The following is a 116251-nucleotide window of genomic DNA, read 5'->3' as shown; positions in this document are numbered from 1 at the left end:
GCGAAGGACAGAGAATCCAGCCGGAAACAAGTGTCAGTGTTAACAGTGAGTTGTGGCTCAGTCTTATTCAGCAACTCAACAAATTGAGCGCCTACTCCGCACCGGTCACACAAAATCACCCTAGCTACATTTCAAGTGTGTGTGTGTGAAGTCGTGGTGGTGACCAGGTTGGTACAATCAGAATGAATCCCAGGAGTTGGATGGGAGTCGCAAAACCTAGAAAAAGCTCTCTTTTCCGGCAGACTTGAACACAGGAGGCTGTACCTTTGGAGCTACCGAGAGCCATCCTGCTATCTCATATCGCCTGAGAAAGATGCTTATTGGAACAGCCCATGGAGTCTGGAGGGCTGTGTGCTCAGTTAGGGGTGACCTGGCTTTGCAGTGTGGGAGCTTATGGGAACATCACCAGAACCTGTGACGCTAATCAATCAGAAGAAGCTGAATTCAGAAAGATGAAATAAACCATTATCCAGCACTTGGAGCTTTCATCCTGAGCTGAGTGTACATTATTTCTCCCTACCCATCACCACCTAATAGAACGTCAATGAAACCATTATATTCGTTCTTCACTGGCCCAGTATTCCAAGTTTTTGGCCCATAATGTCATAGCTGTAGCCTATTGAAAAGTCTATCTTTCCTCCTTTGAACTACTTTCACACCTTTCTCAAAAATTAGTTCAGCATATTTGTGTGGGACTATTTCTGGGTTCTGTGTTCACTGATTCATGTATCTATGTCTCTGCAAATACTACACAGTCCTGGTTACTGTAGATATACATTAATAATAAGTGTTAAAACAGTGGCCTGACTGCTCCCATTTTATTTTATTATTTTTTCAAAGTTGTTTTGGCTATTCTAGTTCCCTTATCTTTCCATAAAATTTTAGATTAATCTTGTCTGTATCTAGGAAAAAAGGCATACTGGGTTTTGATAGGAATTACATTAAATCTATCAATTTGGGGAGAATTGATATTTTACTATATGTTTTGTCTTCAAATTCATGACCATGGCATATCTCTGCATTTATTTAGACCTTTGATTTATTTCATCAGTGTTGTAGAGTTTTCAGCATTCATATCCTGGACACACTTTGTTAGATTTACACTTGATTATTTTAATTAGCAATTGTAAATGTATTGTAATTTTTGGTATCCACATGTTCATTGCTAGTATCTAGAAATACGATTGATGGTTGTGTTTATTTTGTATCCTGTGACATTATTAACTCAATTACTTTTTAATAACTTCTTGTCGCATGAGTCCTGCAATTAGAGTTCTATTGTTTTTTCTTGTTTTTGTTGTACCTCACAGCATACAGGGCTTCCCTTGTGGCTCAGCTGGTAAAGAATCCGCCTGCAATATGGGAGACCTGGGTTCAATCCCTGAGTTGGGAAGATCCCCTGGAGAAGGGAAAGGCTACCCTCCCCAGTATTCTGGCCTGGAGAATCCCATGGACTGTACAGTTCATGAAGTCGCAAAGAGTCAGACACAACTGAGTGACTTTCACTCACTCACTCACTCTCACAGTATACAGGATCTTAGTTCCCCAACCAGGGATTGAACCCATGCCCCCTGCTGTAGAAGCTCAGAGACATAACCACTGGACTGCCAGGGAAGTCCCAAGATTCAATAGTGAGAGCTGTTTTAACATCTAGTAAAGTTGCTGCTGCTGCTGCTGCTAAGTCGCTTCAGTCGTGTCCGACTCTGTGCGACCCCATAGAGGGCAGCCCACCAGGCTCCCCCGTCCCTGGGATTCTCCAGGCAAGAACACTGGAGTGGGTTGCCATTTCCTTCTCCAATGCATGAAAGTGAAAAGTGAAAGTGAAGTCGCTCAGTTGTGTCCGACTCCTAGCGACCCCATGGACTGCAGCCTACCAGGCTCCTCCGTCCATGGGATTTTCCAGGAAAGAGTATTGCAGTGGGTTGCCATTGCCTTCTCCCTAGTAAAGTTGAGAGGGCCTCAAATGGCTTAACTGCAATTCCCCACACCTTCTTATCCCACAGGTAAAGTTCCCCTAGCCATATTATCCTTCTTATCATAGGAACCAGACACAGTGCCTGCTCATTCCCAAGTAGCAGACTTCAGTTCTGTTCAGCCCACTGAATTATTCAAATAGGCAGGAACCAGGGCTCATCCCCATTCTTCGGTACTACGAAGTCTGCCTCCCAAGCCCCTGCGTGTTCATTCTGTTTCCAAGTGCAACCCCCTGTGTGGCCCTGCATGATATGTGGTAACTTCCCCTGCGCTGTAGGTAAATGTGGCTCGTAAATTGCTGTCCATCCCATCTTTTGGGGTCGAATGTTGAGTGTTGGCCAACCCCACTAACCTAGGGTTGGAGTCTCTCTTTCCCCGATGAAGAAGTAAAACAATTTGCATCACAAATAGGATGGTCTAACTCAATTGAGAACACCTCGTTAGCTTTAACTATGGGCTCCTTTGCTAGTTAACTGGTTTGCAAGGCAACAGTTACTATCTTGGATGGAAGTGCCAGTTGCTGGCCAGCTTGGGCTTTAGCTCATGTTCTGTTATCTCCAATGGATTTTGCCATCTCTTTCCACTCTGTGGTTTTATGCTGGTCAACTAGGCAGAAACTATTGTTATTAATTGACTACATCCCAGAGTGAGGTGCCATCGAGTGTGGCTTATGTCTGGCAGGTGGTCACTGAGGCTCCTGCTTGAGATTAGAAACAACATAAAGTCCTAACTGATGGATGCTAGAGTTCCACAGCAGTTTGCTTACTGTGTCTAGCCTGATGACCATCACTGGCTGCTTAGGGCAGTCATAGGGACTCTGTTTGGGAAAGTAGCGCGCCCCACCTCTCCACCACCCCAGGGCGCTTGTGTTTGTAGTCCTGGGGATGCATCTTTGTGTTGTTTGTAGAAAGGAAGGAGGCCACGATCTCAGGAAGATTTAAGAATGACCACTCGATTGACTCCTGAGTCACTGCTGTTCGGGCAAAGGTAGTGACTTTGCCCATCTCCTGTGCTGCAACTTCTCTTGGGATTGTTGCGTGCTCTCCTGACCCCTAAGGGTTTGGAGGTGCACATCCATGGCAGTTCATGCTCCGAGAACCGATTAAAAAAAGACAAAAGTAGGGGGAAAGGAGCATTGATATTCAACTGCTCTCTCAGTGCAAAACCCCCAATCAACACCTGTGAGTTTTGCTTCCCATTGTTACTTACCAGCAGGCCAAAGGACTGATCTTGTCGTCTAGGGCTTGAGGTCCCCACCCAGCCCGTAGACAAAATGATCTTACTGGATGTGGATTCTAACACTGTGGAGATGGACTGGCATTCTCTGGAGGGAGGGAATAGTCTTCTATGGGGCCTGCCATCCAGCAGATGGCACAACCACAACCAGCCAGAAGCTCTGCACCACTTGTGGTTGGACAGACAGAAACAAAAACCTGTGACGTTCGAGGGTTAGAAATCAAAAATGTCCTGAGACACTGTGTTCCTGGGGCTTGAGGGAACAGCGCACTTGGAGGAAGAGGCAGGGCTTCAGCAGAAGATGGTTTTGACCCACCAGCTTCGGGGCTGTGATCTTTCACTGACTCCCTGCTGCCTACACCGGTGTGGCACAAAATCCGTCATCGGGGTTATGAGCAAAAAACATTAGTGGTGGCCCTGTGTCACAATGAAGGGATTAATTCAAACCTGACTTAAGTCCAGGTTGCTAAACTTTATAACCATTGTCATGAGAGAGGCCCTAATCCTGAGAATACTGATCTGAGAGACTCTCTGTAGGAAAAATGAATAAATAAATAACTGTAAGCAGGGTAAAAAAGACACCCCTGCCCCAACCTCGGAACTTCCCTGGTGATCCAGTGGTCAGGACTCTGCCCTCCAGCACGGCTTCAATCCCTGGTTGGGAAACAGGTTCTGCATGCTGTGGAGTGTGGCCAAAATTTTTTCAAAAAAGACCCTCTCCCCTCAAGTATATCGAGTGACCAAAAAAAAAAAATGAATGAAAGAAACCTAGATACAGGGGGAGGTACCAAAAGATTCAATTAAACAAAAATTCACCATTTGACCCAAATGGAAAACCAAAATTTACTAAAAACACCTTTTATGGCAAAAACAAAAAGGGAGTTGATTGGCTTTTGTGCATCTGCAACATAGGTTTGGAACTAACTTTAACATCTGCTAAAATGCAACAGTTGGAAAACTTTCATGGACTTTATACTAACACATCAAATTACAGTTACACCTAATATAATAACCATGCTTTCTAGTTCCTGTATTTAATGCTTTGACATCTGAGGCCTTGCTCCTCTTGCAGGAACTGCCCTGCCAGGGTTAGCTAATCCCTAGAGATAGCAAACAACTCCCCTGTGAGTGTACCTTTCACATGTAAACTGGCCATCCAGAGCCCACACTCACAACCACCTCCTCTGTGGTGCTCTTACAATCAGGACCACTATCCCTCTGCTCTAATTACCCCAGAGACAGATACCAGACAACTAGGGACAGCACTGTGTCCCAGAGCCCACAGAGATGATTCAAACTAGCCAATCCTAAACCTGCTTGCCCTGCCTCACCTGCTCCTTCCCATGGAAACCATGAGAAAGACTCTTGCCCCAGTCTGCTCCTTGCTCCCTCCGCCTCCTGATGGACCCTGGTGCTTCCCCAAGTGGCCCTCCATGGTGACCTGGGCCTCCTATTTCTCATAATCTGTAGGCATTAAAAGCTTCTTTCATTTCTATATCTCTGTGTCTTACCACACCTGATTAAAACAAATCCCAGCTACCCTGAAAACACCTGCTGCTGCTAAGTCACTTCAGTCGTGTCCGACTCTTGGCAACACTATGGACTGTAGCCCTCCAGGCCCCTCTGTCCATGGGATTCTCCAAGCAAGAATACTACAGTGGGTTGCCATGCTCTCCTCCAGGGGATCTTCCCAACCCAGGATCTAACCAGCATCACTTATGTCTCCTGCATTGGCGGGTAGGTTCTTTACCACTAGCACCACCTGGGAAGCCCTAAAACACCTAAATTTAAATATGCTAAATATTTTGCTAAGTATAGGTTTGGCTGCCAGGTTTCATTCAATGCCGATTCCAACATCCTCTCAGCCAGTTTGCCGTCATCTCCAAAGGAGCACAGTATATTTGCACCTTGTTACCCACAGGGTCCCGAAACAGCTCTCTCTTCCCTTTTGGATTTCCCCCCATTCAGTTCCCCACAGTAACTTAAGTATGTCCCCATCAGTTGTCCATATTATACATAGCATCAATAGTGTGGGCTTCTCAGGTGCCACTTGTGGTTAAAAAAAAAACCCACCTGCCAGTGCAGAAGCCATAAGAGAACCAGGTTCAGTCCCTGAATCGGGAAGATCCCCTGGAGAAGGAAATGGCAACTCACTCAGGTATTCTTGCCTGGAGAATTCCATGGACAGAGCAGCCTGGTGGGCTACAGTCCATAGGGTCACAACACGCATGCATGTCAATGGTATATATGTGAGGGATGACATTACTTTTATGACATCCTCCTTTGCAAACATTTGTTTGACACACTTGTTAAGGACACTCGAGCCCAACATCTTTTAGTCCTTTTTGGATTCTGGAGGAAACATATCCCTTGTTCACAAATTTTACTTAAGCCCATTTATGCTGTTACTTTAAAATGAGCCCACCTTAAGTGGAGACCCCTCCAACAACAGGCTCTAGAACCTAAAATCAACAGGCCCTCAGAGACTCCTTCAGTGAAGAGGCTTTAGCAACTTCCCCTCCTGATTCCTAGAGTCTCTGGACTGCCCATGTTGTCTATAAGTCATCTTTGGGCTTCTGATGCAAGAAATTGCCCTCTTTGGCCCTGTATCAGATACCATCAGAGCAGGAAATGCTGGCCACACATTGGAAACTGTGTCTCTCCCAGACCCTGAGTTTCCATACCCAGCTGCCCATTATTCCTTGACAAAGGACCAAAGGTATGGGTCCCCAAGCTCAGCATGGGTAGCAAGGCCTCCTTGCTACAGGATAGAGCCAAACCTGGGCCATCTACCACATCTTACTTGTAGGTGGGCATGGCCTGCAGTCATCAGTCTATTGCCAGATGCCATGGAGCTGGAAGATGTCACCTCTCCCTCAGGCCCTTTGGTATCAACTGAGTGAGTATCAGTGAGTTCAGACACTTTATGTCGTAGAGGACCATCTCTTTCTCTTGGGTCAAGCACCAACTTCACTGCCTAGGAAAGGGCTTCACCTATTACCTAACAGTTTCATTGTCAGCAAGGTTTAAACTGATGTCAAGGGGCTTCCCCAGTGGTCCAGCGGTTAAGACTTCACTTTCTAATGCAGGGAGTATGGGATCAATCCCTGGCTGGGAAACCAAGATCCCACATGATTCACGGCCAAAAACCCAAAACATGAAACAGAAGCGATATTCCAACAAATTCAATAAAAACTTTTAAAAATAGTCCACATCAAAAAAAAATCTTTAAAAAGTAAATAAATTGATGCCAAGGTATCAAACAGTCAATTGTGGTATAAAGCTGTAAAAGCAAGTGTTAAGTGTTTTGCCTTGACATCTGATCAAATCAGAGGGCTTCAAATGACCTGACTTCAAACTCCCCTCCTCCCTTTCTGCTCCCACAGGTAAGGTCCCCTTAGCCAAGCCACTCTACTTATCACAGGGACACAGTTTATCCTCCAGAGCAGCCTCCAGTTCCCTGCCAGCCTGTGAACTCATTCAAACAACTCTCTGGAGCTTAAAGATACCTCCAATCTCTTGTTCCTCCAAAGTCCTCCCTCCCAAACCCCTGCTTGTTCACTCTTTTCCCAAGTGCAGCCTCTGTGGGCCTACCTGGTGTCGCCACGTCCTTCCCTGGGCTATGAGTATATGTGACGTATAAACTGCTGGAGGGCTTATCTGTTCAGTGTTGGGCCTTTGCCATAACTCTGGAGTGGGAATGCCCTTCCCCACAATGTGTGGAAAGGAAGCAAATGAGACACTGCTTTGATCTGCACTCCTTGGGAAGCATTATCCTGCTATGATCAAGCCCGTGGGCTTGAAGTTATTTGGGTAATAGTCTGTCTGGGTTTGCAAGAAGTCACATATAGCTGGAGGGTGGCCTGTAAGTGGTTGAGGAGTAGGAAGTAAGGTTGCTTTGGTTACTTTGTTAAAGTTTGGCTCCAGGAAGTAGGGACCCCTAAGGTAATTTAAAGCTGGGAAGTATCATCAGATCTTTATGTTAGAAAGTTCAGCTTGACCGATGTCTGCAAAATGGACTCAAGGAAACCCAGGAGTGGCACCAGCAAGACCAGTGAGGAGCCTGGACTTGTACTAGGTCATGGAAGAGACAGGAAAGGAAGGAATTGAGGGCTCTTTGGTAGTTGATTGGATATGGAGCAGGGGAGACAGAAAGATCAATCATAACTCTGATGCCTCTTTCTTTTTTTTTTTTTTTTCTTTTTTTGTTCTTTAAAAAAAAATATGGAACGCTTCACGAATTTGCGTGTCATCCTTGCGCAGGGGCCATGCTAATCTTCTCTGTATCGTTCCAATTTTAGTATATGTGCTGCCGAAGCGAGCACTGATGCCTCTTTCTTAGGTGACAACATGGACACGGGTTTTAGGAGATGTATAAGGAACGGAGGAGGATTCTGAAGGAAGATCCTGAGTTCCCTTTTGGACACATTGATTTTGAGAAGCCCACAGACAATCTGACAAAGGTGTCCAGTAGACAATCAGATAATTCAGTGTGGAGTCAAGAGAAGGGGAGGTCAAATACAGGCATTCAGAAGTCATCATCAGCGTCCAGGTGAAAGTCGAGGGGATGAGCTTGCCCTGAGACCACAGGGAGAGCGAGAAGGTGCAGTTAGCTGATGGTGGTACCTTAGAGAACATAGCCATCAAGAAGTGGTCCAAAGAACCTGCTGTAGAGCCCAGGGAACTCTGCCCAGTGTTAGGTGGCAGTCTGAATGGGAGGAGAATTTGCAGGAGATTGAATACATGTATATGTGTGGCTGAGTCCCTTTGCTCTTCACCTGAAACTAAAACATTGTTAGTCGGCTATACCCCAATACAATATAAAAAGTTAAAAAAAAAAAAAGTGATCCAAAGAAGTCGTCACAGAGGAAGCAGAGAAAGAAGAGTCTGATGTTAGGAAAGGAACTTATGGAGAGTAGCATCTCCAAAAGAAAGAAGGTGGAGAGAACTTTTAAGAATGAAGATGGAGCTAACATTTACCAGATATCACTGAGAGTTTAGGGAAATAAGAAGACTGCTTTCTAAAACATTAGAAGGAAATGGCAAACCACTCCAGTATTCTTGCCTGGAAAATCCCATGAAGAGAGGAATCTGGCAGGCTATATAGTCCACAGGATCATGAGAGTCGGACAACTTAGCAACTAAACCACCACCACCCACTGAGAGTTTAGGGAAATAAGAAGACTACTTTCTAATGCATTAGAAAATACCTGGGACATTGAGATAAGATTTTGTGGTGCTTTCAAAAAGAAGTCCATGAGGACTTCCCTGGTAGACTTACCTGATACCTTCCCAGGTAGGACTTCCCTACCTGCTAATGCCAGGGTCACAGTTTCGATCCCTGGTCTGGGAAGATGCTACATGTTGCAGAGCAACTCAACCCGTGCGTCTCAACTACTGAAACCCGCATGTCCTAGAGCCTGTGCTCGGCAACAAGAGAAGCCACCGCAAGGAGAACCTGGAGCATCGTAACTAGAGAGTAGCCCCGCTCTCCACAACTAGAGAAAGCCCGCACAGCACGAAGACCAACCACAGCCACAAATAAAATAAGTTTTTAAAAAGTCAGTGAGAAATGAGATGGTGGGGAGGAGTAAAGAATTTTTTTCAGAAGCTTTGTTGTGAGAGGTAGAGAGAGATGGTGGTAGCTGAAAGAGCAGAAAGGTAAGGATTGCTTGCTGGAATGACTTGGACAGGCTCTGAAGCTTAGGGGAAAGAGACAGGCACAAGATAAGGCCGGAAGGAAAATCAGTGGCATGAAGTATTTGAAAAAGTCTGAGCGGATAGTTTCTGGGGCACAATGGAGCAATTAGATTTTAACTGCAAAGCTGGATCCCTTTTCTTCTACAACAAAAAGGGAAAAGTAGAAGTGGATGGAGGGAAGTGAGTAGATGGTTAAATATAGGAAGGGGGTGTGGGAAATTGGGAGTTCCTGACTGCTGGCCTCTAGTGTCTGCAAGAGGGCATAAGGCATACTTCAGGAAAGCGATGACAGTTTAGAGCCGTTCTTAAGGAAATGGGCGAGAGAGTTGGTCATGGCCATGATTGTTTTTCGGATACAAACTGCTTAAATGCTGATTAATAGGAGCTAGTTAAAAGAATTAGGGTACATCTACACAGCAAACTAACTGCTGCTTTTAAAAAAGGGTAAGAGGAGAAAAAAGAAAAGGGGTAAGAAGGAATTCATTCACACCTGGAAAGATCTCTAAGATGTAGTGTTTGTTTTATTCAAAAAAAAAAACAAGTCAGAGAATGTACATAAATATGCAAGTGTTTCTAAAAAGCCTGAGAGAACACAGTTTATTGACAGAGTGGTTTCCCAGGCAATGAAGGGTTTTACAGGTGGTGCTAATGGTAAAGAACCCACCTGCTAATGCAGGAGGCATAAGGGATGCAGGTTTGATCCCTAGGCCAGGAAGATCCTCTGGAGGGAGGCAAGGCAACCCACTCCAGTACTCTTGCACAGAGAATGCCATGGACAGAGGAGCCTGGTGGGCTGCAGTCCATGGAGTCTGCAGACATGACTGAAGCGACTTAGCACATTAGCACCAGGCAGTGAAAAGAGGAGTGGGACTTAGCCAGGAAAAGTAACCTTTCATTCTTAAAAATTTTATGCATCTTGTACTTTGGGGCTGTCCACCTTTTTTCTTATACAAAGACTGTGCACTTGTATATTCTATCATTCTGAACATTGTGTGTGTGTGTGCTCAGTCGTGTCTGACTCTTTGCAACCCCATGGACTGTAGCCCGCCAGGTTCCTCTGTCCGTGGGATTTCCCAGGCAAGAATACTGGAGTGGGTTGCCATGCCCTCTTCCAGGGTATCTTCCCAAATCAGGGATTGAAACTGTGCCTCTTGAGTTTCCTGCATTGGCAGGCAGGTTCTTTACCACTAGCACATGGGAAGTCCCGTTTTGAATGTTAACACAAGGTAATATTTTAATTTCCCAAAATCTACAGAAGTACCTGCTCCTTATAAAAAAGTAAAAGGAAAGCTTCACAACACTATTTGAAGCATCCCTTGACCACAGCCTCCAATCCCACCCATGCCCTTTCTCATTAAAAAGTAACTACTCTTTCAAGTCTCATAAAAAGTAACTATCTTTGAAGTCCTTAAAATATACACTTTTTAGAAAAAGTATTGATATTTTTATTAAGCAAAGTGACTCTGAAAAGTCATACTCTGGTAAGGTACACAAACACAGTGACTTTGGTTTTTTAAAGTGGCTCAGTTTCTCGTCTCTGAAGAATCATCTATGGCTTTGAAAAGTCTTTTGACACATCTCCAACTCTCTTGCCGGGTGATAGCACCAAAGGTGGGTATGTAGGCAAAATATCAGTAACAGCATTTAAAAGAAGATGGCCAGACTCAGCGCTTTCAGGTCAGGGTGGGTTAGTCAGAGAGATAGCTGTGAACGTTGATTCACATCTGGCTTGGGGGGTGTGGATTCTGAGATAGTTTTAAGACTTGGTGGTACATTTTTAGGTAGTTTTTTCTTTCCTGGTGAACCCAAAGACTTTGGTTTGGGTGACAGAAGAGTGAGATGAGATTCTGTTTCTAGAAATTTAACAGAGTTCCAAGAAAGAATTCTTCGTCCTTGATTGCTGATTTGGTCTCAGAGGTGTGTTGGGGACACTTTGTGATCCAAGCCAGCCAGTCGTCCATAGGGTACCGCTGCCTTCCTCTTCATTCTCAATCACATGGATTTCTTCCTTTGTGATACCCAGAGTATTACCCATTATCTGCAACACTTCGTGACGTTGCTGTTTTTGGTGTTTGAAAATACACTATGAAGAGGTTCCTCAGGAGGCTCTTGTCAACTTCTGCGTTACTTAGTAAGTTCATCAACTTCTTCTGTACCTCATCCAGCACTTCCTGTTGGACCTCATTTTGTTTTTTTCAGATCTTTAATTTGTTCTTCCTTTAGATTCAAGGCAGCATTCACTTTCTCCTGATGTGCTTGTGCCGATGTTAATTTTCCTTCGAGGTTATCTGCTTTTTCCATCCATTCTGCGGCTACCACCTTCAGGTTAGCTAGTGGATGGCATCCTCCTTTACTTGTTCTCACGACAGAGAAAGCTGTCTCAAAGCGTCATCTCTCTGCGTTGGGATGATATTCACTTGTTCCTTCAACGACTCTATCTGCAAACTGGCTTGTTGATTTGCACTTTCCATTGCATTAGAAGACAGAAGGAACTTTTCCTCCAATGCGGTGACTTTCATTCTTAGTTTAGCTGCTCTGTCCTCTGCAGCCAAAGCCTTGCAGCTATGAAACGCTTCTGCTTCTACAGCCCATTACGCACTCTCTCCTGCTCCTGCTTTAAGCGTAGATCTTTGTTGTGTAAATGTTGAAACTCTGTCTGGAGGGTATGGTTTTCCATTTGTTTCTGTTTTAGTACCAGTATGGCTTCATTTCTCTCCTGTTGAAATATGTCTTCTCTTACATCGATGTCACTACATTTAAAAAATGACTTATTTCCCGTTTTGCCTCATTTTGTTTCTTTTAACAGATGCTCAAAAGCAAGTGCCTTCTCCTCCATTGTAAAATATTTCAATTCTTTCTCTCTCCACATCACAGACAGCTGCATATTTGTCTCTTGCAAAGCTTGATTTTTTGTTTCCTTTCCCCTAGATGTTTCTACTATGTTTTCCTTTTCCTCTTCCAGTTGACACATCTCTGATTCAATGCTGACTGCTATCTCCTTCAGGTTGATTAATGCCTGCTTCAAAAGTTCGTTTTCACTCACTTTATTAGTGAAATTTTCACTTAAACAAAGTAATTTATCACTTTTTGCCTGGATTAAAAGTTCTCCTTTTCCTTTAAGTTTTGTAAGTCATCTTGTTTGTCCTGTAGCTGCTTCATTTCTGAATTCACTTGTTCACGTCACTTTCTTTCTAGTTCTGAACTGTCTGCGATGGAATTGGACAATCTCTGATTATCTTCCTGGAGGGTTCTAATGGTTGCATCTTTTTCCTCCATTCATTTTCTTAACTCTCCTATCTCTTCTTTGAGCATTTTGGAAGAGTCACTCAATTCATCAGGTTTAACTGCCTTAAAAGAGGCTGCTGACTTGGAGCTAAGTGATTCTTCAGAAGGCTGTGGTAAAATTAGGTCAGACACTCCAAAGAGAAAGCCTTTGGCACTGCCAAGCTGCTCTAGGCTGAGATTAATTTGTGCTACGTGCTGCTCCAAGTTTTTGAGTTGGATTTTATTCCTTTCATCATTTTGATCAGGTCAGTACAGTTCATCTCTAGTTTAGAATTATTAACCTTGTCAACTGAAACTGGTGCCTGAAATTGTTGAAGTTCTTTCTGAAGACTGGTTGACCCACGCTGCATATTCTGTACCATGGCCATCATGTGCTCTTTCCATTCTTCTAGCATCTTCACCTGCTGTCTTAATTTATCATGTTCCCATAGAAGCTCCTCATATGGATCCACATGAACGTCTCTCACCTACCACCATTGCTGGACGTTTGCACTGTTGTCAGTAAAGTCTGACATTCCTGAGTCAAAGCATCAATTTCAATGTCTTTTTCTCGAACCATGTGGGATGAATTCTGGATCATCACTCTAAACATATCCTGAAACCACTCTTTTCAAATCTGGTGAGAGTTCTGTGGTGGCATCTTCGAGTTTCACAAGGTCAGCTTCTTTGGCAACAATTGTATCTATCGTTCTGAAATTTTCTCTTGTAAGATGACTATTTTCCCTAGTCTTCTCATCTAAAACAGCTAACATTTGTTCTCTTTCCAAAGCATACGCTTGCAATTGATGAATCTCTTCATTATGTTGGCCACTGGAAGAAGCTGAAGATACTTTCATACGAAGAAACCGTATCTCCAAATCTTTTTGCCAGATGAGCTGAGTTAGTTTACCATTCTCACCATGGGACAGCTGATCAATCTGTTCAGTTAAAAGAGTACTCTTTTCAGTTAGAAGTTTAATCTCCAATTTTTGTTATTTCTTGTAATAATCTTTCAGTTTTGGCTTTAGATCAGTCATGCTTTTCACTTCCGTTTTCTATGTGAAGACTCTGAACTTCTGTAACTTGAAAAATGTCACAGGGTTCTACTGGCATGTACTGGGATTCTTTAGGCAACTGGGTTTTGATTTGTTCTGTTGCATTTTGCAAATTCCTGATTTCCTCCCCTTGGGCCGAAAAGAGCTACTTGTGCTTAATATTCATTTGCTCGCATTGGTATCTGAGATCTTTCTATTTCTTTTGATGAGATTTAATTTCAAGATTATCTTCAACTGTGCTCCATGCAGAGTCCTCAGATTCTATTTCTGGAACAATTTTAGGGTTAATCATTGTTGTGGTTTGACTGTGTTCTTCCCTCAGTCATTCCAATTTTTCTTTCAGATGATTATTTTCTTCCCTCACGGATGCAAGACTTTTGGCTTTTTCCACTATGGTTTACTGTAAATTTTCCATTTTTCTTAAGGCTTGAGTACACTGATTTAACTCCTCCTGAAGCTGTGAACCTCCTTGAAGTTTTTCAATAAAAATGGCTTTCTCCCTTATATTGTTTCAACTGCTTCTGCTCTTCTAAACTAGATGACAAAATTTCTTCGGTTTCTTTGTGGTCAGCAATCATCTGCTCAACAGTCTCTCTTGACCGAGTTTAACCAAACCCTCACACTCCAGCTATTAGGCAGAGCTGTCTGCGTTCTCTGTACTTGACGGTTCTTTAATAGCTTGCTCAGACTTCCTCCTTTCTTCCAATAGCCTCTGTTCTGCCTGACACAATTCTGCTTCTAACTGTCCTTTTTGCATTTTTAAATGAATTAACTTTTCTTTTTGCCCATCCAACTCTTTAGTAATGTTCATTTTATCACCTTCAAGTTGACAAACTCTCTTTTTTTTACGTTTTAGATCTTGTTTTAGTTTATTGATGATGCTGTCTCCTTCATTTTTTTGGATCTTTCATCAAAACCACACACATTGTCATTTTTTGTTTCTGCCTGTCCAGCTCTCCTAACTCAGGGATCAGTAATTTCTTTTCAGTAGTGTTCTCATTGAGTTTTCCTTCTTTGATTTCCAAGTCATATCTTAAATGATGTACTTCTGAATCCAAGTTCATGTGTCCTATAGTTGAGCTTTTAATGGGTTCATATTCATTGCTCAATCTGACAAGTGATAGTTGAAGTTCTTCCTTTTCTCTATTTAATAATGAATTTTCTTTTTCCAAAACTTGGGCTCGTTTTTGAAGTTTCAGGTTCTCTTCAATGAGATTTTTATTCTGCTTCAAACTACTTAATCTCATCATTTCATTTTCAGCGTCAGACAGTGGCTGTTGTTGTCTGGATGCTTCTTCCAGGGATGTTCTCTGTGGAAGAACTTTTTCATTTTCTGTCACAGCATCACTATGCTTCTTAATAGAAGGCTTCAACTCACCTCTTTTAAATCTTTTATTCATTTCATTTACCTGGTCTTGATCTCTAACTAAAGCATCCATTTCCTTTTCTACAGAAGATAATTTTTTTTTAAGGTATTTTACTCTAATCTCAAGTCCTTTGATTTTCTTGGTAGATGCTACTTTTTCAGCAGCGAGAACTTGAGTAGCTTTTTGCATATCATGAATCATCTCCTCACAGTCCTTTAATTGCTTTCGATGCCTGCCACTTATTTCTGCCAGTTTCTGCTGATGAATTTCCTGCAGTGCTGCCATTTCAAGTTGATGGTCATCAATTTCCTTATTTCGATTCTCTTCAAGTTCCTTGATAGTATTTTGCAGTTTATAGATTTCCTTTAGATTAAAACTATCCGCTCCCTGTGCTGTGGAAGTTTGAGCAAAATGTCTCCAATGGCTGACATCAGCCTCAAGTCTTAAAACTTCATTTGACAATCTATTTATTTCTTGTTGTGACCAAATTAGATCAGCGAAGTCCATATCATCATTCTGGAAAGGTAAAGCATGCTGATAGACATCATAACCCAGTGAAAAGGGTGCAGGAGTTGAGGGCTGAAAGCTATCCTGAAGATTTACTGAGTGGGTGACTGACTGCAGCTTTAGCAACTCATCCTTCATTGCTGCCTGTCTTGCTGTCAGAAGTTTGATTTCTATGTCTTTCTGGTGTAACTGATGTCTGTAGCTAGCGGTTTGCAGCTTCAGCTGAAGCTCTGACGCTTCATACTTCTCTTCTAGATCACTACAAAGAATTCGAAGCCTCTCAATCTCTGATTTTAAGATTGATTCAAAGTCCACAACCTCCTCTCTTGCAGAGTCAGGGAGTTCTTCTACCTTTTCAGCTCCCTTCCTCAGCACATCTTTTGTGAAACTAGAAACATAGTCTGTTAAAGAGGCCACAGTACCACCCACTTGCCCCAGGGAATGGCCTAAGCTTAAGCCAAGGCCACCAAACCAGGACATTGTCCCAGGTCGTAGAACTGACCTGATCTGTCCTGCGAAAAGGATCCAGCGGAGTCGGACAGCCTCACTGCTGACCAGCTCGAGGTTAAGAAAAAAAATCAGTTTCTAGGCAACGTGGGCTGTGAAGGCCCCTTTATAGAACCCTCGGAGACCCAGGCGTGGCCTGCGACCTAACAAAGAAGTTGTCTCCTGTGACGTGTCCCTGCTCTGCTCATCCCCTCGACTTCCCAGCGCTAGGGTTGGGCACTTTTCTGCTTGCGTGATTTTCCCAGGGCCGGTAACACCTTGGTCCCCTGGACCGACTACCGTCACCGCAGCTCTGCGCCATCGGTGAGCGCATGTTCATAGAAAGCACACCTTGTCTCTGACTTTCTCTTTTTCTCTTCTTTATGATATGGAGTGACATTCAAGGTAGATTTAAATCAATAAAAGAGAAGCAGTACCACAGTATATGATAGTTGCTCAGTCATGCCTGACTCTCTGCAACCCCATGGACTGTAGTCTGCCAGGCTCCTCTGTTCATGGAATTCTCCAGGCAAGATTACTGGAGTGGGTTGCCATTTCCTTCTCCGTAATAGTATTCAAATGGGAATAAAATATACTTAATTGCCTCTGACTTTTTTACCAAGTGGCATCTCACAACACACACTGGCCTGCAGCTTGTTTCACGCAACTATTTTTTTTTTTCCTTAAAAAAAAAAAATCAAGGTAAATGTACATAGGGACACGGGTCCGTCTTAAGAGTCCAGGTTGGTGTATTTTGACAAACGTCTACACCTGCGCATAAGCTCGGCCCTGGTAAAGACTTGAACCATTTCCATCGGCCCAAAGCTCCTTTCGCGTTCCACTTTGCCTCCCGCGCCCCCCAGAGAGCCCTGCCCGGGGGTCTAGTCCCGAGGGTGACTTTTTGGCGGCTCTTGGGGTCTCCACTCTTTGTGTCTGCTTTGCCCACCGCGTGTTTGCGATCTAGTCTGGGAAGCGAGTTAAAGATGAATATCACCCGAGCAGGCGATCGCTGAGCGGAAGCACAAACACGCCGAGGTGCGGGTGGACCGCGGCGCCCCGGGCGGCCGCGCGTCGCCGGGCCCAGGGAACCCCCTGGAGGCGGGGGGACCACGCGGCCCCCGGCGGGCGGCGGAGGCCTGATCGCGCGCCGCCCGGGGCCTGGCGCTGCTCGCCCGCCCCGACCCGGCCGGGCCGGCGGGCGGCGCCGCTGGAAGTGACGCTGCGAGGGCGGGGCTGCGGGCCTGGGGAGCAGTGCCGCCGCCGCCGCGCCTCGGCCGGGAAGCGATGTAGGAGCCGCCAGGCCGTCCCCCGTCCTGCCCGGCCCGAGCCCCGCGGGCCGCCGCCGCCGCCGCCATGAAGAAGCAGTTCAACCGCATGAAGCAGCTGGCCAACCAGACCGTGGGCAGGCGAGTGCGCCGCGCCAGGCCGCCGGGGGTCGCGCGGGCCGGGGGTCGCGGTCGAGACGGTGGGGGGGCGGGCCGGCTTCTTCCGCGCGCCCGGCCGCTACGGGCCAGGCTGAGGCTCCGCCCGAGGCCGGCGGGGCCCCGGGTCGGGGTCTGCGCCACGCCGCGGCCTGGAGGCCGGCTCTGGGCCGCCGCCGGGCCCCCGGAGACCGGACGGACGGACCGCGCCTCCCGCTCCCACCCCTCGGGGTCCCCACTGCCCCGCGGAGCATCGCCCTCCTGGGACTGGAACTGCCCTTCGTCTTTCCCTCCCCCGGGATCGGGCAGCCCCGGGCCGCCGCCTGGGGCTGCAACTCCGATCAGTGGTGTGTCCGAGGCTGCCGGGCTTGGGGGGCGGCATTCTCAGCCTTTCCGTGTGGCCCCCCTGCTGCAAAACCTCACTGGCAAGTGCCTGGGGCGGGGGGTAGCGGGGAGGCGAGCAGCAAGAAGCAAGGGTCATAAGCCCGGCGGATCTGCCTGGTGAGTTTCAGAACGCCCTTTGAGGGAGTTACGAGGTGGTGCTGTCTCTAGACCAGAGGCGAATATGAAACCGGACAGCTTGACATTTAAAAAAGCTTGGGGAAAAAAAAAAATTAGGAGAAAAGGATTCTGGAAACGCCTAGCGCCAGTTTAAAAATAAATAGCATTTTAAAAGTCTTTCTCACTTTGGGTTTGGAAGCAAATCCTGCTCCCTGCTTCTTTAGGATTCCTTGACTGCTTGACAAGCCTTGATTCTGAAATGACAGGAGAGAGGGAGTTAGTAGAGGAACCGCCGTCGGGACAGGACTGGTCTGTGGTCTTGAGAGCTTCTGAAGAGGACTGTCATGTGATGTGTTACCTGGGGCAGATTTTTCACGGTCTATCCAGGGCAAGTTAGCTGTATGGTACCGGTTTTGCTGTTTATTCTGGGAAGAGAGATGAATGCGGGAATTTTTTTTCACTGCGTTGGCTGCTTTTTTGCAGCAGTTGAGTCAAAGGGGGAGTTTGGTTTGGCCAAAGCACGTGGGACACTTCTTTTTTCGTGTGTGTGTATGAAAATACTTTTACTTCCTCTTGAGTTTTCTAAATGTGCTCTTTACTGTTTCGTTTCCCTCAACTTTTTGCTTAGTTTTGTTGTTTAGATCTTTTTGGTACCCCTCCCTGTTAGTTTGGTGTGCGTCTATCCTTTTTCTAGAGTTAATTCCTGTCTAGGCTAAAGCCTAGATGTGCCTTGTTTTCTGTTATTTGTGGGGAAATGATAGAAATAACGTGGAGAGGAAGGTAGACAAAGTATTGTGGTGTTGGTGGTTGAGTCGCTAAGTCATGTCGGATTTGCCATCATGGACGGTAGCCTGCCAGGTTCCTCTGTCCATGGGATTTCCCAGGCGAGAATACTGGAGTGGGTTGCTATTTCCTTCTCTGGGGGAATCTTCCTGACCCAGGATTCAAACCCGTGTCTCCTGCATTGCAGGCAGTCTTCTGCATCACAGGTGAATTCTTCATGGCTAAGTCACCAGGACAGAGTATTGGCGATGGCTCATGTTTCAGTCAAGAATCTGGGAATGAATTACAAGATAATTCTGTGAATTTTCTACCCCTCTTAGTGTTCTCGGGAACATGCATCAGGGAATCAATATTTAGTGAGTGTCAAGATGCATTTGTCAGAGTCATTTTGGTCTGTTTATACATTGTATCAGGCAAGTGATTTTTTTTTTTTTTTTTTAAACAAAGTTCTCAGGCTTTAAAAGCTGCAAAGCTGATTCAGGGAAACTGTTCAGGGTGTCTTTGGTCCCTGTGTCCTCTGTTGCAGGTTCTCTTTTTATACTTTTAAATTCTAGCCATACTTGCCTACTTTCAGTTTTCAGTGGAGGCTATACTTTTCTTACATATTAGCCTCTACTTGGAACTATCAGAAAGAAGTCTCTTTTACCACACCTGCCCTAGGTCACTTCCCACTTATTCCTCAGGTCTCCTTGGAAAGGTCTCTGCCTCTAAAAGGCCTTCCCTGGGACAGAGTTTGGATGTCCCTCCTTGGCTCTTTCCTAATCCCACACAGCACCTGTTTTTCCATAATGTAATTGCTTCTTTACTTGCCAGCATTCTTCATTTAAGAATGATTACTCTTTCTTCTTTGATTCCCAGGATCTTCTGTGGTTCCTATCACTTGGCAGATCCTCAGTAAACATGGTCAAATGAATGTAAATCCAGCTCTCACTAGATTGTTCAAGTGGTATGGGAAAACGAGAACTGGATAGACTGAGTGCAGTGATGTGACTCACTGTAATTCTGGCTCTGACCTTTGACTCTGTTTGAAAATCTTTATTGCCTGATGCAGTGTAAGCTGCAGCTATTACAGTGGTATTAAGGGTGTGGCAATTATGCACCTAAAGTCAAAAGTGTTTTTACTGGGGAACCTGTTACTTTACTGCTGTTGATTTCCTGTATATGTTTGTCTCTCCCCCCCCAATCCCGCCCGCCCCTCCACTTAAGTAATTGTCAAGGACTAGGGAGGCAGCAGCAGCAGGGAGGAAAGATGGAGGAGGCAGGAGAGAGCCTGAAATTGTTATTGGGCAGAAGCAGATGGTTGGTGGATATCAAAACCAGGCTTCTGGATGTACTGGGTTCAAAACAAAGGCTAAAACACACACTCTCGCTAATGAGTGAAGTTGTACATGTGAATGACTTGCCCACAGTGTGTACTGTCTGTAGTTCTGGGTGGTGTCTTTCGATGAAGTATTCTCTTTGCAGAATGAGGACCTTGTGAGTAACCCCACAGTGAGGTTCCATGGGACCAACATGTGGGAGAGTTAGTAATGGCTGGAAGGAGTGAGTTCTCATGATGCAATTTGTTTGTAATGGGTGGATGAGTCTGTTTCAGAAGGTGGTTCGAATGAGGTGGTCTCCTGAGGTGGGTGTCCCAAAGGAGACAAGGAGGATGGTTCTTTTGTGCCCCCTTGCCTTTTGTTGATTCACCGATTCAACAGTTGTTCAGCCCAAACTGTGTGTGAGTATGTGAGGTGTTTGAGTCTATTTCTGCCTCCCTGTTTCTGCCCTGAAGGAGCTCAATAGATTTGTGGAAGAGATAGGCAAGCAAAGAAATAATTGTTACCCTGAGATACGTGCTTTCAGATGGCTGGCTAATGCTGGTTCTTATTGGACAGAGGGAGGTAACAAAAACCAGAAGAAAGCTTGGGCAAAGCCTTTTGGCTTTGTCTCCATCTTCAAGCACTTTCAGATTTCTTTTGTATTAATGAGGTCTCCCTTGGTAGTATGAAAACCCATTTCAAACTGCCATAAGTGAAGATGGGAATTAATTGGCTTATATGTGACCAAAAAATATCCAAAAGGAGTCTGGCTTCAGGCTGGGCTGGATCCAGGGGTTCCACTCTCCCGATAAGCTGTGTGTCCACAGGAGAACCCCCCTCGCTTCCATCGTCCTCATTTCCAGTCCTAGAAGGACAGAAAACCTTTTCTCCCAGTCACTGTCTCCAAAGGCCCAAAACTGGCTCAGTGCTTCTGACTGGGTCCCCTGCTTCTCCCTGGAAGTGGGTGTGGAGTCAACTCCCATCTAAACCTCAGGGACTGAGAGTGGGGGAGTGCTGGCTCCCCAAGGGAAACTGGGGTGCCGGTTAGGAAACAAGAAACATCATGTCAGGTCTTTTGTAGTCTAATTCCCTGGACAGAGGAGCCTGGCTGCAGTCCACGGGATCGCAGAGTCGGACTTGAATGAGCACAGCCCAGCCCAGCAGCCGCAAGAAGCAGGCATTTTGTTCTTTGAAAATCCTTGGTGCAGATAATCCAGTGGACGCAGGTGGCGATTTGGAGGAGGTGATGCCCTGCCAGGAGGAAAGTGTACATGGGATGAGGACCTCGAAGAAAGTTTAGTTATGAGGTCGGAGTGTCCAGGAGAAAAGGAATCTGAAGGACTAACCAGGAGCGTTATGACCTAGGTGAGGCTCTGGGAGGGAGTGTCTCATTGGGTGTGGGTTCCTGCCTTGACTGAAGTACTCCCTGGAGGTTCAAAGCTTTTGAGATAAGCCAAGGTTACAAACTCAAATACCTGGAGGAGCCAGACGGGTAAAATAAATGAGTGACTGAGGACAGGTAAGGGTTGGGGGCGTGCCCTTCCCCGCCCCCCTCCTGCCAAAAAGGGCACATGAGAATATGGGCCCAGAGTGACTCAACCTTTGCAGCTTTCCAGAAAAGCCTGAAATCTGGACTTCAATGAAAGTTTTCAGTTCAGTCGTTCAGTCGTGTCCAACTCTTTGCGACCCCATGAATCGCAGCACGCCAGGCCTCCCTGTGCATCACCAACTCCCGGAGCTTACTGAAACTCATGTCCATCGAGTTGGTGATGCCATCCAGCCATCTCATCCTCTGTCGTCCCCTTTTCCTCCTGTTCCCAATCCCTCCCAGCATCGGGGTCTTTCCAGTGAGTCAGCTCTTCGCATGAGGTGGCCAAAGTACTGGAATTTCAACTTCAGCATCAGCCCTTCCAATGAGCACCCAGGACTGATCTCCTTTAGGTGGCATTTAATGCAAATGAGACAATCACTGTGATACTGGGGCAAACAAATCCATCAGTGGCCAGATTTGGCCTGTGGGTCACCAGCTGGCAATTGCTTGTCTAGAAGGACCTCGGAGTTCAGGATCCCTATTATTATTTTTCTTATTTTTCCTGTACCTTACCCTGATATTATTGGAGAAGGCAATGGCAACCCACTTCAGTATTCTTGCCTGGAGAATCCATGGACAGAGGAGCCTGGTGGGCTACAGTCCATGGGGTCGCAAAGAGTTGGACATGACTGAACAACTAACACACACCCTGATATTATTACATTCTCAGTTCTTTGGATTTGTTGAGGAGTTCATTCTTTCCTTTATGGTGGTGGTTTAGTCATTAAGTCATGCCTGACTCCTGCGACCTCATGGACTGTAGCCTGCCAGGCTCCTCTGTCCATGAGATTTTCCAAGCAAGAAACTGTAGTGGGTTGCTGTTTCCTTCTCCAGGGGTTCTTCCTGGCCCAGCAATAGAACACACATCTCCTGCATTGCAGGTGGTCTCCCGCAGGCGAATTCTTTACGCTGAGCCACCAGGATGGAAATCTTTAAAAGATTTGATAGTGTTATTCGTCAGCTTCTCTCTAGTTGGTTTACCGAGTGCTTACCAAACCAGGGCTTCCCTGGTGGCTCAAATGATAAAGAATCCACCTGCAATGCATGAGACCTGGGTTTGATCCCTGGGTTAGGAAGATCCCCTGGAGGAGGGCGTGGCAACCCACTCCAGTATTCTTGCCTGGAGAATCCCCATGGACAGAGGAGCCTGACAGACGACAGTCAGTTGGGTTGCAGAGAGTCAGACACGACCGAGCTTAGAACTAAGTACACAGCACAGTAGCAGACCACCTGGCTTCGTTCTCGCTACTGGCAATGATCATTTCTATTTTAGAAAGAGGGAAATGGCTTGCCGGGTTCATACAGCTGCTAAGACGCTGAGGCATGGCTTGGGTCCTGGGCTTCTGACTCTGGATGCCACGTTCTTCCCACTGCACAATCTGGGCTGCCTCTTCACCAGGGAAGGATTAATGTTTATTAAATGTCCTTGGTGCTTATTAAGCTGCTGGGCCCAGTGCTTTGCATAAATTATCCCATCGCCCTCTTTCAGTAACTCTTAAGAGGTGGTGTTATTTGTTCCTGATATAATGATAAGGAAACCAGAACTCAGAGAGGTCATCAAGCTAGTAAATGACAGATTTAAACTCTGGATTCTAGTTCCAAAGCAGCTGTAAATCCTTACTTCGTGTGGGAACTCTTACGTTAAGGAACCTGTAAGAGTCGTGAGTGATACTTTTGCTAAAATCCTTGAGGCTGAGAGCTGGATGTTGCTCTAGTTTAGTTGCTCTTACCAGGTATGGTTTCCCCCCCGGGGGACGTCTGGCGATGTGTGGAGACTTTTTTTTTTAATTGTCCTGACTTGGTCGGGGGAGGTGTAGGTAGCGTCCTGGGAGGCTGCTACACATGCTACAATGCCCCTGACCTGAGAGCCTCACAGCCCAGACTTATCTGATCCCAAATTCAAGACTGCTGAGACTGACAAAGCCTGTTCTAGTCCTTCCAGGATCCAGACATGTGAATTATCCAAACCAAGGCGCCAGTGTGTTCTCTTTGGCCTATTCAGTACTTTTTTTTTTTTTTTTAAACAATCATTGGCTCATATTTTTATCTGTTTTTTAAACTATATTTTATGTATGTATTTGGCTGCACCAGGTCTTAGTTGTGGCACTCTGGATCTTAGCTGCAGCATGCCGGATCTGGTTCCCCAACCAGGGATGGAACCCAGGCCCACTGTGTTGGGAGCTCGGAGTCTTTGTCGTGCTATGCTTAGTCGCTCAGTCGTGTCCGACTTTCTTCAAGGCCATGGACTATAGGCCGCCAGTCTCCTCTGTCCATGGGGATTTTCCAGGCAAAGAATACTGGAGTCTTCATTGGCTCCTATTTAAAAATGAGAAGTTTTCACATGAAAACCTGGATTTCCGGTGGCATGTAAAATCTCAGAAGACCTGGCAGCACCTGCCACCCCTCCCGAGTACAGGAGGCAGGAGCTGAGCTCTCCTGTCCGGGTGGGGCACAAGCTGTCCAGTTCAGCCCAGTCCCTACCTGGCTTGTTTTAGTCTGTTATTTGGTTAGCCAAAAAGTTCGTTCTGGGTTTCCCTGAAGATGGCACAGAAAAATCCAAATGAACTTTTTGGCCACCCCAGTACATACAGTCTTTGCCAACCCTCCCTGAAGGTCACAGATATCTAATGACCTTCTCCCCCGCCCAGGTGGGCAGCGCTAAACTCTCAAGGTGAGTCAGCAATACCCCTCTACCGGCACACCCAGAATAGCCCTCTGGAGCCACGCAGACTCCATCTTGTCTCTCTTCCATGAGACGGCCCTTCCTTGCTCTTGTCGGCCTCACATACTACATCCCTCACCTTCTCTGGGCTTCCCAGGTGACCCTGCTGGTAAAGAATCTGCCTGCAAATACCAGAGACATGGGAGACTTGGATTTGAACCCTGGGTTGGCAAGATCCCCTGGAAGAGGGCATGGCAATGCCCTTGGGATTGCCTGGAGAATCCCGTGGACAGAAGAGCCTGCTAGGCTACAGTCCATGAGGTCTCAAAGAGTCAAACACAACTGAAGCGACTGAGGATGCACCCCCTACTCTGCTGCCTCATTTTACTCATGTTGACTTTCTCTGAACAGTAATTCTGAGACAGAGGAGGCAGCTGTGCTCTGCTCCAATCCGAGTGGATTCCATCCAGCCTCCGCTTAGAGCAGGCGTGGCAAGGAATCTGGTACCTTTGCAGCTTCTTCTGAATCTGACCTTCTGTGGCCTTGTGATGTACTTTACATATTGTGAAATCCTAGGAGAGCAAACAGGGTATTTATAGGTGAGTGAAAACTCATTATTCACTGAGTTGGGGGGGTAAAAAACCCCAAAGGATATGGTCACATAGCATCATTTTCACATACCATATAGTGTTTGTAATGCAGGAGACCCCAGTTTGATTCCTGGGTCGGGAAGATCTGCTGGAGAATGGATATGCTACCTGCTCCAGTTTTCTTGGGCTTCCCTTGTGGCTCAGCTGGTAAAGAATCCGCCTGCAATGCAGGAGACCTGTGTTCGATCCCTGGGTTGGGAAGATCCCCTGGAGAAAGGAAAGTCTACCCTCTCCAGTATTCTGGCCTGGAGAATTCCATGGACTGTATAGTCCATGGGGTCGGGTTCACAAAGAGTCAGACACGAGTGAGCGACTTTCACTTCACTTTGTGCCTGTGATTCGCAGTGTGTACACGGCTAACCCCACCAGAGTCTGGTGTAGGGTCCCACACTCTGGCCCAGGGTCCTAGAGGCAGTCTGTGCTCTATGCATTCTTCTCAGACTGTGGATGGTTTTGCATATGTTTTTCTATTTCTGTTTCTCACATATAGATAAATGCCATTATAATTAATCAAGTATAAATCCATGTAAAAATATTATTATTGCACTCCCATCTGCTTTGTGTGTGTGTGTATTCTTAAATGTAGATAGCAAAAGTATAATAGGCCCACAGTCCTTTATCCAAAACCTCTGGGGTCAGATGGGCTTCAGAATTCAGAATTTTTCAGATTTTAAAGAAAAGCGCACATATGCTATTATTATTAAATACAATATCTCCAGTACGGTCTGGGGCAGTAGCCCATAATCATACATGTTAATATTTCTATAGCAAAATTTATGAATGTATTTCACACTAAATGGAATCCTTAAGATTATAAATAGCTTTGTGTTAGCTTAGGTCAAGTTATGTTGTCAAATGAGTTGCAAAAAAAAAAAAAGGTGTTTTTGTTTTTTTTTTTTTAAATTTTAGAGTGATGGATAAGGGATTGTGGACCTGTAATGTTCCTGGTGAGAGAGTCTGAAATTTTGCTTTACATAATGTCTCCTATTTTCCAAAAAGTTGGGAACCACAATTAATACTCTGTAAGGAGGGAGTCACAAACTCAAATGCCGGGCAAGCAAAGTTAGTAAGTGAAGTGGTTGTCAGGTGTAAGGCATAGGGCATGGTGAGGACTATGAACGTAGTGAGGCATGTTTATGTAAAGGGGACAGTCGGGACCTCCCTGGCAGTCCGGTGGTTAAGACCTGGCCTTCCAGTGCAGGGGGCTGCAGGTTTGATCCCTGGTCGGAGAACTAAGAACCCACACGCCTGGCATTCAAAAAACTAAAGCATGAAACCGAAGCAGTATTGTGACAGATTCAATAAAGACTTTAAAAATGGTCCATATCAAAAAAAGAATCTTAAAAAAAAAGGGATATTTGCTCTCAACTCCAGCACTTGTTGCCTTGGTGAGATGTGCGTACATTGTAGTCACATCTCCCCATTTTTAATAATATTTGTATTCCAGAATGCAATTTCTTGGTGTTTAAATGTTCACAGCCAAAAAGAAAAAATTAGTGTAGGCCCAAGAAAATATATCTTCAGGCTTTATCTGGTCTTGGGCTGCCTGCTTTGACCTCTGGTTTTAGAGACTAACTCAAGGTATGAACGTTGGACAGTAGTGTTTTGATAATGAACTTAATTCACTTCTTCTTAAGATGGGGGACCAAATTTGTTCTATCATCATTCATTATACTTAACACACATGTGATAGATGTTTTGAGTATGAAATTCGTAATAAAAATGAAACATTAAAAAGCCGATAGGCATTTTACTTTAGAATTGCCTTATTTTCCAGCCAATGGGAAGTTTTCTTTTTCATCTATGACACTGAAACTCAGTCTTGGAAGTCATCTACCTTGGAAAAGGGAACAAAAGCCCTGTGTTAAAATAGGAGCCTCTTTTTAAGATAAAGGAGCTAAGGGAGGTTAGGTTATAATGCCTCTTATCTTTCCAGGGCCGTAGTGAGCTGAGGTGACATTGCCCACCTGCCCTGGATCGGGACAGGGACGTGACCTTCATCCCTTCTCTTCTGAGGCCATTTCCCCCGGGTGATCTCAGCCCCATCCCTGCCACCACACGACTGACGACTCTCAATTTTATGCGTCTGGCCCTAGTATCTCTTTGTCCCTAGACTGAACGTCTCCATTTTAAGTGTCCTGCTAACCTTGAACTCGTGAACTTCATCCCCAGATTGATCTCCTTTCCTTGGATTCCCTAGTCTCCAGGTCGACAAACTTTGGCCTGCAGGCCAAATCCTGCCCACCATCTGCTTTGTAAAATAAAATAAAATAGCCATGCGCTGATGCAGCAGAGCTAAGTGGTTTTAACAGCGATCGTCCGGCCCACAGAGCCTATGCCGTTTACCATCTGTTCCCTTTGGAGAGTTTGCTGACTCTTGCCCTAGTGCGTGGAATGCCTCCACACCTACCCAGTCGCCTGTCAGGCCCGCCCTCCCCCTCCAGCCCCCCCTTTTTCACATCCAGGCTGTCACCGCCATCTGGCAGTTCTGCCTCCTGAGTATCTTTTGACTTGGTCTCTGCCCCTCGATGACCATTCTTCCAATGACCTTAGTTCAAGCTTTCATTTTTTTTTTTCACCTGGACCCACAGGCCTTCCAGCTGCCTCTGCTGACTTGAGCTGGTCCTTATCCCTTCTGAGGAACATCTAGCTCTCCCCTTACTTTTGACACGTCCTGTTGCTGTTTTAATGATCTTAGCCATTCCCCTCTAAATTATTATTATTTTTTTCCTGATGAATTCTCTGGAGTTTCGAATCCATGCATTTGTAGGAAATCAGCATTTTTGTGGTCAGTGTACTGCAAATTGGGGGTTCCCTGGTGGCTCAGTGGTAAAGAATCCACCTGTCAAGCAGGAAACGCAGGTTCGATCCCTGGGTCTGGAAGACCCCCTAGAGAAGGGCATGGGAACCCACTCCAGTATTTTTGCCTGGGAAATCCCATGGACAGAGGAGCCTGGCGGGCTGCACTCCATGGGGTCGCAAGAGTTGGACACAGCTGAACGACTGAGCAGGCAGGCATGTACTGCACATTGCCTGCTAACGTGACAGTGCGTCATTTCGTTTGCACGACATTTACAGCAAGTATGTCCCCCAGCAATGCCCATCACCATGCAAGACATGATGAGTGCCCTGTCTCACCATCACCCTCGTAGCCCTAGACATCTTTTTTTTTTTGAGTAGTTGCTTTTGGATGTGCTGGGTCTTTGTTGCAGCACGCAGGCTTTCTCTAGCTGTGGTGCGTAGGAGCTACTCTTCATTGAGGTGTGTGGGCTTCTTATTGTCATGTCTCCTTTAATTGCAGAGCACAGGCTTTAGGTGCATGGGCTTAGTTGCTCCTTGGCATGTGGGATTTTCCCAGACCAGGGATCAAAGTCGTGTCCCCGGCCTTGGCAGGTGGAGTCCTAACCACTGGACCACTGGGGAAGTCCAGATGTTGTCTTTCTTTAAATTCACTACTTATTTTACTTTTTTCCACTGAAGTTGAAATGACCACTGTCACTATATTTGTGTTTCCTTATACGTTCAAGTTTTCTGTATGTCATTTGTGTATTTAATTGCCATGGAGTTAATGTTCAATTGTCAGTTTCACTGTTCAGTTACCAATTCGGCTCAACCAACGTGTATTTTGCGTGTGTGCTGAGTTGTTTCAGTCGTGTCCGACTCTTTGTGACTCTGTGGACTGAAGCCTGCCAGGCTCCTCTGTCTGTAGGATTCTCCAGGCAAGAATACTAGAGTGGGTTGCCATGTCCTCCTCCAGATGATCTTCCCGACCCAGGGATTGAACTTGTGTCTCCTGCAGTGGAAGACGGATTCTTTACCACTGTGCCACTTGAGAATATCCAATGTATATTGAGAACCTGTCAAATGCTAGGGGCTAGGGTTAAAAATATAACTGATGCCTAGGGACTTGAGTAGGAAGACAGACACACAAATAGAGCCAAATGCATCTATTCTAGTGGATTTTAGGTGTTAGTAAGTAAATATTAATGCCATATCTTGATTTTGAATAGGTAGAGCCTATTTGTAGCAAATGATATGAAAACATATTCAGTTCTCCTCAGCGCTCTGGGTTGTAAGATTTGCTTCCTGTGTCTTGATATTTCACAGCTTGTTGTTTGCATAGGCCTCTTCCTTCTAATTAGTCTTAAGATGTTTCTCTTCCCCTCCTTTCCCTCAATTCTTTTTTAGGTATCTTCCTTATCAATAGTCTAATCTAGTAGTCAATTTGATCTCTCTTTTAATGTTTCATCAGCGTTTCTTCTATGGTTTCTCAGTGTTCTTCCACATGGGTTAGCCAAGTTTTTGTCTCCTAGAGTTTAAATCATAAATTGTAGACTAAGTAAACAAATGGTGAAATAAATGCAAATATTTAAATATATAAATGTTCAGAACTACACGGAAATTCTTGTAGGCAACTACCTGTTACCTGTCAGCGTGAACATTTACACATCTACCAGCTTGGATTTCACATGTTCATTGAATACGTTCAGATGCATTGCCTGGAGTGGCCACTTGAACCCATGCCCAGCTGTACCTTGGGGAAATACACCAGAGTATTTCTGCTTCACTAGCTGTGGTGAGTGCTAGGCTAGATGGAGCAGGGGCTCAGGCTTGGGGTCTCTGAAATGCACTGAGGTGAAGCTTTTCTGACATGTGATACTTTAGCAGTCTTGGTAACAGGCAGGAAGAGATGACAGGTGATTAAGAATTCCCGGAGAGAAGAAAAGTTCATAGCGGAAAACCTAAAACCCTGAAAAAATATATTCTTTACTTAGTATTTTTTTTTTTTTTTGGTCTATAAATTGGAAAAAGACAACGATATCTGACTCTTAACAGTGGTAAAACTCTACCCAGCTCTTATTTTCAAATTAGCTAATGAGAGGTTGTGTGTAGATCCACATGATTTCAAGTCCAGAATGACTGTGGCATTTCAATTCACAAGTCTCTGGATGCATTTCCATCTAGTAGGAGAAGTAAATTGGTCCTTCAAAGCTTTAAGAAGCCTTAAAACCAATATACTCAATTTTCTTCACCTCGTGTAAATGGATGACCATCTAGTAGCCCTGAATAGACAGTTGTGCTGTACACGGAAAGTCTATTGAGGCATAATTTCCACAGTGTAGCTTTTAGTTTCTTTACTTTCCATTATACTTGTTCATCCTCTCTTATAACCTTTTCACTGCTCTCACTGCTTTTGCATTTCTGGACACGCTAGGATTAATCATCATCCCCAAACAGCCCCAATATGGCAGAACTCAAACAGATGGTCACCCATGACCACTGACACCCAACTTTTTGGAGTCAGGTAGTATTGACTGGCTTTTGTTCTCCTCTGTGGAAGACCGTCATTAGAAAGACTTCTGTTCCAGCTTTGGGGACCATTGCAGTGGATCTGGGGAGCCCTTACATGCAGAAGGTTGAGAAAATTAAATCAGTTTTCTTTAGGAAGACAATTCTGGCAGCAGGTGGAGGAAGGGAAAGAGGAGAAGGTGGAAGGAGACTAGCTAGGAAGCTCTGGAATAGACTGAGAGACATGGCGGTGACCAGAGCTAAGACAAGGGCCCTGGCGATTGACTTGAAAACACATTTAACAGCATGACGTTTGAGGTGAAGGCAAGAGGTGTGCGGTTAGCGGTTAGATGTTACTTACGGAAGTAGATAACACCATGATACTTGGCTTTTCCAGTGTTTTATAATGCTTCTCTCTTTTTTTAAACATATCATTCATGTATCTACTTTTTTGATTGCACTTTCTCTTCCACTGACTTATGGTTTTAGTGTGCCTGTATGTGTGTGCACACCAGTACCACACTGTTTTACTAGCTGTTGATCTGTAGCATGTTTTGAATCTGGTACACGTGGTTTCCATGAGCTCTTCTTTTTCAGGTATTCTTTCCTGTTCCTGTCTAAAAATGAATTTTGATATCACTTTTCTAGTTCTTAGAAAAATTCATTTAGGATTTTGATTGATATGGAGCTCATTCACTTATCCAAATAATATTTATTGGGTGCCTGCCATGGGCTAGGTCCTGAGGAGACAGAAATAACTAAAACCCAGGAATTATAGTCTAGGAAACCTGTGAGCTAGACCTGGGGAGAACTGATATCTTTACAGCGTGAGCATGGCACATCTCTTTATAGACCCAAAGCTTTTATGTGCTTCCTAAATATTTTGTTGCAATAGTTCTTGTTGAGAATAGTGCCTAATTAGTGTATTTGGTAAGCATGGGTCATATTGATGTTTGCATATACTTTACAACTTCTCTGCTACAGTTGATAATTTTGTTACTTCTTTGACTTTTCTGTATATATAATATTCTCTGTGTTTGTTTCTATTTCTTTTGGTATTATTTTAATGATTTCTTTTTCTTTCCTTATTTAGTTAGGTAGACTCCCCAAAGTAATGTTTAGCCGTATAATTGTTTATAGCAGTATTGTATGAAAGGCATGTGATGGCACCCCTAATGGGCATCCCAGAAACATGATAAGGAATGCTTAAATCCTGCTAAAATGCAGATGTCCTAACCCGAATGCTTTCCAGTGGAAATCAGCAAGCATTTCCCTCCACCCATCTCTCTCTCTTTTCTGGCCACACCACTTGGCATGTGGGCTCTTAGTTCCCCAACCAAGGATCAGACTTTTGCCCCCTGCCTTGGAAGCGTGGAGTCTTAATCATTGGACCACCAGGGAAGTCCTTCTGTTCTTTTCTTTTAGTCTCACACCTTTTAATATGTATGAGGAGCCTTTATTCTGTGTCTCAGTCATAAGATTGACAGGTGATCTTATGCTTAACTTGCAGAAGTTCACCTGTATGGAGAAAACAATTGGAATGCACGTAGGCTGAGGAAGGACTTGGAAGAGAAAGTTGAGAAATCGTGAGGGGAGGTTTTTTTTTCTTTTTAACTTATTTCTTTTAATTGGAAGATAATTGCTTTATAGTGTGTTGGTTTCTGCCATACATCAGCATGAATCCGCCATAGGTACATGTGTTTCTCTCCCTCTGGAACCTCCCTCCCAGCCCGCACCCCATTCTGCCCCTCTAGGTGGTCTCAGGGGACCAGGCTGAGCTCCCTGTGTTATTCAGCAACATCCCACTAGCTCTCTGTTTTACATATGGTGATGTATATATTTCAATGCTACTCTCTCAATTTGTCCCATCCTCTCCTGCCCCCACTGGGTCCATAAGTCTGTTCTCTATGTCTGTGTCTCTATTCCTGCCCTGCAAATAGGTTCATCAGGACGATTTTTCTAGATTCCATATATATGCATCAATATTTGATATTTTTCTCTTTCTAACCTATTTCACTCTGTATAACAGGCTCTAGGTTCATCCACCTCACTGGAATTGACTCAAATTCTTTCTTTTTTATGGCTGAGTAATATTCCATTGCACATAGGTACCACAACTTCTTTATCCATTCATCTGTTGACAAACATCTAGGTTGCTTCCATGTCCTGGCTCTTGTAAATAGTGCTGCAGTAAACACTGGGGTACATGTGTCTTTTTCATTATGGTTTTCTCAGTATATGCCCAATAGTGGGATGGCTGGGTCGTATGGTAGTTTTTTATTCCTAGTTTTTAAAGAAATCTCCATTCTGTTCTCCATAGTGGCTGTATCAGTTTATATTCCCACCAGTAGTGCAAAAGGGTTCCCTTTGATGAGAGGAGTTTAAATGGAGCATATGTGACGATATATTCATAGAACTTGTCAAGTGGTCAATAGGTCACAGGTCAATGGACTTAATTGTAGTCTTTGAATCTTAGAATAGTGTTTAGGAACAGAAACCTTGCTAACCCACAGATTTTGATGAATGTTTTAACAATCCTCTCCCCAGAAAAAAATCTCCACAAATACACACTTGTATATAATTTCATGGACTTCACAGGCATCTTCAAGCCTATGGACAAGAACCCCAGGATTAAAGGAAACCCATCTATACAGTCTGCAGCTCAGAAAGCCTACTGGTTATCAGAGAGATGCTGGGCTGCATTTTCTGGACTGTGAACTGGCCTTAATGTACAGATGGGTCCCTCACACATCTGTCTGTGTATATTGTTCTGCTGGTCTCCAAAAGATACACTTGAGGTCTCTCTCAGAGCCCTCCCCTGCCAAAAGCAGAATTCTGGTTCTCTAACTGATGAAATTTGATGAGCACATCAAATTACTTCCCCTTGATATAAATCAGCTTGTTGGGCAGTTTGTTAATTTAGTTGTTTTTAAAACTTTTAGATGAGGGCATGAGAAAGCTGACATTGCTTTCGGCAGTTGGGGTATGGTAAAAGGCTTCAGCAATACATGAACCGTGAACTTCCAGATGTTCAAGCTGGTTTTAGAAAAGGCAGAGGAACCAGAGATCAAATTGCCAACATCCGCTGGATCATTGAAAAAGCAAGAGAGTTCCAGAAAAACATCTAATTCTGCTTTATTGACTATGCCAAAGCCTTTGACTGTGTGGGTCACAGTAAACTGTGGAAAATTCTGAAAGAGATGGGGATACCAGACCATCTTACCTGCCTCTTGAGAAACCTGTATGCAGGTCAGGAAGCAACAGTTAGAACTGGACATGGAACAACGGACTGGTTCCAAATAGGACAAGGAGTACATCAAGGCTGTATATTGTCACCCTGCTTATTTAACTTCTATGCAGAGTACATCATGAGAAATGCTGGGCAATAAGAAGCACAAGCTGGAATCAGGATTGCTGGGAGAAACATCAATAACCTCAGATATGCAGATGACACCACCCTTATGGCAGAAAGTAAAGAGGAACTAAAAAGCCTCTTGATGAAAGTGAAAGAGGAGAGTGAAAAAGTTGGCTTAAAGCTCAACATTCAGAAAACGAAGATTATGGCATCTGGTCCCATCACTTCATGGGAAATAGATGGGGAAACAGTGGAAACAGTATCAGACTTTATTTTTTTGGGCTCCAAAATCACTGCAGATGGTGATTGCAGCCATGAAATTAAAAGACACGTACTCCTTGGCAAGAAAATTATGACCAACCTAGACAGCATATTAAAAAGCAGAGACATGACTTTGCCAACAAAGGTCCATCTAGTCAAGGCTATGGTTTTTCCAGTGGTCATTTATGGATGTGGGAGTTGGACTCTGAAGAAAGCTGAGCACCGAAGAATTGATGCTTTTGAACTGTGGTGTTGGAGAAGACTCTTGAGAGTCTCTTGGACTGCAAGGAGATCCAACCAGTCCACCCTAAAGGAGATCAGTCCTGGGTGTTCATTGGAAGGACTGATGCTGAAGCTGAAACTTGAATACTTTGGCCACCTCATGCGAAGAGTTGACTTATTGGAAAAGACCCTGATGCTGGGAGGGATTGGGGGCAGGAGGAGAAGGGGACGACAGAGGATGCGATGGCTGGATGGCATCACCGACTCGATGGACATGAGTTTGAGTAAACTCCAGGAGTTGGTGATGGACAGGAAGGCCTGGCGTGCTGCGATTCATGGGGTCGCAAAGAGTAGGACGCGACTGAGCGACTAAACTGCACTGAAGAGGGGAATCTGAGATCCTGACTGTGCTGTTCACGAGCTCACTCTCTCTCTCTGACCTTGGCCGAATCGGCCTCCCTGCTGCGCTTCCACAGTTGTCCGCCAGAGAACAAGCCTGGGTATGTTTAGGAAGTTGGCAGGTGATAAGGAGACATTACAATACAGTAAGGAAATGGTCTGAGACAGCAAGTTAGTATTGGGGAAAAGAGTCAGGTGAGATTTCATCTCGCCACTACATGCCAAGATAAATTCCAAATGGATTAAGAGTTTCGTGTAAAAAATAAAACCATAAAATAAATAGAAGGAAATATGGAAAGTACTTCACGCTCTGCGTTACAAATGCAGAGAATGAACAATAAAAGATAGCCTTTAGATTTAGCCTCATAACTAAAATTCTGTGTGTCATAGATCATAATTAAAAATATGGTGAATGATTAACTGTAAAAAATCAAGAGCAGCCACAACAGAGGGTTAATATCCTTAACATATAAAGCTTTCTTACCAATATAGTTTTAGAGAACTCTCCTGGGGCTTCCTTGGTGACTCAGGCAGTAAAGAATCCACCTGCAATGCAGGAGACTAGTATTGGATTCCTGGGTCGGGAAGTTCCTCTGGAGAAGGAAATGGCTACCCACTCCAGTATTCTTGCCTGGAGAATCCCATGGACAGAGGAGCCTGGCGGGCCACAGCCCATGGGGTCACAAAGAGCCGGACACGACTAAGTGACTAAGACTTTCACTGCCATGAGCAAATACCATGAGCAGAAAGTCACAGAGGGAGTACAGATGAGCTGCCAATGTGTGAGACGCTCCAAAATTCAAGGAACTGAGAAGCACAGAGCTTTGAGACTCCATTTTTCATTGCCCAAATTGGCAGAGTTGAAACTCCTGTTGTGTGGCTGCCTTGGGAGAGGTGAGGAAGGCTGTGTCCTGCCCTGCTGGTAGAAGTGCAAAGTGGCTTTCTTTTCCAGAGAGGAATTTGCCATCGTGTTTAAGAACCACTTCCATGTAGGGGAGGAAGGATAAATTGAGACTCTGGAATTGACATATACACACTACTCTATTTAAAATAGATAACCATGGGACTTCCCTGGTGGTCCAGTGGCCAAGATTCCATGCTCCCAAAGCAGGGGCCCTGGTTCCTTCCCTGGTCAGGAAACTAGATCCCACATGCCACAGCTAAAGATCTCGCATGCCACAACTAAGATTTTGTGCGGCCAAATGAATGAAGATAAGTAAAATATTTTTTTGAAAAAAGAAAATACATTCATTAAAAAAATGAAATAGGTCTAACCAGCAAGGACCTACTATATAGCACAGGGAACTCTGCTTAACAGTCTGTAATCACCTAAATAGGGAAAGAATTTGAAAAGGAGTAGGCGTATAAATATGTATAACCGAATCACTTGGCTGTACACCCCAAACTATCATAACATTGTAAATCAACCATAGTCCAATATAAAGTAAAAATTTTAAAAAAAGAGCTACTTCAAAAGTCTTAGCCCCACATTCTCTGTCTGCCACCTGACTGCGGTCTCTACTCTCAGATTTCTCTGTCATCCAATTCCTCCTGCCCTTGATGAAGCCTCCTTCTTCCTCAGACCTCAGTCCACACTGGCGGCCTCCCTTTGCCACCGCTTTCAGAACTCTGTTCAGCCAGCCTTTTCCTTTGGCCTGTTCTGCAGCCCAGCAGCCTGCCGCCTTTATCTTCTTGGCAGCTTCACTCCAATACCTGGGATGCAGGGCGCGGTCCAGAAAGATCATCCAATCGTGCAGGTCAGGGCTGCCAAAAGTATGGCCTCCCAGCTCCGCCGAGCTCTTCATACTGCCTTCCTATCCTTGGCTGAGTTTCCCATCCCATTTTCCTAAGTGCCTTCGCCAGACTTTTTACTTTTCTCAAACCTACTCCACCCGGCTCCAGACACACCCACTCTCCTCAGATGACCTGCCTGCTCACTGCCGAGAAGACGGGCTGCTGCCCCGGTTCTCGATCCCTGATGCTCAAGGGGACCATCTTCACACTCATCCTTGCTTCTCCTCTGCCCACCTTGCAGGGGCTTTTCTTCATTGGTTTCCCCCAGTCTTTTCTGCATCTTCAGGTCTCCCTCCCTTCGCTGGCTCTTTCTTCTTGACTGCTGTGTTCAGGTTTCTCTCCGCTTTCTGAGAAAGCTTTGCCTCTCCCACCTCCACCCTGCATCTTGGCTTCCAGGAACCATTCTCCTCATACTTTCCTGTCATCTCTGCCACCGTTCGCATTTTTAGCCAGTCTCTCGGCCTCGCTTCCCTCCCCGCCTCTTCCCTCCCCTCCCAGGAGACTCGTCTTCTGTTCCCTGCCTTGGCTCCTCTTCTGTTGTATTCACAAGCCTTCTGTCCTCAGCCTCCATCTTCCCATCTTCTCTGTAGGATTCGGCGTGAACTCCCCCCAAATCCATGTTTGCTGCTCGTCCTTACAGCATGATCTGAACTCCCCCCATCCAGACGCCTCTTCTGTGCTTCAGAACCATACAGCAAAAAACCATACATACATCAAACCAGACATACATACATCAAAAAACATACAGCTCAAAAAAAAAAAAAAAACCTCTTGTAGCTCAGGCTCCACCTGAGTGTTCAACAGAACCCTGAAACTCGGCATTTCTGGAGCTGCCCGCATCGAACTGACCTGCAGATCCCTTCCAAATCTCCTGTCTAGGTGAAAAGCCTTGTTACCCAGTCAGCCACTCAGGATAGAAACTCAGTGATCACTCTAGGCTCTTCTTCTCGCTTCCCGCCCACATCACATCACCAGGACCTGATCACTGTACCTCTGTAAAAACTCCCGTCCCCTCCTCTGCCTGCCCACTGCTTTCCCTTTCTTCCCCTTGTTTAAACGTTTGTTTTTGGTTGTGCTGGGTCTTCGTTGCTGCGTGTGGGCTTTCTCTAGTCACGGTGCACAGGCTTCTACTGCAGTGGCTTCTCTTGGAGCTGAGCACAGACTCTAGGCTCACGGGCTTCGGTAGTTGCAGCAAACGGGCTCAGTAGTTTTGGCACACGGGCTTAGTTGTCCCACAGTGTGTGGGATCTTCCTGGCCAGGGATTGAACCGGTGTCCCCTTCATTGCAAGGCAGTTTCTTAACCCCTGGACCACCAGGGAAGCCCTGCCCACTGCTTTCTTACTTGGGGTCTGGACCTTCCTCTTCCCTTACTGGGATCTCATACACGTGGGTCTCTTAATTCTCCTCGTCCTCCAGTGTGTCTTCCCCTCAGTCATTTTCCACATGGTCGCCAGAAACATCCTTCCAAAGAAAAATCATTGTAATAATGATAGCTTAGATTTATTTGGGTGCTGACTGTATACCGGGCACTCTTCCAAGTGCTAGTTATGTACCGACTCACTTAATACCCAGCACAATTGTATCAGATTATCCCCCTTTACAGGTGAGAAAACAGAGATTCAGTAACTTGTCTGGGGCCACGAGCTTGTAAGTCTGTCTCCAGAGTCTATACTCGTAACATCCTGTGATGAAACTATAACTGAAACCATTTGAGGGGCATTCTAGGAATTAGCACCTCACGTGTATTATCTTTTTCAATCCTTTCAGGTCTCTAACTTAGAAACTCAGTATCTCCATTTTGGGGCTTCCCTGGTGGCTCAGTGATGAAGAATCCACCTGCCAATGCAGGAGATGTGGGTTCGATCCCGGGATCAGGAAAATCCTTTGGAGAAGGAAATGGCAACCCACTCTAGTATTCTTGCCGGGGAAATCCCATGGACAGAGGAGCCTGGAGGGCTACAGTTCATGAGGTTACCAAAGACTTGGACGTGACTGAGCAACTGAACAATTTCCATTTTTCCACATGAGGAAATAGAGGCCCAGAAATGTGAAGTAACCTCATACTTACACAACTTTTAGGTGGTGGATGGGGCTTTGAGCCCTTGCAAACTTAACCACCTCATCTACCCACAAGGAGCTGGGGGTGTGTGAGGGGGTACCTTCTGAAATCAACACTTCTATGAGTGTTTTTCTGTTCTACTTTCAAAATTACAGGTGGCAAAGGAGGTATGCATGTATAAGATGTTCTCACTTATAAGAGCATTTGTAGTGGTAAGAAAAGGTTAGCTTCCTGTTTGAACGATATCCAGATATGATAAAATACCAGATTTGCCCCATAATGCCGTAAAAATTCCTGTGCTCACTTAATGTGCTCCATTTGGATTGGTCTCCCTCTGCCTTTTGATCTGCTGATTTTTTAATCAGGAGTTTTTATAAATTCTTAGGGACATAGCTATCATAATAACACATTACAGCACAGTGAATTGAACTGTCATCTCCACTAGTAGCTTCCTGAAATTATCCATGGTCGGAAAATCCTCTGCTGAGGAGAGGAACTTAAGACATTATAGGAGATGGTTTTATTTAAGATGATTGGCTAAATACATATTTATTTCTTCTCTCCCATTAAAATCTATTGAAGTGTTAGAAGAGATATTTAAAAAAAATTTTTTTTTTTAATTAAGAAATAAGTTACTGTAAGCCATTCAGAAAAAGTCCCAAGTGACTTTTTGAGTAGCAGGTAGCTCTACAGATGACTAAAGCAAGTGCAGTTTTATTTGCTCATTCGTTGTCCAAGGCAGAACAGTGGTTTATAAGAAAAGTCCCCAGGAAAGATATTACCTCCACTTAAAAAAAAAAGAGGGGATGGCTACAAAAAGATACAGGGTTCTTGGAAGTTAAAAAAAAAAATACAACACTGTCACCATTTCATAAAATGTTTCTCAAGGGACTAAAGAAGTAGTCTTTAGAAAAGCAGTAAAGGAAGTTTCTATGTTCTTTTATTTTCCAGGATACAGGACTCCCCCAAATGTACATCATCAGGAATAATACTAATAAAACAAGAATGGAGTCATTTACTAGGTCATTACAAAATTAGAGGAGTATGTTCTCTCTTCCTTCAACCTCCCACCCCATTCATGTGAATAAACGACATTGATCTTCACACTGAAGGATCGCCACCTTTCTGCCTTTCTGACGGCCGTCAAGGTGCTTTCTGTTAACCAAAACTGAGGGCAGTTTCCCGCCCCCACCCCAACATTTGGCCATATACCTAGATAATTTTGGCTGTTGTCTCTGGGGTAAAGGGGATACACTGCCACTGGCTTCTAAGCTGAAGGATCCAGGGCCACTGTTAACGTTCCGCAGTGCCCAGGACGGCACCCCCAGCAAGAAGGAATTATCTGGACCAAAGCGCCAGTGATGCCAAGGTTGAGAAGTCAACTCTAAATTGCCTAGTACACTTGTAGCCCAGAGTTTTCCTTTATCTCCTAAGACTTCAGAGATATAAGCAGTTAAAATCTGAAAGCTAAAAACTGGCAGTCTTCTTTATGTGAAACTGTCCTCTAATACTTTACTAGAAAGTAGATGAAATCTCTTAACATTTCACTGTGCCTAATCTGCCTGCATGGTGAAATGAGGGTGTGACTTTAAATTTGACACTGAATGCCTGGGGCAAACATATCCATAGTTAGAATGACTGGCCGGTCTCTCTGCCACTCCGTCACTGTCAGTCTGTCTGGTTCTCTTTCCCAGGGAGTGTGGGTACAGGCTCGTGGTGCCTCTCTGACCCAGGCTACAGGCAGCCATGACTAATCGGACTTGGCATGGGAAGTAAGAGCTCAGAGCTTTCCCCAGCCCAAACTGGATAAGCAGGGGATGTCTTATGCCTAAACTCTCTCCATCTCCGCAGTCCTCCCCACTGCAGTGGTGTAGTGAGGTCTTCAGAAGATGAAATCTTTTTAACCTTTGTCTCTCTAAAAATGTCTTTATTTTGCCTCCATCTTTGAGGAAAATTTTCATTTGATGTGGAATCACCAGTTGACTTTTTCTCTCTCCCCACCTTAAAGATGTTATTCCATTGTCATCTGGTCCTAGTGTTTCTGACGACAAGCCAGCCGTCATTCTTGTTGCTGTGCCCTTGTCTGTGAAGCGCCCTTCTGTTCTTCTTCTTCTTTTTCCTCTCTGCTTTTTAAGATTTTCTCTTTAACTTTGGGTTTTAACAATTTGACCTTGATCTTTGTTTTTTAGGTTTTCTTTTTTTGTTGTTGTTTAGTTTGGCCACACCGTGCAGCATGGGGGATCTTAGTTCTCAGACCAAGGATCAAACCTGTGCCCCCTGCATTGGAAGTGCAGGTTCTTAACCCCTGGACCACAAAGGAAGTCCCTGACCTTAATCTATTTTAAAAAAAAATATTTTTATTTATTCATTTCTGGTTGCACTGGGTCTTCATTGCTGTGTTCAGACTTTCTCTGGTATTGCAGCAGCCAGCATCTGCTCTTCACTGTGGTGCTTGGGCTTCTCATCGGGGTGGCTTCTGCTGTGGTGGAGTACAGGCTGAAGGTGCATGGGCTTCAGCAGTGGTGGCACGTGGGCTCGGAAGTCGCTACTCTCAGGCTCTAGAGCACGGGTTCAGTAGTCACAGTACATGAACTCAGTTGCTCCACAGCATGTGTCATCTTCCCAGATCAGAGTTCAAACCTGTGTCCCCTGCACTGACAAGTGGATTCCTATCCACGATGCCACCAGAGAATTTCTGACCTCGTTCTTTTTAGGTGTGTTTTCCTCTGTGGTTATCCCACTGAGAGTTCCCTGAGCTTGGGGCAGTGATTTGATATTGTTCATTAAATTGGACACTTTTCAGCCATTGTTTGTTCAACCATTTCTTCTGTCCTATGTTCTTTCTTTTTTCCCTTGAGCCCTGTATAGTTACATATGTGAGAGACTGATACTGTCCCATAGGTTTTAGATACTTTATATCTTAGGTTGGATAATTTGTTTCATTTTCCAAGTCTCCTCTAAAATCCCTCATCTATGCATGCCTTTTCCATTAGCCCCTTTAATATTTTTATCATAGTTGTTCTAAAGTCCCTGCAAGGTAGTTCCGACATCTTGGCTATCTTAGAATCTAGTTCTGTTGACTCTATCCCATCTTAATAATGCATGTCTTCTGTTTCTTTCCTGTGGTTAAGTCTTGATTGAATTCCAGATGTGTGTAGAAACTGCGAGCGTGTGCCTCTTCTTTCAGGCCATCATTGTGAGGACTCAAATCAGTCTAGTCTGTTGTGTGACTCCAGGCACAGGCTTTCAACTTCTTTGAAGGCGGGATGAAAATTTTCCCTCTATCAGGGCTCTTTTAGCTCAATTTTCTTGCTTATCCTGTTTAGTAGGACTTGTGTGCCTGCATCAGGAGAGCTTTTCTCAGCTCTCCTACCCCTCCCTGTGGTTGAAGACCACTGCCTGATACTCATGTTAGGGTCCAAAGTCCTACAGGTTCCTCTGCTCTCCCCTGCCTTTAAGCAGACTCCGCACACTTGTGCCTTGGGCAGCCTGGGGTGGGAGGTGCCAGCTCTCCCACCCCTTCCCTAAGTGATGGACTGCCTCCATCTCTTGCTCTGTGTGAGGCCCAGAGTCCTGGAAGGTTGCTCTATTCTCCTGCTTTGCCTTCAGACTACAGCAGGTCCGTGCATCTGAGCTAAAGGGGGTTCTCCCCTACCTGTATCACCATGTGTCTTTCTTACCTCTGTCCTTACTGCCTCACTTTCCCCTTGTTCTCTATCCAACACCCATGCTTCAAACTCCAGTTCACCCAGTGATGGCCTCAAAAGCCATCACTGGTTTCAGAAAACCTTTCTGGTGTCTTTGGTCTGCATTAGATGCTCTCTCTTTGCTCTGTAGCCATTGGCAAGTTAATCACCTTCTCTGTGCCTAGGTTTCTCATCTGTGAGATGTATGTAATAGCAGTATTGATCTCATCATTATCTTGAGGATCAACTGAGTTACTGTATGTAAAGCACCTGGAACACAGACATTAAGAACAGGATCTCTGGAATAAACTTGTCCAGATTCAGAGCTTGGCTGTGAAAACCTTGAGCAAGTCACTTCTCTGTTCCTCAGTTTCCTCATCTGTAACATGAAGATGATATTAGTGCTACTCACCCCACGAAGTTATTGTTGTGCCTTAATTAATTCTTTTTTTAAAAAAGTATTTTCTTTATTTATTTGGCCGTGCCAAATCTTTGTTGCAGCATGCAGACTCTTAGTTGCAGCATGTGGGATCTAAGTTCCCCAACCAGGGATCAAACTTGGGTCCCCTGCATTGGGAGCTTGGAGTCTTAGCCACTGGACCACTGGGGAAATCCCAGGAATTAATTCTCGGAAGCACCTGGAACAGTGCTAAGCGCACAGCATGAGTTCAGTAAATGTTAACTATGGTGATAATAACAGACAACGACTCCTCTTGGAGGGTCCTGGGCTCCCCATTGGAGTACTCACTGCATAGGAGGTAATCGTGTATTTTCCTTGATGGTCCTCCAGCTTGTCAGGGCAGGGCTATATTTCTTACTTGTGATGGCCTATGGAAAGGAACCCAACAAATATTTGTTCAGTGACTAACCACTTGGGAAGGTGAGTGGCAAAATGTGCAGGACAGCAGCTCAATGTTTGGGCTGCAAGCTCCACTCAGTTAACATTTCATCTGAGTAAAAGCCTCTTTTGAAAATATCCATTTTCTATTTCGAGTCATCCACAGCATCCGTTCATCCATCAAGCTGTGGTGTTGGAACACTCTTGCCTTTGACCTTTAGAAAAGGGCGAGTGAAGATTGATGGTGTTCTCCACCCAGAATCTACCCTCAAAAGCAGCCTCACCCCATTTTTCCAGGTGAATGTTTTTCCCCTTCATCTTGTGCACCACACTAATCATGGAACATCCTGTGCTGCATTTGTGATGTGCATTCCTTCTAGAAACCTAGAGGGTCCACACTTACCCAGATTCTCAGTATTACCTGCTTTTAAAAAAATATTGATTGTTGTTTATAGAGATGCAATCCTCAATTTGCAAACCACGGTTTTGCAGGTTTCAAAATATCCTTTCATTTGCTGCTTTATTGTGGCTTTTTTAAAATTGTGTAAGATCGTTGATGCGAATATAAATAAAGTGAAATACAGGAAGGTAAAGAATGTGTTTTTATATCATACGGTTAGTTTGTGGTGAAGCTAGGACCAGCACCTAGCGTGAAAATTAATTCAGAGAGACTCAACTTTGGTTAATGATCTTGAAATTGCTCTCTTTCTGAGGGTCCAAAGAGTTTTGTTTCATTCTGTAATTTATTTAATGAATGTTTGCCTCAGTTTCCACATCCGTGAAACAGGGATACTAAAAATTACCCCATAAGAGTACATGTAATATAAGAAACTGAAATAATATATGTGAAAGTGCTTTCATTTTTTTTTAAAAGAAGGAATAGATGCAAAGTCTTGCTTAATTTAACTTAATATTGGAAATAGGGTGGTTTAAACAGGTTATAATCTTGAATTTTATTTTATTTCTATTTGGGGGGTTTGCACTGGGTCTTCATTGTTGTGCAGGCTTTTCTTTAGTTACAGAGAGCGGGGGATGCCGTCTCTTTGTAGCGCCCAGGCTTCTTGTGGTGACCTCTCTCGTGGTGGAGCACAGGCATGAGGCACCCGCGCTTCAGTATTTGCAGCATGCAGGTTCAGTAGTTGTGGCTTGTGGGCTTTAGAGCACCTGGGCTCCAGTAGTTGTGCTACACAGGCTTAGTTGCTCCATGGCACATAGAATCTTCCTGGACCAGGGTTCGAACCTGTGTCCCTGATTGGCAGGCGGATTCTTATCCACTGTACCACCAGGGAAGTCCAATCCATGAATTTTAGTGTCTGCATTTGATTTATTTCTTGAGCAGAGAGAGCTCCATACTTTATACATTTTTCTGGAACTTTTAAAACATGTTTTTGAAGCCATGAGTTTATAATTTATAAATCCTGCCCTATTATTTCTGTTAAAGTAGCGGCGTGTCTTTGGCTGGCATGAGACTGTGAGGGCTGGGTCTCTCGTCTTATCCCGTCTCCTGGATGATGCTCCGGGGTCCTCCAGGTGTTCTTACCTGCATCCTGCTGTCAGAGTTGTCATTCTAAAATTCAGACCTGGGCTTCGCCTTGCCACTCCCATCGCCGAGACGCCATCAGTGGCTCCCCCTTGCCCTCGGCTTCCTTGGCGGGCAGAGCCTCTGTTTCAGCCAGGCCGCCTCCCCAGCGCAGCGCCCTCTCCAGATCCCTTCCCCCACGCCGTTCGGATGTTCCGTCTCATCTGAGATCTTCTTGGAGGGCTTTCCTGTGAAACCTCTCCTGGCCGCGCAGTCCATTACCCTTCTCTCTGTGTTCCTGCAGCTCCACGCGAACCTGTTTACCTTTCTGTCTTTCCCATCAGCTCCCCCAGGGTGGAGACTGTGGTTCATCTCTCTCTTCCCTTCCCTTCCCAGTTCGTGACTTTTAGGGAGAGCTCCATGAATACAGGCTGAATGAATCAAGAGCACGCACTTGAGAGCCACCGACGCTGGCATTCTCACAGCCTCCCTACCGTCCCCGTGAGGCTCAGCCTGCTTAAGATGCTGATCCTTTGATGAAGGGTTTTGCTAACTCACCACATATTTGATCGCTAAGTTTCTGTGTATTGCGTGCCGGTGCTTCTCTTGGTGGCCTGCAGCCCACACAGCGTTATCACAACCAAGCCTTTGTTGCAACTGACCAGCCTGCCCTGCTCCCACTGCGTGAGTGTGACACAGCTTTTTGTCTTTGTGTGGTCTGGGCTCAGCCGTGACTTCTCCCAGGAGGAGCTACAACAGCTCGATGACTACAGAAAGCTTTTTCTTAGATGGACCGTCACGGTTTTATCTGCTGGTGACTGTTGTTTGCTGTAGTTCTCAGAACGGCTAGCACTCCATGAACCGTCACTCAGTGCCAGAGACCAGGCTTAGGAGAGCTAAGTCAGATGAGATAAATGGCGTTTCTAAATAACCACTAAAGTGACGGTATTATGGTTATTCCTATTTGAAGCTTTTAGGATTATCCCCATTTTACAGTGGAGGAAGTGGAGCCTCCCGTCTGCAGCTTGTGTGTGTGAGCTGCTCAGTCGTGTCCAACTCTTCCCGATCCCATAGACCATAGCCCTCCAGGCTTCCCTGTCCATGGAATTCTCCAGGCAAGAATACTGGAGTGGGTGGCCATTCCCTCCTCCAGGGGGTTTTCCCGACCCCAGGATCAAACCTGGGTCTCCTGCACTGCAAGCAGATTCTTTACCTTCTGAGCCAGCTGGGAAGCCCTGCAGCTTGGCCGACCGCATCCCGGGGATTCAAAGTCAGGTCTGTCTGACTCCAGAGCCCTGACGCTCAGCTCTGGTCATGCTGTGTCTCCTTATCCTTGAAACTTACAATGAAACTTAGACTCTGCCATCCATTAGTTTCTTATTCCTTAGCGGACTCCTCCTGAGGAGGAAGAGCGTGAACCAGTTGTGAGTCATTCCCGTCAGACCACATCCTGAATGGTCTTGACCTCGAAGGAGGGTGTCTTTGGCCAGTTGTCCAGGAACACTGCGGGCTCTCCCCTCTGTCTACATTTACTGCGGATCCCTCTCTCCACGTGTCCCGGTACTTCCCCTGCCACCGCCTCAGACTGTCTAATGCAGGGGTTCTCAGCCCCGGCTACACTTTGGGGTGGGCTGGGTGCTTTAAAAAAAGAGCCAGGCCCCACCCTTCAAAGTTCTGATTCAACCTTTCTGGTTTAGGGTCCAGCTATTATTCTTTTTTTTTAGCAACTTCATTGAGAGATACTCTTTTTTTTTTTTTTGGCTTCTGTGGGTCTTCGTTGCTGTGAAAAGGCTTTCTCTAGTTGCAGTGCTCAGGGTTCATTGTGGCAACTTCTCTTATTAAGGAACATGGGTTCTAGGGCTTCAGTCATTGTGGCATTTGCGCTGAGGCATATAGGATCTTCCTGGACCAGAGATTGAACTCATGTCCCCTGCATTGATTGGCAAGTGAATTCTTAACCAATGGACCACCAGGGAAGTCTGAGATACACTTTGTATGTCATAAAATTCACCCATCACCCATCTTAGGTATCCAGTTTGATGATTTTTAGCAGATCTGCAAAATCGGGTAACCATCACCACCATCTGATTTTAGAACAGTGGCATTACCCGGGAAGATTCCCTCGCTCCCCTCTGGCTAATCCACATTTCCACCCTTCCCTTCAGGTGGCCACTAGGCGTCTTTCTGCCTCTCTAGATTTGCTTTTTCTGGTCATTTTATACAGACAGAATTGCTTGCATTATTTCGAAAGCCCCCTGTGTTATTCTGAAAGAATTGTAATGTGTAGCCATGGTTGAGAACCGCAGTTATCTCCTGGCTTTTCTTTTTTTTACTGCTGTTCCCTGGGTTCAGCCAACGCCCGCCCACGAGGGCTGTCGTTTAGATAAGCTGTAAGTAGGTCCCTCTAAGCTGGGCTGAGAACGTAACGATCATTTATAACCTGCTTTCTATGGGAACATACTTTCCAAAGTCCAAATGTGCTGACTTAGGAAGAAGCCTTCGGAAGGGAGCCAGCACAACCTGTCTTCAGACGCGGAGTGCCTCCACCAGCGGCCCCGGCCCTGAGTCAGAGCCGAGCCCTTGACTTTGTGTGGCTTTGCCTTTGGCACTTTCGATTTCGATTTTCTGCGTGGCTTCGCAGTTGCTACTGGCCTCATGTCTTGCTTGGCAGTGAACAAGACCCGCCCCCGGCCCCGGTCCTCCTCCTCCTCGCTTCCCACCAGAGGTCTCAGCTCCGCATGCACTGTTTGCGTTGCACTGCTTTGCAAAATATTCCTCACTTATTTTTTACCTGTGTCTGAGGAAGTTCTGAGATGGCAAACTCAGCTGCCCCCAGGCATGAGCAGGTACTATAAGTGACCAGAGCAGGCCTGAGAGGGAGGCACTTGGACGCCCGACCACTGAAAGGAGTCGGACAGTGTGCTGGTGGCCATGAACTTTCTCGCTTTGCCATACGCAGAAGTCCTCGGTGGAGCTTTTAGGCTTATCTCATGGTTACAGCGGGGATGGCAAAGAGATTCCATTCCAGGTGCCAGAGAAGGGAAAAACCCAACTGACCAAACAAAAAGCTGTGGGACAAGCTTATGTATGCAGGAAAATGATAAAACTCAATTCAACTTATTTTAAAATGTAACAATTCACCTCAGTCATTGATTCAAATTCAAATAATATTACAGAGATTCAGTTAAGATTTATAGGGTTTGTTATTGCTATTTAAAGTAAAAAATATATATATTACTTAGAGCAGCTGTAAATATGTGGATAAAATCCCATCATTTGGGGAAATAAATCAAAGTAGAGAACTATCAGATGTTTGTTGCCCATACTATTACCAAAACAGTTTCTCTTTAATCATTTTCCCTCTGATTTTTTTAAACATTTTATTTTGTATTGGGGTATAGCCGATTAGTACCCAGTTTCTTTTCAGTAGTATGTATGGAGATTTTTTTTTCCCCCATACTATCCCTTTTGAGTTCTGTAAATGCTTCTTTAAGGCTTTTAAAATTACTTTGTGGAATGTGTTGCAAATTGATTCATTTATAAAGTGTCAGAGGGGCCTTTATTTTTAAACCAATTAAGTGGATTTGCAATTCCTTCCCAGGAACTTAAGAAGACAGCTAATCTAATGAGATAAAACAGGAAAAGCTCACTCAGTAGTCCCCTGGCTCACTGTGAAATCAGATGAGTGAGCCCAAACTCCGAGCCCAGGCTCAAGGGGATTTTGTAAACACTTGTAACAGGAGATGACAGCGTTGCACAAAATCTGGTTCCCAGCAGAATGAAATAGACCACTTAGCCGTGGGTCTGGCTGCTGTAATTCCTCTGAGAATATAAATTCCGGTGCATGCAGTGACCATGCGGTGCTGTTGCCCCGTGTATGATATTGAGAATCCGCAAAAGATTGATCAGAGTTTATCTTGTTCGTCAAAGATGCATTTAGGTATTTGCAGATAATCAGAATTTAAAATCAGCTTATTAAAAATTCTCTCCATGTCCCATTTCTTTTATTTTTCCCCCCACTTTAATTGGCATATCAAAGTGAAAGTGTAAGTGAAAAACCTACAGAACTGTGATTTCTTGTGGATTTCTAAACCAAAAAATGGCAGCACTGTGATCTTGGAGGCAGTGGAAGCCCTCGATGTTAAATAATAGTTTTGGCTCCTGTACCACTGATTTGCATCCCTGGGTAGAGAGGGTACTGGGTGGGTGGAAAGATGAGCCCCCAGAGTGGCTGAAGGGACTGAAGAGGAGTAATCTAATGGTGTCCTGCAAAGCCACTGTCTGAAATGCAAGTTGGGAAAGTGCAGAAATCCCCCTTCAAAGTCAGAAGAATTTGGAAGTGATTAAAAAGGATTGGAGTTTCATGGGAAACTGTATTTCACTTATACATGGATCAGGAGTCAGCAAACTGTGGCCTGTGGACCAAATCCAGCTGCAGTAGGCTCACGATGGTTTTTGCATTTTAAATGGTTGAAAAAAAATCAAAAGAAGAATAATATTTCCTGACATGTGAAGATTATGTGAATTCAAATTTCAGTGTCCATAAATAAAGCTTATTGGAACCCAGCCGGGCTCATTCATTTTTATGTTGTCCCTGGCTGCTTTCGTGTTACATGGGAGTGCTGAGTAATTGCAGCAGAGACGATGTGGCCTGCAAGCCTAAAATATTTATTATCTAGTCTTTCCAGAAAAAGTGCAATGCCTGACCAGACAATTGTATTCATTTCTCATCCTGCAATCTGTTTACAAGCAGGAATCGAGGAGAAAACCATCATTATAATACATGTTTTGGGGGGGACATGGGTGGGTGGAAGTGGGTAGGCGGAGCGGAAGCCTAATTTCTGATTTTTCACTGTCACCAGCATGACCAGCCCTGGGCTGTGCCTCCACCTTTGAACGATACTGTCAGAGCCAGCAACCCACATTCGTTTTAGCAGCTGCTTATCGAACACGAGGCAGAGAAAATACACCTCCAGACCAGTCTCACATACCAGTCCGCAAAGTGATTTTCGAAAGCCCGTGGGCGTGGTTTGCACCACACACTGTAACCATCACTGCTGCAGCCCCCGGGTCAGCAGACTTTTCCTGTGAACGGCCAGCTGGTGTTCTGAACTCTGCAGACCACACAGGGTCTCTGTTGCAGCAGTTCAGTTCTGTTGCTGTCGTGAATGCAGCCCTAGATAATACATCAACAGATCAGCCAGGCCACGCCCTAAGAAACCTTGACTTGTGCACACCGAAACCAGAGTTTCATAATTTTCACATGTGATAAAATATTGTTTATCGCTCTTTTGAGTTTTTTCAACCATTGAAAAGTAAAAACTCTTCTTAGCTTGCTGTCCATACAAAAATAGTTGGTGAACTGGATTTGACCTGCAGGCCATAGTTTGCTGACCCCTGGTCATAGGGATGGTTTACGTTTTGTTGTTGTTTTTTTTCATGAAAGAAAGATGAATTTCAGAAGAGAATATCACATTTTAATTGTAGTCATTGTGGATTTTAGGGCAAATCTGTATTTATGTGTGGCTGTTTTTCTGCCTTAGTGTGCCTGAGTTTTTTCCTCGCTCTCTCTTTTGAAATCTAGAATATTCTTTATTGCAAATATTTCTCTGTCATTATGACAGTCACTTTGTCATTCATTCATTCAGTATATATTTACTAAGTGTCTGGGGTTCCCTGATGGCTTAGCGGTAAAGAATCCACCTGCAGTGTAGGAGATGCAGGTTTGATCCCTGGGTCAGAAAGATCCCCTGGAGGAAGAAATGGCAACCCAATCCAGTATTCTTGCCTGGGCAGAGTAGCCTGGCAGACTACAGTTCATTGGGTCACAAAGAGTTGTACACGATTAAGCATACACACACACATTCAAGTGCTTATGTGTGGCAGGCAGGGGCTAAGTGAGGTGCTGGGGGAGGTTTAATGTAAGACAGACCTGGTCCCTGCCCCCAGGGAGTGTTCTGTCATGCTGGGATGAGGTCAGTAATGCTCAGAAAGTGCTTGGAAGGTCACAGTGTGCGTTGAAGGTGTGGACTTGAGCATTTATGTCCATGGCTCCCGTGGTACATGCTTTAAGCTGATATCTGTACCCCAGGAAGTAGAATGGCAGTTCATGATATGATAGCAGCATCTGGCATTGAGTGTAGTGATGGCAGAAACTCCTCCAGAAATCAGCCCACGGTTAGAGGTGGAAATTGTCAAGGCCAAATGGAAATCTTCCTTTGGCCCTTTTCCTCACTTGAGCTTTTCTGGAAAAGGTTGTGAAACGTTATGGCCCACACAGCATGGCTGCTTTTAGACTTTGGGAATTAGAAGAGGGAAATCTTATGCTTTATCAGAAAGTGAAAAGTAAATTAAAAATCGTGCCTGATGGAAGCCTTGTCTGAATGACTAGTGAAATTGTGCAGCGGCTTGCATAGGAAAAAACAACCCCCAGAGTAAAATGGCGAGTGGGAGGTACCTTCCTGCTCTCTATTGTTTTTCCAGTTACAGACAGGAAACATCAAGCGTGTTTTCAAGCATGAAACGCTGGACACAAGGAAGGCTCAGACAAAGCAGAAAAAAAGAAAAAAAACTCATATGCAGAGTTTAGGTCTGTGTAGCAAAATGTTTGATTGAAAACAAGTATTATTTTTATAATTGGATCACTTTGTCTTGATAAATTCAGTCTCAGTAAAACTAAGTTTCTTTGGCTTAGGTAAAGGCTTTTAGATGGGGACCTTGGCCAGTACTCTGAATGCTAATTGCCAAACTTTCCTTAGGGTAAAAATTCCACATCTGTGGTAAAGATAAATGTTCCAAAGCACTTCAGCCTAAAAAGGGCTGAGTCTTGTGGACCAGTCACAGTGATGAGGGAGGTCAGGTCATTTGGACCACATATTGCGGGGTGGAGGTGGGGGGGTAGATGGAAACATTAGTGGTTCCCTAGAATTAAGATGGGGATAGCACAGTCCATTGGGGAGTTTCTGTGTGAGGGAGCCATCCTAGTTTGTATATTACATTCTGTAGTTGTGATTTAGAAGTAATCTTTCCTAGATAACCCATATTCATGGATTGGAAGAATTAGTATTGTTAAAATTCTATACTAAAAGCAGTCCAAAGATTCAGTATAGTCCCATCAAAATTCCAATAGCATTTTTCACAGAAATAGAAAAAAAGTCCTAAAATTCATATGGAAACACAAAAGACCTTGAAATAGCAAAAGCATAACTGAGCAAGAACAAAGCTGGAGGCATCACACGTCCTGATTTCAAACTGTGTTATGAAGCTACAGTAGTCAAAGCAGGATGACCCTGGGATAAGCACAGACACATAGACCAGTGGACCCGAATGAAGAGCCCCGGACCAAACCCACGCACATACAGTTAGCTGATCTTTGGCAGGGCACCGGGAATGCACAGTAGGGAAGTGACAGTCTGTCTGAAATGCTGTTGGGAAATATATGTATCCATATGCAAAAGAATTAAACTGGACTCCTACCTAATACCACTCAGAAAAGTTAACTTGAAATGGATCAAAGACTTAAATACAAGACCTGAAACCATAAAGGCCCTAGAAGAAAATAAGGGGAAAACTCCTTGATATTGGTCTTGGCAATAATTTCACATATATAACACTCAAAACACTGGCAACAAAACTGAAAATAAACAAGTGGGACTACATCAAACTCAAAAACTTCAGCACAGCTAAGGAAACCATCTACAAAATGAAAAGGCAACTTTTGGAATGAGAGAAAATATTTGCAAACCATCTATCTGATAAGGAGTTAGTATCATATATATATCATATATTATATGAGTTTGCCAGTTGCATTGATGCAATAGCCAAACAACAACAACAACAACAAATAACCTGATTAAAAAAATGGTCAAAAGACCTAAACAGACATTTATCCAATGAAGACATTTTTCCATATGGCCAAAATGTAACTGAAACCCTTTTACACTGTCGGTGGTGTAAATTGGTATAGCCATTAAGGAAAGTAGTATGGAGGTTCCTCAAAAAAAGAAGTACCGTATGATCCAGGAATCCTATTTCTGGGTGTATATCCGAAGGAAGTGAAGTCAGTATTTCTAAGAGACATTTACATGTCCATGGTCATTGTAGCATAGTTACAATAACTAAGGTATAAAAACAAAGTGTCCATCAGTGATGGATGAATAGATAAAGAGGTTGCATACACACAGCCATGAGAAAGAAGGAAATTGGGAAATTCTGCCATTCGTAACACGTGGATGAACCAGAAGGACCTTATGCTAAGTGAAATAAACCAGAGAAAGACCAATACTGTATGATCTCAATTATATGTGAAGTCTTAGAGTTGAACTCAGAGAAACAGGAGAGTGGTGGTTACCAGGGACTGGGGCATCAGGGAAATGGTGGGGATACTAGTCAGAAGGTACAAGCCCTCAATTATAAGATGAATAAATTCTGGGGCTCTCACTCAGCTGGTAAAGAATCCGCCTGCAATGTGGGAGACATGGGTTCGATCCCTGGGTTGGGAAGATCCCCTGGAGAAGGGAAAGGCTACCCACTCCAGTATCCGGGCCTGGAGAATTCCATGGACTGTATAGTCCATGGGGTCGCAAAGAGTCAGACACGAGTGAGTGACTTTCACTTTCGCTACAGCATGGTGACTGTAGCAGATAATACATACTTGGCATCTGCTGAGAGGGGATCTCAAGCATTCTCACAACTGTAACAAAAGTTAGAGGGATGCGTTCATTAACCTGAGTGTGGTAACCACTTCACAATGTCTGTGTAAATCAGTTCATCACATTGTATACTTTAAATGTATGGAGTTTTGTCAATTATACTTCAGTAAAGCTAGGGGGGGAAATAATCTATACTGATTATAGGCAATTTTAATTAATTTCATTGAACCCTGAAATCTGATTAAGAAGATGCACTGGATCTCTTTCTAAAGTTAGCTTCATCAATGTGGTATACTGAGTGTCCGCAAAGGAGGAGAAGAGAGGATAAACTTATCTTTAAACTGTCTGTTCATGTTTTCACATAGTATGTTCCATGTGTTTTTCAGTCTGCAGATACCTTTCCAAGTAAAGTGCCTCTAAATTTAAAGGAAAGGATCACCATTGTTAATTTGAAGAAAGGACGACAAATACACTGATCTGCCTTGTATTTTGGATGCTCTGATGTCTGTGTCCTGTTCTTCTTTTGTACAGATTGACAGCTGGACCCGTCACTTTACAGTTAAAGTTATGCTTCACTTAAGGTTATGCATCACTTGAAACCATATCAAGGGTGTTGCTGAAAAAAGTAACGAATTGTTGTTACTTTTTAGCTATTTTAAAAAGTGCTATTTTTTGAAATTTGTTGTAATTTTAAAAGTCAAATAACAGGAAAAGGCTTATGCACAAATTACAGTGGATTCTCTCCTCACTCACTGCACTTTCCCAGTTGAGATTCCCTCACTGAAGAGGCAACTGCTTTCAAATTTGAGCTGTTTATTTTGGCATTAACTCCTATCTATATCTATAGATAATATATATAAACCACTGTCTTTTGAGTTATCAAGTTTAGATATTATTTATTGACTTCCTAGTGTGATAAATGAGGGCTTGGGGCTCTCTACTTCTGCTTCCCCATCCTTCCAATACAGTTATATTACAACTTTTGCATATATTGCTATTTGATATGTATATTGCTATGCTCAATCAGTTATTTGCAGCAAAGCATTGTAGTAAACTAGGTCTGTCTTGCCAATAGACTTTTGATTTTTCTGAAGTTACTTCTTGCTTGCTTTTTACATTAGCTTTATTTTCTTTGTGGCTGTAGCAGTGCTATGCTCATATAGCTGACTCTCAAAAAAAAAAAAAAAAAAAAGCCCTGATTTGTATTATGTGCATTTGTTTGTATTGTATTTGATTTTTTTATTCATTTCAAGTTACCAATGTGAGGTCACTGAACAAGCAGCAGGGACAAGGTGCACACTTTATTCTCTCAGACGACTGAGCTGTTACTCTCTCATACCTTCTAAACACCCACATTGGGATTTTATCTTATTAATTATTTTTTAAATTGAAGTATAGTTGATTTACAATGTTGTGTTAATTTCTGGTGTACAACAAAGTGATTCAGTTACACATACATATATATTTTTTTCATATTCTCTTCCATTATGGTTTACTTTGAGATATTGAGTATCATTCCCTGTGCCATACAGTATGACCTTGTTGTTTCTCTGTTTTATTTATAGTAGTTTTTATCTCTTAATCCCAAACTCCTACTAATGTATCCCTCATCTCTCTTCCCTTTTGGTAACCATGTTTGTTTTCTATGTCTGTGAGTCTGTTTCTGTTTTGTAAATAGGTTCATTTGTATCATATTCTAGATTCCATATATATTGATATCACATGATATTTGTCTTTGTCTATCTGACTTACTTCACTTGGTATGATAATCTGCAGGTACATCTGTTTTGCTGCTAGTGACATTATTTCATTCTTTTTATGGCTGAGTAATATTCTGTTGTGTGTGTGTGTGTGTGTGTATGTGTATACACATACCACATCTTTATCTGTTCATCTGTCAACACTTACATTGCTTCCGTATCTTGCCTATTGTAAATAGTGCTGCAGTGAATATTGGAGTCCATATATCTTTTTGAGTTATAATTTTGTTTGGAATATATGCCAAAGAATGGAGTTGCTGGGTCATACAATAACTCTGTGTTTAGTTTTTTTAAGGAGGAAACTCCATACTGTTTTCCATGGTGACTGCACCAATGTACATTCCTACCAGCAGTATAATTAATCTGTGTGGCTCAGCTGGTAAAGAATCCTCCTGCCTGCAGTGCAGGAGACCTGGGTTTGATCCAGGTTTGATCCCTTGGAGAAGGGAATGGCTACCCACTCCAGTATTCTGGCCTGGAGAATTCCATGGACTGTATAGTCCATGGGGTCACAAAGGGTCGGACATGACTAAGCAACTTTCACTTCACTTCAACAGTATAGGATGGTTCCCTTTTTCCCATAACCTCTCCAACATGAATTATTTATAGAATTTTTAATGACGGCCGTCCTGACCAGTGAAGTGGTACTACATTGTAGTTTTGATTTGTATTTCTCTAATAATTAGCAATGTTGAGCATCTTTTCATGTGCCTATTGGCCATGAGTACCACACTGGGAGTTTTAAAATTAAGTTTTCCTCTTCTATTTTTAAAATTTTGTTTCATAAGTAGACATATGTGCTCTGAATCTTCTCTTTTGAACTTGTGAATATTTTAACAGGCCTTGGGACTTTTCTCTGCACATACTTATACTTACAGAAGGAGATATCAGCATGCTGTCAGAGTCATCCAGGGCCCTATCCAGAACTTTGGGTTCTGGCCAGTGAAGACAAATGAAAGTTACATAGTCTTGAGGTGGTATTTTGCTCGAGGAGTGGCAAGGCTGGGATTAATGATGAAGCTATGGTGGTCTCATGCCAGGTTTGTCCCTGCTAGGCTGACTCACAGGCTTCTCTCTGAGGCCACTTGCTTGAGCTCATAGTCAGCTGGGGTCCTGCTCCACTTCCCTAACTGGCATGACTACCTATGTTTGGCGCTTCAGCAATGCCTGGCACCATGCTTGCCAAGCGAGGGCTAGGATGACATATTTTGGCCGGCTGCTTCCAGAACTCGTTCATAGAGTTGAGTTGACCTCTTTGGGAACCTGGGGCCTTGGGCTGATCTCCAGGCTCTGCTCCTCGGGACCTGGGAGGATTGAATCAGGTCAGAGTTCTAATTTCCTGCAGAAACCACAAGTAAGCCACTCCTGTAGGCATCTCCAGGTTAACTGGGGCACCGCTGTTGACGACTGGTATTGGAACTCTCTGTGCCAACGGCTGGGCTTCACTCGACGTGCCGTCTCCCAAACGTGGGATTGGGGGTGTGGGCCACCGTCCTTGCATCTAGTGCTCTTCTGAGCCTAGCGGTGTTCTGCGGTCATTCTTGGGCGTCCCACCGGTTTTTCTGGCCAGATGCCTTCTCCTTCTCTTGTGTTGGTTCATGGGCAAGATCAAGGTCATGCAGCCTTCCGTTCTGCAGTGTATCTTATAAAAAGGCTTCAAATTTTCTGATTCATCAGTGGTCTTCCTCCCTCCCTCCTACAGTGTGATCAGAACTGATTTTTTTTTTTTTTTTTCATTTTCCTTTAAAACTTTCCCAGTTTGTTTCAGTGGGAATTTGGTAGGGATGTTAAATGGCTGGGCTTAAATCACTATTTGAACCAGAAGTCCAGAATGGTTCTTTTGTAGTGACCCTGGGTATACCAACAATGCTGCTGTTTTGGACTGCAGAGAAAAATCTTCTTGGAAAAAGATGATGGTCTGGCACATGAGGTTCCAGCAGCTCACAGTGCTCTGCTGATTGTCTTTTGCTGTATCAGTCCTCTAGAAAGGTCAGCAGGAGTTCTGAAGCATAGATAAGGGTGAAAATATTTTGGCTCTTTTGAAAGTAAAGATGAGATAGCTGAAGGAAGGAAGACTTAAGTGTTGTTAGTGTATGTATCATTGCATAACCTTTCTGGATCTGTGACACGCTTGTTGGCTGTGAAACTCATATCATTTTAAGAACTGAAGTTTAATTTTCTCCAGAGCTGTGTTTTCTCAAAGTGTGGTCTACAGGCCTCCTGCCAGGGAATTCTGGGTAGGGAGGGGCCTGTTACAAATTCAGGATCTCACTACAGTGGTAGCAACTCTGGAATATGGCATTTTAAGGCCATACCTCCTCCCCTACCCCCCTTGCTGGGTCTGTGCATGCCCAAGTTTGAGAACCACTGATCTCAATCATTTGGTCTTTAGGGTTGCTAGTTTCTGCAGACTTTCATTTATTTGTTTCTTTGTGGCTTTGCTAAAGTCGCCCTCTAATATAAAAACTGGTAAAAATTCCCCCCTTGTGATCATTCATTTCTACCTGTTATGTTTTAAATTCCAGGATACTAACTACTCAGTTTCATGGGTTGCTTTTTATTTCCAGATGTCTAACTCTGAACTTTGAATTTTTCCCACAGGGCCGAGAAAACAGAAGTCCTCAGTGAAGATCTGTTACAGGTAACAAAAGAAAGACTTTTTAAAGTGCTCCATTTAAATAAGAACAACAACAAAAAAGCCCATAGGCGGAAAAAACCAAACAAATAAAAAACCCATAGGGGAGAGCTGAACCTTATGGTTCTTTGTTTTGGGGGGATTTTTCCCGAAACAGAATTAGCATGATTAGCATGGTTTTGAGCAGGAAAAGAAAAGCAGTTGGGTTGCACGGTGATAAAAGGGGATCTGAAACTTTGGTGTCATGTTATGAAGTTCAGATGGGGCTAGCCCCGCGTCCAAGTGCCAGGTGTTGGCGTGGGGAGAGGGGGCGGAGCCTGGTTGGGCCGGCTGGGCCGTGGGCACCGTGGCCTGGTCACGGGTCCCTGCAGGCCGCTCGCTGCGCGGTGCCCTTGATGCAACGGCCCCACCAGCTGCAGGAGTGACCCCACTGGCTCCAACAGAGTTTGGAGTTTTTTTGCTCCCTTTTATGCTTCTTCCCCCCAGGCTGAGCTAAGTTGGGTCCCGTAGGACTCAGAGTCTCAGTGACAGTGACCAGGTCTCTCAAAACCACCCAGAGGCCCTTGGGTGACTTCATATGGCTAGGCCAGACTTTCCTCTCTGTACTGGGAGGGGCGTGTCCCGCCAGGGACCTTAACTACGGCTACTCCATGCCACCTCTCAATAGGCTTCCCTAACTGTGCAGCTGGGTGTTTCTCCCAGGAGGGCTGGGACCCTATATAGACATCACCCCACCCAACCCCACTCCATCCCCACCCACACCAAACACTTCGAGAAAGCCAGGACCCCTTCCACATGCAGGTTTTGTTAAGACTTCTTCACCTGTCTCCTAGCCTCTTATTTTCATAACCTGCCTCAGGTGTGCTCCAAGGAGTCCCTGGAGACCAGAGATCTGCTCCCAGATGACTTTCTGTCTCTTCCCACGCAGAGGAGCTGCATAACTTAGAAAAAACACTGCCTGTGCTCTGCTCCCACCCCATGCAAAACAGTCTCCTAAATTATGACAGTTTTCTGCAGGTAGAAGATTTTAAGAGCACTTTTTTTTTTCTATTTTTAAGGACTAGAAATTTTTATCAAGGACTCCTTTTTTTTTTAAGATTTATTAAAGAATCATAATCTTTTAAAAAAATATTTATTTAGATATAGTTGATGTACAATATTATAGTTTAGGGCTTCCCAGGTGGCTCAGATGGTAAATAATCTGGAAACCTGGGTTTGATCCCTGGGTCAGGAAACTCCCCTGGAGAAGAGAATGGCTACCCACCCCAGTATTTTTGCCTGGAGAATACCATGGCCAGAGGAGCCTGGCGGGCTACAGTCCATGGGGTCACAAAGTATCGGACACGACTGAGTGACTAACATACATACTGTAGCTTAAGAATCAGATTCTTAACACTATTTCCCCACTAGCTTTTATCAGATATTTCAAATCCATTTTCAGACTTTTAGAAATATTGTTTGTTCCAGTTCCACTAGGTTTTACTGCGAGCATTCTCATTCTCACATCTCACGTCAGTGATTTCATCCCCAAAGCCCTGAGAAGAGACCAGAGCTCTTGCTGGCAGGTAGAGGCAGAAATTGTATGGGAATCGGAGAGTGACCGTTCTTGTCTCTTTGCTGAAACATCCACTGGGGCCTGAGGAGTTTGGTAGTTTCTAGAAATCCTTATTTTTTTTTATATATATTTATTTTATTAAAGTATAATTGATTTGCAGTGTTGTGTTAATTTCTGCTGTATAGCACAATGATTCAGTTATATATATCTATATATCCTTTTTCATATTCTTTTCCATTGTGGTTTATCACAGGATGTAGGAACTCCTCATTTTATAACACAGACACTCCACGTCTGCAGCAGTTGTCTTCCTGCTCTTATTTCTGTGGCCTTTAGCCATAAAGAAGGCGTGTCGTGGTTCAAAGTGCTGAGTCTGGTGACCAGCCACCTGTATTCCATGCCAGGTCTGCCCCTAACTAGTTGGGTGGCCTCAAGAATTCTCTGAACCTCCCTCTGCCTCAGTTTCCACCTCTTAAGAAGGAGGGTAATCGACATATCACCCCGTGGGGTTGTTGGGGGGGCTCATGGGTTAAACGTGGTCAGCCCTGGGAGCAGAGTCCGGCCCATGGTAAGGGGTAGATATTAGTGACTTGTTGATATGGTTTTTGTCACTGTCACAAGCCACAGAAGTTATTTTGTTTCTGGTGTGAGACTTCCCTCAATTTGCTCTTTCTCTTGCCTCTTTTCTTAGATCTCAGTTAGAGCAGTTCAAGAGGCCGCCCTTTTATCTTGTTTGTATGGAATTTCCCCAAGAGGCTGTCAACCCCAGGAGGGCAAGAACCACAGATTATTTACTCTTGTTTTTCTAATACCATGTACAGGGATTCAGTATATACTTGTTCCTTCAACACATACTACCTTCCATTCATGGGCCAGGCAGTGATCAAAGCACTTGGGATAAATCAGTGAACATAACAGACCAAGGCCCTATCCTTGTGGACTTTATAAAAGTGAAGTCGCTCAGTCGTGTTTGACTCTTTGTGAACCCATGGACTGTAGCCTGCCAGCCCTGTCTGTCCATGGGATTCTCCAGACAAGAATACTGGAGTGCGTAGCCATTCCCTTCTCCAGGTGATCTTCCCGACCCACAGATCCAACCTGAGTCTCCTGCATTGCAGGCGAATTCTTTACTGTCTGAGTCATCAAGGAATTCTAGTGGAAATTGGGGCTTCCTTCGCAGCTCAGTCAGTAAAGAATCTGCCTCCAATGCAGAAGACCTGGGTTCGATTCCTGGGTTGGGAAGAACCCCTGGAGACGGAAATGGCAACCCACCCTGTTACTCTTGCCTGGAGAATTCCATGGACAGAGGAACCTGGCAGGCTACAGTCCATGGGGTCGCAAAAATTGGACACGACTTAGCGACTAAACCACCACCAGTGGAAAATGGAATCGAGTAAAAATGGAGTTTTCTGGGTTCCCCCCCGCGCGTGTTTTTATGGCCAATGGAGAACGCATATTAATTTTCCAGTGCCTTACAATCAGGTCATTATAACATTTGGGGCAAGTGATGTGGCATCTGGTCCTAAATAAATGAGGCTACAGACTGGGGTCCTGGGAGGGGCCCCGGGTCTGAAGAAGGGCTGCTTGAGAAGGAGGCCCAAAACCATCTACTTGGGTAAAATGTTTTGGGGTAAAAATGTATTCTTCTTGAAATCTGTTGATTTTTCTTTAAAATAGAAAGCATCCCTAAGGGCCTGCCCTCGTTCTTAATGAGTCATCAGAATACACATTTTTGGCATTCCTTCCTGTAAAAAGCAGCTCTCTTTGCCATAAACAGCCATATCCCAGCAATAATATTTTGGGAAGCTAAGGATGATGAGTGGGCCCCCGGAGTCAGAGTTTCTTACTGTTGGCTGTCCATCTTGCTTTAGAGGTTTGTTCTAAAACAATAAATAAATAAATAAAGGCAAAAACAGCTCCCCCCCCCCCCCCCAGCCATCCCAAGCCCAATAAGGAACAATAAGGAATAATTTTGAAAACACTGATCTCAAGTGTCGGTTGAGGAGCACATCTTTGACTCTTCTGTCTGAGGTACTGCGTGTGGAGGACTCCGTTGCCACAATCTGGAGGAAGCTGAATGTCCCCATGGCTTTCCCACTGGCAGCGGGCCTGGGGCTGGCCTCAGCTTGTTCATCTGCAGTGCTGCTGGTTGGACCCGGGGCTTTGCCGGTGCTGTAGTGTGTGACTTGGCCACCGCTCATCAAAGTGCAAGTTCTAGTCAGGACTGTCCCTTCCTCCTGCACACGGAGTCAGCCTATAAGGGACCTGAAGCTTCACTGCAAAACCAGGGACCGTTTTGGCCTCTGGGAGGGTATTTGACAATATCCAGGGACAGTTGTGGTTGTCAGAAAGGGGGCAGTTGGGTGCGACCGGCATCTAGTGGGTGGAAGCCAGAGATGATGCTAAACATACCGATAATGCATAGGACAGCTGCCCCTAGCCCAGAATTATCCAGCCCAGTTGTCAATAGTGAGAAACGCTGCTATAGATGTATGGGAACCTTTTCCATTTACACCTGAGAGCTGAAAAGTTCCATGGCAGGACACTCTTCCCTGCCTGCGTGCAAACATTGCAGGAGAGGAGGCTGAGCTGGTTCGTGAGCCCCGCCAACGGCTCGTCTGTCTCTTGTGTTTGCAGATCGAGCGGCGTCTGGACACGGTGCGCTCCATGTGTCACCATTCCCACAAGCGTCTCATGGCCTGCTTCCAGGGCCAGCATGGCACCGACGCAGAGAGGAGACACGTGAGTACCGGCTGGGACTCAGAGCCCAGATTCTCATGCCCCTGAGAAGCTTCTTGCCCTTTATCAGTCGATTTTTCCCAAGTAGTATCAGAAGGTTTGACTGCAGACATGAACCTTGTATCACCATTCACACTCATGACTCGTGCCTGACCATAACATTCTTTCATGCTTCCCTGAGCTGAAGGCCCTGCTCACACGGAATTCTCTACAGGTGCTTTTAGAGATTGAAAGTGAAAGTGATGAGACAGGGTGCTTGGGGCTGGTGCCCTAGGATGACCCAGAGGGATGTGGGAGGGGAGTTCAGGATGGGGAACACATGTACCCCCGTGGCGGATTCATGTCAATGTTTGGTAAAACCACCACAATGTTGTAAAGTAATTAGCCTCCAATTAAAATAAATAAATGTATATAAAAAAAAAAAAAGAAAGTGAAAGTGAAATTCGCTCACTTGTGTCCGACTCTCTGCAGCCCCCTGGACTATACAGTCCGTGGAATGAATTCTCCAGGCCAGAATACTGGAGTGGGTAGCCTTTCCCTTCTCCAGGGGATCGTCCCAACCCAGGGATTGAACCCAGGTCTCCCACATTGCAGGCAGATTCTTTACCAGCTGAGCTACAAGGGAAGCCCTTTAGAGATTGTACCATCAGTTAGAAATATTTGATGACAGAAAGCTGAAAGCCTCTCTTGAATTATCTGAGAAAGTAGAATTAACTGACTTACTAACTGAAAAATCCAGTAGTGGGGATGACTTCAGGTACAGCTTGGTCTAGCCTTTCAGCAATGTAACCAGGACCCCAGTTTCTTTCCATCTTTCCTCTTAACTTCTTCAGTGTCTGCTTTATCCCTCACCGTGCAGGCTGGCTACCAGCAGCTTCCACGGGCCGCCTGCTTCTTTGTGCATGTCCAGCTGGAGTAGAGAGCATGTCTCCTAGTAGTGTCCTTAATGGAGTGAGGAAACTTCTTTTTTCCCATACCATTGGCAGGTAGAAGTCCCTTTCCATTGCATTGATGTGCGTTGAGTCACATTCTCCATTCCTGAACAACCTCCTCCCAACCCCCACCAGTTACGGTGGGTGGGGGTGAGTTTGGGTGAGGAGACGGGATGTGCTGGTTAGCTTAAGTTAATCACGGCTCATCCCAGAGTTTGGGCTGTGGTCTTACCTCCGGCTTGTAGGCTCCATCGAAACCAGAATAGATCCTCAGCAGGACTCAGGATGCTGTTATAGGCAGGAGGAAGGATGGGCTTTAGGAAACAGTCCGATGTCTACTCCAGGGTACGTTTGCTCAGAGCATCCCAGTCCCCATATCCCTTGAGCAGAGCACCGCAGCTTTGTTCATCAGGCAGTTCCCTCCTTAGTGTTACAAGTTCCCAGCCTGTGAGTGTACTCTGACCCTTAGAAGCCCGTGTAACTTTAAAGTGGGAGTTTCCATGGCTTTCAGGGAAGCTATGATCTCCCATATTGTTTTATTTGTCACTAGATGTCGCATAAGAATTGGTGGCAGATGATCTGTGTCATCTCCTTTGATATTTCCTACACACGTTTCTGTCCAGCTTGCCATCAGAACCAGGCCCAGCCCACTGGTCCTGCCCCCACTGTTCCTTCACATTTTCTTGCCATGGCCTCTGCTCTGCTACCCTGTTAATGTCATTCCCTAAGGGTCTGCCATTTATCTCCTTATTCTTGCCTTCACACTTCTTGGGGCTCCTCCTCTCCTCATGGCTCCTAACTAGTATGTTTATTCAGGCACCTGTAAACCATGTTGTCTTTTTTTTTAATTAAACTTTTAATTTTGTACTGGCGTAGAGCCGATTAACAGTGTTGTGAGAGAGTCAGGTGAACAGTGAATAGACTCGGCCATGCATACACGTGTATCCATTCTCCCCCCAAACTCACCTCGCATCCAGGCTGCTGAATAACATTGAGCAGAGTTCCCTGTGCTCTACAAGTAGGACCTTGTTGGCACCTGTAAACCATTTTCAATCAGGAAAATGCTGCCTCCCCTGGTTGTCTATTTTATCATGCATAACCTATTCTTCCTTCTGTGTTGACTCGTGAATTCCATGCACCCTATTATGCAGACCAGGTTGTCTTGTTTTCCTTCTTGTCTTATCCTCTCCCTCCCATAGCTGCCTGATTTGCAAGTCCTGTGATTCTGTCTGTGACTATGTCTTGAATTCCTCACCTCCACTCCATCTTTACCACCTTCGCCTTAATGCAAGACCCGATTACCTCTCATATGGACTGTTCAGTCACTTCTTGAGCTACATTGTCTGCCTCTAATTTCCTTCTTTTTCTACCCTTTTTTCAGCTTGATCACCAGAGTTGGTTTCCTGAAATACAAATTGATCCTGGACTTCCCTGGCAGTCCAGGGGTTAAGACTCTGCACTTCCAATGCAGAGGGCACAGGTTTGATCCCTGGTCAGGGAACTAAGAGCCCACATTCCATGCAGAGAGGCCAAACAACAAACACAGACAACAGAAAAGTTGATCCTGTTATCCTTCTGCCTAAAAAAAAATTCTTAAGCTTATTTGTTCTCAGCAGGGACCAGAACTACACTCCTGGGGATATTTGGAAAGGTGTAGAGACTTTTTTGGTTGCCATAAGGTCAGGGGGACCCTCCTGACATTTGGAGGGCAGGGACCAAGATATTAAGCATTCTGCAGTATCTGAAGGAATAGATCCACAGAAGGAAGCATCCCATAAGGCCAGCAGTGTTGTGTCAGGACAGTGGCTGGTTCTCATTGCCTGGGTTTAATTTCAAGGTCTTCTTTTCCTTTTAATTGAAGTATAGCAGCCTTACAATATGATATTAGTTTCATGATTTAATCTTTTTATAGATTATACTCCATTTAAAATTGTTATAAAATATTGGCCATATTCTCTGTGCTGTACAAAATATCCTAAAGTCCAGGCTCTTTAGAGGACTTGTGTGTGTTCAGTCACTCAGTCTTGTCTGACTCTTTGAGACCATATGGACTGTGGCCCGCCAGGCTTCTCTGCCCCTGAGATTATCCAAACAAGAATCCTGGAGTGGGTTGCCATTTCCTTCTCCAGGGGATCTTCGCAACCCAGGGATTAAACCCGCATCTCCTGTATTGCAGGAAGATTCTTTACCACTGAGCCACCTGGGGAAGATGACTTGAGCCTTCATAATCCAATCAAATTTTCCTTATCAGTTCAGTCTCAGTATTTCCTGCTTCCTCCCATTCATGCTATAGGTCATTGTCCTTCACACAGAGCTGTCTTCTTGTTCCTTTGGTCTGCTTTGAGACATAGCCCCGGACCAAGGACGGATACCAGAGGAGGAGAGGGGTAGTTAAGGGAGGCTTCCTGGAGGAGGCAGTGGCCTGGCTGTAAAGGAGAATAGAGTGGCAGTTGGTGGGCCTGTCCCAGGCAGCAGGGGCAAAGGTGTGTCACCCTTGTTGCTGAAACCTGATGCCTCAGCCTTCGTTTTCCAACCTCAAATCAAAGTGCCCAGGACAGGCTCTGAGAATGTCTACACTCTGCATGTGGGAAGGGGAGTCACCATGGAAATGACAGGTGATTGGCGGCCATCAGATGTCAATCATGTTGAGAAAATTGCAGCAGTCTCTCAGGCTCGAGGAAATACCGGAGGAGCCTCCCCAAGGCCCCATCGAAAGCTTCCATGCTTGGGAAGAGGCAAGAATTAGAGGGAAGAGAGGCGTAGCAGGTAGCCTTGTCAACCCAAACTTCTCAGCTTATATTGTGGGTCATACATGTTAGATCTGGAATTGTTTTTGCGCAAGTGGCATGCCTTTTGTAAATTAGGACGCTCTCAGCCGTCTCTGTAGAGGCGTCTGATGTGAGCAGACAGCATCTTCATTAATCAGCTCAAGTGTCAAATGAGTGGAATGTCTGTAATCTGGACATTAGGAAACGGGATTGTTGTGCTTGGGAGTAAGGGCATGGAAACCACAGCTTAGTTACAGCTGGGTACTTGAATGACACTTGTCAAAATAAACTCTTCTCTTTATGATTTGTTTCCCCATAGACCTCCATCTAGAATTGCACAAAGTATATTTCTCTTCCTCATTGCATTTAGCATACATTAAGTTCCCTTAGAAAGGCAACATCACTAAAAGGTATGAATTATCCTCTGTTGTGATCCAAGTGTACTGCCCATTTTCTTATAGCTTCCTAGTCTAGAAAGGTGGAATCCGGGAGCGTCTCCTTGTGGGGCAGATGAAGCCTATTGTTTGTTTATTTGAAAATAACCTGATGGGGAAGGGAGATGGATAAATATATTTGTTGTTATTTATTTTTATTTATTTTTTATGTTATTTTGTTTTATTTTGGCTGCACCATGCAGCATGTGGGAACTTAGTTCCCCGACCAGGGATCGAACCCATTACCCCTGCATGGAAGTGCACTGGACGGCCAGGGAAGTCCCCATTGTTATTTATTTTTAAATTTAAATGAACCATTTTGAATGGGCTGTCCATTTACATGGTCAAAATCCATAATATTCAAGTGAGCATAACATGATGCCTCTCCCAGCTCTGTTCCCTGGGTACCCAGTCCCCGTCTCCAGGACCACCAGTAGAAGCAGTTTCTTGTATAGCCTTCCAGAGAAATTCTCTAAGTATATTGGGTGGACCCCTTTGAAAGCAGGAAAGGCAGGTGCCATGCGTGAGGTCAGGGCAGAGCTATGTCATGGCAAGGTGAACCCGGGGTCTTAAACATGAGTGCTGTTCCCACTTGGAAGGCGAAATGACGTGGGGTGCTGTAGCATTGAAAGCAATTTTTGTTAGCAGGTTATGGTGTTATGACCAACCTACGTGCAGCCATCCTGGCATCTTCTGCCCGTATTCTGAGATAAGCCACCAGCCAGGTGTGGACAGGATCTGAACCGGGGCTTGGGCCGTCAGCACCAAGGTCTGGCTCTGTGCCCTCACCGGGGTGCCTGGTCAGGCCACGTAAGCGCCCCGGGCTTCCCATTTCCCAGCCACACTATACGAACATTAATCGGATGACCCTTATGGTCATTTCCAGCTTAAAAACCTTAGAAAACTTTTTTGGATATTTAGCTTGGTATTTTCAGATTTTTAACTGAGGCAAAATCTTTTATGATTACGGCCAATGTAAGAGCCAGTTTAAGAATGAGTATTCTAGCAACTTTTGAAATTTGAGCAGTTCATTGCATTTATTTGCCGTGACAATCAGAGGACATGGTCTGTGTCTTATGTCCTGTGTCCCTAGTGTATAGGGCATAGTATGCTCTTGATTAACGAGTAATTATAGTATTAGCAACAACAACAGGAATAATAGCAGCCTACATGTACTAAGTACTTACCATGTAGGGGGTTGCTTGACCTTGATATAGCTCCTTTAGTCAACAGACAGCCCTAGGACCCTTGCACTGTTAGCCCTAATTTCCAGGCATGAGGAAATGAACACAGAGGTTAAGTCACACAATTGACTCCTTTGAGACTGGAACCTAAACCTAAGTAGGTATTTCTTACCTGTGCGGTGTACCTGGAGAAGAAACCAATGATTGATGATCTGACGCAGGTAATTAAGAATGGGTGTCAACTCTAATGAAAAAAATAAAACCCTATTGTCTTCTGCCTTCCAGAAAAAACTCCCTCTGACAGCTCTCGCTCAGAATATGCAGGAAGCATCAACTCAGCTAGAAGACTCTCTCCTGGGGTAAGAATTGACTGCTATCAGAAAGAGAACTGAGCGCCCTGTGGGTTGGTGGAAGTGGGTGGCTGGGGGGCGGCCTCCTGCGTGGCCAGAGGGACCGTGAGCGTGATGGTGTGGCCCATCTGCCAGGGGAACGGCTCAGGCCCCAGGGGAGGCCCCTGAGATGCTAGAGAATCTTTCTTTTAATAGAAGTGGGGATCGAGGCTACAGAGGGCTAACAACGAAGTAATTGATAGGTCAGTGTTTATTCTGCTGAGCCTGGATATAAAGAACTGAGTCCCTTCCCTGGTTCAGGTGTTGACTAGGATTTATAGGCCCTGACCAGTCCCTTCCAGTCCTTAAGAGTCTTTAAAGATGATCACCATAATGTCAGTGGGGGTCATCTCAAATAGGGCCTTTGCTGAATTATGTGGATCTTTTCTTTCTTTCTTTTTTTTTTTTTTTTTTAACAATGATCATGTATTACATAGTTTTAAAATCTAGTAGTAAAGCTGTTTTCATCGTAAAAGGGAAGGCTGACCTTTCCTTCCACCCGCTTCTCTATGAGGCTAGTGTCCTTGGATCCTGTCAGCTCTCTCTCCTGCTGTAACTTGGGCCGTCGTGTCCCAGCTGGGTATGACCTTTGGACTTTTCAGCCCATTTCCAGGGTCTGCCATCCTCTGCGCCCTGTAGTTCTCTGTCGTTCTTTGAAGGGCACTGCCTAGGCCGTGAAGACAGAAAACAGATACAGTATAATGAACTTTACTATTATTTTCTAGCAGACAGAAAACAAAATAGAATAATGAACTTGATGTATGTTTTAAACGATTTTTAGAGTGCTTTTGAGAATACTTGGTTTCCCCCTGATCCAAGGACCTAACCTTTCAGTGAGTTGTCACCTCACTGTATACACACATCCCACCCGTGCACACACACAGTGTACCTGAGATAGTCTCGTTCATTTTAAAGAACAAGCCTGTGGACTCACGCCCTAATAAATTTACGCATTTTTAAGGCTCTATCGTGTAGCACCCTAAGGTGTTCCCATCGTGGGGACTGCAGAGCTGGCTCAGTGTGGGCTTTGGGGGTCAGATTTAATGGATGTACATGTGTTGTCGGGGCATCTTGTTTTTTAAAGGAAGATGCTGGAGACGTGTGGAGATGCTGAGAATCAGCTGGCTCTGGAACTCTCTCAGCACGAAGTCTTTGTCGAGAAGGAGATTGTGGACCCCCTGTATGGCATCGCAGAGGTGGGGACTTCGGTGGGGGCTGGGCAGGGAAGGTTCGCGGGTATCTGAAATTTTAACCATAAGTGCTTTTGACATTTACGCTTCTTTTTGGAAATAAGGGGCATAAGCGGAGGGTACAAAATCCTTTGCCTAAAGAGAAAAAACATTTGTAAATAAAGATCACACTTTCAGACGTTAAACTGAAAAGCCTGGAGCTCGTCCCACGCGGCGTGTTCGTGTGTTCTTTCCAGGTCGAGATTCCCAACATCCAGAAGCAGAGGAAGCAACTCGCCAAACTGGTGTTAGACTGGGACTCGGTCAGAGCCAGGTAAGAGGAAGCCGAAAACAACCCACAGTGCGATCTTCCATGACATCCCCAGCAGCCGTCCCCCTCCTCAACACAGATAAAGACCACTGGGTGGACAAAGCGGAAGTCACCGCAGACTCACACGCCTGACTCACAACCCATGTACACCTGCTTTCCGGCCTCATTCTCCCAAGTGTGGTAGCGAGATGGTGTTAGAACACCCTGCTTTTAATCAACCAACAATGAAAGGAGACAGGAAAGAAGAAAAAAAACTACGTGTTTTCAGGGAAGAAGTGACGGTTCTAAGAAAGACTAAGAGTGTTGCTCTTGGAGTAGTGAAGTGTAGGAATAAACAGATCTGTGATCTAGCAACCGCAAAGGGTCCCACTGTGTCAAGATACACTCATGTGGTTTTGACTATTTTTCACAGTCAAGGGGTTCTGTGCTCCAGTCCATCCTAGAACAGGCATTCTTACACATTGCATGTGCTTGTGGAGAACAGACAGGACTCACGGAAGGGAGTAAATCATCCTTCCTTCCCAGAGCATAGTTAGTTTCATTTTTTAATTGTCACATTTTATCGAACCTCTCTTCCCCTCCGACCTTCTTCTCATCTGCACTTTCCTGTGGTCTCTTCCACAAGATGAAAGCTCTGCAGAAAGGGGAACTCAGGTTCCTTCCAGATAAAGGGAAAGAGCCTGACTGTAAATTTTAAAAACATGTAAGAAACTGCTTATGTTTTGTCAACAACCAAAAACAGGAAGAACTGTATCTGAAGCTGTGTCTGCAAATAGATTAAAAAGCACTTTTATCTTTAATTCATCACTGCAGACCTTGTAATCTATTGTATACTCAAATGTTTTACTGTATCAGAGAAAACATCATGCAGTACATCCAGAAAAGCTGGGAAAATAATTCAAAATACAATATAATTAACTCAAAAATAGAAAGAAAGAAATGCTGGTGCTCAACAGGGAAGAACTAAGTAAAAACAAGTGACCATCCCAGAGGGCTGATGTCAAGTGACCTGTCAACGCTCCGGGCTCCAGCCTCAGCTCCATCTGTGAAGGCGTTTGTATCGATGACTCATATGAGAAGCATGGGGATAAGGGAGATGGCCCCCATAGGCCCGATCCCTTCTCATACCTTACACAGGGGTTGACAGGCTGCTTCTGTGAAGGGCCAGATAGTAAATATTTTCAGCTTTGCCACCCAGAAGCTCCCTGTTCCGGCTACTCAGCTCTGCTGTTGCAGCATGATAGTAGCCCCGGGCAGTATGTAAATGCATGAGCAAGGCTGTGTTTGAAGAAAACTTTATTTGCAAAACAGGTGGCTTTGCTGAGCCCTGCTTTGTTAATTGTTATCATTGCGCTCTTGTGAAACAGATGTGGTTATTTCTGTTTGGCAAATAAATGGAGACACAGCCACCATTTACTGACTTACTGCGTGTCAGATGCTTTTACCGCAGATTGAGTCTATAACAGAGCTGCATTTCCTTGTTTCTAAGATGCCATTGAGTGTCAGATGCACCACTGATCTAATACCCGACTTCCAGAGGGAAGTGAAATAGAAACACCACTGTATTAAATGTACAAATCAATTGGTAAGACACATCCTGATTTAACAAATGTCGAGATGATTAAAGGGACATGTAGGAATGAACACGTGGTGAAAATGGTAATTGCCACCACCTACCAGGCGCTTGCCACATGCCAGATACACGTATGTGATATGTGAGTTCTTCCGATTCTCCCACCAATCCCTATTAGTTTGCCTCTTCGTGTTTTCAACAGACATGATGTAGGTCCTTACTGTGAACCAGACTCTGTCAGATCCTAAATGCAGAGACCCTTCAGTGAGAGTTGCGGGGGGACAGGGGTTCGGAGGTTATGTGACATCCCCTGCTTTGAGAGGAGACTTGCATTACAGAGAGAGGAGGCACCTGCATATGGCGTGTCTGTGACTCGCTTTGGCCCTTAGACACAACAGACAGCAGAGCTAGGATTCTGAACGCAAAGCCCATCATGTTCTTGCCACCTGTGTATGTGTGATTAGAATCTTGTGGCCAGAACCAGCATCAGGGAGTGCAGGCTGCCCAGTGGTAGATTTTCGCTGAAGAAAAGTAAGGATGTTTTTATGCTTAATTAAACAAAGCTATGAATCACTCTTGCTGGAGTTGGTTGAGCAATATTATAGATGCCTACCTGCCCGGAATTTACATCTGCAGCACACATATCCCGTAGGAGATCTCAGCACTGACTCTTCATCCTGCGTTCACGGCCCCCTTCATTTAATGATCAGAGAAACTGAAATAGATGAATATTTCCTTGTTAGTTTTACTTATTCCTGTTGTTTTTCCCTGGAGGAAAATGGTAACAGCTAACATCAAGTGGGACTCCCATCACGTGCACACGCATATACATGTATGTTTGTTCTCTGCTTTGCTGCTTAGGACAGTTCTGGCGGGCAGACGGTATTTGTTTTCTTAGTTTTGCAGATGAGACAACCTGAGGCACAGAGAGGTTAGGCCATTGCCCAAGGTCACACAGCTAACGAAGGCAGAGCCAAGCTTTAGACTTGAGCCTATCGGACTTTAAAGTCAATGCTTTTTCCATCGCCAGCTTTGCTTCAGCAGGTTTCCTGAAGCCTTGCTCTGGAGGAGTGCATCACATCAGGAATGTGAAAGAGTGGGGCGGAGCCTTTTGAGGGCAATGCAGTAGTCTGGGAAGCTTGATAAGATGCTAACATGGGTTCTTATCTGCACCCATATAATATCCATGTTTAAATTTAAAGTGCTAGAACTTTCCACAATAGCAGGTATGTCCGTATTTAAAAAGAACTCAAAACACGCTTGAAAACTGAAGAGAAGTTGTTTTAGAGTGTTAGTCCCCATGCACCGCCCCCCCACCATGACTATTGCTGTATAATTTGGGGGAAGGGAGTCCTTCTGACTAACTGTGAAAGGAATATAACATTCCACATTATGTTTCAGATTTGCTGTAGCTGTTGTCTTTGGAGTATTAATCCTTACAAGTGATTTTATTTATTTTTTTTTTTAGTCATATTTCATTTATTTTTATTAGTTGGAGGCTAATTACTTTACAATATTGTAGTGGTTTTTGTCATACACTGAAGTGATTTTAATTCTTAAAGTGCTTTCACAGCTATCGATGACTAGCTCCATGACTGAAGTTCTGGCTTCCACTTGCTAAAAGTAGTCACAGGTCAGGACAGTTGTTGGTGGTATTGTAAGGGGTCCTAAAGAGCAGCAACTGACCCCCAGTGGCACAGGGAACATTCTAGATCAAAGCAAGAGAACAAGGGGGTATTTATTTCATGGCAACGATCCCAAGATGGGACGCTAGAGGAAGAGGTTCCATGGACTGATTTCCAGCAGTGGGGCTTGCATGGGACAAGATGTGTCCGTTCTACTGGGAGCGGACAGCTGCTCCCAGCACTATGAGCATCCCGTCACGGCGGGAAGCCTGTGTCACTTTCGCCAGTTTCCTTTCTTAGAGGATAAACTCCAGAGAAGCTGGCGTCCTAGGTACTAACATCTGTCCCAGGTAGAATCAGCTTTGGGGAAGGAATCTGTCTCTGTTAGATCCTTGACTCCACAAGATTGCGTGTATACGGTGGATACTCAGATAATACCTACCCCTCTGCTTCTGCAGGTGGAACCAGGCTCACAAATCTTCAGGAACCAACTTTCAGGGGCTTCCATCAAAAATAGACACCCTAAAGGAAGAGATGGATGAAGCTGGAAATAAAGTAGAACAGTGCAAGGTAGGAAAATTCCCTAATGAATGTGTACTTAAATCAGTCTTTTAGATTTTGCAAATGATGGATGAAAGGTCAAATATTGCAAGTTATTTCATGTCTTACGTAATTCCTATTAGAATTCCCTAAATGATATTCAAGGTGGTTTCTATTTTTATCTTCCTTTTTTCTTTATTTTCCTATTTTCTTTATTTTCTTTATATTGCTTTATAATCAGAGTAAAACATTATTTTTTTTAATTCAAGTAGAATATTTTTTTAAAAACTTGATTAAAATGTCTAGGTTTATTTAAAACGAAGATTTTAATAGGTATGTCTGTGGCTGATTCATGTCGATGTATGGCAGAAACTACTACAACATTGTAAAGCAATTATCCTCCAACTAAAAATAAATAAAGAATGGGGGGAGAGAAAGGGAGAAAACTACAGGAAAACATTTCATAACAGTTATAGAAATTAAAATAATGCACAGTAAGCACAAAAATAGAATTGTATAGGTTTTCTAGAATGAATGCTATTATGTTTAAGAGTTGAATATATAATAATGGGGTCATAATATGTCCATAGGAAAGGGAAGGATTATTTTTAAGATGTTGCTAGGACAATTGGTTTCTAACATGGGAGAAATATAAATTTGTATCTCATAAATTAAATTCCAGACTAGGTGGTTAAGTTATCTTATTATCTATGCATTTATCTACAAAAATAGATGTTTATTCAAAATGTTATTTGAGGTGGTAAAGAAACAAGTCTTTGATAAGTCTTAGAATCATGGCCTGAGACTTTTCTTCTTATTATTATATTCACCATTTTCCAAAACTGGTCTGTTCATTTCTAGGCAGCATTAGGACTGGATATTTTGGTTTATTCAGGCTGTGCTATAATTCACTTTTTTCCAAGATAAGAAACCTTGGACAATTTGCAGTAAAACGACTTGTCAAAAATAATATAGTGGTTAAGAATTAATACTGAAGTCATGCCATAGCCTTTGCATTTAAAAAGATGGTAACCACACAAAAGCTTCTGATAAAAGTCCCACACTGGCTTTTTCTTGTTCAGAGAGTTGTAGCTTTGCCATTGTCATTCAAATCTGGTCTAACCTAGCTCTCCGCTGCTGGCTCCTTATGGGATATAAATTTGGCTAGCAGTCTGGGTGTCTGAACTGGTGCATTATGGGCTGAGATCTCTTCTCTGAACTTCCACACCATGGCTTGTCAGAACGTCAAACGGTGAAAACTTACAAAAATATTTTCTGTCTCCTCCTCTCTTTATGTTAACTTCTAGGTAGTTTCCGAAGATCTAAGTTCTGTTTCACTGATTCTCTCTTTTGCTATGTATGATCTGATGTTTAATTAACATCAAGTTTTGAATTCCACTGACTATATTTTTCATTTTAAAGTTCTAATTCTTCAAGTCTGCCTTTTTTTATAGTGTATTATCCTTTTTTACTGTTTCTTTTTTAATGTTTTCAGTCATTTATGTATATTTATTTTAAGTCTTTGTTCATTTTGTTTTCTTAAATTTTCTGGGATGGTCTCCTTTATGGTGGACTGTTCTGCAGTTTTGTATCATGTATGAGCTTATTTTAAGAGGGATTTTATCTGTGGGCCTTCTTGGAATTAGGAATCAGTCTCCCAGAGAGTATTACCAGTCCAGGGCAATTTTAAACTAAACTTTCTCATTTTAAGGATTCCTAGACCACATATATAATCAACTCAAACTTCAAACCCTCATGAAAGTAGATCTGTGTTTGAGAACTCTCACAGAAATGTTTTACTTTCCCAGAGCCAAAACCCTATTCAAAACAGAAAGTAGTACACTAAAAATATATATATATGTGTGTGTGAAATTATAATACATATGTATATGAAAATTTGAAATGTGGATATATCCAATTGCCCAATTTATCAGTTTTAAACAAATTATTTAATTTTTGTGTAAGTAGTTCATTTTGTTGTTGTTGTTCAGTCACTAAGTTGTGTCCAACTCTTTGTGACCCCATGGACTGCAGCATGCCAGGCTTCCCCGTCTTTCCTTATCTCCTGGAGCTTGCTCAAACTCATATCCATTGAGTTGATGATGCCATCCAACCATCTCATCCTCTGTCACCCCCTTCTGTCTTTTCCTCCAGTGAGTTGGCTCTTCGCATCAGGTAGTCAAAGTATTGGAGCTTCAGCTTCAGCATCAGTCCTTCCAATGAATATTCAGGGTTGATTTCCTTTAGGATGGACTGGTTGGATCTCCTTGCTGTCCAAGGGACTCTCAAGAGTCTTCTCCAGCACCACAGTTCAAAAGTATCAATTCTTTGGTGCTCAGTCTTCTTTATAGTCCAACTCTCACACCTGTACATGACTGCTGGAAAAACTTTAGCTTTGACTATACAGACTTCTGTTGGCAAAGTAATGTCTCTGCTTTTTAATATGCTGTCTGGGTTTGTCATAGCTTTTCTTCCAAGAATTCTTTTAATTTCATGGCTTTAGTCACCATCTGCAGTGATTTTGGAGCTCAAGAAAATAAAAATCTGTCACTGTTTCCACTTTTTCCCCATCTGTTTGCCATGAAATGATGGGATCAGATGCCGTGATCTTAGTTTTTTAAATAACGAGTTTTAAGCTAGTTTTTTCCCTCTCTTTTGCCCTCATCAAGAGACTCTTTAGTTTCTCTTCACTTTCTGCCATTAGGGTGGTATCATCTGCATATCTGAGGTTATTGATATTTCTCCCAGCAATTTTGATTCCAGCTTGTGAGTCATCAAGCCCAGCATTTTACATGATGTACTCTGCATATAAGTTAAATAAATAGGTTGATGATATATAATGAATTCCTTGATGAATTCCTTTCCTAATTTTGAACCAGTCCGTTGTACATTAGTTCAAATATCAAAAGTATAAACCAGTATAAACTCTTTCTTCTGCCCTTGTCCTTCTCCTAATTTCCACTGCTCCCAACAGGTAACCCCTGTTACTAAGCAAACCCTGTTGCTTTTTTTCCTAGAGGTGTTTTTATACAAACATGGTGGTAAAAATCTTTCCTCTCCCTCTTTTACACTGATAGTAACATACTATACCAGAAGTAGTGTTCTGTGTTTCGTGTCTTAACAAGGCATTTTGATAATAAACCTTGAAGATCTTTCCAAGTCAGTCCATAATAAGCTTGCTTATTCTTTTCATCATCCCTGTGTATGAGTATACCAGGCATTTGATGGACGTTTAGTCTGTGGCTGTTCTATCACGTTTTGCTCTAGGAGTTCATGGAGATCAATTCTCAGATACTATTTGCTTTCACTTCTCTTTTCTGCAATGACACATCTCCTCTTCCACTTACCCAGGATCAACTTGCAGCAGACATGTACAACTTTATGGCCAAAGAAGGGGAGTACGGCAAATTCTTTGTTACGGTAAGCCCTTTGCCCTGGTGAGACATGAAAACACTGTAAAAATTGAGTCATTTTAGCTTTTTTTGCAAAAAATGTCATTTTTGGTTTTGCTCAGCCATTGTGTGTATGTCCATCCAATGCTAACGTTACTTTTGTTTTTGAATGTGGGTCTGTTCTCAGTTATTAGAAGCTCAAGCAGATTACCATAGAAAAGCATTAGCAGTCTTAGAAAAGGCCCTTCCCGAGTTGCGAGCCCATCAAGGTAACGTAACCTGCGTGCTGGCCTGACGCCTCCTTCTCGCCTCTGCCACTTCCGCCTCTGTTGTTCTTCACCCAGCTCCTTTGCATGCGTTTCCTCTGGACAAAGCTGCTCTGCCTAGGCGGGCACTGTTCCCCAGCACACTTTCATCTTCCCTTGCTGCATTCTCTAATTTCTTCCAAGCCCAAATTAACATACTAATGGAACATTCGCAGTTCTTCTGAAACCTTCAGTTGAAGAGAAAGCTGCACCCTTTGGGGGAGCGCCTGTTTTCCTGTCTTCTAAATAGGCTCAAAACCTTCTAGCCTCTAATTACCTTCTCCCAAATCAGTTATTTGTTCCATAGGGCGTTATTCTGGCTCTGAGATTCCAGGAGCATACATTCTAGGAAAAAAGTTGGGGGCTTCCCAAAGGAAATTTTAGAAGCCAGTACCTGATACCGCAGCGTTAGGCACATAATCAGTGTGATTGCGTCATGAGAACGTGACCACCTCGTTCAGATCTTGTTCTTGTCAGCACTCACTTTGCCCACTGTGTTCAGGCACATTGCTGATCCTACCCTTGGGTTATGAGCAGTCTGAACTTTCCCTTTATGTCTTGTGTTGATTCTAATCCTCTCTGATTTGCTATCAGAGCATCTCCCAGCAGAGATCAGTAAATGATCAGACACTGCTGTCCCTTTTAGATATGTTACACTTTTTGCCTTATGGTATGGTCCTGGCATTTGGAACGTAAGTGCCCCCGACAGAAACACTGGTCTTGAGCTGAAAGAGGATTAAGCCAGGCGCTGAGTGTGACGAGTCTGTGATTGTGAAACATACACGTGTGTGCATGGGTGTGGCTGTGCACACACACTGGCCCCTCAAGAATACCACTCATCTCTCCTAAATATTAATAGCAGGCAATCCCAACAGATAGTCTTTGTGCCTGAGAGTTGTTAGATCTCAGAATTAGAAATTTGTGTCTTGCCTGACCCTTTAGCCCATCTCCCATCTGATCCCATCTCCTAATTCATGGGTAACGGGGTTGAGTTACAGTGCAGGGGAACGAAGCAGCCGGCGAACGCTCAGCCTTGCAAAGGGCCAGCTCTTGCTGGCCAAGGTCAGAGTGCCAAGAGCCTTTAGTTACGAGATACTTCCTATATGCAGTGCTCTACACAGGACAAAATAGTAAACATCTTGGCCTTTGATGTTAGCCATCTTAGTCTTTGAATGGCTTCAAGCCTAGTCTGGAAGGGTTGGCTAAAGGACACAAAAAAGAAATTTCTTTAGCAACTCCACTCCCCCCTTTTGAAAGTTCCTGTTCTATTTTTACCCAAGGCTATTTTCCCTGGAGAAGCATGTCAGAAAGTCATGGGGAACAGGCAGGGGCAGGCAGGCGTTTTAGGAGGAACAAGGGAAGCCGGCATGTGGCAGGAGCAGCCGTCAAAAGAAATGAGATTCCTTCTCTCTCTCTGAGGCTGTCACCTTCACCCAAGCCTTGCAGTTCAGCCCCTTCCACCTCTGCCTCCAGTCTGCCTCTTTATCTTAGTTCTGTCTTCCTCTTCCTTCTTCTCTATTTCTAGAAGCACTCAGAGTGTCCTTATGGTAGGAAAAAAGCTTAACCTCCCACCCAGTGCCCTGGTCTCCCACTCCGGTCGTCTGACCTTTGTTCAGCACCTGCTTGTCCTCAGCATGGTGCCTTTCATCCTGTTCTCCTTTGTTTTTCTGGAAGGCTCTTGAGATGACTCATTTCTATCGACCACCTCAGTTTTCTAACCAGCTTCCCACCCGTGTGCTTTGTGGTCTGATTTCCACTCCCAAGCACTTTGCTATTAAAACCAAAAATGGAAAATAAAAAGCACTGCAAATCCCGATGGGCCAGGGATCCTGGATTGCCAGATTCTGGCACGTGACGTGGCTTGAATGGGCTCTTCCTTGCCAGTCTCCCCCCACTCATTTTGTGTTTTCCACCATTGTTGGGGCTATGTTTTCTCCACATCAGAAATGAGCCTTTTCTGAGATCCAGTCCTTGCTCCTGTCTTCTTCTACCTCCTGTCTTTCCCACCTTTTCTCTCCAGGCCTCCACTCCCACCTGCATCTTCATCCACACAGCCTCAGGGTCGGGCGATGACTGGCTGTCACCTTAAACTCAGCATAGCTCAAGGAGCAACCTGATGCTCCCCCACACCAGCTGGCCTTTTCCTCCACCTGGTCTCCTCGGTACCTCCTTTCCCCAGACAGTCCAGGTTTCAAACCTCGGAGCCCTCTTTTCTTTGCTTTCTGAAGTCTCCTCTCCATTCCCACTCATGGCCCCCATCGCCTGGTGCAAGAATTTGGACTAAAGTGTCAGTTCCCAGACTCAGGATCCCTGCTCTCTTCTCAGCCCAAGTCCTCCTGGTCTACTTAATTCCTATCCACCTTCTAAGACTTTCACCAAGCTCCCCTCCTTGAGAAGCCTTCTCTGACAACTGAAGTCAACAGTGAACACTTGCATCTCCCAAATCGCTCTAGCATTTATGGTCTACACCAGAAGTCGCAAACAGCCGTTTCTCACTTAAAAAAAAAAAAAGCTTGTTTTAAACTAATTGCCATCATTTGAAAACCTTAACAGTCCTAATCTCTGGCTTCTCTTGGAAGTTCAGAGGGCCTGGTGATGCTGGATCTGCTTTCCCGCATGGTGACATGGGTCCAGCTCCCAGGAACGGCTGCCACCTTGGGCCAGACCACACACACGCTGCCCACCGGATCGAGCTCCGACAGCGCCCACCCGGCCCCCACACACAGTTAATGTTTGCGACCCTTGTCTATACCATTTTTCTGCAGTGACTTAGCAAACACGTCTCATCTTGTTAATTTCTGTTGTCTGTTTACATGTGTGTCTTGTGTTCTCTTCACACTCTGATTGCTCTTGTCCCGGGGAGTGGGGCTGGGGGGGGTGTTCTCTGTGACCTCTGACCCAACATTGCAGGTCCGTCACTTCAGGGGTCTATCATTTGAGGGGCAGCCCCAGTGGTGAAGTCTGACTCCGGAGTGGTCTCTAAGCCAACGGCTCTCACACCCATCCTCTGCCAACGTTACACCAAGGTGGGGTGGGACACCCTGTCCAGTGTTGACCTGAAAGTTCGGGCCAGGGTCTGGAGTGTGCCTGCCCCTCAGTATCGCAGGGTCAGGCACAGGGAGGTGATGGCAGGAATCATTTGCAGAAGTCCCTGGGTGATTCTGGTGTGTCCCCCGCCCAGGGGAAGGTCAGCTGGCCCCCTTCTGCCTGTGTTGAAAATCATTGCTTTAAATAAAGGGACGAAGTGTTCGAGGTACGATCTGGCCTTTGAGTGGACTGTGCCAGAGCGCTGTCTTCTGAGAAGGGCCAGGCCCCTGGGTGCTGGTTGTGTTCAGAATTCCACGGACCAGGGCTGGGGCCCTCACTCCTTCCTTTAAGGTCCTAGGGTAGGAATTTACATTGGCCCTCTCCAGTCCTGTATGATAGTGCTCGGCTTGTGTTTACATTTTTAAGAAATTATTTCCTTTTTCAACGGAAGGAGTCAATTTCTTGTACCCTCCTTGCTCTTTCCACCAAAGAAAAGCAGCCTTTGACCTCTGACTTGCCAGGAGCGCCCAGGTCTCCAGGTTTGTGGGATTTCCCTTTCCGTCCTGCAGTGGGCCCCTCCTGCCGTCACGTGCGGAGTGGTGTCAGAGCCACACTGGGGTAACACTGCCCACCTGGCATTCAAGATTCGAATAGTGAGGGGGCTGAAGGACACGTGTCCACATGCCGAGAGGAACCCTTCCTGACCACGTGTCCCAGTGGAGTAGCTTCCACCAGCCGGCTTGCTCTCTCTGGCTTCTGCATGCATCTCCATCAGTGCCGGCTCTCCATAGGCCCCCAGGCAGCCCGGGTCCCACCCCCACTTCTTACTATCCCTCATACATCCACGTCATAAACGCCTGTTTCTGTCTTCCTGCTTTCTTGTACGTCTTTCTGCTAAGCCGCCTCACATCTTTCGTGCAATGAAGCAGCGCACATGACCGGAAAATAATACACAGCGTTGCTTTGCTGCTGTCGGCACAGCCTCCAGCCTAAGCTGCCTTGGGGGGCTGCGTTCTCTCCACTCAGAATCCTGGGGCAGTTTGGGGGTCTGGCACCAAGAGGTGCTGCAGGTTCTGGGGTAGGAGTTTACGGTGGCCATCTCCAGTCCTGTTTGATAATACTTGGCTGGTGTTTACATTTTTAAGAAATTACTTCCTTTTTCAGTGGAAGGAGTTGACTTCTTGTCCTCCAGATAGAAGGCCAGTGCTGCTTTGCATGGCTAGATCAATTTCTTTTCAGGGAAAACTCTGTGCTCAAGTAGACCGTTGGTTTTAGCCCAGGGCAGCCCACCCATCTCGGGTGCATGTTGGGCCAGAAGCCCCACTGCAGCTTCCACTGGGCATCTCACATCAGGCACCACATGGGCGTGTCGGGCTCTGTTCCACAGGTCACCTTCCCAGCCTGGCACATACGTTGTGCTCTAGTAAACAGTAAATGACATGAGCAAAGAGGACACATCTCCCCCTTTCCCAAAGCCTCAGCTACGGGCTGCTAAAAAAACAAATCCCTTCTGGTGGTCTGGGGGAGGAAATAACTTGGTGTCGCCCACGAGGTGGTCGAGTGTCTCACTGGACAGTTTGCTGCTCTAGATAAGTGGGCGGAGAAGCCCGCCTTTGGGACGCCTTTGGAAGAACACCTGAAGCGGAGCGGCCGCGAGATCGCCCTGCCCATCGAGGCCTGCGTGATGCTGCTGCTGGAGACGGGCATGAAGGAGGAGGTGAGGGGCCCCGCCACCCCAGCCGGTCTCCCCGGACCAGTGGCTCTTGAACCGCATTCACTGTGACCACATTTCACACTGAAACCCTGTCCATGTTACCTTCTGTCGACATGGAATGAAAGAGAGCTTTCACAGAGCAGTATTTACCTTGCCTACCTGCAGTACACTCTGCCCCCCACTTTTTTTTTTGGTCCCATTTGATTATTTCATTTTATACTGTGATCATGATTTGTGAAAACGAATTTCATGATGTACTACTAAACCAGAGCTTATGTGAGCTTTAGTTTCCGAGAGCAAGATTCTTACATTTGTGTAGCACTCTGTGAGGTGGGGGAGGGTTGTATTTACAAACTTTGTTTTATGAAATCCTTACCCCAGGTGGTGCTAGTGGTAAAAAAAAAAAAACCACCTGCCAATGCAGGAGACGTAGTGTTCCATCTCTTGGTCAGGAAGATGCCCCGGAGGAGGGGATGACAACCCACTCCAGTATCCTTGCCTGGGAAATTCCATGGACAGAGAAACCTAGCAGGCTAGAGTCCATGGGGTCACACAGAGTTGGACACAACTCAGCAATGAACAACAAAAGCAAATAGTTGATTAACAATGTTGTGATATTTTCTGGTGAACAGTGAAGGGACTCAGCCTTACAGATACATGTGTCCATTCCCTTCCAAACTCCCCTCTCATCTGTAACTTTGAGCAGAGTTCCAGGTGCCATACTATAGGTGATACTGGCTTTTTGTTGTCTTTAGGGCCTTTTCCGAATCGGGGCTGGGGCCTCCAAGTTAAAGAAACTGAAAGCTGCTCTAGACTGTTCTACTTCTCACCTGGATGAGTTCTACTCCGACCCCCACGCTGTAGCAGGTGAGCTCCAGGGAAGAAGGCGCCTCAAGGTGGTGACAGAGCATCAGTTGAACATTCAATATTAAGTTTAAGTAACGGATAAAACTGAAATGGTCTCCTTAATAGATTTAAGGACAAAACTGAAATGACAAAACTCAAAGGTGTGTGTGCTTTCACTTACACATACATACCTTTTCTGTTCCTGTTTTGGGGGTTTGTTTTATTTTCCTGATTATTAAGTAAAAGTGAAACCAGCTTATAATCCAAATGTTTGGAGGCGTGCTTGTATTCTCTTCCCCTTTTTTACCCCCAAATCTCCATCTGCGTAGAGAAATGATGTCTGTTAAAATTACTTTGAAGCTAATTTTACTTTCTGTTGATCTCTCAATATATTTTACATGGGACAGAAATTGTCTTATGAATATTTCATTCTCTAACCACTCCTGCCAATTCATGGTTTGTTCTATGTATTGTGAATGGTTATAATTGAGGTCATTTGAATTTGCAAAATAATATATCCTGAGAGTCCCAACCTTGCCCCTTGTCACACTCAAAAGAGGGTGTCACTAATTTCAGGTGCTTTGAAGTCCTATTTACGGGAGCTGCCTGAACCTTTGATGACTTTTAATCTGTATGAAGAATGGACACAAGTTGCCAGGTAAGTGTAAAGAACACCAAGTTGTTTTTTTCTTCATTGATTTACTTTTAACTGAAGGATAATTGCCTTGTGATATTGTGTTGGCTTCTGCCATGCATCATCATGAATCCGCCATAGGTATACATGTCCCCTCCCTCTTGACCCTCCCTCTCACCTCCGGCCCCATCCCACCCCCCTAGATTGTCACAGAGCACCGGTTTGAGCTCCCTGACTCATATAGCAAATTCCCACTGGCTGTCTATATTTTACATACGGTAGTGTATATGTAACGAACACCGAATTTTAAAAGTTAAAGAAAACAATGTAATACTTTGTCCCGTTTGTAAATCATCTTACTCTTGGGGACCACAAAACAACAGTAAAATAAGGTATTTTGAGCTGTGTGGGAACTCAGCTGTGTAATAATAGAATGTTGACAAGATCAGTAACAATAGTTGATACTGAGCATTTGCAGTGTGCTAAGTACTATACTAATCTTTATGCCCATGACTTCCTGTAGCCAATAATTAATAACATGAAAGGCAGAAATGGTTGTTAGCCTCACTGCTCAGATGAGGAAACTGAGGCTTGTGGAAGATTGGTGTCACTTAACTGACAAAGCTTGGAATCCATAGCCAGAACCCTGCCCCGAAGCCTGAGTCCCTGGTGTTTATCTCTTCCCCTGCGACCCTGGCTTCTGTCTGTCCAGAAGTAGTTGGTTTTAGGCAAGGCAGAACTTGTTGCAAAAGTTCTAGAGGCTTCTCCCTGGCCGCCTCCTGGTCAACTTGTCCCTCCCAATTGACTTGCTTCCTCTCAGAATGCCTAATTCCTCACCTATAAGGGGAGGGGAATATACCTCCCCTCCCCTCCCTGTATCCTCAAATGCTCACCTGTTCCCATCAAATGAGCCGTGTTTAGAAATAAGCCATGTGTTTTGATGAGTCATTTGTCATCAGTTGAACCAGGCATTTGGGCTTTTTCTTTTTAAGGTGTTGACTGTTTTTTTTCTTTAAATATTTAGTTATTTTTGGTTGCATCAGGTCTTAGTTGCAGCATGTGGGGTCTTACTAACCCTGACCAGGGATCGAATCTGTATCCCCTGCATTGGAATGCAAATTATTAACCACTGGACCACCAGAGGAGTCCCTGAGCTTTTCTCTGCAGCTGTGGAGCAAGGCTTTCTGCCTGTTGGACAGTGAGGATTTTAAAGTAAGAGTGACTCTTGGTCCAGGTGTCCTTGGCACCAGCACGGGCACGCCTGCTCTGAGCACCCACGTTTGTGGGGCCAGAGGAGCCCACAGAGCAGTATCAGGTCAGGGGTCCGGAGTCCCGTGTTGGGTGGGCTACTTCCCTCCTCCTAGACCTTGACTTTTCTCCCTGACTCGTCCCTGTGAGGAAATAAGCGGTAAAAGAAGGAATCTGTCTGCTGGCGTGTTGACTCTTTACTTGAGAAATGTCATCCCCTCCCAGTGACACATCCACTGGCCTCTGGAGTGTCACTGTGTTTAACCCCTGCGCACAGCTCTCCAGGCTGGTTCAGCTGTGGAGGAGGTTTTAAGTCCGAAGGTGTATTGTGTGAGCAACTTCTAATGCCCTCTCCTGCTGGCGGGCAGAGTTGACTCTTGCCCTGCGGGCTCTGATCTGATCCTTTCTGGGTCTGTGAAAGCTCGGGCATTGAAACTCTGCAGCAGCAGAATTCCTGTAATTGCTTCAAAACAGAAAGGGCTTCTTGGCCCGAAGCCTTCGGGCAGTACTGAACGCAGGGAGAGCCCTGGGGATTGGGGTGCTAGGAGCTTGGCCTGCTCGTCTGCTGCTGGGCCACCCTTGGGACAAGAGACCTGAGCCCCGATGCTATACGTGAATGTACACATTGTCTAGATAGAATTTTCAGAATGCCTCCTGTGTGCCAAGCATTGATCTAGGTGGGTTCTCATTGTTCTGTCTCTGAAAGCTCACAGTCACTTGGCAGAATTAACATTCTTATCCCTAGTTTGGCACTTCAGGAGATTGAGTCTTAATGAGGTTGACTAACTGCTCAGCGTATGTTAGTTAGTGTTTGACTCCACATTTGTTTTCTTACCAAAATCTGTGCTTTCAAATTAAAGTTTTTTTTAATTTAATTTTTTATTTTTTGGCTATACCACCTAGCATGTTGGATCCTAGTTCCCCAACCAAGAATTGAACTTGCTCCACCCACCCCCCCCACCCCCCGACCCCCACCCCATGCATTGGAAGCTTAGAGTCTTAACCACTGGACCACCAGGGAAGCCCCTTTAATTTTTTTTTTAATCTTGGCTGTGCCACACGGCCTGCAGGATCTCAGTTCCCGACCAGGGATTGAAGCTGGGCCACAGCAGTGAAGAGTGCCGAATCCTAACCACTAGAAATTGCTGTGCTGTTTTCCAACTGTGCTTTTTCTGTCAGTGGGGGCATCGCTGCTAATATAGCAGATGAACACAGGTATTCCTAAGATGAGTATTAATAAATGGTTATAAATAATTTTTTTTCCTCAGTGTACAGGATCAAGACAAAAAACTTCAGGATTTATGGAGAACGTGTCAAAAGTTGCCACCACAAAATTTTGTTAACTTTAGGTATGTATGATTGGCATTCTGCAAATTAAGCCACCGAGCTGCAGTGAAGAAAGGTTTAATCCGAAGCAGAGAGGTCATTGGTTTCAAGCATGTTTGGCACATCAAAACCATGCTCTGGAGGGTAGCTCAGGGTTGCTGGGAGTGGGGCTTGACGTATGTTACTGTGATGCACCTGAGCACGGGTATCATGCCTGCCATCGGTAGGTACGTCTCCTGACCATTTCATCACTGCAACTGTTGGGAAAAAGTTCTTATGAAAAGTTTGACTGACAGTATGTTGGATTTGGAGTCCAAATTGTCCAATATCTAAAAGGCAAAAATTCAACAATAGTTGTCCTTTCTGTAGTGTCTTTCACATATGCTACATAATTTATTTTAAGCGGAGTACAAATCATCCTGCTAAATAAAACTTCAAGAAATGGAGACTATGTATTAGTTTGTGGAATGGTTGTGTTTGTAGGAAAATTTGCCATGGAATAAATTTCTAGTGTTTAACTTCAGTTTTCTCTTTGATTTAAAATGTAACTTTGAAGAAGCACAGAGAGAAGGGTAAAAAAGGTAGCCCGAGGTAATAAAGTCATTTAAAACCAAAGAAAAGTTTGTAAGAAGATATGATCTGAAACGACAAATACTTCACTAGTGAAATTTCTGGTATGTCACCTAACCTTTAATTTCAGTCTCAGATCCTATCACTAAGCTCTAAAGCTAAATATTCTAATATTTAGCTAATATTTTAAAATCTAAATATTTTAATATCTTAGCTATCAACCTTGCCTTATGAATGTGTTAAATTTATAATCCCTTATTTGATTTATTTAACACACCCAGCTTGTAATTGCAGGCACTCTTTGTTCAGTGTCTTATGGTGGAAACTAAATTACAGTTCTTGGTACTTTGGGATTTGAGCTTTTATTTCGTTTAACTTACTCATTATAATTTTCACTAATTGTTTTTTGACTAGGGAGGACATTTCCATGGTTCAAAATTCAAAGATGTACAGTGGAAAAATCTCTTTCCTCTTCTTGTCTCTTAGCCATCTACTTTCTCTCCTGAGAAACAAGCTGTGTTTTCAGTTTCTTGTATATCCTCTCAGCAAGAGTTAATAGATGTAAAATCAAATATATGTACACATATATATGTCTGTACACATATCCACAAACATTTCTGTCACACCTTTCACTTTTTTTTTTTAAACCAAATGGCAATGTATATTATGTACATCATTCTCCTCCTTGCCTTCTTTGCTATAATACACATCCTGGAAGTTTGTCCATATCAGTATGTAATAAATTTTTATGGCTACATAGTAGTCTACCGTATGTATATGCTGTGATTTATTTAATCAGCCCCCTCTTGGTAGATAGTTGGGTTATTCTTAATTTTTTGCTTTTATAGTGCTATTCTTGTACCTGAGAGTATATGATAAATTGGATATTTTCATAATTAGAGCCTAAAGCATTCTCACATATAGTTTCTTTTAAGCAATAAACCTGTACTTCTATTTTTAAAATCATGTTTGTAAAAAAGAAATTATGTTCATATTAAGAACATATTGACCCCACTGTTAATCATATTGTAATCTATTTCAGGGTAGAGAGATGGGGCATAAAGGAAAAACAAATTAGAAATATGTAGCACATAGAGATTGAATCATTGAGGTTTACATTTGAGCTGTTTTCCTGCTCCAAGCTCTGAACTATCTGTTCCCTGAAACAAAGAACATGCACTTATGGAGAAGGAAATGGCAACCCACTCCAGTATTCTTGCCTAGAGAATTCCATGGACAGAGGAGCTTGGTGGGCTAGTCCATGGAGTCACAAAGAGTAGGACAATAAAGGTTACTTTAATAACCAGATAAAACAAAGAAAACACACTTAACCCAAGGCAGCTTCGGGTTAAGTCCCACCCTGCACTTAGCATCTGTGCGATCTGGGGCTGAGCACCCCCTGGGCAGGAAGGTACTGCTCCTCCAAGTGTTTCAGAGTAGATGCTTTTCTCCTCTCTTTTGTTCCATAGGTATTTAATCAAGTTTCTTGCGAAGCTTGCTCAGACCAGCGACATTAATAAAATGACCCCCAGCAACATTGCAATCGTGTTAGGCCCTAACTTGTTATGGGCCAAAAATGAAGGGTGAGTAACTGTTTCCCGTATCCTATTATCTAAGTTCTGCTTTCCACCTGATGGGAAGGGTAGATATGAAACTTGCTTCTGAAGACGATCTTTCCCTTATAGCTGACTTTCTCAGACCTTACTGTGCGCTGGGTCCTGTCCCACACGCTGGTCACACAAAGGTGTAAGAGACTTTGTCCCTGTCCTCCAAGGCCCCCAGTCCTGGGCAGCCAGGCAGGTGAATGGTGATCGTGCATTGCTAAGCTCCACACACACGTCTGTGCATCATCATGAAGGAGGAACACAGCTCGGGCTGCGAAGTTTAGGAGGGGATGGCACTTGGCTGATGATGGATGAGTGGCCATGGCACAGAGGGCATGAAAAGGCCCTGGTCTCTGTGTCTGTGGCTGGGGGTGGGTGTCACGTGGTCTCATATAACTTGAGCAAGGGGTCATGAGGCTATGGCTGAAATTTATGGAGCCACTTTATGAAGGGCCTCATGCATCTTGCTGAGATGTTAGGAACTTATTTTATGGGTCATGCTGGGAAGAGGGCATCAAGATTTCTCAGCAGAAGAATCACTTGAGCCAATTGCATTTAGAAAGATTATTTGTTGGTTCTGAGAATTGTAGATTGACTGGAGGAGAGGTATCTAAGAGGTCAACTAGAAAGAATCTGGGAAGCCAGTCATGTTGATGTCTGCCACATAACCTTTTGAAATCAGTGATCTGTCCTCATTTTTACAGATGAGGATGCTGAGGCTTAGGGAGGACAAATAATTTGCTTATTGTACAGCAGGGAAGGGGTGGGGCCCACAGGATCTGTCCTCGGCTTTCACAACTCTTCCCTGTCTCCCCTCACCTGCTCTTCAGCTTTGTAAAATCACAAACGGTTCAAGTTGCCATTCAAAAAATATAAGGACTTTCTGAATCAAAATTTTTCTGTCTTTAATTCATCAATTTCCTCATGTTATGTCCACTCTTGTTTTGGAAATTTATAAATTTATATAAAATTACTTACAAAGATCCAACGTCATAAAGCAAAAGATAAGTGGATATAAAAGCTAACTACATAGTGCATCATATCCTATAGCAAGTAAATTCCAAGGTAGACCAAAGAGGTAAATATAAACAGTGATGTAAACGTAGCAAGTAAAAAAAAATAAATAAACATAAATGCGTCAGGTAAATATTTATTAGCTTTGAGCATATAATGTAAGAGGGTTTTATAAGCATAAAAGCAGTTTAGGAAACAAATCAGTAAGTCAAAAAGCTCCTTAAATAAACGGCAATTCACAAATGGGGAAGGAGTTCCTCTAAAAATATCCAAATATATAAAAAGGTCTTGAAATCAATAGGTAAACAATACCTCCTCAAAAAGAAAAATTGGCCAAGAACACCAGTGAACTGTTCCTCCCCAGTGCTAAGGTTCTAAGGCAGGAGGATCAGAATCCAGGTGGGTGGAGGGAAAGTATGAACGGGAGGGGAGGGTGATTTTCAGGCAGAATTTGGATTCAGATTCCAACTAATCTGGAATTTGAAAGGAGCTAAAACTTTCACGTGGTTGGAAATCAGAGCAAAAGTATTCTTCCCAGTGGAAAGACAGGTTCAAGTGATAAAAGGAAGGAGGAAGTAGGTTTGGGACAGTCGGATGTGGGATCCAGTCTGTCAGAGATCCAGTGTCCTCTTTTATATGGAAAACTTCAGAACAGTCCTGACGCTGTGCAAATTAAGAGCAGTGAAGAATCTGAGGCTCTGAACATGGTTGGTGCTCAGTAAGTGTCAGGCCCTTGCAGCCCGTCTGCTGTCCTGTGTTCTGACTCTGGACTGGATGTGAGCTCCTTAATGGCAGGAACAACAATTCTTTATTTTCGTTCTTGTGAGCCCTGGCACTCAGACACTGTCAACTTCTGAACACGCACCTTGGGACCAGTCCACATCCGTATGTGACAACCTTAGTTAATATGTGTAAATGCAGAGCCCAGGTCTTCTGTGATAAGAGACACCCTGAAACACCGCATGTGCTTGGTTGCATCATAGCCATGATCACCATTGTATATGTGATCCGGGGTCTTTGACAGTGTGACTCCCACGGGCAAGACTATGGAGTGGGAAAATGCAGCCGTGTCCCGAAACAGCTGAAAACCAGCATTCTGAGACATCACTGGTCGCTGACTTTCGTCGTACTTGTTAGCGCAGACTAAGGAGTGACAGCTGAGTTAGGGTAATTTTTCTTCCTGGGTGATCACTGCCACAGTCCTAGGCCAGGGCCTGGTGGATCTCATTTTTGCCTTTGTACTTAAATGTTTTATCCTTTCGATATAATTGAATTGCCCTGACTCAGCCTGCAGAAATTAGAGGCTGCCCTGGGGAGGTGGTTTAACGTTGTCAACTTCCTTTGCAGAACGCTCGCTGAGATGGCAGCTGCCACATCCGTCCACGTGGTTGCAGTCATCGAACCCATCATCCAGCACGCCAACTGGTTCTTCCCCGAAGGTGACTGCCGCTCCGATTTCATTGACACACTAATACATAATAGTAGTATAAACAATCTTTCTTTGTTTATCTTTGAAGTTTTCATTGTGGTAAAATACACATAACATGAAACTACCTTTTTAAGTGTACAATTCAGAGGGATTAACTGCATTCCCAGTGTTGTGCAACCATCATCATCTATTTCCAAAGCTTCTTCAGTTCCAAACTGAAACTGTCTGCCCATTGACCAATAAGTATACATTATCTCTGCCCCTCAGTCTCTGGTAACTGTTAATACTGTCCTACTTTCTGTCTCTGGGAGTTGGTGATGGACAGGGAAGCCTGGTGTGCTACAGTCTGTGGAGTCACAAAGAGTCAGACACAACTGAGCAACAGAACTGAACTTTCTGTCTATGAATTTGCCTGTTCTATGCGTGTCCTATAAGTAGAATCATAGAATATTCAACCCTTTGTGTCTGGCCTATTTCATTTAGCATAAAAATTTCAAGGGCCATCCATGTTGTAGCATGTATCAGAATTTCATTCCGTTTGAAAAATCTGAATAATATTCCTTGTATGTATAAATAGCATTTTGTTTATCTGTTAGCTGATAGATGGGCATTTAGGCTGTTTGCACCTTTTTGACTATTGGTAATTGGCCGTTCTAAACATTGGTATACAAGTACCTGTTTTAATTCCCAGGCCAGTTATTTTGGGTATATATCCCAGAGTGGAATTGCTGAGCTATGTAAGAGTTCTATGTATAGACAATCTTTTTAAGGACACAAATGCATAAGTAATCCCGTCACATTGCCTTTACTTTCTCACACTTCTTTTTAGACCCTTGGCATTCCTGTTTTCACACAATAGTAACCTCACTGTTGGGTATTTCACTTTGTCTCACGGCACACGGAGTCGTCCATTCAGCCAGTGTATGTTGAGTACTCGCTAGGTGCATGTGTTTGCTGGTAAGACGTGCTGTCTTCCCTGGAGAAGGAGACCTGATCATCAGGGAAACTGTAGCACGTGACACATTAGAAGGAAGGAGGAGGGAGAATTTCACAGGCTCAAGTGTCGGGCACAGAGGGCCAGGGATGGCTCTACAGAAGAGGTGATGCTGACATGCAGGCTTCCTCGGGGGCAGGGCCCCCTTTCAGGTACTGGCTGGGAGTCTGGCCCTCCCGCCCCAGCTTTGCCCGGAGCAGCCCAGCTGTCACCCTCTGGAGTGTAAGCTCCTTGAAGCCTGGTCAAGCACATCTCTTCTCCTCTGTCTTTTTCCTTCACGGTCATCTTTCTTCTCATCTGTCTCTTTCCCTGAGTTCCTGCCATCCAGAATCACACCCCAGTCATGTAAGGATGCATAGTGAATGTGTGATAGATAGGTGATAATTGGCATTCTGCCCAGGGTTTCCTTTTTTTTTTTGGAGGGGGTCAGTGTTTATTGAGGTGTAATTTGCATAAATTAACAACTGACTGTACAATGTAATGATTTTTAACAAATATATCCAGTGTGTAGCTGCCACAATGATTATATAGACTATATCCATCATCCCAGAGAGTTCTTTCATGACCCTTTTCAGTCATTCCTATCATTCAGCCTGTGGCTATCACTCATCTGCTTTCTGTGTCTACAGTCTGCCTTTTAAAAATTTTTATATAAATAAGAGTGTGGAGTGTAGTCTTTTGTATCTGGCTTCTTTCATTTAGCATCATGCTTTTCAATAAGCTCAGTCGTGTCCGACTCTTTGTGACCCCACGGACTGCAGCACCCCAGGCTTCCCTGATCATGCTTTTAAGAGCCAAGATTTCTGTCAAGAAAACAAGTCTTCAGAACCTGCTGTAGACAGTATGAAGTTGATACTGCCCTTTTTATCTATTTAATATCAAGCTGTAAATATCTTCGTTTTTTTCTGCTTCCAGTAAGTAGTCACCCATGCTCAGTGTCCTCTTCCATATTCCATGATCTTTTTTTTTTTTTTAAGAAAAGAGAAAGCAGGGGAATTGTGTAACTTGGATGCTGAATCATACCCCTCCCCTAGCTCGAGTTTTCTTACTTTACCCCCCACCCTGGTTTGGTAAACTGTCCTTAAGAAGATGAGGTGCCTGGGGCTTCCACTTGTGAAATAGTGAGGGCTCGTGGGTGAAAGAATGAGTCTCCTATCCCAGTGGGGTGTCCTCCAGCTCTCTTGACCCCATGCGCTGTGTCTAATTTACACATTTCTTTTTCTTCCGGCAGAGGTGGAATTTAACGTGTCAGAAGCGTTCGTACCTCTCACCACGCCAAATTCCAATCACTCATCCCACACTGGAAATGACCCTGTCGACTCGGGGACCTTGGAGAGGAAGCGGCCTGCCAGCATGGCGGTGATGGAGGGGGACCTGGTGAAGAAGGAGAGGTGCGTTCAGAGCTGTGGATTTTCACGGTGGTGGCAGATGGCACAGGGAAGAGTCGGTGGACCCATGGTCCCTGGTCCCGCCAAAGTAGACTTGTCATTCGGGAGCAACTCAGTCTGCTCCCAGGCCTGTTAGAGTCCAGATAGTTTCAGGAATTCGGCTCTAGTTCATTGCAAACATTAATCTGCCCCCAAAGTAGGTGTGTAGCTGTCAGTTAACACTCGTACCTGACACATTCAAGCTTTGCTTGGTGGTCTGTGATGAGCCCTACACAGTAGCATCACACACATGTTATGAATTCACCTAAATGTACTTGATTGGAGAAAAAGAAAAAAAGAGTTAAATATTGAGGATGTCTGTCCAGGAGCAAATGTGAGAACAGCCCACCTCTCATGGTGATCTGTGTGAGCTGGTGTCTAAAGACACACGTGTTTAGTACAGCTTGGTTCCTCACTGGACGCCAACCATAGAAGCCTCAGTTTTTGCCAGTTCTGGAAAAAAAAAACTATGTCGGACTTAGTAAGAGACAGTGCTAGTCTCTATACTAGGCTCCTTGGGTGATCTGTGGGATTTTCAAAGGTTATTAAGGCTATTTGTGATTTCTGCCTTCAGATGCCAATCTGTCCAACATGTATGCTGAAATGCTACTGTGTTTACCAGTAACGCTGAGTTAGGAGTCATGTGCTTTTCTCATGTACATGCAATAATCTTACTGGAAATAGTTTTACATTAAAACTAAACAACAAGCTCTTATTCTAACTGCCCGCTCTTAAAGTGAGGTGTGTTTCTTTGTTTTGCCTTTTTGTTGTTTGTTTTTAAAACCCACGGTAAAGGAAAAGCCTTTACTTTTCTGTTCTGTCACTCTGGAGGCCACATTTATTATGTGCCGAAGCTTCACTCCTCTGAACCCACATTCACACAGGCAGAAGAGCTTCCTGATGACAAACTGTCCTTCACAGAATTAGCCTTTGTGTATTTGAAGTTACAGAATGCAGTGTTAGGGTCTAGTTAGCACATGACAAAGAGTTCCCAGTCATCTTCCTGGGTGGATTCTCCCCACCAGCTGACCCAGTAACCACAAGCTCAGGCAGCCATATACCTTTTTAATTTTTTGAACTGGCCAAAAGTGTTAAAGTTCATACACCAGGGGCTTCAGTAAAAAGTGAATCTTCCTTTTAACTATCCTCCAACCACCATCTCCTTTCCCAAAGCAACTATTTTCCCAGTCCTACACGTCCTTTCAGATATATTCTTTGCATATTTACCATCATTTCTGGGCTTCCCTGGCGGCTCAGTGATAAAGAATCTGCCTGCCAATGCAAGAGATGCAGGAGATGTGGGTTTGATCCCCGGGTCAGAAAGATCCCTTGGAGTGGGAAATGGCATCCCACTCCAGTATTCTTGTCTGGAGAATCCCATGCACAGAGGAACCTGGTGGGCTACAGTCCATGGAATCGCAAAAGAGTCAGACATGACTTAGCAACTAAACAACAAACAACGCGTCCTTTCAGATATATCCTTTGCATACGCATAGACCAAAGTTTCTACATCTCAGCTTAAGAGGCGACGTGAGGCTGTCTTACATTGCCGCTGGTGGCACTTCTGTACTCAGCTTCCACCTTGATGCCCAGACACACAGATTGCAGGTGATGGCCTTGTGGAAATAAACTATGGAGATAAACATGCTGACACGATGGCACTCACTCAGGATGAGGCCTGCGTGTTTGCTTTCAACCGCTCACACCCACTTTGAGAAAGAACGTTGGTCAGCACCAGGTCCAGGTTTAAAGCCCTGTTACTCCGTGCCTGGGTAACAGACGTGACCATTCATCCGGTCCTTGCCGCTTCACTGCATGCTGGGCAACCTGGGTGGCTGTCCCCGCGCGTGGGGTTTAACACGCGGGGACCGACGGGCTTCTGTGTCAGCGGTCGGCTTGCGTGTGTGTTGTTCACTGTTTCTTCTCTCATGTAGCTTTGGTGTGAAGCTTATGGACTTCCAGGCCCACCGGCGGGGTGGCACCCTAAATAGAAAGCATGCATCCCCTGCTTTCCAGCCGCCACTCCCGCCCACAGATGGCAGCACCTTGGCTCCAGCGGGCCCAGAGCCCCCTCCCCAGAGCTCTAGGGCCGAGAGCAGCACAGGGGGTGGGACTGGCCCCTCCTCTGCGGGCATTCTGGAGCAGGGGCCCAGCCCGGGCGACGGCAGGTAAGGAGGCCAGCTTCTGCTGGCAGTGGGTGCCGGACACCCCAGCCTTCTTGCAGGTGCTGGCCTGCGGGCACGGCCTCCATGCCCCAAGGATCACTTGGCACGGCATGAACCATCTTTGCCTTCATTCCTCCTCTTGGCAAAGGATGGGAAAAAAGACTGCAAATTGCTTGCTTCCTTTCCTGTTTTCAAAAGAAAGCAACATTTGTTTGCATTCTTTACCATACTGCTTTTGGGTTGGGAAGCTAGAAGCTAATAGGTGTCTCAGTCATAAGCCTCTCTTACCTGTTTGATGTGTACTTGTTGTTCACTAGCATTTGCTTGTTGTCATCCAGAATGCTAGCTAGTAAATGTCGGAATGTAACAAGTTAGTAAGATAATTATATTCCTCGCAGTCCTTCACTCATCCATTCATCTGTCCATTCATTCATCCATTCATCCATCCACCATCCATTCATTAATCCATCTATCCAGCTATCCATCCATCCAGTCAGATTTACTGAATAACTGAGTACTGAATAATATGTGCTGGCTACTATACTGAGCATCCCCCCCGCCCCCTGACTTTAAGTCTTGTAGGGGAGGTGATACATGAGTACAAAGCAGAAAATGATCGTCAATTTTCTCAGGAGGCTCTTTTGTTACTTCACCTTTTGATTAGCCACCTGGAGTGGACTGTGAATTTATAGCAACTTTATGGAAAAATACCTTTCACCTGGAGACCTTTATTGAATTGTCCTGAATTCAGTTCTCCACTCTGACCTGGGCAGATGACCACGAGAGGCCACTTGAGGTGGTATGTTGGGTGGTTCAGAGCTGGCAGCTGCTGTAAAAGATGAGCCCCTCTTGTACATGCTAACATTTTTATGGTATTTGGTCTACCTCGGCCACCTATGAAGCACAGAACGTTCATATATCAAGTAAAGTAAAAGATAAAGCAAGGATGACCCAAGAATTGTGCACTTTTTTCCTGCCCAGAGGTGACTTTGCCTTGGGAGAGTTCCCTCAGGTCTTCTTTGGCAGGGAGAGACTGCTTATCATGTGCAAAGCGTGATGAGATGAGAATCTCATTAAATTCTCATAGCTGAACTCTGAGGGCTTTGTGCATTCCTAAATTCCTTTCTACCAGCATAATTGAAGGAAATATAGTTTCTGGTTAAAAATAGCTAAGGCTTCAAACTCCCTGGTGCTTCAAACACAAATTGTAAGCTCCACCTTGGCTTGTCCATAACTGCTGCCACACAGGTATTCATTTGGGCCTAAATCTTTTGCTTGGAGAAAAAGTCTCAGCAGACTTGCACATTTTCATTTACCTGCAGCATTCAATATTTTACTTAAGACAGAAATTAGTCTTCACTGCAGAAGGACAAATAGGATCTCCATCATCAATTTGCTCTTTGTTTTTTATGCTCTGTAGATATCTTGAGGTACATCTCATCAATGGCATTTACCTTGACAAACTGTAGCTGTAAAGTTCAGTATACAAAATTCTGAGCCAGGGATTAGTGGAACCTCAGGTCTGATCTCTACACCACTATTAACCCACCCTGGACCTTGAGTAATCATTTAGCCTCTCTGAGTTTCTCTTTCCTGCAGGTCAAGTTTGTGATAATAATTGACCACTTGATCATTTAGAGTAGCATTAGTGTTTTGCTACTGCATTTGCTTAGTTTTGTCCAATGCTTATGTCAAAATGGCCTTATTTTGAAGTCCAAAAACCCTTTCATGTCTTTTAATGTTGCCCAATGTAAGTACAAGCTCATTAGAACTTGAAATTTTTTATCGATTGCTGCAAAATGGCCTCTCGTGATTTTTAAGTGACAGAGTAGTTGGAAGACCATCTGGTGCCATGAATCTCAAAATCTGTGGTCCTGCCTGGCACCAAATAGATACCAGCTTCAGAGACTCCAAGTGAGCTATTTAAAAGTTGAGACTACCTCCTTGCCTGCTATGGGGGAAACTAGTGGGGATCCCACTCTTTATAGCATGTTTAGCTTTTCTAGCTGGGAATGCCTGACCTCTAACGTGGCTTCTGCTCCCCATAGTCCTCCAAAGCCCAAGGACTCTGCGGCTGCCCCCGCGCCCGGGAGGAACAGCAGTCAGGCGCCCCCTGGCCCAAGCCAGGCCCCGGCGGCCGCCGGCTCCCATCAGCTCTCCGTGGGCCCCGCGCACAATTCCGCCGGCCCGAGCCCGCACACTGTCCGCCGAGGTAAGTCCCCGCCACCTTCACCCGTGCCCCTGGGGAAGGACACGCACACCTCCCTGGGTCAGCGTAGCGGTCAGGCTGAGAAGCTCTCTGGCTGATGGTTCCACGTCTGTTGCAACCTGGCAAGCAGAAAAACCAGTCGATAAGGAAAAGAATCCTTAAGGGAAGTGGAAAAATGGGGAGCAGGCAAGCAGGCCTTTCAGAATATGTTTGAGCTCCCAAGCCTAACAGTCATTTCTCCAGAAATGCTCCCCGTTTTCCAGGAACGTGGTGTTCCAAGGCCTCGCTCTGTTTTTGGAACCACAGCCTCTGTCCCAGCCAGGTTTCCTGGGTCTGGGAGCCCCCAGGCTCTCTGGGTTGGGCTCTGGGCCTCTGGGTCCCTATTCACGTGTAATCTGACCTGCTCCCACCTATGCCGCTGTGGTCCTCACCCCCGCAGGCAGGGACGTGGCTTTTTTTTTTTTTTTTTAATGAAAAATTCTTTAAATTCTATAGTGCTTTACAGTTTTTCAAAAGTTTTGCACACGTGATTTCATATAATCCCATAACAACGCCCCCTTTATTTCCCTACCCCTATCTTGCCCCTCCCCGAATCCCTCTCCCTAGTGGTAAACACTGGTTTGTTCTATGTATCTTTGAGTCTGCTTCTTTTTTGTTTTATTCACCAGTCCATTGTATCTTAGATTCCATGTAGAAGAGATACCATACAGGATTTGTCTTTCTGTCTGATTTATTTCGCTCAGCATAATGCCCGTCAGGAGGGGGATGGCTTTAAGCCACAAAGCTGAGTGCGTCATCCTGGCTGGGACCCTCCATACCTTCCATGCAGACCTCCCACCAGGCACCCTGCCTGGCCTGGCCACGTGGTCTAGGTTGGCGCCTCTGAGTCCAGCTCTTCCCCTGCCCCCTCACTGACTTCATCCTCACTGGTCCGCTCTCTCTGTTCCTCAGATGCACTAAGCTTATTCACTCTTTAGAGCTTCTGCACATGTTGTCTCTTCCAGAACATTCTGTCCCACATCTTCACATGGTTCCTTCTTTTTTGTTTTATTGGGGTAGGAGCACATGAGATCTACCCCCTTAAATATTTGTGTACAATAGACAGTACTGCACTCTTCCGTGCATAATACAATCCTGTACTGTAGGCACAGTGATATACAGGAGCTCTCCAGAAGCTACCTAACATGATTGATACCTTATGCGTGTTGAATACCAGTTCTCCATCACTCTCCAGCTTTACTCTTGCCCCCAGCCCCTGGCAAATCCCATCCCACTCCTGGTTCCAAGAGTTTCACTGTTCTTGATACCTCATGTATGTGGAATCAGTTAGAATCTGTCCTTCTGTGACTAGCTTGTTTCACTTAGCATCATGTCTTCTTTTTTTTTTTTTTTCCATTTATTTTTATTAGTTGGAGGCTAATTACTTTACAGTATTGTAGTGGTTTTTGCTATACATTGACATGAATCAGCCATGGATTTACATGTGTTCCCCATCCCGATCCCCCCTCCCGCCTCCTTCTCCATCCCATCCCCCTGGGTCTTCCCAGTGCACCAGCCCTGAGCACTTGTCTCATGTGTCCAACCTGGGCTGGTGATCTGTTTCACCCTTGATAGTGTACTTGTTTCAATGCTGTTCTTTCAGAACATCCCACCCTCGCCTTCTCCCACAGAGTCTAGCATCATGTCTTTAACGTTCATCCGTGTTGTTATATATGATAGAATTTCCTACTTTTTGAGGCTAAATAATATTCCATTTTATGTATATACCACCTTTTTAAAAATCCAGTCATCCCTTCTCAGTGTAGTAGGAAAAAAATTTGGAAGTAATTTTTGATGCATAAAAGTATAGAAGATGCAATAAAGTATAGAAGATACATGTCCAATATGCTGAATACTAAATTTAAAAAATCAGGAGCCACTTAAAGGGCTGATATCCTGTTCATCATAAAATTGAGATAAAAATTAATTGTACTAAGAAAAACCTTTTCACCTCCTCAATAAAAATGACCATTTTTCTTTAAAGAAAAAAAAATCCAGTTATCCATCAATGGGCAATAGATTGGTTCCACATCTCGGCCATTGTGAATTATGCTTCAGTGAACATGGATGTGCAAACAATCTCTTCAAAATCCTGATTTCAGTTCTTTTGGATAAATACTCAGTAGTGAGATTCTTGAATCAATATGGCAGTTTTATTTTTTAACTTTTTTAGGAGACTCCATTCTGTTTTCCATAATGGGTGTACCTATCTACGTTCCCACCAATAATGTATAAGAGTTCCAGTTTTTCCATATTCTCACCAATGCTTGCTCTTTTTTTTTTTTTATATTAGCCATTCTAACAGGTATGAGGTAATATGTTGTTTTGGTTTTGATTTGCATTTTCCTGATTGTTACAATGTTGAGCACCTTTTCATATGTCTGTTGGCCATTTTTATGTCATCTTTAGAGAAATGCCCATTCAAGTCTTGAGTCTATTTTAAAATCAGATTATTACTTATTTTGCTATTGAGTTGTAGGAGTTCTTTATATACTTGGGGAATTAACACCTTTTCAGATACATGATTTTGAAATTTTTCTCCCATTCTCCCATCTCTCTTCATTCTGTCGCCTGTTTCTTTGGTTGCTTTACCAAAGCTTAGTAGTTTGATATAACCCCATACATCTATTTTTGCTTTTGTTGCTTGTGCATTTGATGTGATATCCATGAAACCACTGCCAACACCAATGTTATGAAGCTTTCGCCTTGTGTTTTCTTCAAATAGTTTTACAGTTTCAGGTCATAGATTTAAGTCTTCAATCCATTTTGAGTTGACCTCTGTGTTTCGTGTAAGATAAGGGTGCAGTTTCACTCTTTCACATGCGAGTATCCAGTTTTGCCAACATCGTCTGTTGAGAAAACTATCCTTTTTCCATTGTGTATTTTTGGTACCCTGTTGAAGATCAGTTGATGGTACAGACATGGATTCATTTCTGTGCTCTGTTCCCTCCATCCTTCAGGTTTCAGCTCAAAGACTTCCCCAGTGAACCCTCCCTGACCACCCAGTCTGAACTGAGGACCACCCGCCAACCCCCACCACTCACACAAGTCATTCTCTTATCACATCACTCTGTGTCTTTCAGAGCCTTTCTCTCCATCTGAAATTTTTTTAATTTGTGTTTTAACGTATTGCTAGTCTCCCCTCGTAGCTCACAGAACTGGGATCTTGCCTGTCTCATGCACTCCTATATTCCTAGTCCTGGTCCCGTGCCTGTTACAGAGAGGATACTCAAATATGTATGGTCTGGGAGCTAGAGAAGCTTGAATGATTCAGATCTTGGGATGATTTTGCTCTCCTCCCACCATCTGGGACATTTGGCAATGTCTGGAGACTTCTTGTTGTCACAACCAAGGAGGGGAGCAGCATTGGCATCTAGTGTGTGGAGGGCCAAGATGCTCGTAAACATCCTACCATGTGCGAGACAGCCCCCCACAACACAGAACCATCTAGCTCCACATGTCAGTAATGCTGAGGCTGACAAACTCTGGGCTACAAAGAGACATGATTCACTGAAGATGTTTCTAAAGCCAGTTAAATTCCATGTGAACCAGGGCACCCTACATCTTAACTGCAAACTGCATTTATCAGAGTATGGGTGATCTTCAATATAAAATGACATATATATTTTTTTAATATTAAATTTGATATAACTTTAGACTTAAAGGAGAGTTGCAGAGATAGTATAGAACATGCACACATAATCTTCACTGAACCTCTCTTAAATTTTTATATTTTTATAGAACAACTATAGATATCAGGAAATAACACTGATACAGTGCTATTAGCTAAACTTTAGGCTTTGACTGCATTTCCCCAGTTTTTCCAATAAAGTTCTGTTTCTGTCCCAGTATCAATCCAGAATCCCATATTGCAGTTATTTTTTTAAGGTGTACAATGTGATGATTTAATACATGTATACACTGTGAAGTTATTACCACAATCATGTTAAGAGGTTAATATCCAAGATATATAGGAAACTCATACAGTTCAATAGCAAAACAGAATACCCCATTTAAAAATGGGCAAAGAGTATATTTCTAAGTTCATTTTCTTATATTATCATCTCTGTAACCAGGACTGGGGAAACAATAAGTAACAGTTTTGCTATTAAAAAATCTTACGGAGGCTCTCATCTAAGCCACCATCATCTTTGTCTGCATCCTAACTGATGCTCAAGGGAAGTTAGGTCTTTTCTACGAGGATTCCAGGTATAGCCCTGGAATCGAGGTTGAGATTACTTCATAGCCCCTTTAGGAGTTTATCCTGCGTCATAGATCTCAGGCTTCCTCACAAGAAGAGTCTGAGCCTTTATGCACCGTCCGCCTACCCTGACTCAGCCTCCCAGCACCTGCATGGTGGGCTTAGACGAGGCCTGCCTTCCTCCCAGCCTGGCCTCCACGCTGGACTTAGACCTTGTCACGCTGCTCTCATGCTTTCTGTCCTGATTCCCTCCACACCCTTAAATGTCAGGAATGATCTTTTATTCAGCATGAATTTGTACTTAATATTGTTTAGAACAGAATGCTGGAAAATTTCCTTTTTAAGTTGCTTATGATAACCAGAGTGCAGCTAATGTTCCAGATTCCTTTGTCAGTGGGTTGGTTGTTTCTGTGGGAAAAGATCTTCCCATTTCCAGGGTCAAAAGTTCTATCGGGTCAGCAGAGTAGACTTTATTCCTTTTTTATTCCTGAATTCTGGACCCTATGAGCAGGGAGCCAAGCAGTGTAGTAAGGAAGAAGAGAGAAAAAAAGAGTCCAAGGAGGCCACAGGATATGGTGTGAGCCTCTGCTCTGCTCCGTACTGGCTGTGTGACCTTTTACAAACACATGACCTCTCTGAGCCTCAGTTTTCTGCACCATGAAATGGATATGGTAATGCCTGTCTTGCAGTGAGCTTATGAGACTTAAATGAGACTATGTAAAGGGCCTAAATTGGTGCCAGTCATGTGTTAGGTGAATGATACACCTTCATTTCTTCCCTTTGTTTCCCTCTTCCTTTCTTGGAGGATCTCAGCAAAATTTGAAAAAATGCTAAAGTTTCTCCTTTCCACCCATTTCTCCCAGCCCCACACCAGCTCCAGAGTTGTTTTCCTCTCCTGCCCTGCCATCCTCGGTACCAAATTCCCACCCCCAGAGATACTGATCTCAGCTGGCGTAGGGAGTAGAGTGATGCAATTCAACTCTTGGAACTGAATCCAAGGCGATCATCCAGATTTATACTTTTATCTAGAATATATGTATTAGCACCAATGATTCTGGAATTTGTAGAATTTCTGTTAATAATAATAATAATAATAATAATAAATATCATGCCCTCTAGGAGAGAATACCTTAGGGCAAGGGGTCCATGGTTACATACAGGCGGCCCAGTCATGCTTAGAGACCCCCTTAGCTGTTCTTGGAGAAGGAAATGGCAACCCACTCCAGTATTCTTGCCTGGAAAATTCTGTGGATGGAGGAGCCTGGCAGGCTACAGTCCATGGGGTCACAGAGTCGGACACGACTGAGCGACTAACACTCTGCTGTTCTTAAGGTGCTTGACTCCATGTAAGTGGGTCAGCCTCTGTTAACTGAGTGTTCTAATTATTCAGCTTTTAAAATGATGGGTTTTTAAAGACCTATATGTGTATAATGTACTTTTTAAAAAATAGCCTTTTTATTTTGGAATAATTTTAGATTTACAGAAAAGTTACAAAGGTAGTCTAAGAGTTTCGGTGTACTTCTCACTCACTTTCCCCTATGGTTAACATCTCCCATCACCAGGGTACTTTATCACGGCTGTGAAACCAACTCTGGTACATTTTACTACTGACCACACTCCATATTTTGTTCAGATCTCACCAGTTTTTCCTCTACTGGCCCTTTTCTGGCCCCAGCTTGTCCCCCCTCCCAGGACAGTAGTGGCATTTAGTCAACATCGCCTCTCCTTACCGATTTCTAGACTATGACAGTTTCTTAGTCTTCCCTTAGTTTTTCATGGCCTTGACAGTTCTGGGGAGTCCTGGCATTTTTGAAGACAGTCTGTCAATTTGCATTTGTCAGATGCTTTTCTCACGGTTAGGCTGAGACCGTGGGGTTGGGAGGTGCCAACTTGCTGACATGGGGTTGGGAAGTGGGGGCAGGTCCGGACATCACCTAGCTTACACGGTGAGGTTAAGCTCGGTTCCTGGTCCAGGGGCCGTTGGCCACCCCCAGCACTCCGCTTCCTGAGAGATGTTTTTCCTTTGTGCAGCTGTTAAAAAACCTGCTCCAGCACCCCCGAAACCAGGAAACCCGCCTCCCGGCCATCCCGGGGGCCAGAGTTCTCCAGGAGCATCTCAGCACCCACCCAGCCTGTCACCAAAGCCGTCCACCCGCAGCCCTTCTCCCCCCACCCAGCCCCCAGGCCAGGCCCCTGGCCAGCCCTGCGCCACCTCGCAGCTCTCGGCACCACGGAGGTACTCCAGCAGCCTGCCTCCGATCCAAGCCCCCAGCCACCCGCCGCCGCAGCCCCCGACGCAGGCCGCACCGCCGGCGGCGCTCACCAAGCCGGGCAGCCAGGGCCCACCCGCGCCCGGGGCGCCCGGCGAGCCTGGACTCGAGCAGTCATCCCACACCCCTCCCCAGACTCCGACGCCCCCCAGCACTCCGCCCCTTGGCAAACAGAACCCCGGCCAGGCGGTGAGTAACCCCGAGACCGCACAGCCACACGCTGGAACCTTACCGAGACCGAGACCAGTACCAAAGCCAAGGAACCGGCCCAACGTGCCCCCGCCCCCTCATCCTCCCGGCGCGCACCCGGCCGGGGACGGCAACCTCAGCATCGCAGCTCCCACCGCCTCCAAAATAGTCACAGGTAAGTGGGAAATGGATTCAGACAGTTCCCCCTGCCAACTCTACCTTGCTTTTTACTGTTCTCCTTCATTTAGGCTTCGGTTTTACATCAGGGGTTGGCAAACTAGGACTGCGGGCCAAATCTGGCCCCCAGCTAGTTTTAATAAATAAAGCCTTATTGGAACACAACCACGCCCATTTGTTGACATGCTGTTTCTAGCTGCTTCTATGCTAAAACAACAGCGTTATATCGTCCTATACTCGCAGAGCCTTCAGAGTTACTGCCTGGCCCTTCAAGTTTGCCAGCCCCTGATGTATGGGATCACTATGTTTAAGAACCTGATGTATGGGATCACTATGTTTAAGAACCGTCTACATTTTCTAGGCATAATGACCTAATCCAAGTGGAAGGTATTGTCCAACTTGAGCATGATATTCGTTTCTTAGTGAACTCCTCATTAAAATGCTTGTTTTCTTTTTAAGAGTAAAAATATTTAGAGTAAGTGAAGCACTTCAGGTATAATCTTAAAAAATATGTTTTGTGCTAAACCGGATACTCTCAGCAGGGAGATTTGAGACACGTGAGAATGCCAGCCTTTAGTGGCAAAGAACAAAATTGAGATTTCCTTTTAATTCTATGGAAACCTGTTTTAGGTATTGATGATTGTACAGATTTTACCTCTCTCATGGGATATTTTTTATTGGCAGTCTGGAACATGACCATTTATTTAATTGTGATTTTTTTTTTTAAATTTCCATCCCAAGTGCTCTAATTTACTGTTTAAGGATGAGATGGATGAATTTTTTTTAAATGTTTTTAAAAATGGTAATTAGGAACTTTGAATAATTTCTTAGAACAGCCTAGTTTTATATTTTCCTAAGTGGAACTGTTTTTAGAGAAGTAGCTGAAATATACTTCTGGGCCCTCCAGCCATGCTGAATGATATCTCTGCTAAAAGATGAGCAAAGGATACATCCCACTGTAAGTGGTGAGGGTTAACTGACTAGTCTTTTGATAACTCCCCCCGCCTCCCAGGAATATATTGCGTGATTTGCATGTGTTAAAAATTGTGAGCTTTTTTTCAGATGACACCTCAGCTTTTGTTTAAAAAACGAAAACAAAGCCACATTGGTTTGTTTGTTTGTTTGTTTTCCGATAGATGCCCTTCCTAGCGCCCTCACAGGTGGGGAAGGTTTCCAGGAGTAAGTAAGGTCTGTAACCCTCCCCGAGCAGCTTGCCCGCAGCCCCAAATGCTCCTGCTTAGCCGTGTTTTGTATACGTGCTTTTGACTTTGTGCTCAAGAGCAGCCATCCGACCCCCTGCCATCCATTCTCTAGCGGGTAGACATCACCCTTGTTTATATCAGAAGCACTTTGAGCTGCGGTGCTCCACATTCGAGGTACAGGCATCAATAGATCTCGAGCCCAATTGCAAGCCGCTCAGATAAGAATACTAAGAAACGTTTCCTTTCTTTTTGGTAAACCTTTCCCAAGCGTCTGCTCTGCTCAGCGTGATTTCCCTGTCATTGATTGGCCCCTCAGCATCCAACCAAAGAGGACTGGGGTACAGTTAGCCCAGAAAATGGCGTCCCTTATGTCTTGAGCTTTAATTTTTAATTAACTGCATGGAGCTTCTTAATTCGGTGTTTGAAATTCTCAGGATCCCCATCCCCTCCAAAAAACATTCTTTCTCCAGAGATCCCACACTAAATTTCTTTGCATTCTGGCATGCTTACATTTTGCTTTCGTGAACCACATGAGCTTTTTGAAAGGGACTGTGAGGCTCATCCGAATCATGCCTTTAGGTCCACGCTTGGACGGCATAAGGCTCTTGTTACGTGTGCAACTCAGTTCTAATCAGCTGATCTGAGCCTTAAGCCTTCAGTGGGCTACTTAGAGTTTTCCCAGCTTTGGCCTGAGGAAGGCTTTCAGTAAAAACCAGAATGGGAAAACAAGAACTCAGTTTTTACAACCAGTGGAGGGCTCAGGTCTTATTCCACCTTCCTGACTCCTGGGTAATAAACCCAGAAGTCTGCAGTTACCCAGTTGGGTGTGGAAATCACAGAGTGAAAAGACTAAATCCTAAATAAGCCTGAGCCTTTTAACACTTTAATTCTTGTGATACATCAGAATTTTATTTCCAGATCTTCCCTTTTGTTTAGAGGAAAGACTACAATCAGAATTGTATCTGCTCTTCAGTACCATTGTTATCCGGGTGTTTTTATTCCAGAAACTTATTTTATTGATGTGCTATGACACTGTAATGTTCTGTACTTTAACAATTATCAGATAAGTGAAATTTGATATTACAAATACTTTTCCTAGGATATTAGCTAAATATTGTAAAAATCAATCTGTATTTTGAATTCTCCTAACTCAAGAAATTCCAGGTCACCATATCTTTGTTTTACAGAATTAATTTTTAATTTCTTCAAATCCCCTGAATTGCCATTAGAAGTACATAAAAAGCGAGCATTTAGAATTTACGAATATGCTTATGTTGATCATGCTGCTGTTAACCAATCTGGGATACAGTCATTGGGTTTTTCAAGAAGAAGAAAATGTTAACTTCCCTAGACAGGTAGTCCTTTATTATGAAATCATGTTTTCACTTGGAAAACTCTAGACAGACAAATTCCTGAAAACAGGTTATTCACTGAAAGCATTTAATCTTAAAAACTGATTTATGGCCTGGGGATTAAGATAAGCTCTCAGGGGAGATTACTGATACCAAAGAGGTTTGGCAGTCCATTTCTGGCAGCTTAGCACCAGAGAAAGGAGGGATTCTGCTATCATTCTGAATCTCTTCTTCATTGTTACTCTAGAAAGCAGTAGGAAAAAAGAAAAGCAGTAGGATTTTAGCTTTGCAAGGAAAAGAGTTTACATCTTGCTGTTTTTAAAGTAATAGATTTTAGAGTGTTCTAATCTAAACATTTCATTAAATAATTTAGATGTATGACCTGCCATATTCAGTAAGAACTGAAATTGGAATATTTAATGGTAAGGAAAAGGCACCTGATTGGCCAAAGCGTTGTTGCTCCTTGATGATCATGTTTGCGCACTAATGCCTGATGTTAACCGTTCACTCTAACCCTGCCTGCTCGCACCCCCACTAACAGTGCATGCACGAAAGGAGGCTGGCTTTGTTCATGCTTGCTGCCAAGTACTCTGCTCACACACCCGCAGCACGTCGTCACCGGGCTGGCCTTGTCACCCCTTCAACTTCTGGCCTTTTCTGTCCCGGGCAGGCTTGAGGGGTAGTGAAGAACCACACACTAGAGTCAGACATGCCTGAATGCGAATTTCAGCTCTCTGTGTAACAACGGCACCGCGTCACCTGGTTGATCTGTAAAATGGTGACATTTGCGAGAGTAGCTACCCAAGGCGTTACAGTAGATAAAATAAGAAAAGGATCTTACAGTTCTTAATATACAGGGGGTCTGAGTCAGTGGTAGCTATTTATTATCATTTTTATCAAGAAAAGATAGATAATCAGAGTTAGGTATTAGATTCGTATGTCACCATTTTAAAAACTCACATGCACGGACCCAAACATGTTAGGTCTGGAGCCCAGGCATCCATAGTCTGATCCCCATGTGCCACTTGGTAGTGGGTTGAAAAGACAGTGCTCTGGAGGAGAAGATTTTTTTTTTGGAGTATAATTGCTTTACAGTGTTAGTTTCTGCTGTTCAACAGCATGAATCAATTATATGTATGCACATGTACCCTCCGTCTTGGGCCTCCCGTCCACCCCACCCCCACCCCACCACCTCTCCAGGTCATCAGAGAGCCCCGAGCTGAGCTCCCTATGCAGGAATGGAATAGAAGATATTCTTAATTTAGTGAGCCTGAACGTTAATTTAGTAAATCATCTGTCCACTGCACAGTGGTAGAACGAGTCACAATAGTCATCATCAAACACTCGACACTTTGCTGGTTCTCATAGCTTTTGCTTTTTAAAATTAAACTTTTTTTTAGTAGCAGGAAAGTAACATATTGGGACTTCCCTTGTGGTCCAGTGGTTGAGAATTCACCTTCCAGTGTAGGGGGTGCAGGTTTGATCCCTGGCTGGGGAGCTAAGATGCCACAGGCCTTGTGGCCAAAAAACCAAAACATAAAACAGAAGCAATATTGTAACAAATTCAATAAAGACCATAAAAATGGTCCAGACGAAAAAAAATCTTTCCAGAAAAGTAATATATTAAGAAAATAAATAAATATGGATACTAAAGCAAACTGGGAAATTAGAAATAATAAGAAATCACCCTTCCATAACTGAAGAAGTCCACTATTCATATTTTATTTTTTCCTTCTAGTCTTTTTTTCTTCTAAAAGGCAAAGGGATGCATGATCATAATTGTTTGGCATATACAGAGTTTGATTTTGCATTTTGATTTTACTTTACGTCATGTGCTCTTTCTTGTATTATGATATAATTTTTATAACTTTATAACATATGCTATTTCCCATGTTATAATTTAGTTTTTCAATGACTACATTATGTTTCATTAAGCGGATGTTTTATTGCTCACGGTTGGACATGTAAGTGGCTTCTGCTTTTAGTTACATTTTATTTTTAATAAGTAGATGTCAGGATCATGTCAAGATAAACATCCAGTGAGACCAGAACAGGCGCCCTCCTTTGACTGAAATAATAAAAAGTTGACTCAAAGTCGCTTATAGATGAGTAAGCCTCTCCCAGCCCTAGAAAACTGATGAGGATTATAAGGAAGTCATTCCCTCAGACTCTTGCTTAGAGAAGGATTTAATGATTGAGATGGGGTGATTCACCCTGCACTTGTGTCTGAAATGTTGAATTTCAGGTTTGTATTTGGATCCCTTAACGTGTCAAAGTGGCTATCAGAATAACCTTGCTTTTCTGAAGGATAGGTTTACCACCTAAATCACATACTCAATTTTGTCGAAGTGACAGACGTTCTAGGACCATACCCTAAACTGCAGAATGCCAGTTCCCACCCTCGGAGGGCCCGCTCTCAGATGTGTGTGTGTGCTCAGTAGCTCAGTCGTGTCCGACTCTCTGCAACACCATGGACTGTAGCCCACCAGGCTCCTCTGGTGGATCCAGGGTATGTTAGTCAGAGCCCCAGAGCCCTGGTGAACCACATGGCATTCTACCAGCAAGCAGAGGCTGTGACCTGGCCCTCTTCCTCTGCCTTCTTATAATATCTTTCATATGAACTTAACTCATATGGTGACGTGTGTGGAGCACTTAGCACCACACCTGGAAAGTAGTAGCTGCTCCGTAGCTTCGGCTACTGGGATAAAGATCAGTCTCTTTCTGAAAGCTGGCTCTGCACGCATGCCATGATTCTTACTGCTTTTGTATGTAAACAGATGTGTTGTTTTCTTTCAAGAAATGATTCGTATAAAAGTGAGATGGGGGAAGTCCACCAGATGGGGGAAATCCATCAGGCAAACCAGGCAGGGTGAAGTAAAGGAATTTCCCCTTTCCCCCACCACACATTTTTCTTCTAAGTATGTAAGTAATGTGTGTTCATCATAAATAGCTAGAGAAATTCAGAAAAGTCAAGTCCAGAAATTATCTGTGATATTAAAAAAAAAAGAAGAAGAAAGATAACAAGTTTGTACTCTGAAAAGGATCTGTGACTGATAGGTGTCACATTTACATATAAATAGAGATACTGATCAGTAGAAATCTATCTCGTATGCACACTCCCTTTGCATCATGCATGTCAGTTCCATAGTACTGTAAAGTCTGTGAGCCAAGAAGCAGCACTGACTGATTGTCCCATCTGTCTTGTTGGGTTAGGATAAAGGTAAATGCAGTGAATTTCTTGTATCGGTGTTGTCTTCAAGACATGGCTACTTCTTTACATGAGGCTATCGGCAAAGCAGATTAGAAAGGTGGCTGGACTAGATGACTCTTTATCTATTCTTCTGTCCAGACAGACAGACAGCCACAACGTTTATTGAATGTCTGCTATTAACTCATCACTGTTCTGGGCACTAAGGATACACTGTAAGTAGGACAGACATGGTCCCTGCCCTCTTTGACTTTCATTCTGCTGAGGACAAATCTGAGACTGTCTGTATTCTGTGTACATAGACCACCCTTACCTATACCATTAAACAGTGCGGTTCAGAGTCATTCAGTTGACTTTATGATTCTCATAAGATCTGAACTGTCTGAAATGACATGCAGCACCTCAACTCTTTGACACCTTGGCACCTCCATAAATCTGGACATTTACCTGAGTTATGGTGCATAGCAAATCTCAAGGGATGGTCTGCCAACCCAAGAGTGACTGAGAGAAAAGGGACACCCCAGGAAGTAAGTAGATCTCGCAGCTCAGAGGTATAGGGATGTGTCAGAGCAGGAGTTGCAAAGAAGTGAGCCTCCTAGGATACACCTGCATTTGCCTGTTCTGCCTATGTGGATCAGGAGCGGCTAAAACAGAAGTCCTGTTTAGTACTGTTGAAAGCAGCTTCCAGCAAGGGCAGACTCTGCACCACAGCCAGTACAGAAAAGCAGCTCTAAGCGTAACAGGGAAACTCCAGCACCACCCCCCCCCCCGCCCCCCCGAATCTGGTTCCCTCCCTGCTCCCTACATGACTAGCTCTAACCTGACAAAAGGAAACTACAGCACATCTAAACATCTCCCGCCTCTCTTCCACTGCCCTAAAATCTCTAACAAGGCTCATCATTTGCTAGAATTCACATCTACTAGAGAAACAAATTTTTCAAGACTGGAAGGCCTGTCTAAAGCTGTGTCTGACTTGTTCACTACTGCATCCTCACAGCTAGAATGTGGTAGGTACTGAGCAAGTATTTGTTCATGATGAAGGAATCTGAGGCTCACCGTCTCACTAGGAAGAGGGCTGTGATTGGCTCAGGTGTCTGATGAGCATGAGCATGAGTGACCATGCTTGAGGACCATGTATTTGCTATCTCACAGAAAGAGTTCCAGCCAATGTAATAAGACACGAAAAAGGAATTGGAGGTATATAAGTGTGAGAAATGGGTTTCCCAGATGGTGCTAGTGGTAAAGAACCCACCTGCCGATGCAGGAGATGTAAGAGACACGGGTTCAATCCCTGGATCAGGAAATCCCGTGAAGAAGGGCATGGCAGCCCACTCCAGGATTCTTGCCTGGAGAGTCCCATGGACAGAGGAGCCTGGTGAGCTACAATCCACAGGGTTGCACAGAGTTGGACATGACTGAAGTGACTTAGCATGCTTGCACAAGTATTAGATGAGAAAATTAACATTTGTAGGAGATTTGGTGCTCTGCCCCAGTGATTGTCAGCCAGAGGTGATTGTGCCCTCCCACCTCCCACCCAGGGACATCTGGCAGTGTCTGGAGACATCTTTGGCTGTCAGCTGTGGGAAGGAGAGTGTGTGACATCAGCATCTCACGGGCTAAGGGCAGGGATGCTGCTGCTCAGCATCCTACAGTGCACAGGACAGCCCCACGCCCAGGGTGATCTGGCCCCACATGTCACTAATGCCGAGGTCGAGGGCACAGCGCTCATTAATAACAGGAGGAAACTCACCAGCCTCAGAGGAGGGAACCCTTTCCAGTGAAGCTCAGCCCTTCCCGTAGCCCAGATGTCAGCAGACTTCCGTTAACGCCTTAGAGGTACTGGTAGGAATAAGGTCTCTTTTCCTCAGTCACAGCAAGCAGATCCTTCCAGGGTTGCATCTCTGAGGATTGCTGTGGGCTCCCAGAAAGGACCACCGGAGCCAGGTGGTCTGAGCCACGTGGCTGCCCCTGGTCTCCAAGGCTTGACTCAACTTCTTAGGGCTAATGGTGCCTGTAGTAGGGGAGTGTGGGTGCATGGGCTGACTCTCAAACTCTCCAGCTTCTCCTCTTCTCAGAGAACCTCGGTGGCCTCTTGGGCATTTCCGCACCATTGATACCATGTCTCCTCATGTTTTTGTCCAGACGCCAATTCTAGGGTTTCAGAACCGCTTCGCAGCATCTTTCCTGAAATGCATTCAGACTCAGCCAGCAAAGACGTGCCCGGCCGCATTCTGCTGGATATGGACAATGATACAGAAAGTACCGCCCTGTGAAGAAAGCCACGCCCCACCCTTGACCCCTTCCACCCTGGCGAGTGGAGCAGGGGCAGGCAGATGTTAATCTTCGCAGACCAAACAGTGAGAAGCTTTCAGTGAAGTGGAGAAAGAAGGGCCTCACCATGTGGGACTTGGCCTTCTCGCAGCCTCAGGAGAGGGCAGAGGCTGACACTTAAAGCTGGATGACCTGTGTCTTGAAGAAGTTGGCTTTCTTTACATGGGAAAGAATCATGCCAAAAAAAAATTTTTTTTTTTTTTTTTTAAAGAGAGAGAGATACCTACAGTGGAAGGTGTATCATTGCCGAGACATGTGTAAGAAGCTTTTGTCCCTGCTGGTCACGCAGGCAGCACCATCGGCAACTTGGAATGAACAAAGAGCCGTGCATTAACTCTCTATTTAATGAAGTACACCATTATGCTCACCTATTTCCTGCTACTTGGACTTTCCTTCTCATCTATCACGAGGGAGTTTCCTCTCCTTCAGACATGCTGCAGAATCGTTTTGTATGAAGTATGGTCTGTGTCTCCCCGACCCCTCTGAACCACGAGCATTGGGGGTGACTGCTGGATCCGTCACCTCAGCAAACTGGATCGCCTTGTGCCTTGTTGGATTGCCAGAATGTAGACAGAAATGTACTGTTCTTTTTTTTTTTTTAAACAATGTAATTGCTACTTGATAAGGACCGAACGTTATTCTAGTTTCATGTTTAATTTGAATTAAATATATTCTGTGGTTTATATGAAAACTATCATTCTTGCAGGCAAAACTGTGGATTGTGTGTGTGCATGTTGTCATTTGTCACTTGACTGCAGAGACCTGTGGATGGGGGACTTCCCTGGCAGTCCAGTGGTTAGGAGTCTGCGCTTCCACTGTAGGAGGCGTGGGTTCCCTCCCTGGGCAGGGAAACTGAGATCTCACAGTCAAAAAAAATTTTTAATTAAAAAAAAAAAGACTTGTGGATGGGATACCTGAAAGTCTTAACTGTGAACATAGAAGTTTGAAAGGGTCAAGAGCAAGGTCGCAACAGTGAGACCCGCCCCCAGGGGACCTAGAGACCTCCCAGACTGGTTGTCTCTCATCGAATGTTCCAGGGGCTGGACTCTTCGTCTTACCAGTCCTGATTCTTTTTCTTGTCTGGAGACACTTGTCCAGAGACACTTAGACACTCGGAGGCCAGCTCTCAGTATCTTAGCCCCACAGGCTCAGTGCAGGCGGCAGAACCATTCATTACCTTCCAGGGAAATCCCTCTTCTAGGGACCGGAAAGCACTTCTTTCCCAGGATTGAAATAACCTGGGAAGCGTGGAGGGGGGACTGGAGCAAAGTGAGGCTGATTGGCTGGACACATATTGTGTTGATAGTGCCCCCCCCCCCCCACCGTGGCCCAGATTTGGCATCATCTCTTGGGACGCCTGCTGCCATGCTGGCTGCCCCAAGCGGCTCCATTGATGGAATCGCTCGCCAGGCACATCCATGACCCGACCCCTGCTCAGAGGCCACTGGACCTGCTTGCCCTATTGTTGTTGTTGTTCATTCACTTAGTTGTGTCTGACTCTTTGCAACCCCATGGAGTACAGCACACCAGGCTTCCCTGTCCTTCACTGTCTCCAGGAACTTGCTCAAACTCATGTCCATTGGATCAGTGATGGCCATCCAACCAATCTCATCCTCTGTCACCCCTTTCTTCTCCTGCCTTCAGTCTTTCCCAGCATCAGGGTCTTTCCCAATAAGGTGGCTGTTCGCATCAGGTGGCCAAAGACTGGGGCTTCAACTTCAGCATCAGTCCTTCCAATGAATATTCAGGACTGATTTCCTTTAGGATTGACTGGTTGGATCTCCTCGCAGTCCAAGGGACTCTCAAGAGTCTTCTCCAGCACCACAGTTGTATGAATTGACTTAAATTTAACTTGCAAAAGACAATCACTTTTTTCTCTTAACTCAAAGTTTAACTCCCTGCACTTTTAAATTACATTGAAAATATGTACCTGTAAACCTATTTACCCCCTATCTTAAATTTGTGTTTACTGAAGGCTCAGTCTTTCCTTCCTCATACACCACCTCTGTTCTTTTTCTCTGCTCCCCCCCATCCCCGTTGAGCACTAAAGCAAACCCTCTAGAGAAAGCAAAAGTCTCCGTGTATTGATACGTTGCTCCTAAGTGTTGACCCCTTCTCCAAGGAGCTCAGCAGTCCACAGTCAGGCATCTCTGCAGACCTTGGAGACGCTTCTTCCAGGATGCCTGAACTCACACTCTGGAGGCAGCTGGGATGCGATACTTGCCCAGGAGATGGTGTGGGTACCTGGGGAGGAGGAAGGGCCATGGCAAACATTCTGCCCAGAATGTATGCTGTGTTTTGTTATTTGAACAAAATGATTCTGAAATACAGCAAACCCTACCCTCGTTACTTTAAGAGCAGTGTTCCCGTTTCACTCTCCTGTTGTTTGTAGCTGTCACCCTAAAGCAGCAGCTCCCATCTAAAGAAAAGAGGGTCTTGCTTTCCCCTGTATGTGTGTCAGCGGCCACTGTCCTTCTTCCTGAATGGGCGAGTCATGGTGTGGGACGTGGTGGCTCAGCTCCTAGTCAAAGCTGTCATTGCATCACCACGGGAGCACCTCCAAGGTGCCGCAGAGACAGGATCACCCCTGCGTGGGGGGCGGGGGTTGCCACGTGGCCGGCACCTTGCCCAGGCACTACACATGACGAGAGTCTTGTCACCATACCCGCCATCAGAGAGGTGGAGAGGTCCGTAATCCAAACTCATGTGGCCTTCCCTGACCATCAAGGAAGGTGCTGGCATCTGCCTTTCAGAGTGTTTTCCTTCCCTTCTCCATACAACTACTTATGGCAGCGTCAGTCCTGGGTGCTCAGGCCTTCTGTTCCTGCTGCCCTGCCCACGACAACACCAGGGCCAAGGACCTGGGCCTCTCACCACGCACCCCTTGCAGGCAGCACCCATCTGCCTGTTCTGGGTCTAGCTCTTTGGAGGCTGCAGGGGGTCAGGATGTCCTCTCGTTGCCTTGATTGTACTGGGTTCTACCCTGTGAATTCCCTAGAGGTCAGATGCAGGTGGAATGACTGAATCCTTGAACCTCTTTAATACCCTGGTTCCCTTGGGGGCTCCATGGATGGACCCCTGTCCCCTTCTTGGAGCTTCAGCTTCCAGTACTGTCCTGAGCCCAGTGAATCCTTAAAGAGCTCATATTTGCAGGACTTAAGACAAACCCTCTTTCTGGTTTCTCTACCTGTGGTCTAGTCCCACCATGCTGCCACCTGCACCATGAGCCTGATGGTCTGTAACCACATTTCAGAGCCCTAAGTAGTCTCTGACTCACAGTATACGGTCTTGCATGAGACTGGGCGGCACACCACTGACAGATATTTCTAGACCAAAGGCATCCACTTTGCTAATAGCCTAGTGATGCAGCTGAAGATAAAGAAAGATCTGCTGACATGGTGAAGCCACTGGCTCCGACGCAACCAAAAGGCAAAAAGTGGTTCAAACTGCCTGAGCTGCCAGCTTAGGGAAAAGGCATGGAGTGGTGCAGAGTTGAGGCACCTTCTCTGGCATCACTTTTAGAGGTGTCTCTACAGTTGACTCTCCCATCAACCCATCTCCATCGCTGAGGCCATTCTGCATTTCTTGCCCTGGTACCCTCACAATAAATTCTACCCCCCACACCTTTTTTTTAATTGTTTTTTGCCTAAACTTTGTAGGGTTTGTCTCTCTTACTTGCAAGCAAATGACCCCTACTTGATACACTCTTCAAAAGAGAGTGTATCACTACATGCTATAATACAATCAGAGATGATATCTCATCACCCCAGCCAACAGAGGCTGTCCTCTTCTGCTCACTGTCAGGCACATAGCTGTACAGACCCCTGGCAACCCCACAGGCAAACTCTCCCCACATCACCCCACCCTTCATATCCACACAGATATCCATAAGTGGTACACACTGTCAGTTATCTTGCTGAGCAACAAATGACCACAAACTTAGCAGCTTAGAACAATGCACATTTATTATCTCATTGTTTCTGTGGGTCAAAAGTCCAGGCAGAGCTTAGCTGACCCCTCTGCCTGGGTCTCACAAGGCTGCAGTCAAGGGTCAAATGGGTCTGGGGTCTCATCTGGAGGTCCGACTGGGGAAGGACCCACTCCTAAGCTCCCTCGGGATGTTGTCAGAAGTCATGTGCTTGTGCTTGTAGGACGACAAGGTCTGAGAGCCTGTGCTTCTTGCTGACCATGATCTAGGTGCTGCCTGCAGTTCCCGATCATATGGCTTCCCCAGGGAGGCTGCTACTTCAAGTCAACAAGGAGACCCCTAGAGCGAGTCTGCTGGCAAGACAGTGTCTGCGTGCTGTAATACAATCACAGATGACATCTCATCACTCCTGCCATATTGTGTTGGTTAGAAGCCAGTCACAGGCTCTGTCCACACTCAAGGGGAGGGGATTACACAAGAGCAAGACACCAGGAGGTGGGGATCATTCAGGGTCACCTTGGGGTCTATCCATCACCCACATCAAAACGTCATCACAAATGACCTGTCAAGATGTACTTGAGCCAAATATATTTTGAGAAGAACAAAAACAAAAATTCATCAGAGTTCTGTTTTTACCTTCTATATTTGTATTTGAATGCAGTTTTCATACATATCAATAAATTATATTTGGATGACCCAAAGTGTTTTTCATGTTATTTCATTGTAGAAACAGCATCTTGCTTTCACCTAAGGATGTTTAGAATTAAAGCCATGTCTTATAATGATTTCTATGTCTTCTTTAGGTGAATACCATGGGCTTACTCTTCCATACACTGACCTAGACCCTGGGGAACCAAGCTGAGCCACACAAACGTGGTCTTGACCTCCAGGAAGCTTGCAAACAAATACTCTGGAAACAGGAAGGGGCTGGGGGATGGGGAGGGGTGGACCATGGAAACACGTGGGAGGAAGGTCCATGTTGGGAGAGAGAGGAGTGGAGAAGCAAGCTCTCCAGGTGCTAGGAATGGCCTGCGAGGTGAGACACAGCACAGAAGTAGAGGGGGAGGTGGGCCATGGGCAAGGAATGAGCCTGGCGAGGGAAGGAGGAGCTGGAGTGTGAAGGGTATGAAGGGCCTCAGAGTCAACCATGGAGCAGCAGGCCGTGGATGGAGGAGCAGAGGGACTGTCGGATTTGTAGTTTAGATCCTTGTGGCTGTGGTGCTTGTTTTAGGGGAACATCATTG

General features: G+C 44.7%; 1 protein-coding gene, 1 non-coding gene and 1 pseudogene across 7 annotated transcripts; 1 reads left to right on the top strand and 2 right to left on the bottom strand.

The window, feature by feature from the left end:
• Nucleotides 1-7428: 7428 nt before the first annotated feature.
• LOC122702381 lies at nucleotides 7429-7535 on the bottom strand. Its single transcript, XR_006343241.1, has one exon. It is a non-coding gene; the product is annotated as a U6 spliceosomal RNA (small nuclear RNA).
• Nucleotides 7536-10602: 3067 nt separating this feature from the next.
• LOC122702007 lies at nucleotides 10603-16944 on the bottom strand (annotated as a pseudogene).
• On the top strand, nucleotides 16786-111773 carry ARHGAP17 (Rho GTPase activating protein 17). 6 transcript variants are annotated; one of them, XR_006343094.1, is made up of 22 exons: nucleotides 16786-16995; nucleotides 56934-56973; nucleotides 61160-61264; nucleotides 66865-66938; nucleotides 68053-68164; nucleotides 68395-68471; nucleotides 72125-72236; nucleotides 75558-75626; nucleotides 75786-75867; nucleotides 80520-80647; nucleotides 81400-81511; nucleotides 82067-82148; nucleotides 84641-84721; nucleotides 86738-86851; nucleotides 89234-89325; nucleotides 91541-91700; nucleotides 93671-93904; nucleotides 95950-96113; nucleotides 102382-102984; nucleotides 104123-104174; nucleotides 105914-105962; nucleotides 110891-110989. XR_006343094.1 is itself a non-coding variant. In XM_043914546.1 (21 exons), exons 1-20 carry the CDS (start codon nucleotides 16943-16945, stop codon nucleotides 104167-104169), a joined length of 2541 nt encoding a protein of 846 aa, XP_043770481.1. In that variant the 5' UTR covers nucleotides 16786-16942; the 3' UTR covers nucleotides 104170-104174; nucleotides 110891-111027. The 6 variants fall into 6 exon arrangements, 5 of the variants coding, with proteins under 5 accessions (XP_043770481.1, XP_043770482.1, XP_043770480.1 ...); XM_043914546.1 differs by lacking the exon at nucleotides 105914-105962 and having other exon boundaries at nucleotides 110891-111027; XM_043914547.1 differs by lacking the exon at nucleotides 104123-104174.
• The last annotated feature ends 4478 nt before the right edge of the window (nucleotides 111774-116251 follow it).

Source organism: Cervus elaphus, chromosome 10 (genome assembly GCF_910594005.1).
Source record: "Cervus elaphus chromosome 10, mCerEla1.1, whole genome shotgun sequence".
NCBI lineage: Eukaryota > Metazoa > Chordata > Mammalia > Artiodactyla > Cervidae > Cervus > Cervus elaphus.
Note: the sequence above shows the minus strand (reverse complement) of the source record. Positions and strands in the feature narration are given on the sequence as shown.

What these genes read in the sequence shown, in the direction of transcription:
- ARHGAP17 (XM_043914545.1), top strand. Translation starts at nt 16,943, where the DNA reads ATGAAGAAGCAGTTCAACCGCATGAAGCAGCTGGCCAACCAGACCGTG. An exon ending in GCCAACCAGACCGTGGGCAG is followed by an intron (nt 16,996 to 56,933) that starts GCGAGTGCGCCG and finishes TTTTTCCCACAG; the next exon opens with GGCCGAGAAAACAGAAGTCC. An exon ending in CCGACGCAGAGAGGAGACAC is followed by an intron (nt 61,265 to 66,864) that starts GTGAGTACCGGC and finishes TCTGCCTTCCAG; the next exon opens with AAAAAACTCCCTCTGACAGC.